The sequence below is a fragment of the Bos indicus genome, chromosome 5 (assembly GCF_029378745.1).
Source record: "Bos indicus isolate NIAB-ARS_2022 breed Sahiwal x Tharparkar chromosome 5, NIAB-ARS_B.indTharparkar_mat_pri_1.0, whole genome shotgun sequence".
Lineage (NCBI taxonomy): Eukaryota > Metazoa > Chordata > Mammalia > Artiodactyla > Bovidae > Bos > Bos indicus.
In genome coordinates, this window is record NC_091764.1 from 120,186,813 (window position 1) to 120,298,721 (window position 111,909).

General features: G+C 57.7%; 4 protein-coding genes and 1 long non-coding RNA gene across 20 annotated transcripts; 3 read left to right on the plus strand and 2 right to left on the minus strand.

Annotated features, from left to right (window-relative positions):
- Window positions 1–398: 398 nt before the first annotated feature.
- PPP6R2 (protein phosphatase 6 regulatory subunit 2) lies at window positions 399–62,444 on the plus strand. Of its 9 annotated transcripts, XM_070790671.1 has the most exons (25): window positions 403–619; window positions 876–1,013; window positions 16,241–16,368; window positions 30,144–30,386; window positions 37,683–37,869; window positions 42,745–42,882; window positions 43,978–44,043; window positions 45,293–45,405; window positions 45,715–45,828; window positions 46,796–46,922; window positions 47,778–47,930; window positions 53,498–53,701; window positions 54,875–54,939; window positions 56,388–56,503; window positions 57,452–57,537; window positions 57,672–57,752; window positions 57,964–58,061; window positions 58,385–58,442; window positions 58,521–58,636; window positions 58,720–58,841; window positions 59,117–59,288; window positions 59,374–59,462; window positions 59,899–60,046; window positions 61,397–61,621; window positions 61,712–62,444. In XM_070790671.1, exons 4-25 carry the CDS (start codon window positions 30,160–30,162, stop codon window positions 61,806–61,808), a joined length of 2,802 nt encoding a protein of 933 aa, XP_070646772.1. In that variant the 5' UTR covers window positions 403–619; window positions 876–1,013; window positions 16,241–16,368; window positions 30,144–30,159; the 3' UTR covers window positions 61,809–62,444. The 9 variants fall into 9 exon arrangements, with proteins under 9 accessions (XP_070646777.1, XP_070646771.1, XP_070646775.1 ...); XM_070790676.1 differs by lacking the exon at window positions 876–1,013 and having other exon boundaries at window positions 399–619; window positions 61,708–62,444; XM_070790670.1 differs by lacking the exon at window positions 876–1,013 and having other exon boundaries at window positions 399–619.
- A 779-nt stretch (window positions 62,445–63,223) lies between these two features.
- On the minus strand, window positions 63,224–94,264 carry SBF1 (SET binding factor 1). Of its 7 annotated transcripts, XM_070790663.1 has the most exons (42): window positions 94,070–94,264; window positions 87,830–87,915; window positions 87,332–87,469; window positions 86,976–87,134; window positions 86,781–86,891; window positions 86,431–86,454; window positions 86,090–86,195; window positions 85,834–85,966; window positions 85,642–85,750; window positions 85,425–85,538; window positions 85,247–85,324; window positions 85,013–85,126; window positions 84,815–84,943; window positions 84,635–84,733; window positions 84,337–84,541; window positions 84,143–84,255; window positions 83,192–83,341; window positions 82,820–82,972; window positions 82,584–82,742; window positions 82,249–82,514; window positions 81,996–82,168; window positions 81,845–81,918; window positions 81,577–81,772; window positions 81,217–81,344; window positions 80,486–80,664; window positions 80,268–80,404; window positions 79,954–80,161; window positions 79,669–79,865; window positions 79,352–79,489; window positions 76,592–76,669; window positions 76,158–76,330; window positions 75,903–76,082; window positions 75,350–75,451; window positions 74,666–74,851; window positions 74,470–74,596; window positions 74,216–74,346; window positions 73,916–74,146; window positions 64,828–64,935; window positions 64,526–64,737; window positions 64,010–64,097; window positions 63,720–63,851; window positions 63,224–63,636 (listed from the first exon to the last, which is right to left on the minus strand). In XM_070790663.1, the coding sequence occupies exons 1-42, from the start codon at window positions 94,122–94,124 to the stop codon at window positions 63,538–63,540; spliced, it is 5,778 nt and encodes a 1,925-aa protein (XP_070646764.1). In that variant the 5' UTR covers window positions 94,125–94,264; the 3' UTR covers window positions 63,224–63,537. The 7 variants fall into 7 exon arrangements, with proteins under 7 accessions (XP_070646764.1, XP_070646768.1, XP_070646765.1 ...); XM_070790667.1 differs by lacking the exon at window positions 86,431–86,454 and having other exon boundaries at window positions 82,820–82,888; XM_070790664.1 differs by lacking the exon at window positions 86,431–86,454.
- A 2,691-nt stretch (window positions 94,265–96,955) lies between these two features.
- LOC139183305 (uncharacterized) lies at window positions 96,956–105,809 on the minus strand. Of its 2 annotated transcripts, XR_011566917.1 has the most exons (5): window positions 105,631–105,809; window positions 103,474–103,595; window positions 98,320–98,792; window positions 97,959–98,052; window positions 96,956–97,237 (listed from the first exon to the last, which is right to left on the minus strand). It is a non-coding gene; the product is annotated as an uncharacterized lncRNA (long non-coding RNA). The 2 variants fall into 2 exon arrangements; XR_011566916.1 differs by lacking the exon at window positions 105,631–105,809 and having other exon boundaries at window positions 103,474–103,852.
- Window positions 99,247–103,718, plus strand: ADM2 (adrenomedullin 2). The gene is made up of 2 exons (XM_070790681.1): window positions 99,247–99,970; window positions 100,730–103,718. Exons 1-2 carry the CDS (start codon window positions 99,861–99,863, stop codon window positions 101,046–101,048), a joined length of 429 nt encoding a protein of 142 aa, XP_070646782.1. The 5' UTR covers window positions 99,247–99,860; the 3' UTR covers window positions 101,049–103,718.
- On the plus strand, window positions 103,965–106,591 carry MIOX (myo-inositol oxygenase). The gene is made up of 10 exons (XM_070790680.1): window positions 103,965–104,089; window positions 104,531–104,611; window positions 104,774–104,854; window positions 104,931–105,093; window positions 105,247–105,314; window positions 105,443–105,552; window positions 105,651–105,718; window positions 105,803–105,852; window positions 106,072–106,184; window positions 106,315–106,591. Exons 1-10 carry the CDS (start codon window positions 104,075–104,077, stop codon window positions 106,421–106,423), a joined length of 858 nt encoding a protein of 285 aa, XP_070646781.1. The 5' UTR covers window positions 103,965–104,074; the 3' UTR covers window positions 106,424–106,591.
- The last annotated feature ends 5,318 nt before the right edge of the window (window positions 106,592–111,909 follow it).

The window sequence follows — 111,909 nt, forward strand, 5'->3', positions numbered from 1 at the left end:
TTGATGCTTTTGAACTGTGGTGCTGGAGAAGACTCTTTAGAGTCCCTTGGACTGCAAGGAGATCCAACCAGTCCATCCTAAGGGAAATCAGACCTGAATGTTCATTGGAAGGACTGATGCTGAAGCTGAAACTCCAATACTTTGGCCACCTGATGCGAAGAACATACTCATTGGAAAGACCCTGATGCTGGGAAAGATTGAAGGCAGGAGAAAGGGGACGACAGAGCAAGAGATGTTTACAGAGAGGGACTAGAGGAGGAAGCCACGCCCGCCCCTACCTCTTGAGGCCCTTCCGACCCTCGCGGTCACGCCCACCACGCGCGGCCCCGCCCACAATCGCCCCACCCACACGGAGGCCCCGCCCCATCCAGACACGAGGCCCCGCCCCCGGCGTGCGCGCGGCCGACCGCCGCCACCGCCATTTTGGAGCGACCGGAGCGCGGCCCGGGGCCTGAGCCGGTTCTGAGGCGCCGGCAGGCCGCGCCGGATCTGTGGGCGCAGTGTCTGTGGGCGCCTAGCCCGGCCGGGCCCATGTGCGCGCGGCCTACCCCAGGCCGCCCGGGCTTCGCCTCCACCCGGGCCTCCGAGGAGCCGCCGCGACGCCCGGCCCGCGGGGCAGGTGAGTGCGGCCGCGGCTGAGGGCCGGCGGTGCTGGCCTGCGGAGCCGGCGGGGCCCGCGCCTCCGTGTCCCCATGTCAGCTGCCGCCGGGAGGCTCACCTTGCCGGCGCCCCGCAGTCAGCGTCCCCCAGGCCAGCCCTGCCCCGTTAGCGCCCGCCCCGTCCGCGTCCTCTCCACGTGTGCCCCGCGGGCTGACATTCTGTCCGCGTCCGCCGCCAGTGACCTCCCGCCGATGTGCACCCCTCCACTTTCTTAGAGCCCCCAGGGCAGTAGTCTTCGCTCCCTAATGTCCGCCCCACCAGCGCCCCTCGAGGCAGCGGCCACCCCCAACCTGCGGTGTCTTCCCAGTCGGAGCCCCCCGTCAGCGACCCCCCAGAGACTGTCCTCCTCGTCAGTAAGTTTCGCGTTTGTGTCCTCCCGCCCCCTGTGCTGCCAGGGCCCCCACAGTCAGCGCCCCGCTCGCCGGCGAGGCGCCCCGGCAGTGCTCCCGGGACCGCCTGTGTCCCGCTCAGGGCCCGCCGCGTGGCGCTCCCCTTGCCTGAGCCCTGTGGCATCTGGCCCCTTCCCCATCACTGCCGCCTCTTCCCTCGCTGTGCCCTTCCCGTCACCATTAGGGCTCCTGTTTCTCCAGTCGCCTGTCTCCATCTGTCATCGCCTTACACCTTCACGGCAGCCCACTCTGGTACTCCTGCCTGGAGAACCCCGTGGACGGAGGAGCCTGGTGGGCTACAGTCCGCGGGTGGCAAAGAGTCGGACACGACGGAGCGACTTCTCTTCGTGCCCTTTCACTGCCCCGTGTCTCCCTCCATCACCTCTCCTTCACACCTGTCGCCTTCCCTTATGCACTTTTCAGGCCCCGTGAATGGCCATCACTGTGGGGTCCTCCATACGGCCCCCCCTTCCGCTTTGTGTCTTTACAGCCTAACTCCCTGCATCGACCACAGACTTTTACTGAGCGCTCCCCCTTCGCTGCTGATGCCCTGGTCTGTCACCACCAGCTCGTGCAGTCACTTCCACGTACTTCGCGCATGTCACTCTACTCCAGCCCGTTCTGTCCCTGTACCCCCCTGCCTTGTCCATAAGGCCTTCTCCAGCCTGTTACTCTTTTATCCACCTGTCACCTCCCCCCTTCCCTTGTGGCTTAGCTGGTAGAGAATCCACCTGCAATGCAGGAGACCTGGGTTCTATCCCTGGGGTGGGGGAAGATCCCCTGGAGAAGGGATAGGCTACCCCCTCCAGTATTCTGGCCTGGAGAGTTCTGTGGACTGTACAGTCTATGAGGTCGCAAAGAGCTGGACACCACTGAGTGACTTTCACTCACTCACCTCTCCCCGTGGCCTCTTCCTGCCCTGCCCTTGGCTTCTCAGGGCCTGAGTTCTCACTGGTTCTCTCAGCTGTTCACCTCTTCTTCACGTCTCTTCTTCACGTCCTTTCCTTTTTGGCTTACCTTTCCTTTTGGCTTCTCTAATGTCTTTGTAAGGACTGATGCTAAAGCTGAAACTCCAGTACTTTGGCCACCTCATGCAAACAGTTGACTCATTGGAAAAAACTCTGATGCTGGGAGGGGTTGGGGGCAGAAGGAGAAGGGGACGACAGAGGATGAGATGGCTGGATGGCATCACCGACTCGATGGAACAAGAATTTCGGTGAACTCTGGGAGTTGGTGATGGACAGGGAGGCCTGGCATGCTGCAGTTCATGGGGTCGCAAAGAGTTGGACACGACTGAGTGACTGGATTGAACTGAACTGAATGTCAGCTAAACCCTGAAAGGCAAGAAGAGCGTTCTAGACTAAGGGGACAGCACATGCAAAGATCCTGGACCTCCTCCAGGAACCTGGATAAGACCGATATGTGGCCAGGGTAAAGGGGAGACACTCAGAGCCTTGGTTAAAAGGTTGGCCTTCCAGTTGTCTCTTGTAGTCTGTTGACTCCGGCCTATGAGGGGCCCCAGGCTGCAGGTTGAGTTGGGGAGTGCCATCAGCATATGAATCACAGAGGGAGAGACAGGATGTTGGGAGTGAGTGCAGTGTCTTCCTGTGCCTTTTTAGTTGTTAGGGCAGTGGCACCCCGCTCCAGTACTCTTGGCTGGAGAACCCCATGGACGGAGAAGCCTGGTAGGCTGCAGTCCACGGGGTCGCAGAGAGTCGGACACGACTGAGCGACTTCACTTCCCCTTTCCCTTTCCCATGGTTGTTAAAGCCATCCTTCAAAAGTGAAAGGTAACAATTCCTGATTCTGATTTCTAATTCTGATTTCTGTTTTTTAGACTAATTTTGCAGGTCCTTCAGCGGCATACGCATGGAGCCAGAAAGCACAGTGTATAGTCCTCTGTGTCTCTGTGGGTTTCTCTGGCCGTGCTGGGTCGTGGTCGAGGTGTGCGAGGTCTTTAGTTGCGGCGTGCGGACTCTCAGCTGTGGCGCGCGCTGCAGTTCCTGACCAGGGTGGAGCCCGGGCTGCCCGCGTGGGGAGCGTGGAGGCTTAGCCATTGGGCCGCCAGGGGAATCTCTGTGTCTGTCTTCTTTTGCTCAGTATTTTTGAAATATAATGATTTTGATTCCTTTGTCTGTAGTTGTGCTTTTCATTTGAGTAATATTCCTTTGTGTGAAAATAGTTTTCTTATTGATGTTGGGGTTGGTTTCACCTTTTGGCTGTTGTAACTAGTCACTAAGTTTGTTGTACATTCTTTGTGGATATGTATAATTTCTTTGGGGTAAATGTGTGGGAATGGAATTGCTAGGTGATAGAATAGATTTATGTTTAATCTTTTTAGAAACTGCGAGTTTTCCAAACTGGTACCATCTTAAACACCCGTCAGTAGTGTATGAGAGCTGTAGTTTCTCTGCAGCCGTACCAACCGTTGATATTATCGGCTTTTTTTAAATTTTAATGCAGGTGGTAGCGGTGTTTCATTATGGTTTTATAACAACGGTGGGGCTTCCCTGGTGGGTCAGTGGTAAACAATCTCCCTGCCAATGCAGGAGACACAGGTTCGATCCCTGATCAGGGAAGATCCCACTTGCTGCGGAACAAACTAAGTCTGTGCAGTACAACTGTTGAGCCTGTGCTCTGGAGCCTGGGAGCTGCGACTTCTGAGCCCATGTGCTCTATAGGGCCTGTGCTCTGCAGCAAGAGAAGCCACTGCAGTGAGACGCCAGGGGAGTCCCTGCTCGCTGCAACTAGAGAAAAGCCCACATAGCAAGGAAGACCCAGCGCAGCCAAAAATAAGTAAATAAATACACTTAAACAAAACAACGGTGAGTGACTTTTCATGTGCTTTTCGACCATTTGTGTGTCTCTTGTTAAGTGTCCAGTCTTCTGTCTGCTCTTTGTTGGGTTGTCTTTATTATTCAGTGTTAGCAATTAAAAAAATTCTGGTTGAAGTCTTTTATGATGTGGATACATACACAGTGAGGGAGTGGGAGGAGGAGAGGAAATGAGGGGTTAATGTTTTTTCCTATTTTGTAATTTGCCCGATTCTTTTTTTTCTGAAAAATATTTATTTGGTCGCGACAGGTCTCAGCTGTGGCACACGGGCTCTCTGATGGCTGCCCTGTGGGTTCCGGCGTGTGCGGGCTCAGTGGTTGTGCTGTGAGTGGGCTTAGTTACCCTGTGGCATGTGGGATCCTAGCTCCTCCCCAGGGAAGGAGCCCGTGTCCCCTGCATTGCCAGGCAGATTCTCAACCACTGGGCCACCAGGGAAGTCTCAGCCTATTTGTTTCTTAATGGTATCTGTTTATGAGGAGAAAATTTTAATTTGGGTGAAGTAAAAATTTGTCAGTATTTTCTTTTTATGTTTATCATATGTTGTAAGAAACTTGTGCCTACATCAGAATTGTGAAGACACTGTCCACTTTTTTGTCTTCGTAGAAGCTTTATAGTGGTAGCTTTTGTATTCGAGTTTATGAGTACTCTTTTTCCTTTAAACAGCTATCTTGAGATACAAATGACATGGAATAAACTACATGTTTGTAAAAATTGTTCATTTTATTTATTTAGCTGTGCCAGGTCTTAGTTGCAGCAAGTGGGATCTTGTGGCATGCAAAATTTTTAGTTGTGGCACATGGGATCTAGTTCCCTGACCAGGGATTGAACCCAGCCCCCCTGCATTGGGAGCTCAGAGTCATAGCCCCTGGACCACCAGGGAAGTCCCTAAACTGCACTTGTTTAAAGTGTAAAATTTGGTAACTTTTGACATACGCACATACCTGTGAAATCATCACCACAGTCAAGATAGTGAATGTATCCATCATTTCCCAAGTTTTCTCACGTCCCTTTGGGATCCCTCCTGCCAACCCTCTTTTGCCCCTCCACCTCCAGGCAAATACAGATCTCCTTTATGAATGATCCATCTTGTGTCTTTTTTTGTGTGAAGTGGAAAAGGGTACATTCCCCCCCGTATGAATTAGGTAATCATTCTAGTCTCCTTTGTTGAAAAGACTGTCTTCATTAAATTCGTTGGAACCTTTGTCATGAGTTAACTGAACATGTGTATGCAGGTTTGTTTCTGGGCTTTCTATTACGTTCCGTTGGTCTATTTTTTATCCTACGCCAACACCACGCTGTCTTAGTGGCTGTGATTTTACGGTCAGTTTGGAACTCAGGTCACATAAGACTTTCACCTTTACTCCTCTACAAGATTGTCTTGCCAGTTTTAGAAGAAGCTCTGCAATTTGGACATGAAGTTTTTCTGGGAGTTTGGTTGGGATCACATGAAATCTCTAGATCCGTGGTGGTGGTGTTTAGTCTAAGTCGCGTCCAGCTCTTTTGCAACCCCATGGACTATAGCCTGCCAGGCTCCTCTGTCCATGGGCTTCTCCAGGCAAGAATACTGGAGTGGGATGCCCTTCGCTTCTCCAGGGGATCTTCCCGACCGAGGAATCGAACCCAAGTCTCCTGCCTTTCAGGAGAATTCTTCACCACTGAGCCACTCGGGAAGTCCAGATCAATTTTAGAATTGAGTTATTGTATTAACTGAGTCTTCTGTGCAAATGGTACATCTCTCCATTTATTTAAATTTTCCTTAATTTTTCTCAGCAACATTTTGTAATTTTTGGTGTGAAAGATCACTTTTTTCATTCAGTATGTTTGTAAGTATTTGATAGTTTTGATGTTATTTAAAATATTTTTATATTATTTTTTCAGTTGCTTGTTCATATGCAAAAACACAGTTGGTTTATGTATACTGATCATGCATCCTGCAACTTTGCTCAGTTTACTTATCTGTTCTCATGGTAGGTTTGTATTCTGTCTGCATAAGAATAAAGACAGTTTTACTTTTCCTTTCCAATTATTATGCCTTTTGTTTCTTTTTCTTCGTAGTACCATCTAGGACCTCTACTATACTGCGGAATAGAAGTGGTGGTGTGGGTGCCGTGGGTCTTCAGTGGTTGAGTAGGTTGCCCTCTAGTTTGTTTGGGGGTGTTTTTACCACGAAAGGGTGTTGGATTCTGTCCAGTGCCTTTTCTGCATTTGTTGGGATGATTATTTAGTGTCTGTCCTTTATCGTATCAGTGTAACGAAAATGAAAGTGTTAGTCGCTCAGTCAAGTCCCACTCTTTGCGATCCTATGGACTGTACCCTGCCACGATCCTCTGTCCATGGAGTTCTCCAGGCAAGAATACTGGGGCGGGTCGCCATTCCCTTCTCCAGGGGATCTTTACAAGCAGGGATCAAACCTGGGTCTCCCACATTGCAGGCGGATTCTTTTACCATCTGAGCCGCCGGGGAAGCCCCATCAGTGTAATGTGTTGTATTAATTAATTTTCAGATGTTAAAGTAACTTGGCATTTTTGGATAAATGCCCTTAGTGTGGGGGTATGGGGGGAATTCCCTGGTTGAGGAACTAAGAATAAGAAACTAAGATCCTGCACGCCGCCAGGCATGGCCCCCCCCTCCCCCCCAAAAGAAAGGTGGCTGGATTTTTGTTCACTAGTGTTTTGTTAAGGATTTTTTTGCATATATCATATATATATTCCTAAGAGATATTTGTGTATGACTTTTTTCCCCATATAATATTCTTTGTTTTGATATCTGTGTAATACTGGTCCCAAAGAATGAGTTGGGAAGTTTTTCATTCCGTTTTGTGGATTGGATTTCTATAAGGGATCATTTTCCTTTGGCTTAAAGCACTTTCTTTAGTATTTCTTATGTTGTGGGTATGCTGGGGACAGAATCACTCCATTTTTGTTGGTGTGAAGAAGTCTTTACTTGCCCTTCAGTTTTGAGAGGTATTTTTGCTGAATATAGAATTCCAGGTTGACAGCTTTTTTCCTTACGTGCTTTGAAAAAATTATTCCATTGTGGGTTTTTTTCTAAGATTTTTTTTTTTTAATGTGGACCATTTTTAAAGTCTTTATTGAATTTGTTACAATATTGTTTCTGTTTTATGGGTTTTTGTTTTGTGGTTTGTCCACAAAGCATGTGGGATCTTAGCGCCCCTGACCAGGGATCAGACCTGACGCTCGCATTGGACTGCGAAGTCCTAACCCCTGGGCCGCCAGGGAAGCCCTTTTTCGTTGTCTTCTGGCCTCTGTTGTTTCTGATGAGGAGTCAGCTGTCAGTCTTACTTCTGTTTACCTGATATCCTTTTTCCTTCTGTGTTTAAGATATGTATTTATTTTTATTAAATTCTTAAAACTTTTTTTTCCATTTGGGTATAGTTTTCTAGGTGTGGTGTTTCTGTATTTATCCTTCTTGGATCTGTGGGTTGATGTATTTAATCACCTTTGGAAACTTTTTGGCCATTGCCTCTTAAATATTTCTTTTACCTCCTAATCTTTCTTCTCTTGGAATCTGGTGGTATCTATTTTAGACTGTTTGATATTGCCCCACAGGTTTTGAATGTGTTGGTATTTTCAAACTCATTTTTCCCTCTTTGTTTACATTTGTATATTTTCTTTTCACCTGTCATCAAGCTCCCTGCTTTTCCTCTTTGTGCCCATTCTGTTATTAATTCTGTCCAGTGACATTTTCATTTCAGATGCTGTGGTTTTCAGCTTCCTTAGTGGCTCAGACACTAAAGATCTGCCTGCAGTGTGGGAGACCTGGGTTTGATCCCTGGGTTGGGAAGATCCTGTGGAGAAGGGAATGGCTGCCCACTCTGGCATTCTGATCTGGCGAATCCCACGGACAGAGGAGCCTGGGAAGCTACAGTCTGTGGGGTCGCAAAGAATCGGACACGGCTGAGCGACTTTCACTTTCACTGAGTTTTTCAGTTCCAGAATTTCCTTTTGGTTCTTCTTTCAAGTTTGCATTTCCGGGCTAATACTCTCCACCTGTCATTCCTTCTGTTCTCTTTTCCTAAAATCCTTTAACATATTTATAATTATTCTTTTGAAGTTTTCATCTTCCAGTTTCAATATATGGTCATTTTTGCTTCCTGTAGATTGTTTTTTTCTCTTGATCATGGATAACATTTTTCTTCTCTGCATGTGTAATAAATTTTTTTTTTAATTGCAAAATGGACATTGTGGGTAGTGTCTGCTAGAAACTTTGCTTTAGGTTGTCTCTCCTTAAAGAGTGTTGAGGTTTGTTAGGGCAGGCTGTTAAAGTGACTAGAAGATGATCTTAATCCTGTCGAAGCTTTTCTAGAGTAGATATGTTTTGGTTTTGTTCTAAGTTTTAGGGCATAACTTTTAGCTCTGGAACATGGGTTTTACTCCTAAGGCATGGCCCTTCTGAGATTTTAATAGAAAACCCATCTAGTTTAGCAAAATTTAACCTCTGAATTCTGTCTGCACAGTGCTGGACAGCTGCCAAATCTTGGCTTAGCTCTTTCATCTCACAACAGCTGTTTTCTGCTCAGTTCCACCCCGGCCCCCCAGCTTCATCAAGGTGTAATTGACAAATAAAAATGTAATATATTGAAAGGACGTTGTGATGGTTTGATAAATGTAAACACTGTGAAGGAATTCTTCTCATCTAGTTAATTGTCACAGTTATCACTGTCTTAACATATATACACACGTACACATATGTGGTAAGAACATTTAGGTTTTGTCTTAGCAGATTTCAGTGCCTCGTTATTAACTGTAGTCACCATGTTTTACATCCAGTCCTCAGACCTTATTCGTCTTGGGCTTCCCTGGTGGCTCAGTGGTAAAGAATTGGCCTGCAAATGCAGGACATGCGGGTTCGATCCCTGGGTTGGGAAGATCCCCTGGGGAAGAGAATGGCAACCCACACTAGTATTCTTGCCTGGGAAATCCCACAGACAGAGAAGCCTAATGGGCTGAGGTCTGTGGGGTTGCATAGAGTTGGACTTAGCTGGTAAAAAATCCGCCTGTAATGCGAGAGACCTGGGTTTGATCCCTGAGTTGGGAAGGTCCCCTGGAGAAGGGATAGGCTACCCACTCGAGTATTCTTGGGCTTTCCTGGTGGCTCAACCGGTAAAGAATCTGCCTGCAAGTGTGGAAGACCTGGGTTTGATCCCTGGGTTGGGAAGGTCCCCTGGAGAAGGGAACCCACTCCAGTATTCTGGCCTGGAGAATTCCATGGACTCGATAGTCCTTGGGGTCACACACGGTCGGACACGACTGACTGACCTCACTTTCACGCTCATAGACTTGGATGCCTGAGCACACGCGCGCACTTCTCTTTTGATTTTCCCGTTCTGTCTCAGCCGTCCTGGTAGCCCTGAAATCGGACCTCTCTCCTCCTGTGGTCGACTCTGCGTCAGGAGCTCTTCAGTGTAGAGCTCGTGGGGTTCGCTCTTCTTAGAGTGACTGTGTTCCCCCCACTTACTGCATGTTTTTGAGTGGTCTCTGGTATCTTCAAATAGCTGTTTTTATGTTTTGTTTAGAGTTTATACTTATTATCAGCAGGGAGATTAGTGTGATATAGCTGCTCCAGTTTTTCTAGAACCAGAACTCAGGGAGCTGCACTTTTAAACCTGTGCAGCAGAGGGCAGGGAGGGAGACAGGACTGACTCTGGGAGGTGCCCGCTGGTGGACTGAGCAGAGGAAGTGGGAGCTGACAGAGAGTGGCTCTGGGGGCCGCAGGACCCTGCAGGGTATGGTGTCAGGGAAGCTACGACATGGTGTTACTTCCACCGTGTCAGGCTGGGAGATGCTGAGGGGGCGGTCCTGGATGGGCACTGACTTCCTTAATGGAAACAGTCTGATGGCGTGGTGGGCTCAGGAGCTGGATGGGAGGGGACGGCGAAAGCCAGCGTCCCTCGGGGAAGCATTGCTGTGAGCAGGATCGGAGAAGCGTCTGTGGGGCAGGGTGTGCACGCCTGTGCGCGTGCACAGTGAGCGAGGGGAGACAGGCAGACCGGAGGTGTGAAGGGCAGGGTTGAGTGTGCGGGTGCAGTGGTTGTCTTGGCGGGAGCAAGGCCCTTTTTGTGCTGTAATGACGGGGGCAGGGACTGTGATGCCAAATTTGGTGAGCCAAATCTGCACGAAGACTGGAGGGTTCCCACTTGAGACTGTGTGCTTTTTCTGTGAATTAGGGGGTAAGGATGTTGAAGGGTTGCAAGGGAACAGAAGGAATCAAAGGACTGTTTTTCCTGAGTTGGTGGGTTGAACCCAGTTTGGGTGGCGCTGGCTCCTGTCTGCTGTGTGTGGAGCCGGGCCTCCTCGCGAGCCGGGGCTCTCCAGGGTTCAGTCATCCTTAGGGAGGCTGGAAGGGCTTCTTTGCACCGGCCACAGGGCTCCTCGGGGGCGAGAGCAGAGGCTGTGAGGCCTCTTGGAGCTCAGACTTGGACCCACCCCATCGCTCCCCACCTGTGGTGACTGGGGGTCCTGGGCAGGGAGCCTTGCTTTTTGATGCGAGGGGTTGTGCAGAGTTCGTGTCTGTCCAGCATCTGTCCCAGTCGTCTCAGGAGAGGCAAGCTTGCTCCAAGAGGAAGTAGGCTCGCAGGGCTGTGTTCTCTGTGCACATGAGGTTTGTGGTCAGTAACTTAAAAGGAGTAGATAGAGCTCCAGCAGGTTTCTTCATGGGAGCCGTCGCCGCCCTGCCTCCTGAGTTCAGTCCTGCGGGCTCTCTCCCAGCCCCCCAGCCTCTCCTCGGGGGCCACCGCAGAGCTGCCTCTCGCTGGGGGGCGAGCTGTGGCTCCTGGGGCCTTGGCGCCTCTGGTCTGCTCTCCTCTGGGAACTTGACTCCTGCCTGTCAGCCCACTGAGTGTGCGTGTTTTTCATGAAGATGTAATTCCTGTCCTGTGAGATCCAGTCTTGTAAAGGGTGCAGTTCGTTGGTGTTGAGCACACTCAGAAGGTCGTGCGCCGTGGCCACTGCCTGACCCCAGCTCGTGACAGTGAAGGCCCTGGGCGCTCTACTCCAGGGGCTCGCTGGGTGACGCCCTGGGTCACGCCTTTGCTTCCGTTCCATCTGCCTCAGCCTACTGCCCCTTCTGTGACGCCTCTTTCCTCCTGTATCAACTAGAATCTGGGCCAGAGTCTGGTATTGTGTAGAGACTGAGAACATGGACTTTGCTCTCAGACAGCTCGGGCTCCCGTTCAAGAGCTGACAGTAACCTCCTGGCCTTGGGCTGGTCCTGTCACGATTGCGGCCTCTGCAGTCTCACTTGTGACCTGGGCTTGGTGGCGGATTGCGCCCTGCACTGAGTCGTACTTGGCTCACGGCTGCCAGCCCTTGGTAGTAAGGCCCCCATGACAGTGGCTCCCGTTGCTTCTTAGGGTAGCGTCACCCTGCATCAGTGCTCCTTCAGTTAGTCCTTTTGTGCTCTTGTTTGGACTCAGCTCTGTTCATTGCCCCGGTTTCTACCCTCGTGCTGTTGCGGAGTTTTTCTGCCTATTTGGCACTGCTTTTTAGCTGCCTGTTTAACATTACTTTTCCTTCCAGAGTCTCAGCCTAGAGACTCCAGGTAGTCCAGTGGTTAAGAATCCACCTGCCTATGCAGAGGACACGGGTTTGATTCCTGGTCTGGGAACTAAGATCCCACATGCCTTGGGGCAACTAAGCCCGTGTGCCACAACTCCTGAAGCTCTGCACCCTGGAGCCCGTGCTCCTGAGCGAGAGAGCCTGCCGCACCGAGAAGCCTGCACCGCACTTGGAGGGCAGCGCCCACTCACCGCTGCTTGACAGGGCCCGCGCGCAGCGACGAGGACCCGCGCACAGCGACGAGGACCCGGTGTAGCCGGAGTGACAGGCGCAGCCTAGGCGCGAGCGTGCCTGCCCGCCGCCTTGGTTTTGGTTCTCCCAGGAGCGCGGTGCTGAGAGCAGGTCCAGGCAGGCACTGCCTGCCGGTCTCATCTGTGTGCTGGGGCGGGTCTCTGTGGCGCAGATTCTTACCCTCCATGCCACCAGGGAACTCCTAGAAACATTTTTTTAAGTAGGTGGCATATGTCAGTGGTCTTCCATGGTGTCTCAGACAGTAAAGGATCTACCCACAATGCAGGAGACCCAGGTTTGATCCCTGGGTTGGTGCTATCCCCTGGAGAAGGGAATGGCATCCCGCTCCAGGATTGTTGCCTGGAGAATCCCATGGACAGGGGAGCCTGGTGGGCTACAGTCCATGGCGTCACCCAGGGTCAGACACGACTGAGCGACTAATATCGTCTCCATATATAAGCAAATAGTTAACATTTATTAGATCTCAATACGTGGATATTTTTATATTTTTCTCTGGACTTTTTAATATTTTAAATATTTTTTTCATGATTGAAGATAAAAAATACTTAAAACTAGATTACAGCGTGTTGATTCTCTTGCAGTAGTTCTGAGGAAGGACTCAAGAAAGCCTGATAAAAGTGATTGTCTTTGAATTTTGAATTTGAGGGGCAGATAGGAAGTTGCCAGGTAAGGAAGGTGGAGGGAGGGCGTTTCAGGCAGAGGCCCATGTGCCGAGGTGTCCGCTGCAGAGGCTGGCAGTGAGTCGGGAAATAGTGCAGGGTGGGCGAGGGAGCAGGGGTGCGCTGAGAGTGCGGCGGCGCCCGGCTTGGCCTGCTGTCAGGGCTCAGCGTGTGCTCTCCGGGCCTTGTCCTCTTTTCCTGCCTTTTGCTGGATTGAGAGTCTGTTTGTGATTCTCTTTGGGTCTTTGTATATCTTTCATGTCTCTCTTTAACATGTCTCATCTTCCCTCTAGGTTTTTGAACATATGGAATACAGTTAGAACAACTGCTTAATGTCCTTGTCTATTAATTTTACTGTCTGTGTTATTTCTGGGTGGATTATGGTTTGTGTTTTCCCGCTTCCTTGCATATCTGGTCATTTTTGATTGGATGCCAAGATACTGTGACTTTTATCTTGTTGGATGCTGGGTATTTTTGTTTTCTATAAATATTCTTGACCTTTGTCTGGAATGTTGTTAAATCACTTGGAAAGAGTTTAATTCTGTGAAGTGAAGTGAAAGTCACTCAGTTGTGTCCGACTCTTTGCAACCCCATGGACGGTAACCTGCCAGGCTCCTCTGTCCATGGAATTCTCCAGGCCAGAATACTGGAGTGGGTAGCCGTTCCCTTCACCAGCGGATCTTCCCAACCCAGGAATCGAACCGGGGTCTCCTGCATTGCAGGCGGATTCTTTACCAACTAAGCTAGATTCTGGGGTCCGGCTTTTAGGCTTTGTCAGGTGGGACCACAGTCGTGTTGAGTCCAGGTCTCATGTTGCCCCACCAGTGAAGCAGAAGTCTTCTGAATTCTTTGTGCAGTGCCTTGAAGTTAGGGAAATAGCCACTGTGACTGGGAGGAGGAGTACCTCTCCTTGACCCATGTGAACTTGGAGGATCGTTCTTCTAATCCTTGGCTTGGCTGCTTGGGCTGAGCAGTACCTGGCCAGAGCAGGCACATCCTCTGCTCTCTGCTTGGCAACGCTCGCGCCTTGCCCCCTGGACTCCCAGCGCTCTTTCTTCCCCTCGGGGACTGCTGGACCCACCTGGTTCCTCTGCTATGACCCAGAACTCTTGTCAGGCAGGAAGCTGGGCAGTTAACGGGCTCCTCTTGTTCCCTCCTTGAGGATCACTGTTTTCCCCGCCAGATAGCCAGTGTCCTGAGAGCTGTTTCATTTGTGAATCTGGTCCTTGTTGTTTCATCTCGGCTAGAAGCAAAAGTATCAAAAACAGATCCTTGAGTGAAGGCATCAGGAGGCACAGAAGGGAGTGCTGGGGCCTGTGAGAGTGCTGCCCCCTTCCAGTTTGGGGTGCCAGTGTGGACCTCAGGGAATACGTGTGTTTAAGGAAGGAGGTGGGGTAGGGCTTGGGAGAAAGGGGTCACAGGAAAATCAGGCTGCCAATGAGATCTGAGAGCCTGCTGTGGTCTGAGCAGGAGGACAGGGTGCCTGCCTTGGGAGGGAGGGCATGGGAGAGGGTGGCGCTGCCAGGCAGTGTGAGCATGGGGTGCGTGCTCAGGGTCCCTGCCTGCCGAGGAGCCTCGTCTCCCGTTCCTTGGCTGCACACCCTCTCCCCCACCCCATTCCCTGGCTGCACCCCGCCGTTCCCCAGCTGCATGGCCACCCCGTTCCCCGGCTGCACCCCCCTGCCCCAGCTGCATGGCCACCCCGTTCCCCGGCTGCACCCCCCCATGCCCCAGCTGCACGGCCCCCTACCCGTTCCCCAGCTGCACCTCCCACCATGTCCTGGCTGCATCCCCCATTCCCCAGCTGCACCCTGTATGTCCCGGCTACACCCCTCATGCCCCGGCTGCACCCCCACCATGTCCCGGCGGCACCCCCATGTCCCGGCGGCACCCCCCCGTTCCCTGGCTGTACCTCCCATGTCCCGGCTGCACCCCCTGTTCCCCGGCTGCACCCCCCACGTCCCGGCTGCACGCCCCATTCCCCGACTGCACCCCTGTTTCCCGGCTGCACCCCCCACGTCCCGGCTGCACGCCCCATTCCCCGACTGCACCCCTGTTTCCCGGCTGCACCCTCCTGTTCCCCGGCTGCACCCCTCATGTCCCGGTGGCACCCCCTACCATGTCCCGGCGGCACCCCCATGTCCCAGCTGCACCTATTCCCCGGCTGCACCCCCCGTTCCACGGCTGCACCCCCCGTTCCACGGCTGCACCCCCCATGTCCCGGCTGCAACCCTCATGTCATGGCTACAACCCTCATGTCCTGGCTGCACCCCCCACCATGTCCCAGCTGCACCCCCCACGTCCCGGCCGCACCCCCGTGTCCCAGTTGTTGGGCTTCCTCCAGCTCACACTGAGGAGAATGTGTCAAGAAGTTGCAGTGTTATAAAAGCACCCTGTTCAGAGGCAGAATAAACAGGTCTGAGGGACTTTATAGAGATAGTTCTTTATTTTGAAACTGTGAAGTGCTGGAAAGCCAATTTTGAATTGGGTGGGAATTTGAGAATAGCAGTTCAGGACAACCAAGCAATAACAAAAGCCATAGGCAAGTCTCCCAAACAAAGAAGACGAAGGTTACTATGTAGAGAAAAAGGAGGAAGTTGGGAGGTACTCTTGAACAAAAGTCCCTTGGAGGAAATGAGAGTTCAGGGTGCTGACGGTTTGTTACTGACTGAGTTGCTGGGCAAATGGGAAGCCTTCCTCCATGGGAGTCTGTGATCGAAACCCGGTAGTGCTGGGTGAGGGCTCCCCTTTGGACCTCCTGACTCAGTTTTAAAGGAAGGGTTCTTTGTTCTCTTTCACAGTTTTAAAAACTAGTTTCCTGTCTTAGGATATGACATTGACTTACTGCTGGTTTACTAGCACAACTCCAAGTACTTTTTTTTCTTTTTATGTGAAATTTAAAAATACACCAGAAAACACTGAATACCCTTGTGCTCATTTCCCAGCTTAATCGGTGATCAGCACTTGGCCAGTTTTTTTGTTGTTGGTGGTGTTCTTCTCTCTCACCCCTTTAAAATTTGTTTGGCTCTTGTGTTTTGGTAAAGTGTTTTAAAAGTAAATCCAAAAAATAATGTCATTTCACTCATGAATACTTCATTTTTTCTGCTAGATAAGGGAGGTTTTTATTTTTAAAAACAAGTGACCATATTATTTTTCCAACTAAGAGATGTGCATTAATTCCTTAGTGCTAATACCAGTCTGTATTTAGATTTTCCCAATAGCATCAAAAATACACTCTTCAAGTTGATTCATTTTAATTGGACCCAAACAAGATTTAAATATTGTATTTGATGAATCAGTCTCTTAAGGCTCTTATATTCTAGAATGGACATCCCTCCTTATTGCATAAGTATGATTTTCAAATGGTAAAATCATGACTTTCGTGCAGAGTGAACAGCCCAGGGCTCTCTTAGTCCGTTCTTGCTGCGCGCCTTGAAGTCAGGATTTCCTACGAGGATTGCGAGTCACATTGTTTGCAAACGCTGTGTAGCAGTCCCACCTGGAACACTCTGGGACACGGTTTTCTGGAAGCCGTGAGGGACGTGGCTTGTCATCTGGTGATCCGGATGTGTGTGTGTTGGTGTTGGTAGTGTAGGCGTGGAAGTGGACAGCTGCACAGACCCTGCTCATGGCCCTGCACCCCGGCCATTGAGCTGGCTGACCAGCTGGAGGTGGGCGTGTGGCGCTGGCACCAGTCCCTGCAGAGCAAGCAAGGACAGGGGAGTTTTTAGATCCTTGGTCATGAATTGTTCTGATTATCTGAATTCTCAGTTAAGGTAATGACTTTTGTTTTCCTTTTCTGTATTATTTTGGTGAGTTGACTTTAAAGATGTAGAACTTAAGTTTTTTTTCCTCTCTTATTTTTCAGGTGAAGAGATTATACATCTACTGAATGAAAAATTTCTTCTTAAAGTTGCATATACTCCAAGAAAAAAATCCCAAATGTTTTTATATTTTGCCTAAATATAAAATTTAAAGAAGGAGTTTCCATAGAAGGTAAGAATTGTTTTTGACTCTCGTTAATTGTGTGGTGTATACAAATCCGCGGTGTGAGGAGACACTCGAGGATGGATGACAACAAAAGTTGTAGTTTTGAAGCTGTGTATATGGTCTCTTGACTTTTGGGGTTTCTTTGACCCTTGTGTGTCTGGTTTTGAGGTGCTGTGTTGTGGAAAAGTGACGTGGCCTCTCTAAGCCAAAGTGTAACCCAAATAAAACAGCCAAGTCGTGTGTGTGCTGCGTGGCGAGCGCTCTGTGTCACTCGTGCGGAGCAGGTGGCTCGGGCTCGGGTGTGAGCACGGTCAGCGTCAGAGCACAGTCCATACAGGCGCCGGAAAGGGAGGGAAGGACTCGTGCCTCCACAGGAGCAGAAGCTCCTGAAAGGCCCTCCCACTGCAATCCAGTCAGATCCTGGATGAATTACGGTAGTTACAACTTCTTGTGTGTGCCTCAGTGCTTTAAAAACTAAGCCAAGAGGACTTCCCTGCTTGTCCAGTGGGCAGGAATCCACTATGTGATACAGGGGACAGGTGTTCAATCCCTGGTCTGGGAACAAAGCTTCCACATGCTGTGGAGCCACTAAGCCCGTGCACTGCGTTGAGTCTGCTCATTGCACTGAGAATCCGCACGCTGTGATGCAAGATCCCTCACGATGCAGCGAAGATTCCGAATGCCACAACTAATAGCCATTGCAGCCAGCTAAGTAAATAAATAAAACTTAAAAATTAAGCCATCTCTTCAGAAGTCGAAAGAGACTTGTTCTTCAGTCTCTTAAGTCCTGCCCGACTCTTCGACACCATGGGCTGCGGCACACCGGGCTTCCCTGTCCTTTACTGTCTCCCGGAGTTTGCTCAGACTCATGTCCACCCTCTTCTGGAGGCAGCTTCTGGCCAGTTCTGCATCTGACAGGGCTTCGACGGTGGCTTTGCAGAGTCCAGATGGTTCAGCATGGTCTTAGGTAAACTGTTCTCCGGTAATCATTTGAACTTGCCTTTGTGTTTGTGGTTATTTCTTCTTTTCACTTCTGATGTTAGATTTTTACTCATCTGTTCCTGCCAGCCACCCCCTTTCCCTGGGTCTCCCTCCTGCCGCCCCCGGTGGACTATGTCCAGTATAGACATGATCTTGTTTGTGGATTGATTGATTGTGCAGGTATCCACTGCTCTCCATGGACTTGCCTTGTCATTTTTTTCCAGACCAGTGCGGTTTCAGTGGTGTGTTGATAAATGTTTAACTACTGACTCTCTGGGAGACTCAGAACCCTCCTCGCTTACAGCATCTGTTGACTGCGCAGTGCAGAACTTCCCTCATGCCCACCTTCAGCTGCACCGTGATGCCACTGAAGCTGGCTCCGGGAGAGGCTCTGGTCCGCTCCCTTGAGCAAGCTGTGCCTCCCCCGGCCGCTGTTGAGTCCAGCCTTGGCAGCACGGTGGCCGTGTCTCTGTTTCCTCCTCTCTGCCATCAGTACCTCTGAGGAGAGGTTGTGCCAGTCCTGTTCCGGGCTCCTCACCCAGAGGGCAGCTCGAGTCACCCTCACAGCAGTCCTCGGCGGTGCTCCTTGTCCCAGTTTTCAGGTGAGGACACGACACACAGGAGGCCAGGTCCCCCAGCAGAGCCAGCGCTGGACTGACCTGTGGTCGGAGGCTCCTTTTCTCTTAGCAACAGTCTCTACCACAGAATGTCCATTTCTGAAGGGCTCTGTTCATGGAACTGCGTGGTTGTGTGGGCAGCGTTTCTCTTTGGAAGCTGCCTTCTGTCTGATGGTTGTACTAACCAGAAGTCAGGCAAGCAGCAGCACTTGAAGTTTCTTCATTGGCTGTTGGATAAGGGTCTGGAAGGTAATGGCAGTACTTTGCTTGGCATTCCAGAGAGACTGGAGGGCGTTGTCAGGGTATGACAGGGATGCTTGTAGTGTGCTGGAGCTCAGGTATAACCAGAGAATCTCAAGTCACCACGCCGTTCACGGGCCAGTTGCTCAGTCGCTCAGTCATGTCCGACTCCTTGCGACTCCATGAACGGCAACGCTCCAGGCTTTCTTGTCCTTCACTGTCTTCCAGTTTGCTCACCCTCGTGTCCATCGAGGCGGTGACGCCATCCAGCCGTCCCGTCCTCGTGTCCATCGAGTCGGTGACGCCACCAACCGTCCCGTCCTCGTGTCCATCGAGTCGGTGACGCCACCAACCGTCCCGTCCTCCGTCACCCTTTATCCCCTGTCCTCAGTCTGGCCCAGCGTCAGGGTTTTTTCCAGTGAGTCAGCTCTTCCCATCAGGTGGCCAAAGGATTGGAGCTTCAGCATTACTCCTTCCAATTAATATTCAGGGTTGATTTCCTTTAGGATTGACTGGTTTGATCTTGCTGTCCAAGGGGACTCTCTGGAATCTTCTCCAGCACCAGTTCAAAAGCATCAATTCTTCGGTGCCCCACTTTCTTTATAGTCCAGCTCTCACATCCATACATGGCCACTGGAAAAACCATAGCTTTGACTATACATACCTTTGTTGGCAAAGTAATGTTTCTGCTTTTTAATATGCTGTCTAGGTTTGTCATAGCTTTTCTTCCAGGGTGCAAGAATAACTTTTAATTTCATGGCTGCAGTCACCATCTGCAGTGATTTTGGAGCTCAGGAAAATAAAGTCTGTCACTGTTTCCATTTTTTTCCCTATTTCCCATGAAGTGATGGGACTGGATGTCATGATGGTAGTTTTTTGAATGTTGAGTTTTAAGCCAGCTTTTTCACCCTCCTCTTTAATTTTCATCAAGAGGCTCTTCAGTTCCTCTTCACTTTCTGCCATAAGGGTGGTGTCATCTGCATACCTGAAGTTATTGATATTTCTCCCAGCAGTCTTGATTCCAGCTTATGCTTCATCCAACCCGGCATTTTGCATGATGTACTCTGCATATGAATTAAATAAGCAGGGTGACAGTATACAGCCTTGATGTACTCCTTTCAAATTTTGAACCAGTCCAGTGTTCCATGTCCGGTTCTAAGTTTTGCTTCTTGGTTTCTTTGCTTCTATGGGTTTCTCAGGAGGCAGGTAAGGTGCTCTGCTATTCCCGTGTTTTTAAGAATTTTCCATAGTTGGTGGTGATCAACAAAGTCAAAGGCTTTAGTATAGTCAGTGAAGCAGAAGTAGATGTTTTTCTGGAATTCTTTTGCTTTTTCTGTAATCCAGCAGATGTTGGAAATTTGATCTCTGGTTCCTCTGCCTTTTCTGAATTCAGCTTGTACTTCTGAAAGTACTCAGTTCGCTTGAAGGATATTGGGAATTACTTTGCTAGCATGTGAAATGAGTGCAGTTGTGTGGTAGTTTGAGCATTCTTTGGCGTTGCCCTTCTTTGGGATTGGAATGAAAGCTGACCTTTTCCAGTCCTGTGGCCACTACTGACTTTTACAAATTTGCTGGCGTATTGAGTGCAGCACTTTAATAGCATCATCTTTTAGGATTTGAAATAGCTCAGCTGGAATTTTGTCACCTCCAGTAGTTTGGTTGGTAGTAATGCTTCCGAAGGCCCACTTGACTTCACACTCCAGAATGTCTGGCTCTAGGTGAGTGATCACACCATCCTGGTTGTCCAGGTCACCAAGATCTTTTTGGTAGAGTTCTTTTGTGTGTTTTTTCCACCTCTGCTTACTATCTTCTGCTTCTGTTAGGTCCATATCGTTTCTGTCCTTTATTGTGCCCATTTTGCATGAAGTTTTCCCTTGGTAGCTCTAATTCCCTTGAAAAGCGCTCTAGTCTTTCGCATTCTGTTGTTTTTCTCTGTTTCTTTGCATTGTTCGCTGAAAGTCAAAGTCAAAGGGTTAGTCTCTCAGTCGTGTCCGACTCTTTGCGCCCCCATGAACTGTAGCCCACTAGGTTCCTCTGTCCATGGGGTTCTCCCCTGGAGTGGGTAGCCACCTTCTCCAGGGGATCTTCCTGACCCAGGCATCAAGCCCAGGTCCCCTGCATTTCAGGCAGACGTTTTGCCGTGTGAGCCATCAGGGGAGAGGAGGCTTTCTTCTTTCTCTTTGCTATTGGGATTCTGCGTTCAGATGGCATATCTTTCTTCTTCTCCCTTGCCTTTCGCTTCTCTTCTTTCCTCAGCTGTTGGTAAGGCCTCCTCAGACAGCCACGTTGCCTTGTTGCGTTTCTTTTTCTTGGGGATGGTTTTGTTCACTGCCTCCTGTACCGTGTTACAAACCTCTGTACGTGGTTCTTCAGGCACTCCGTTGATCAGATCTCATCCCTTGAATCCATTTGTTACTTCCACTGTATAATCCTAAGGAATTTGACTTAGTTCATACCTGAATGGCCTAGTGGTTTTCCCTACGTTCTTCAGTTTTAAGTCTGAATTTTACTATAAGGAGCTCATGATCTGAGCCGCAGTCGTGAGCCAGTGCCTTGTTCTAAAGACGAGCTGTCAGTGGCGGGCCTCTGGGTCATCTTGGGAAGGAAAGTTAGCCTTCTGGTAGGCAAGGGTGCAGTAAGAGGATGCTAGCATCTCTTTGGAGGGTAGCACAGAGTTGTTGGGATACAAGAAGTGTTTGGAAAAGACGTGTGCAGCCGCTACCCGAGTGACAGTTCTAAAGCTACTTTATACCAGTTCCTTGGCCATGAGATGCGCTTGCCTAAACTGGGGCTGTCGCTGTGAACTCTCCAGGGATGCCGCTGCTGAGATCACCCGTTTCTTACAGTGCGTGGCTAGTCACTGAAGCTCAGGAACGTTAGTACACAGAGATTTTTGGTTGAATGATCTAGAATTGTAGCAATGTGGGCCAGTGAGCTAATGGTCAGTTTAAGTGAATGACTTTGAGAGTAATTTAGTTTTATTTCTAGTCACAGTGCTGGTTTATATGTAATAGGTGAGATGAGCAAAGGTGAGCTTTTCTTTAAAAAATTGTTTTTTAAATTTATTTATTTTTGGCTGCACTGGGTCTTCGTTGCTGCTCACGGGCTTTCTCTGTCTGTGACGAGGAGGGACTCCTCTCTAGTTGGGGTGGCAGTCTCCTCATTGCAGGGCTCTCCTCGTTGTGGAGCACAGGCTCAGGAGTTGTGGTGCACAGGCTTAGTTGCCTTGTGGCATGTGGGGTCTTGGACCAGGGACTGAACCTGTGTCGCCTGAATTTGCAGGCAGATCTCTTAACCACTGGACCACCAGGGAAGTCCCCTAAAGTGTGTGTCTTTTGTTGGAGATTGTTTTTTAGAAATTAAATCTGAGAAAATTCTTTTGCATTGATTAGTTTATTCCATATATTATACAACTATTAAAATTATCATTAGGACTAATTTCTTTTTTAAAATTCATTTTTATTGAAGTATAGTTGATTTACAGTGCTGTATGTTAGTATTAATTTCTACCATTTTGTTTCACATTTTCCTTTACTAGTACTTCCCTGTTTTTATATCTCCTTTTCTATTTTCCGTCGGATAGATTATTTTTGTTTTACTCCTGATTAAAAGTTACACATTCTATTTTGTGTGTGTGTGTGTATGACCTTGAACTTAAGACCCTTTGTTATGGGTGTTTGACTTTTCAAGCTTTATAGGATCTTTGCTTTCCTTCAGTAGGACAACTGTCCTAATCAGGAGAGGCATGTCCTCTCCTGATTGACGTGCCCCAAAATTCTGACCTCTGCTCTATTTTACTTAAAAATGTGAGTAGTGATTGAAGGATATATTAGGATTCGTGGGCTTCCCTGGTGGCTCAGTGGTAAAGAATCTGCCTGCCAATGCAGGAGACACAGTTTTGATCCCTGCTCTGGGAAGATCCCATGTGCCTTGGAACAGCTAAGATTGTGTGCCGCCCTCCTGGGCTTCTGCTCTAGAGCCCGAGAGCTGCACCTGTGAAGTCCTCATTGCCCGGGAGCCTGTGCACCACAGCGAGAGAAGCCACCACAGTGAGGAGCCCACACGCCGCGCTGAGGAGCAGCCCCTGCTCACTGCAGGTGGAGAAGAGCCTGTGCAGCAGGCAAGACCGGGCACAGCCCAGAGTGCATAAACAAGTTTTTGGAAAAAGGATATGTTAGGATTCCTTATCTTGTTACTGGATAATGCAAAGCTTGTTTTAGTAGCAGTTTTGTGGCGATTCTGGGTGGGAGTGGTGGGTGGTGGTTTGCCGTCTCCATGAAGAAGACCATTGAATATGGGTGAGGCTGAGGTCAGGCTGCAGACGGAGAGGCGGAAGGGGCCCTGAGGGAGTCTGTTTTCTGTTGTTGTTACTGAAACCCTATAGATGTTTTTGTAAATTGCAGGTTATTTTATAGTAAGCCTCTCCAATTTATGAATCCTTTCTAAATCTTGCACTTGGCTTTATAGCTCTTTTGTCACTATTTAGCCTTACCGGAGAAGGCAGTGGTGCCCCACTCCAGTACTCTTGCCTGGAAAATCCCATGGATGGAGGGGCCCGGTAGGCTGCAGTCCATGGGGTCGCTAAGAGTCGGACATGACTGAGCGACTTCACTTTCACTTTTCACTTTCATGCATTGGAGAAGGAAATGGCAACCCACTCCAGTGTTCTTGCCTGGAGAATCCCAGGGATGGGGAAGCCTGGTGGGCTGCCGTCTATGGGGTCGCACAGAGTCGGACACGACTGAGGTGACTTAGCGGCAGCAGCATTTAGCCTTACGGAGAAGGCAATGGCACCCCACTCCAGTACTCTTGCCTGGAAAATCCCATGGACGGAGGAGCCTGGTAGGCTGCAGTCCATGGGGTTGCTGAGGGTCAGACACGACTGAGCAACTTCACTTTCACTTTTCACTTTCATGCATTGGAGAAGGAAATGGCAACGCACTCCAGTGTTCTTTGCCTGGAGAATCCCAGGGACGGGGGAGCCTGGTGGGCTACCGTCTCTGGGGTCGAACAGAGTCAGACACAACTGAAGCGCCTTAGCAGCAGCATTTAGCCTTAAGTCTTTTTTCTAACGGTTTCTTGACCTCTGTGACTGTTGCGTGCAGCGCTGTGTCTGCTCGTGGCTGCGCCCGGCCTTTCTCTGGGCGGTGTGAGCAGGGGCGGCTCTCTGCTTGCAGTGCTCCGTGCTCACGGCGGCTTCTCGTGCCGTGACTGGGCTCCGGGTGCGAGGCTTCCTTCACGGCGGCACGTGGGCTCAGTAGTTGTGCACTGGCTTAGTTGCCCCGCAACATGTGGGATCTTCCCGGATCAGGGATTGAACCTGTATCTTCTATATTGTCAGGCAGGTTCTGTTTTTTTTTTCTTTCTACCCCCCCTTTTTTTGATATAAATGTATTTATTTTAATTGGAGGCTAATTACTTTACAATATTGTATTGGTTTTGCCATACATTGATATGAATCTGCCACGGGTGTACACGTGTTCCCCATCCTGAACCCCCCTCCCACCTCCCTCCCCATCCCATCCCTCTGGGTCATCCCAGTGCACCAGCCCTAAGCTTCCTATATCATGCATGGAACCTGGACTGGCGATTCGTTTCACATATGGTATTATACATGTTTCAATGCCATTCTCCCAAATCGTCCCACCCTCACCCTCTCCCACAGAGTCCAAAAGACTGTTCTATACATCTGTGTCTGTTTTGCTGTCTCGCATCCAGGGTTGTCATTACCATCTTTCTAAATTCCATATATATGCGTTAGTATACTGTATTGGTGTTTTTCTTTCTGGCTTACTTCACTCTGTATAATAGGCTCCAGTTTCATCCACCTCATTAGAACTGATTCAAATGTATTCTTTTTAATGGCTGAGTAATACTCCGTTGTGTATATGTACCACAGCTTTCTTATCCATTCATCTGCTGATGGACATCTAGGTTGCTTCCATGTCCTGGCTATTATAAACAGTGCTGGGATGAACATTGGGGTACACGTGTCTCTTTCAATTCTGGTTTCCTCCGTGTGTATGCCCAGCAGGGATTGCTGGGTCATATGGCAGTTCTGTTTCCAGATTTTTAAGGAATCTCCACACTGTTCTCCATAGTGGCTGTACTAGTTTGCATTCCCACCAATAGTGTAAGAGGTTCTTAACCACTGTTAAGAATACTACCAAAAAAAAAGAATATTACAAAAACATAATATTGAGGGATTTCCTTGGTGCTCCATTGGTTAGGACTCCATATTTCTACTGTAGGGGACGCTGGTTCGATCCTTGATCAGGAAACTAAGATTCTGCGTGCCGTGCTGTGCAGCCAAAAAAAAGTGATAAAAATATTATATGAGGTATAATTTACATACAGTAAGTGGACTCATTTTATGTTTGCAGTTCTGTGAATTTTAATAAATACACCGCCATGGTCAAGATGCAGGGTGTTTCGACATCGCCCCCACAACTCTGTCTTGTTGCTCTTGCCTGTAGCCTGTGACCCTGAGCAGCCTCTCGTCTCCTTGGCACCATGGGTTCAGTTCGCTGTGCTTAAAGTTGCATATAAATGGAATGATTTAGCTTTGCTTTTTCGTGTCCGGCTTCTTTACTCACCAGGGTTTTTAGCTTCATCTGTCCTCACAGAGGTGCTTGCTCCTCTCTGCTGAGTAGTCTTCCGTTGTAGGAATGGCATCACTTATCTCTCATCTGTCGGTGGGTATTTGGGCTGCTTCCAGTGTTTGGCTATTATGAATAAGGCATTTGTGAACCTTCGTTTACAAGGCGTCTTTGTTTGGATTTATGATTGCATTTCTCTAAAGTTAATACCTGGGATTGGAATTGCTGGGTCACATGGTAAGTGTATGCTTAACTTTATAAGAAACTGGCAAAGAGTTCTGCAGGGTGGTCATGCCATTTTACAGTCCTGCTCACAGTGCGGGAGTTTCTGCCCTGCGTCCGCGTGGACCGTGCTGTTGACAGCATTTTAATCTCAGCTGTTGGAGTGGCGCCCCTTGGCGTACTTTTCCGATAACAACGGTGATAGTTTTCCATGTGCTTATTGGCTATTTTTATATCTTTTTGCAAAGTGTTCAGATCTTCTGTCCATTTGTTAAAAAAATATTAGTCTTAGTTGCAGCGTGTGAACCCTCAGTTGCAGTATGTGGGATCTAGCTCCCTGTTCAGGGATCAAACCCAGGCCCCCTGCGTTGTGAGCACAGAGTCTTAACCGCTGGACCACCAGGGAAGCCCCTGTGCATGTTTTTAGTTGAGTGTTTTTTATATTATTGCTTTATAAAAGTTCTTCATGTTAACTCATTAAGAATGCTTTGTTAGAGACTTGTGGCTTGGTGATATAGAATTTGCTTGCTACTCCAGGAGACATGGGTTCTATCCCTGGTCTGGGAAGAGCCCACTGCTGCGGAGTAACTCAGCCAGTGCACCACAGCTGATGCGCCAGACTGCAGAGCCCTGGAGCCGCAGCGCTGAGCCCAGAGCCCTAGAGCCCCTGCTCCGCAACGAGCAGGGCCCCCGCGGTGGGAAGCCCGCACACCCCTGCTCTCCACAAGTAGAGAAAAGCCGCGTAGCAGTGAAGACCCAGCACAGCCAAAAATGAAAACAAATAAAATTATTTTTTTTAAAAAGAATGCTTTATCAGATATAGAGAGCAAATACTTTCTCCCTTTCTGTGATTTATCTGTATTTTCTTAATGGTATCATTTAAAGAGCAGGAAGTTTTCAATTTTGATATAGTCCTGTTTATCAGATGTTTTTATTTTTATTGGGCTGTCGGGGTGGGTTGGAAACTCTGTCTGCAAGTTATGGCCCATTAGGGAGACGTCTGCTCTGATTTTCCTGGGATGGCTCTCAGAGCTTTTTCTTCTTCTTGCAGCCACAGCTCTTGCTGTAGCAGCCTCTTCAGGCCCACTGCTGAGTGGCTTCTCTTTGGGAGAGAATTTCCTCTTTTTCTTGGGATCACTCTTGTTTCCTGACTCTTCAGGGTCATTGTCTGGTTCCCCTTTGGGGAAAGAGTTCTTCCTTTTGGGAAGACTTACAGTGCTAGCTGTCTCTTCAAGATCACTACCAACCAGCTCCTTCTTGGAAGAAGATTTCTCTTTCTTGGGTTTGGAGAGGAGGCTTACAGGTCTTCCGTTCTGTTCGCCTGAGGCCCTCCTGGGCCTCCGCTTCTTTCCCGTCTTTCGCGTCTGCTTGAGCTGCCCTGGAGCACTGCTGCTGTTTCCTGAAGATGCCAGCACAGCTGCAGCCCACCATTTCGTTTCCTTCTGTAAGCGTGTCTTCTGTTTTTTGAGCAAAAATAAATAAATAATAATAATAGTTTGTTTTTCCTTGTGTCTTATCTATCACAAGTTTACAAATATTTTATTCTTAAGTTTTCTTCTAAAGATTTTAGTGTTAGTGTTTATAGTTAAGTCTGTGATCCATGTATGATGTGAGGTAAGGGTTGAGGTCTGATTTATATATAGATACTCAACTTTCCAGAGCTATTTGTTAAAAAGGATTATCCTTTCCCCGTTAAATTGCTGTGGTACACTTAGTGAAAGTCAGTTGGCCGTGTGTGTGTGTTGGTCTTCATCTAGTCTCTCTGTTTTGTTCTGCTGAACCACTAGAACCACACTCTCCTGAGTAGTCTCACTTTATAGGAAGCCTTAAAATCAGGCGGTGTTAGCACTCCAATTTTGTTCTTTCTTTTCAAAATTGCTTTGGTTCTCCTGGGTTTTTTCCCATATACATTTTAGTAGCAACTTGTCCATTTCTATTTTTAAAAATCTGCTAGAATTTATTTGGGATTGCATTGAATCAGTAAACCAGTTTAAGAAAAACCCATGTCTTAACATGGTCTTCCCTAGTGGCCCAGCTGGTGAAGAATCTGTCTGCAGTGCAGGAGACATGGGTTCCATCCCTGGGTTGGGGAGATCCCCTGGAGGAGGGTGTGGCAACCCACTCCAGTATTCTTGCCTGGAGAACCCCATGGACAGAGGAGCCTGGCGGGCTACAGTCCACAGGGTTGCAAAGAGTCGGACACGACTGAGCGACTAAGCACAGCACAGCAGAAGTTAAAAATTTTTTATTGCTAGTATATTGAGATACAGTTCCTTTTTGGATATTGATCTTGTAACTGGTAAGCTAGCTAGGTTCACTCATTAATTCCAGTAGCTCTCTTCCGTGCAGATTTCTTAGGCATTTCTGCTTACACAGTCATGTCATCTGAGAGTAAGGACAATTTTACTTATTCTTTTTTAACCTGTATGTGTTTTTTTCCCTTGTCTTCTGGTACTACCTTGGATAGAAGTAGATCTTGAATAGGATCTAGAATAGACGTGCTCAGTTTCTTATTCCAATCTTAGAAGGAAAACATGCAGTCTTTTCAGCACATTAAGCGTGCTGATAGCTGTAGGTGTTCTGTAGATGCCCTTTATTAGGTGCAGGAAGTTCCCTTCTATTTCTAATTTATTAAGAGGCTTTATTTTTGTCATAAAAGTGTGTTGTATTTTTTTCAAATTACTTAAACCCAACCATGTTACATTAAATAATCTAAGTACTTTAATTAAAAGGCAAAGAATAACAGAATAACCAAGCAAGACCATATCAATTGTGTGCTGTTTAGAAAAGAAACACTTTAAGTGTGCAGATACAGATATGTGGACAGTACAAGGACGCTGCAGGATGTGGCCAGTGTGAACTAGGGGAACGGCGTGCTGTGTTAGTGTGGGACTCTCGGCCACTCTGGCTGAGAACAGGACGCAGAGACCACCTCTGGCTGCGCTGCTCGGCAAGTTCTTGTTTGGATAAAAAGCCCTGGTTAGGTGGGGGTCTGCCTCCCTGGATTGTGTGCTGTCCACGTGCACAGGCCATTCTGTAGGGCTTCAGGAGAGAGGGCGCCTGATGTGTGGGGGCAGCAGTCTTGTCCTGAAGGCCCATCTAGCAGTTGTTTTTTCTGGCCCCCTAGAGTCTGTCACTAACGCTGCAGATACTCATCTGCACTCCTCACAAGAGAAATAAGGAAGATGTTAGGACCTAGATGGAAATCGAGTGCGGGTTGACTTGTGGAGCCCCTGCCCTGAGTGTTTAAGTGCCCTGCGTCTGCGTCTGGCGGGCAGGGGGGATTTTCGCCAGTGAAGGGCCTGAGCACAGGAGCGTGTGCAGCGGGTAGGGGCAGAGCGCGGTCTGTGTCGGGAGACACGTGGCGTACTTGTGGCAAGGGTGGAGCTGGGGGGCAGCGGGGAGTCCCCAGAGGACCTGGAGGCACACTCGGGACAGCGCCCTGGCGAGCGGTGGGCCTTTGGGGCCAGACGGGCTTTAACGCCGCCGTGAGAGGAGCATGAAGATGTCTGTTTCGGGAAAGGGAGTTTAATGCAGCAAAGACAAGAGGCTGTGGAGGGCATGGCTGGACAGCTGAGGGGCTGGTGTCATGGGGTTCTGAGAGGTGGGCTTCACCCACACAAACTAGGGCTTCCTGTCGTGTGGGGAGTCCTTTACTCTTCCAAATAAAAATATTAGATCAGATAAATCCCCCATCTGTCATCATGATTTTGTAAATAGTGATTTAACACTGAAAAGATTCATAATCTCAAAATACAGGTTTAACTTGGTTAAAGATACAGACTTTGAGGCCTTCCCTAGTGGTACAGTGGCTAAGAATCCACCTGCCAGTGCAGGTCGACACAGCCTTGATCCCTGGTCCAGGAATATCCCACATGTGAAGAGCAGCTGAGCCTAACACAGTTGCTGAGCCCGCACTCTAGACTGCGCGGCGCCCCGTGCTCCGCAGCAAGGGAAGCCACCGCAGAGGGAAGAGGCTTGAGGCTGCAACTAGAGAAAGGCAACCGAGACCCAGTGCAGCGACGCAAAAATAAATAATTGATGAATTTTTAAAAAGTACAGGCTTAGGTTTTTCATTTTGTATCCGACATGGAAAACTTTGCTGCAAACCAGCCTAGGCTCACAGACTGCCACAGGGACTTGCTGAGTGGTCACACGTTGTATAGTCCAGGCACAAAGAGCCAGGCCTGGAGACGGGGTGGGGCTGTGGCCTGAGGGCTGCTGGGCGAGAAGCCCGAGGTGGGGAGTGTAGAGCCTTGGTGTGCAAGTGGAGGAGGGGCTTCAGGGGCAGCCCTTTCCACCCAGCAAGGGGACAGGACGGGGGCAGGGAGGTGGGGGCAGCGGCGGAGAGACAGGAGAGCAAAGCTTGTTGCCCTCCTGGGTCCTGGAGGCGGGCGGCCCGGACCTCAGCGGGGCAAGTAGGGAAGCCCGGGGGTCAGGAGGCAGAAGAGGCAGGAGAGAGGGGCTGAGGCTGTGGCCCCTGTGGGGTTTCCGTGTGAAAGGCGAGGCTGGGCAGGGGGAGCTGCTTAGGCCCAGCTTGCTTGGATAATTTTGGCAGGCTTTAAGCTGTGTGTGCGGCTTCTGCTTGCCTGGTCCCTGGTCCCTGGTGCTGGGATGATGAAAGCAGAGGAAGGGGTCTCCTGGCCTGTGGGCCTGCAGTGGGGCAGGGGGGTGGGGCCTGGGGTTCAGCCTTTAGGCTGGAGATGCGCTCCTGGAAATGCTTTGCTGCTCTGAGTTGGCTGCACAGGAAGGGCTGTCTCTCCTCAACCAGAAAGTTTTTTCAAAGATAGTATACAGAAAATTTAAAAAGTACATGATTCGGAGACATCTGGGAACAGTGGGCAGTGTTGATTGAGGAGGGAGGTGGACACTGGGAGGAGGTTTGTGAGTTGTGAACTCTCTGGGTGGAGGGGTATCTGCTGTCTGACACGGGGAAAGGTATATGCGGCCTCGGGCACGGGGCCGTGAGCAGGAGCTCCAGCGAGAGGGGAGGAGGCGGGGGCGGCCAGTGGGGGCACCCCCTGCAGCCCAGGCCAGCCAGCGTGGACTTGGGACTCGGCTGCAGGGTGGCTGAGGCCCACGTGCACAGGCTGGGGGAAGTGACCCTCTTGTCTGCTTGCAGCTCTGTGGCCAGCACCATGTTCTGGAAGTTTGACTTGAGCGCCATGTCGCACGTTGACAAGCTGCTGGATAAGGAGGGCGTGACGCTGCGGGAGCTGATGGACGGAGAAGACATCCTGCAGGAGTGCAAGGCCCAGAACCGGAAGCTGCTGGACTTCCTGTGCCGGCGGCAGAGCATGGAGGAGCTGGTGGGCCTCGTGACTCAGGACCCGGCCCTGGACCTGGAGGAGAGGGCCCGCTTCAAGTGGGTACCGGGCCGGGCTGCGCTCGGGGGCAGCGGGCAGGGCTTGAGGACGGCCGGGGCCGAGCTTTTGAAGGGAGCAGCTGACCCTGAGTGTTGACCCCACCCTACGTGTGAGGAGAGCCACTGGCGGGCTTTGTCTCTGTGATGTTTAAGGTCTGGGTCCCTGTGTGTGATTCCTCACCCTGGGTGGTAATGAGCAGCAGTGCAGCACGTTGAAGCGTTTTGGGGAAATGCTAGAAAAAGGCTGAGCCCTGACAGAGACGGGCGCGTATGCTCGGCCTGGTGAAGCGGCCAGTCCCCGGCGATGGGTGGCACGTGGCCACTTGACTTGGGGCCTTCTGCCAGGAGGAAGCATTCTGTGTCAGTTGTCCCGACGGGTGACGTTAAGACAGAGTTGTGACCTTAGGAGATGACAGAGGGGACCGAGTGAGGACTTGGGACCGGGGCTGGGTGCGGACACAGGAGTGTGAACGGCGGGGCCTCGGGGGGCAGGAAGGGCCCAGCACTGGCCTCTGACTCTGAGGGTGCCGCTCGGGTCCCACTCAGACTCTGGGACGTGCAGGAGCAGGGGTTAGTGGCACGGGGAGTCAGGGCAGACAGGGTGCCCTCAGCTGCTCACGTGGCCACTGGGGTCGGCGTGTGTTGTCACGTCTTAGAATGGGCTAGGGAGTTATGGCCTGAGGTCAGATCCTGTTTTTGTAGGACCTGCCAGCTGAGAATGGTTTTACATTTTTAAATGGTTGGGAAAAAAATGAAAAAATTGTAAACATTTACCTGAAAATGGCAAAACCCACATTTCAGTGTTCGTCAGTAAGTCTTCTTGGATACACCTATGACCTGTTGTCTGTGACAACACAAACCCTCTAAGACAGTTACTCTCTGACCATCTGTAGAATGTTTTTGCTGACTCAGGAGGCAAATAAAGCAGGATGAGCCAATGAGGGCGGGGGCGCGGTCAGGGCTGTGGTCTGCACACCCGTCTGACTGGAGTGCTCCAGAGAGAGGCAGGGGCTTGCTCGTGGAGGAGCCAGGGCGCGGTGTGGCGGGTCAGAGGCTGTCAGGCCGCCTCCTGAGATGTGCCTGGCCTTATGTCCGCGTCGCCACTAGTGACCCCATTCCTTTCACTCTTTTGCTCCCGAATGGGCCCTGTTGCTGCCCGAGCGGGGGTCTCCTGTCAGGCGCTGGCAGCAGTGGGATGGGGAGGAGGGCTGGCTGGCTGGTTGTGCTTCTGGGTAGAGGGTCCCAGCGCGGCAGTAGAGACCGGGGGAGCTTTACAGTCAGAGTTTGAGGAGATCGGCAGTTGGCGAGCACAGATAAGGCAACAAGGAGACCTGCCGCTCTGGGCAGGGACGCATACAAGTAAGCAGACGGGCTGGTGTTTGCATGCTTATACAGAAAGGGCAGCCCCAGATAGGGATTTAATTAACAATTGTGGTCTAATTTTATAGAGGCAGGGAGAGGGCGGTGGGCTGGACGGGCCGGCTGGTGTGAGAGCCCTAGCGTCACACAGGAGGTCAGTTCGTGATGTCTGCAGTTGCTGAAGATGTGTGTTTGTGTTTTATTTGGAAACATGGAGGTGAATAGTAGAGAAGGTGCCAAGAGGCTATGGTGACCGTCCCAGCAGTATGGCCTGCGAGTGGGGATGCAGGCTCTTCCTCAGGAGCCTGATCATGCTGAGTCGTTAAAGCATGTGTGCATGTCGCCTGTTAAAAAAAGAACAACCTTTTTAATTTAAAAGTTAATTTTAAAATTAACTTGCTTATCAAAGATTAGTTTGCTTTTAGTTAAAATTAAATATACTTTTTGAAAAGAGAAATAGGCTGGGTAGATGGATGAGGTAGTAGCTGGAAGAGGGTGGGGGGTCAGGATTATTTTTCAGAGGTGCCGAGGGTACAGATTGGACCTGTTGCAGGCTCTCAGCCATGGGTCTCTGTCGAGCCAATCCGTGTGGCCCTCAGGGTGTGTGGCAGCACCCGGTGAGCTGGGCGTGAGCGCGGTGGGCAGGAGCCCCCTCATCTCAGCCTCCAGACGGCTGCCCCCGTGGCCACCCTGACGGCCGCGTCAGCCCGCTGGCTGCAGGCTGGATTATGCAGAGACCTGTCCGGGAAGTAGGGGTGCCTCTGAGCTGCGGGGCCCAGGGGCCACCCTGAGTGGTCAGCTGCTCTAATGCCAGAGGAGCTCCATGCAGCTGGGGCCCTGTGCAGCAGCCTGGGGCCGGGAGCTGGCCCGAGATTCCTGAGGATGCTTCTGGCTCTTTCTTAAGGTTCCCGTGCGGTTTGCCTGCCGAGCTTTGGGCCATTTGAGAAATGAGATGAAAGAGTCCGCAGGTGGATGCCAAGCTCACACTGTTGTTTCTGACTCAGTGGTGTGGCGATGGGTGGAGGAGGCCTTCCTCTTCCCAAGTCACAGACCTGCGTGCTTGTGGGGAGCAGGGCTGGGCCCGGCAGCCCAGGAAGGTCTCCCCGCACCCCCACCCCGCCCTGCAGGGCAGCACAGAGGGGGACACCGAGCTGCGGGGAGCGCCTGGGGAGCAGCCGGGCAGGCCACAGAGAGGCGTGCAGAGGCCCCGGGAGCCTCCGCCGTGACGGCCCTGGACTCTGCTTCCTTACCCGGTAATTGCTGCGGCCACCTCCTGTGTTCCTGGGTTTCATTCTTCTCTCTTTCGCTTGCTGCCCCTGGCAAGTTCTGTTCTCTGACAGTCTCCTGAGTGTACCCTTCTCCCTCGGGCTGGCTCTGCCGGGTCACGTCCAGGCTGGACATGGTTCTCCTGCTGTTTTGAAGACTCTAGGGTTGTCTTTGTCAACTGAAAAAAAAGGTACAACTTAAAAGCCGAGAATTACATTTTACTTGGTGGACTCTCTGAAGACTTTAAACCCTGGGGAGAGGACTCCCCGATAACTCAGGGACACCTCTGAAGAGGCGAGTGAGGAGCCAAGATGTGTAGGAGTTTTTCCAACAAAGACCAGGTAGTCAGAACTTCAGATGATTGCTGTTCATTAAAGAAGACCAGACGACTCACGTTGTGGATTGAGCGCCTCTCTGTGCCTAGGAAGGTGCGGGGTCTGGGCTCACGCTCCACTCCTCTGACCTGCCCTTCCGCTGTCTTGGTCACATCCTGTGCACTCTCATCCTGAGTCCCCTCACGGCTCGCCGTTGAGGGTGGCGGCTCTGACAGAGGGTCCCTGCGGGGCTCCCAGGGCCGGGGCGGCCTGTGTTCATGGAGACGTGCACGCGGCTCACTCACGCCTTCTCTTCCTGACTCCAGCCATGCTGCTGAGAGGTCTGATGCCACAGGCCCCCAGTTTCCTCAAGGGCCTCCTAGGGCCTTTTCTAACTTTGTTGCTCTGCAGTTTCCCAGGACTTTATCCCCTGGGTCAGGACAGGGGGATCTCAGAAGTGGCACCAATAATCCAGGAGAACTTTAAAGTCAAAGAGTTTGGGAGAAATTAGTAATAAATACATACAAAACAAAGCAAACAGAAGCAGGGAGTCTCATTGCAGCAAGCTCTCCGCCTGCCTGGGGACCACTGTTTGCACCGAGGCCTCTCTGAGTGCACAGAGCACGGCTCCTGTGCACGAAGCACTGTGAGGCCAGACTGAAACGTCAGAGGTTGGAGCAGAGAGATGTGTTTTACTGTGGGGCTGAGCAATAATAGGTGGCTTGTGCTGTTGCCAAAATGTTGGCTCTCTGTGCACCATTGCCAAACAGAAATATGAAGACAGAGTTGCGGAGGAGAAGGAAAAGAAAGGGACAGTGTTACTCGCTCAGTCGTGTCGGACTCTGCGACCCCATGCACTGTAGCCCACCAGGCTCCTCTGTCCATGGCACTCTCCAGGCAAGAATACTGCAGTGGGTAGCCATTCCCTTCTCCAGGGGATCTGCCCGACCTAGGGATCAAACCCGGTCTCCTGCATTACAGGCAGATTCTTTACCGTCTGAACCACCAGGGAAATGGCTTTATTACTTTGCCAGGCAAAAGGGGAACGCTCAATAGGCTAGTGCCTCAGGGACTGTGCCCCCACTTCCTGGTGAGTCGGGAGAGATTGTGTAGTCAGGCAGGGGTCTGTGATAAGGACCAGAGCCGAAACAGTCTTGCATTCTTTCTTCTGCAATCTCTAAGGAGTGGGGTTGCTGACAAGATCAGGGTCTTGTATGCAGGGCCTCTGGGGGCCGTCTCCTAATCTTTTATGGGCCTCTCTGGACCCTTTAGTCTTGTTTCACGTGGTTTCCTGGCTGCTGCTCCTCTGATTAGTAACTGTTCTGCCTTTTGGAACTCAAAGAAGGGCACGGAAGCCGCAGTCTTGTCTGTAAGAAGGCTGTGCGCGTGCACTCAGTCGTGTCTGACTCTTTGGGACCCCATGGACTAGAGCCCACCAGGCTCCTCTGTCCATGGAATTTTCCAGGCAAGAATACTGGAGTGGGTTGCCATTTTTTTTTCCAGGGGATCTTTCCAACCCAGGAATTAAACCTGTGTCTTTTGTGTCAGCAGGCAAATTCTTTACCACTGAGCCAAGAACTGATGCTTTGTCTAAAGGAAGTGGGGGACAAAAAGGCCTCCTTGCCTGGGAGACCTAGAGGGCCCTGCTTGGCATCAGTGCCCAAAAGCCCTAAACTCCCCAGTAGTTTTAGGGGAGAAGCTTATAGGCAAATTTGAGGTGAGGGCTGCGGGGTGTGGTGCTTTCTTCTCTTTGGTTGGTGGTGAGGTAACAGGGCAGAGTTCCAGAAATCTTGGGCTCAGCCTGAAGTTACTGTCATCCATCTGGGGGTGGGGTGGGAGCTTAGTTCTGCTGAAGAGCTCAAAGGTATTGTTGTGTATCCCTTTAGCAGGAGATGCTTGCTCCTTGAAGAAAAGCAGTGACCAACCTAGAAAGCATATTAAAAAGCAGAGACATTACTTTGCCTGCAAAGGTCCGTCTAGTCAAAGCTATGGTTTTCCCTGTAGTCATGTATAGTTGTGTGTGCTGGGCAGTAAAAAAGGCTGAGTGCTGCAGAATTGATGTCTCTGAACTGTGATGTTAGAGAAGACTCTTGAGAGTCCCTTGGACTGCAAGGAGATCCAGCCAGTCAATCCTGGAGGAAATGAACACTGAATATTCATTGGAAGGACTGACGCCGAAGCCGAAGCTTCAATACTTTGGCCACCTGATGGGAAGAGCCAACTAACTGGAAAAGTCTCTGATGCTGGGAAAGATTGAAGGCAGGACGAGAAGGGGACGACAGAGGACGAGATGGTTCGATGGCATCACCAACTCATTGGACATGAATTTGAGCCAACTCCGGGAGATGAAGGACAGGGAAGCGTGGCATGTCCTTGGGATCGCAAAGAGGAGGAAACGACTGAATGAGGGAACACCATTAAGGCCCCTGCTCCAGGGCTGCACCATCGTTTCTTGACTGCCCCGAGCTTCCCTCATCAGCTGCTGTTTGAACCTGCGCTTCCTAACCTGGGGGAGGTGTGTGTGTGCTTGCTCACTCCCTCAGTGGTGTCTGACTCTTTGCAACCCTGTGGACTGCCGCACGCTAGGCTTCCTTGTCCTTCACTCTCTCCAGGAGTTTGCTCAAACTCATGTCAAGTCAATGATGCTATGCAACCATCTCATCCTCTGTCGTCCCCTTCTCCTCCTGCCTCAATCTTTCCCAGCATCAGGGTCTTTTCCAGTGAGTCAGCTCTTCGCATCAGGTGACCAAAGTATTGGAGCTTCGTCGTCAGTCCCTCCAGTGAATATTCAGGACTGATATCCTTTAAGATTCACTGGTTTGATCTCCTTGCTCTCCAAGGATTCTCTAGAGTCTTCTCCAGCACCGCAGTTCGAAGGCATCGTCTTCGATGGGGTGGGCCCTCTGTGGGGCCTCTGCCCCCCGGGCTAACAGGAGCACCTGCCCCACAGCCACGCTGATGGCCCTGCCTCCGCCCCTTCTGCACCTGGTTGGCTGTGCGCTCCATCATCTGTTTCCTCTGGAGCCTCTTAACCCACAGTGAGCGCCTTAGTTTGGGGCCCTCTGGGTGGCTTCTGCGAGCTGGAGGGTCGCTGCGGCTGACCTTGATCCGGGGCTGCCCGTGTGCCAGGCTCTGCTCTGTGCACAGCCTTGGGGAGGGTGGACTCTCAGCTCCCATGTTTGGATGTGGCAGCTCAGGCTCCAAGAGACTCAGTCACGTGCCTGAGGCTACACAGCGGGTCCCGGGCGGCGTGTGCACAGGCCTTGTCACTGCACCGCGAGGCGGGCTCTGGATGCCGCGGGGCGTCAGGTAGGCCTGTCCGGCCCGTGTCTGTGAGAGGGTCAGGCAGGGAACACAGTGGTACGAGGTGATACATGCTGGGATCAGGACTGTGTTCTGTCTGATCATTTTTATCAAAGGAATAATGCATTTTAACATATATTTGTAGGGAAGTAGCCAGTTAGCCAAAATGGCGGTGGTCAGGCTCTCTGAGCCCAGCCCTGTCCCCCACGTTTGTAAACGCACGGTTGTGTAGCAGCTGAGATCACTTACCACATGTGCACGGCACGATGCACCCACCTGGCCACGGGCCACTTGTATTCTGTAAACATACATAAGCTCCACCTGAAAAGCCCTGGCCTCCGGGTTATGGCTACGTTATGGCTGCATCACGACTGTCCACTGGGGCAACAGCAAGAGGAGAGACCACCATGTGTCTGCTGCTCCGGCAGCTGTGCCTGTCAGGAAGGAATAAACGCGTCTGCCGTTCCTACGGCTCCTTGAGCTTTCTTCCAGCCTCCGCACTCGCGCCTTGCCTCCCCTGGGTTCAGCTAACAGTGTGGACAGCAAGACAGCCGGTGTAGTCAACAGTGAGATGCAGTAAGACAGCACTTCTTAATAATAATCCGCATAGCACGTGCCCTGGTGCTGCATAAGCTGTGGTACGGGGGCTCTTCAGTCTGGGAACAGGCCGGGTCTGTGCTGGTTGCTGTGTGGGGTGAGCAGCGCGTGGAGAGGGAAGGACGACCTGACACACGTGAGAGGCCTGGCGGGAGAGTGGAGGGCGGAGGAGAGGCCGAAAGGCTGCAAGAGGCTCCATAGAAAACACAAACAGAGTCTGAAAATGTAGGATGTCAGGATGAGGGTATAAGGAGTCAGCGGAAAGGATGATTAAACGTTGAGCTTATAGTGAAAAATGCTGGTTGGTCACAGAATAATCACATTTTTATTCTATTGTGAGGTCTAGCCATTTTGGTTTTTGCTTGTGGAGCTGCTTCCTAAGAGAAGACTGTTAAGGAGCTTCCTGAGCAGTGGAGAAGTCCAGTTCGCACCCAGCTGTTGCTCTGTGCCCCTGCAGATACCCGAACACAGCCTGTGAGCTACTGACGTGCGACGTGCCACAAATCAACGACAGGCTGGGAGGGGATGAGACTTTGCTGAACGTTCTTTACAACTTCCTGGACCGTGAGCCGCCCCTCAATCCTCTGCTCGCCAGTTTCTTCAGCAAGACCATTGGTAATCTCATTGCAAGAAAAACTGAACAGGTAATCATCCGCCCAGCCCACATGCTTTGGGAGGGAGGCTCGGCTGATGCGTGGAGGGCGGTTCTGACTGTTCCGAGGGACACACCTGGAGCCGCGTCGCTGCTGCTGTGGGAGCCGGGGTGGATGAAGAAGCTGGCTTCCCGAGAGAGGGCCGCGGGCCTGCTCTGGATGAGCAGCACTAGCGCTGTTCGCGAGGGGCACAGGCCCCAGGCGAGGCCGGCTTGCCCTCTCGCTGACCGGTCCCACCGTGAGGCCCAGGCCCTGCTTGCGTCGTGCTAGGACCGTAGGATTCCTGCTGTTGCATCTGTGTTTATACCATGCACGGGTTCTCAGTCGTGCCCAGCTCTTTGCAACCCCATGGACTATAGCCAGCCTCCTCTGTCCATGGGATTTTCCAGGCGAGAATACCGGAGTGGTAGCATCTCCTTCCCTGGGGAATCTTCCTGACTTGGGTGGAACCTGCGTCTCCTGACTGACGGGTGGACTTTTTACCACTGGCGCCACCTGGGGATCACTTCTTTGTGTCTAGGGCACTTGTTGTTTCAAATAAATAAAAGGAAGTTCTCCTCTGTCCAGTGGATAGGACTCTGTGTCCACTGTAGGTGGCTAAGATCTGTAAGCCGCGTGGTGCAGCCAAAAAATGAAACGAATGCCAGTTACAGGTTCCTGTAGAGCGTGGGGTGAGCTCACCTCACTGAGCTGGAACATGGTTCTTCTGGGCACGACGGGTGCGCCTGCCCCAGACCGCCCTGGCATGCTTCGGCACCATGCACCGCACACGTCCCGGAACGGCTGTGCAGTGTGCAGGCGCCTTGCCCAGCGCCCGCTTCAGGAGCCAGCATGTCAGTCTTTCATCTCCCGCCCCTGCTCACCGTCCCCAGTACTCAGTTTCAGAACAAACCCCAGACAGCGTGTTGGTTCTGTAAGCACTGCATTGTGAGTCTCGGAAGCATGAAGACTTCCTTTCTCCTGGTGTTACATCAGGTGGGCAGCATGCGTGGCTAAAGTGAAAGTGCCTGAGGCTGTTTGCAGTCCCAGCAGCAGAGCACGGTTCCTGCTGCTGCACTTCCTCTCCAGCCTTTAATGGGATCAGTCGGTTTACTTCAGCTTTTCTGATAGTTGTAGATAACAGCATTGTGGTTTTAATTTGCATCACTTCGGTGACTGCTGAGGATGAGCACCTTTTTGTATATTAATCAGCCATTTGGATATTTTTTGTGTGAGATCTCTTGCCCATTTTCTTTCAGCCTCTCTGTTTTCTTTTCATTTGTAGCAGTTGTCTATTTTGTGGATACAAGTCCTCTGATTTTTTTTCGGCTGTGCCACATAGCTTACCAGATCTTTATTCCCCTACCGGAGATTGAACCTATGCCCTTGGCAATGGAATCTCAAGTTTGAACCACTGGACTGCTAGGGAATTCTCCCTTTGTTGATTTTGTGTTGCAAACATCATTTCCTACTCTGTTTGCTGGTTTTTGGGGTTGGGTTTTTGTTTTTTTTTTTTGGTTTTTACTCTATTTTTTAATCAACAGAGTATCTGATTTTCATGTAGTGCAAATCATAACTCTTTATTTATGGTTGGTTTTTTTGTTTGTTTTGTCCGTTAAACTTTTATCTACTTCAAAATCATAAAGATACTCTGTATTATTTTATAGAAGCTTTATTGTTTTCAGTTCAGTTCAGTTGCTCAGTCGTGTCCGACTCTTTATGACCCCATGGACCACAGCACGCCAAGCCTCCCTGTCCATCACCAACTCCCGGAGTCCACCCAAACCCATGTCCATCAAGTCGGTGATGCCATCCAACCATCTCATTCTCTGTCGTCCCCTTCTCCTCCTGCCCTTAATCTTTCCCAGCATCAGGGTCTTTTCAAATGAGTCAGCTCTCCGCATCAGGTGGCCAAAGTATTGGAGTTTCGGCTTCAATATCAGTCCTTCCAATGAACACCCAGGACTGATCTCCTTTAGGATGGACTGATTGGATATCCTTGCAGTCCGAGGGACTCTCAAGAGTCTTCTCCAACACAACAGTTCAAAAGCATCAATTCTTCTGCGCTCAGCTTTCTTTATAGTCCAACTCTTACATCCATACATGACCACTGGAAAAAACCATAGCCGTGACTTGACGGACCTTTGTTGACAAAGTAATGTCTCTGCTTTTTAATATCCTGTCCAGGTTGGTCATAACTTTCCTTCCAAGGAGTAAGCGCCTTTTAATTTCATGGCTGCAATCACCATTTGCAGTGATTTTGGAGCCCAAAAAAATAAAGTCTGACATTGTTTCCACTGTTTGCCCATCTATTTGCCATGAAGTTATGGGACCAGATGCCATGATCTTAGTTTTCTCAATGTTGAGCTTTAAGCCAACTTTTTCACTCTCCTCTTTCACTTTCATCCAGAAGCTCTTTAGTTCTTCACTTTCTGCCATAAGGGTGGTATCATCCGCATATCTGAGGTTATTGATATTTCTCCCCGCAATCTTGATTCCAGCTTGTGCTTCTTCCAGCCCAGCGTTTCTCATGATATACTCTGCATATAAGTTAAACAAGCAGGGTGACAGTATACAACCTTGATGTACTCCTTTTCCTATTTGGAACCAGTCTTTTGTTCCATGTCCAGTTCTAACCGTTGCTCCCTGACCTGCATACAGATTTCTCAAGAGGCAGGTCAGGTGGTCTGGTATTCCCATCTGTTTCAGAATTTTCCACAGTTTATTGTGATCCACACAGTCAAAGGCTTTGGTATAGTCAGTAAAGCAGAAATAGATGTTTTTCTGGAACTCTCTTGCTTTTTCGATGATCCAGCGGATGTTGGCAATTTGATCTCTGGTTCCTCTGCCTTTTCTAAAACCGGCTTGAACATCTGGAAGTTCACGGTTCACGTATTGCTGAAGCCTGGCTTGGAGAATTTTAAGCATTACTTTACTAGCTTGTGAGATGAGTGCAATTATGTGGTAGTAGGGAAATGGCAACCCACTCCAGTGTTCTTGCCTGGAGAATCCCAGGGACAGGGGAGCCTGGTGGGCTGCTGTCTATGGGGTTACACAGAGTCGGACACGACTGAAGTGACTTAGCAGTATGAGCATTCTTTGGCATTGCCTTTCTTTGGGATTGGAATGAAAACTGACCTTTTCCAGTCCTGTGGCCACTGCTGAGTTTTCCAGATTTGCTGGCATACTGAGTGCAGCACTCAATATGCACTGCCTCAGGTCTTCCTAGCAGAAATGACCAGTGCAGACAGAGCATCACTTTCACAGCATTATCTTTTAGGATTTGAAATAGCTCAACTGGAATTTCATCACCTCCCATTTATTTACATATTATCTGTGGCTGCTTTTGTACTGTAGGGAAAAGCTGAGAAGTTGGGGCTTCTTTAATTTCTCTCAGTAACCTCGTTCTCAGGGAATCAGTCTTAAATATTTTTTGTCATGTTTATTCTTAGGTGCTTTATATTTTCATGTTATTCTGTCTTTTTATTGAGAAACTTTACTAAGATAATTGTCGATTTCCTGGAATACATTCAACTTGATGGTGATACATTATGCTTTTTTTCATATTGCCTTTTTTTTAAAGAATTTTTTATCTGTTTCCATCAGTGAGGTTGGCTTATAATTTCCTTTAAAAGAAAACTTTTATCGGGGTATAGTTGGTTTAGTATTGTGTTAGTTTCAGGCGCACAGCAAAGCAGCGTGCGCATACATGCGTCCACTCAGCTTCTTTGCCCACACGGGCCGTTCGAGAGCGCTGAGCAGAGTGCACGACAGTGGGTCCTTCCATCACTGCCTTTTCTTCAAGTGCCCACAGCAAGTTTTGGAACCAAGATTTTATGTCCTCATACAATGATATGGGGCATATTCTCTCACTTTATGTTCCCCGGAGGAGTCCTGCATAAGATGGGGATATTTTTCTTCAAATGTTTGACAGAATTCTCTAGTAAAGCCACTGCAGTCTGGAGTTTTCTGTATGGGGACGCTTTTAATTATAGATTTTGTTTCTCTTGACACCCTAGAACTCCAGTTTGGTTTTTTTTTTTTTTCTGTCAGTTTACATAAGTGTGTTTCTCAAAGAAATTTATCTTTTAAAATTTATAGAATTTGGCATAAACTTGTTCCTGATGTGCTCTTGTAACAATGTCTGTAGGTGCACAGGGGTGTTCCTGGAGCCATCTTGCTGCCTCCTGTTTCTCTCTTTTCAAATACCAGTCCGCCCGCTCCCCATCGCCTCTCTTCTCTCTCTTCCTCCTCCTTCCTCTCCTCCCCGCTTCACTTCCAGAATGAGGATGGTTGGGACCCCCTGCCTCCCGCATGTCCCCATGGCCCCGGTAGAGCCCTGGGTCTGCCTCAGTGCAGTGGCCTGAACTCGCAGGCCCCTTTCTTCGGTGGTCAAGAAGACCTCTTCATGGGCCCTTCCCAGCCATCTGTGTTCAGCCACCCGCCAGCTGCCCCTCCACCCTCCTGTCCTGTCCCTTCTGCCATCTATGGGGCCTGTCAGCTTTCCGGATTTGTGACTCGTGTCCAGGGACTGTCAGCTCTTTCTGCACTGGTCATTTCTGCTGGGAAGACCTGAGGCAGTGCATATGGAGTGGTCACTGTGCCATCTCACTCAGGTGTTTGGGCCCCATCAGTGCCCAGGCTGTGTGGGGGAAATTCTACCAGCCCAGGACCCTCTCAGGCTCCCCACTGCCTCCTGGACTTGTCTGTGCTCAGGTCTCTGCCTGTCACTGAGGGCGTCTTTCTTACAACTCTTTCCACGTCTTTCCATTATTTCTGCTCAGTGTTGCTGAAAATGAATCTTTCTGTGGCAGTTCTCGGGGGAAGACAGTGTTTCCTAGGGTCAGGGCTTGCCCCGCTCGCCTCTCAGGGTTCATCTGGTTGCAGGTGATTGCGTTCCTGAGGAAAAAGGACAAGTTCATCAGCCTGGTGTTGAAGCACATCGGCACGTCGGCCCTCATGGACCTGCTGCTGCGCCTGGTCAGCTGCGTGGAGCCTGTCGGGCTCCGGCAGGAAGTCCTGCACGTGAGTGTGTGGGCTCCTCCTCCCCGTCTGCGCGGTCTGCAGCTCCTCTGCCTGTGGACTGAGCGCCTGGCGTAGGGAGGCGGGGGCTGGCGGAGCAGCACTGGGGTGCCCAGCACCCGGCTTTCCACCCAGCAAGACCTTCCCTCCTGGCTGGGCCCTCAGAGGTTCTCATGGTGGCTTGTGTTTGAGGCGGGGTCTGTCCTCTGCACCTGTTCTCTTGTCTTGCCTCGATCCATTCATGAGCAGAGAGCAGAAGGGGGCTGCCTTTCTTGCACCTCCCCACCAGGAGGCTGCCAGGGCTCTGTTGGGCGCTCGTCCTGCGCCCAGGCGCCTGCCCGAGAGGAAGCACTCGCCTTCCGGGCTCCACGTAGAGAGTTCACGCAGACTGGAGTTGGCCTGCTGTCGGTCCTGACGCTCTCGCAGTGAGGCGCCCCCCACGGCTCCCTGGGCTTCCCAGAAAAGAGAGGGCGCTCGGCCGGGGAGCCCAGGAGATCTGTGCCAGTCACTGTAAGCTGTTGATCGGCAGGCTGTGTTTGTAGTTTAAAGTAGGATGAGTAAGCCGCCGGCCTTCTGGCCAGTCTCCAGCTCCTGGCGTTGACAGGTGCCACTCTCAGGTTCATAGCTCACTTCATCACGGAACAGCCGCCCACCAAGAACGAACTCTAGGAGCTGCTGTGGCTTGGTTAGCACGGCGTGAACATCAGCATTGTTAGGAGCTGGTGGGAGCCCTGCCCTGGACACGTTGAGCCTGTTGTGGATAAGGAAGTGTGGGGAGGAGCCGGGCTGCTCTGGAAGGCCCAAGTGCCGCTGGGAGCAGCTGGGCTGTGTGCGGGAGCGCACCCCCAGGCCCCAGCAAGGGGCTCCTGGCTCTGCCGCGGGGGTGTCCTGTGAGCAGTGCTCGAGTGAACCACGGGCGCATGTGGACGGGGCCTCCCTCCTCTTGGCATCTTCGGGTCACTCCAGAACTCGGCACTGCCTGTGCTTGCTGGGCCTGGGGACATGCCGGTGTGGTGAGGTGTCTGTGCTAGAGCCTGGACTTCCCTTCCATTCAGTCAGATGTGAGCGGTCACTGACACGCCTCCGTTTCCCTTTCAGTGGCTTAATGAAGAGAAGACCATTCAGAGACTCGTGGAGCTGATCCATCCGAGTCAGGATGAAGACGTGAGTAGGGGCTCACGGAGCCACCTTGGGGCAGGAGCCCAGCTCAGGGCGGCTGCGGGCGCTCTCCGGCACTGTCTGAGGGCAGGCCACTCCTCCTCAGATGTGGACTGACGAGTTCTCCTCTTCCTTTAATCAGGCACTGACTTCTAGACAGTTTTTCTCTAAAACATAAAGCATACATGTTATAAAAAATCAGTTTGAAAAGAATTGTGTTAGTTATCTATGGCTAAGTGACAGATTACCCCAAACATTAATTGCTTGTAACAGTATTTTTTATCTCAGTTTTTATGGGCCAGGGTCACAGGTCCTCTGCCCAGGGTCTCTCATAAGACTGTGATCATCTCAGGATCTGCCCCTGGGGGCTTGGCAGGACTGAGTTTCTTGAGGGCTGCTGTCCGAGGCTGCCCTCAGCTCCGTGCCCCCCAGCTCTGCAGGCAGCTCACAGCTGCTGCTCCTCTGGCCCAGGCACCCCTCTCGGGGACGGTCCTCACTGGCCGCTTCTTGCTCCCAAGGGGGGCGTCCAAGGGCTTGAGCCCTGGAGGAAGCCTGTGGGGTGGCCCCCTTCTCCTGTGGTGTCCCTGTGGGTGTCGGGTGGAGCCCGAGAGGCATCCCCACTCTGGACAGCTGCGCACGTTCTCCGTGCCTGGAGAGCGTGGTCTTGCCTCGGCCACTGCCTGGCTGTGCTGTGTGGGCCGTGCTGCCCACGCGCTGACCGGGCAGCGGGCAAGGGCTGCTGAGCTCCAGATTGGGGTGAGCGCTGGGTGCCGACTGGCTCCTCCGCAGGCCTGGGGGCGCCTGGCTGCCCTCGTTTGCCCTGAAAGAGCCATAGAATGCGTCCTGCAGCCCCGTCCCCTGTGCCACGCACGTCAGGGTTGGGCCTGTGATGCTGCCTGCTCGGAGCCGGCAGCTGAGTCTTCCTCTGATGCTGTTCGTCTGCCTCAGCCTCACCCCACACGGTGCTCCCACACGGTGCTCCGCGTCAAAGAGTCTGCGTTTTCAGGGCCTTCGTATTTCCATAGAAAAGCTGAGTTCTCTGGGTTCTCTGTAGTAACTTTCCTGTTTTCATTAGCTCACAGGACTCACCCTGTGTATTAATAGCCACTTACTGATCTAAAGCAGAGACCTGGAGCAGGGTCTGCAGGGCGCACTTGCCCACCAAGGCCCAGTGTGCGCTCTTGAGGGGCGGCCAGGTCTGCACCCTGTGGGCAGAGGCTGGTCCTGAGGGTGGCTCTGCGTGCCCATCTTGCAGAGGCAGTCCAACGCTTCCCAGACGCTCTGTGACATCATCCGGCTGGGCAGGGAGCAGGGCAGCCAGCTGCTGGAGGCTCCACAGCCAGACCCCCTCCTCACGGTGCTGGAGTCGTGAGTGTGGGCCGCAGCGCTGCGGGCCTGGGGGCGGGGGTTAGGGATGCCGCTGCCTCTGATCACTTCTCAGGAGCTCGCCCCTACCCAGGGTTACCTTGATGGGCCTCTTCCTCAGGGGAGGGGTCTCTGGGGGTCTCCTGGCAGGTCCAGAGAGTGCGGGCCCTGGGGCAGCTGTGTCCTGAGGACCCTGGGTGCTCAGCGTGAGCCCCAAGTAGGGCCCCTCTGGGGTTCAGGGTGCTGCTCCTCTGGTGGGGGTGGGGTCTGTGTGTCTCCCCACCGGGCCGTGACCGCGTGCGTGTCCTACAGGCAGGAGTGCGTGGAGCAGCTGCTGAGGAACATGTTTGATGGAGTGCAGACCGAGCTCTGCCTCGTCAGCGGGACGCAGGTGTTACTTACCCTGCTGGAGCCCAGGCGGGCGGGGTGAGTGTCCCCCGAGAGGGAAGAGCTGCCCCTTCAGTGGCCTGAGGCCCAGGGCAGTGGCTGGGCTGGGCTGTCGGCGTTTTTAACATTTTTAGTTACACAGGTAATCCTGGGGATACTTTTCTCGTTGAAAGATAAACCCTATGGCAGGGGCCAAGTCTCCTTTGACCTTCGCCATCAGTCACGTTCCCGCCTCAGCCCACAGGAAGCCCGTCTCCAGTCTGCAGAGCGTTTGTGCGCACGTGCGTCCCTGCAGCGCGTGGCGCGTGCGCACTTCCGCCTGCCCTGCCGTGCGCGCTGCTGGCGGTCTGACCCCCAAGGAGACCGCAGTCCCCTCGCGTCCTTGCTCTGGAGGGGCTTCACTGCAGCCCGTGCCATTTGTTTGTTTTTTAAAGAAAGAGAAAACCAGAAAATGACAAGAAATTGACTTAGTTTCAATGGTGAGATTGTTGGCAGTTTCTCTTTCTCACTCTGGTAACCAATACATATCTATTACCTAAAACTAGAATTATGACGTTATCATCATTTTTTCTGGTTCAGCAACCAGAATATTGATGTTTTATCTACATGAGCCCAGGGAGGCTGGGCCCTTTGCGCAGGAAGTGGGGCCTCTGGTCGAGGCCTTGCCTGCAGCGCAGGGACAGCAGCACCATTGGGAAGAGACTGCCGCTGGCTTTCTTTGGTATTTTCATCCTTTCGTGTATTTAAACATTGTATTCTATAACGACTATGTATTCCTTTTGTGACTGGAAACACTGTTTATATAAAAAAGCCAAAAGGGGGGTGTGGCCAGTCCTGTCTGTGTCTCCGGCAGAGGGGTCAGCAGGAAGGTCTTTGAGGCGGGAGGAGGGAGCCGAGCTCATGGGGCTGTGATGCCGCGGCCCGCCTGCCCCGCCTCCCGTGCAGTCAGCAGCCCCCCAAGACGAGCATGGGGGCATCCCTGCGTCCAGCCGCTTCTGATCCACAGGTCAGAGGGCTTGCTGGACTCCTGCTCTCAGGGACTGGACAGGCCGTGCACCGTCAGCCCTGGTGTCCTGCGTGGCATCGAGCCGCGGCTGAAGGACTTCCACCAGCTTCTGCTCAGTCCACCCAAGGTAGGCGTCCTGAGCAGAGGCGACCTTGTGGGTGGGGTTGCTGGCGAGGTGAGGACCTCATGCGTTGCCCGCAATGGCGGACACACTCAAGCCCCATCTGCTGAGTGTCTGTCTTCTCTTTCGGGAGGCCTGGGAGTCGTGCGGTTCACTGACCCCCAGATGACTCCTGCCTTCTGGTAAGGGGTTGCCCAAGGCCCAGGTACACTGTAGGCTCAGCCTCTGTGTGGGGGACACCCCGCCAAGGGTCAGGGGGTCCCCAGGGAGCCCCATAGCTCCGCTGAGCAGCTCTGGGCAGAGCTGGCGACACTGAGGAAGGCCCACTTCTTCGCCCCTTGGTCCTTCAGCATAGCCAGGGCTGCGCACCCGCCCAGCTGCTCTGGGCGGCCTCCTCTGCACCGTCTGTGCTCTCCTGTGCCGCCTGCTCTGTTTACCCACCTGCTTGTGGTCTGCTGCCCACTGGAAAGGAGGGCCTGTGAAGGCAGGGATTCTGGAGCATTCTGCTAATGAAAAGGTGGACTGCATGCAGGATGACCCTGTCACGTGGCCAGCTTTGTCATCAGTCTCCTCTGTCATGAGCTCAGGTCACACCCGTGTGGCTGGCCGGCTGAGACCAGGGGACCCCGGGCTCCCAGCAGCAGCAGCCCGCCCGGGGCCACTCTGTGAGCCCTGAGGGAAGCGCCGAGGCTCTTCACCTGACCGACTCCCTGTCTCCTCCTGCAGACCACCTTGAGGGCTCCTCCCCGGCTAGGCCACGCCACACAGCAGTGGCCCTGGTCCTTTGACATTGGGCTCCTGAGCTAAATGAAGCCCACAGGTGGGCACAGGCTTGAACTGGCGGTGCTTCTGTGTTCACAGAAAGCAGCCATCCTGACCACCGTCGGCGTGCTGGAGGAGCCCCTGGGCAACGCGCGCCTGCACAGCGCCCGCCTCGTGGCCGCTCTGTTGCACACGGGCACACCCAGCATCAACCAGGAGCTCTGCCGGCTGGACACCATGGGGCTGCTGCTGGTGAGTGCGCCTGCGGGCACCGGTCAGGAACGGGGCCAGCCCCGGGCCAGGCCCGCCTAAGGGAGGCTGCGCTGAGACACGTCCTGCCCCCAGGCCCTGCCTCAGTGTCGGTTCACACAGGGCTGCCCTGAAAGCAGAGGTGGTGGGGAGACAGGCCTCCCCTTTCTCGTTGCTGCCTCAGAACGTTGTAGCTCTTCAGCCTAAAACAGCCTGAAGAGCCATCGTCTTCCTCCCACAAGGAGCCACCTTGGAACTGGGCCTGAAGGACCGCCTGCCTCAGGCAAAGTCCCTGGCTTTGCTGTGACCGTGGAGCTCAGACGTGGGTCAGAGGGCAGCTGGGAAAGGCCTCATTTCCGCTCCCCTCCTCGAAAGCAGATTCTCTCTCTCCTACTTTTCACTTTTCTTTGATCCTGGCAAAACACCCACATATAACGTGAGATACACCGTTGCAGCAACTGTCACTGATGTGGTTCGTTGCTCACGTTGTGGTACAGCCGTCACCTCTTTGTCCAGGCCGTGCTCATCTTCTCAGACTGACCGTCACACACTCGGTCCTCCTCCTCCCACCCTCCCCGGCCCCACCCTCCTGCCTCCTGTCTGTGGCTCTGACTGGCCCACTGGCCTGTGTGGCTGGGCTCTGGCCTCTGTGCTCCTTCTGCTTGTTTCACTTCGGGTGATGTCACCTCTGCTGTAGTGCGTGTTGTAGTCTCTTTCTTTTAAGGTGGAATGATAGTTCGTTTTGTAGATAGACTACGTTCTGTTTATCCATCCACACACAGATGGACAATGGGTCGCTTCCACATTTTGGCCATTTTTTAAACTAATTTGTATACTTAGTTTTCATTTGGGTCACGAGGCATGGCGTGTGGGGTCTTAGTTCCCCGACCAGGGGTCAGACCTGTGCCCCCTGCTTTGGAAGTAGACTGCCACAGAAGTCCTCGTTATGGCCATTTTAAATAATGCTCCTGTTCAGTTGCTCAGTTGTGTCTGACTCTTTGTGACCGCATGGACTGCAGCACGCCAGGCCTCCTTGTCCATCACCAACTCCCGGAGTTTACTCAAACTCATGTCCATAGAGTCAGTGATGCCAGCCAACCATCTCACCCTCTGTTGTCCCCTCCTCCTCCTCCTTCGATCTTTCCCAGCATCAGGGTCTTTTCCAATGAGTCAATTCTTCGCATCAGGTGGCCTAAGTATTGGAGCTTCAGCCTCAGCATCAATCCTTCCAATGAACACCCAGGACAGATTTCCTTTAGGATGGATTGGTTGGATCTCCCTGCAGTCCAAGAGACTCTCAAGAGTCTTCTCCAACACCACAGTTCAAAAGCATCGATCCTTCAGCCCTCAGCTTTCTTTGTGGTTCAACTCTCACATCCATACACGAGTACTGGAAAAACCATAGCCTTGACTAGATGGATCTTTGTTGGTAAAGTAATGTCTTTGCTTTTTAACATGCTTTCTAGGTTGGTTGTAACTTTGCTTCCAAGGAGCAAGCGTCTTTTAATTTCACGGCTGCAGCCACCATCTGCAGTGATTTTGGAGCCCCAAAAGATAAAGTCTTTCACTGTTTCCACTGTTTCCCCATCTATTTGCCATGAAGTGATGGAACCAGATGCCATGATCTTAGTTTTCTGAATGCTGACTTTTAAGCCAACTTTTCCACTCTCCTCTTTCATCAAGAGTCTCTTTAGTTCTTCTTCACTTTCTGCCATAAGGGTGGTGTCATCTGCATGTCTGAGGTTACTGATATTTCTCCCAGCAATCTTCATTCCAGCTTGTGCTTCATACAGCCCAGCGTTTCTTAAGATATACTCTGCACATAAGTTAAACAAGCAGGGTGACAATATACGGCCTTGACGTACTCCTTTTCCTGTTTGGAACCAGTCTGTTGTTCCATGTCCAGTTCTAACTTGCTTCCTGACCTCCACGAAGATTTCTCAGTAGTCAGGTCAGGTGGTCTGGTGTTCCCATCTCTTTCAGAATTTCCCACAGTTGGTTGTGCTCCACAACAAGGTAGGGTCAGCGGTGGCCTGCTGCAGGGACGGGCTCTGGGTGCAGCAGACCTGGGTGTGGCACAAGCCCTCTTGGAGGAGGTCGCCCTAACCCCACCACAGAGCCTCCAGAACTTACACAGGACTCGGGAAGCAGGCTCTGGGAGGGCGCAAACAGAACCTGGTGCGCCAGGACCCGGGAGAAAGGAGTGGTGCCCCCACGAGAGACTGACCCAGCCTTGCCCGTGAGTGTCCAGGCGTCTCTGGTGGAGGCGTGGGTCGCAGCTGGCCTGCTCAGGGTCGGGGGCGCTGAGTGTGGCGGTGCCTGCATGGGACCTTTTGAAGGAGGTCTTATCTTCATCACTTCCACCATAGTTTGGCCCCGGGTTAAATAACAGGGAAGGAACACAGCCCTGCCCATCAACAGAAAATTGGATTAAAGGTTTACTGAGCATGACCCCACCCATCAGAACAAGAGCCAGTTTCCCCCTCAGTCAGTCTCTCCCATCAGGAAGGTTCCCTAAGCCTCTTATCCTCATCCATCAGAGGGCAGACAGACTGAAAACCACATCACAGAAAACTAGCCAGTCTGCTCTCACGGACCACAGCCGTGTCTAATTCAGTGAAACTATGAGCCATGCCGTGTAGGGCCACCCAAGATGGACGGGTCACGGTGGAGAGTTCTGACAAAACGTGGTCCAGTGGAGAAGGGAATGGCAAACCACTTCAGTATTCTTGCCTTGAGAACCCATGAAAATGCTCCTGTAACTGTGGGTGTGTAAGAAATCTGAATGCCTGCTCTCATTGCATCCCCAGGGGTGGAGTTGATGGAGCACATAGTAATTCTGTGTTCAGCTGTTGGAGGCAGTGGGATTCGCACCAGCAATTCCTTCAGAGCCTCACTTACACGCACTTTCTGCTTTTTTGATAATAGCCATTCTGACGGGTTTCAGGTGGCATCTCACTATTTTGTGTCTTTTTAATAAGTGTATTTCTGTGTTTGGCTACACTGGGTCTGAGTGGCTGTGGGGGCCGCTCTCCAGCTGTGGTGCACAGGCTTTTCATCGTGGTGGCGTCTCGTCACAGAGCTCAGGCTTCAGTAGCTGCGGTGCTCAGGCTCACCTGCCCCGCAGCATGTGGGGTGTTCCTGGATCAGGGGCTGAACCTGCGTCTTCTGTGTTGGCAGGTGGATTCTTTACCACTGTTACCAGGGAAGCCCCACCTCCCTTTTTTTTTTTTTTTCATATTTATTTGGTTGTGTCAGATCTCAGTTACAGAATGCAGAGTCTTTAATTGTGTTGCAAGGGCTCAGCAGTTGCGGTGCAGACTCAGCTGCCCCTTGGCATATGGGATGTTATTACTAGTTCCCCGAGCAGGGAGCAAACCCATGGCCCCTGCATTGGAAGACAGGTTCCTAACCACTGGGCCACCAGGCGCGTCCTCTGTGTTTTGATTTGTGTTTCCCGGTGACGCAGTGGTAAATCCACCTGCCAATCCGGGAGGCACCAGAGACACAAGTTCAGTCCCTGAGTTGCAGAGATCCCTGGAGTAGGAAATGGCAACCCACTCCAGCATTATCTGGAAAATCCCATGGACAGAGGGGCCTAGTGGACCATACAGCCCACGGGGTCCCACAGAGTTGGTGGTGACTGAGCAGCTGAGCGCGCCTCACGCTGGCAGTCGGTGATGTTGGGCGTCTTGTCATGTGTCTTGCTGGCCGTTTGAGTATCTTTTGGAGAAACGTCTCTTCACGTCCTCTGCCCATTTTGAATTGAGATGTTTGTTTTTTGTTGTTGTTGAATTGAAGAAGTTCTGTATGTTTTCTGACGCTAACCTCTTAGATGTATGATTTGCGTTCTTTTTCCTGTCGTGTGAGCTGACAGTCTCTTTATAGTGTCCTTGGACTCACATAAGGTTTCCATTTCGATCAAGTTCGGTTTATCTTTTTTTCCTTTTGTTGCCTGAGCATTTGGCGTCACACCTGTACCTAAGAGCCTGGCCAAACCCACTGTCCTGCATCCTCCCGCTGGGTTTTCTTCTAAGAGCGTTTACGTCTAAGTTTTTTTTTTTTTTTTACGTCTAAGTTTTTCTGGGTCTTTGGTCCATTTGAGTTGGTCTGCGTGTGCAGCGTGCGTCGGAGGCGGCTCCACTGTCCCGCGCGGCCGGCCCCGCAGCGACCGTCGTGTTCTCAGCATCGGTGTCGTGTGTGTGGTGTCAATTCTGTGCTCCTGTGCACGTTCACCACCAGAGGCGGTTTCCACCTGTCACCGTGAGGAAAACGCATTGCATTTTGTCAGATGCTGCCTCAGCGCCGGCTGAGCTGGCTGTGTAGGTTTGTCCCGTCATTCTGTCCCTGTGGCGTGTCACACCGCCTTGCGTGTGGCGCCGCGCCCGTGTGTTGGGGGATTTACCCGCCTAGTCACAGCACGCCGTTGTTGCTGCTGCGTTGCTCGTCCCCGTGGAGGTTTCTGCCTTGCTGCTCATCAGGATGTAGGGCTGTAGTTTTCTTCCCCGTGATGACTGGTGTGGGCATGCTCTCCTCAGGATGGAGCAGGTAGCACGTGCCCCACTCCTCTTCAGTTCTTTGGGAAGCTTTGAGCAGATTGGTGGTGTTCTTTCCTCTTTAAATGTCTGGTGGAACTCACCAGTGAAGTCGTGTGGTCTGTGTAGGGAGGTGGTTCTGACTCTGTTGAAGATGAAGCAACCTCCCTGTCACCCAAGGTCACACAGGCAGAGGATGTGAAGCCTGGAGACTGCATCTCTGGAGCAGAGCTGTGCAGGCCCACAGGCTGCCTCCTTTTATCCAGCTCCTTCCACCCCCCGGCCTGGAAGAAGGCCCCAAACCCACCCTGGGGTGGCGTGTGCCCCGTCCCCCCGCCCCGTCTCTCCACCCTGCGCACCTGGCTTCCTTCCGTGGGGGCAGTAGGGGGTCTGGACGCTGGCTGCTGTGAGCCCTGCTGGGTGTGAGGTGGCCACGGGGCGTGGGTGAGGGTGCCCGTTCCCCGCCTCGCCGGTGCGGCCTGCTCACCTCAGGCAAGTCTGGAGGAGGCCTCGAGAGAGAAGCCACTGCCCATTCAGCTGCCAGGGGCTTCCAACCCAGGCCCCTGGGGAATGTCCACACGGGCGCCTGTTCATGGCCCCCCCGGGGGTGGAGAATTGCTCACGCTCCCAGTGATTTGTGGGTCAAAGATAATAAAAGAAGGATGATAAAAATATGACATAGCAAAACGTGTATCGTGTAGTGGAGGTGATTTTACAGGAAACTTGCAGCTTCATGGAGACACACCCGAGAGGGAGTAAGGCTGAGCTGCCATGGGCCAAACCTCCCACTTAGGGCGGGGAAAACAGACCCACAGGAAGCGGTCAGACAGGAGCAGAGATTAGAGACAGAAGCACGGCCTGGGCTGGATGGGGAGGGGTTGCAGGTGGCTCTTTGCAGAAGTTGCTAGAAGCCCTGCAGCCAGATGTCAGGGCGGAGTGGGAGGGGGGCGGTGTGGGAGGCGGCCAGACAGTGGGGCCCCTCAGGCTCCGCCCACAGGAGACAGCCTGGGTGCGTCCCTCGTCCCATCTCTGCAGGACCTGTTTTTTAAGTACACTTGGAATAACTTCCTGCACCTCCAAGTGGAGCTCTGCATAGCCGCCATCCTGTCCCACGCTGCCCGGGAGGACAGGGCCGCAGCCAGTGGACCCGAGGACGCGCTGGAGCCTCCACCCTCCAGTGGGGACCCAGCAGCCCCCCAGCCTGCCAGCAGCCTCCCTGAGGGCACCATGGTGACCCACGTAAGTCCAGCTGGGGTCATGTGGGTTGCCGTGTCCTGCCAGTCTCTGTGTGTCCTGTGTGCCCTGAGGTCCACCCAGGCTGTGTGCACACGCAGTGCTGTGGGCCTTGTGTTCTGTCCTTAACCCTCACGTGATGTGGGTGGGCTGCTCTGCTTTTAAAACCACGAGACGGGAGATCACAAAGAAGGCGTCCACACTTGCCAGACCCCAGTGCTCGTGGGTGGAGGGTCTGGGAGGGGTGCCGAGGAGCCCTGATGCTGCCCGAGTTGGCTCATCTGGGCTGTGGTGGCGAGTGGCCCCCAGATGACGTGTTTGCTGCGGCAGGAGTGCCCGGGGAAGAGCAAACGCGCCTTGATCCTTATGGGGGCGCTTTCTGGGGCTGTGAGCCTCTGGGGAGAGTGGCGGCCCTGCACGGCTCTCCCGTCTTTCCCGATAGCCCGAGGCCCCCGGGATCGGCCTTCTGGGGGCTGCAAGCCCTGCGTGGCCAGTGCCAGGCCTGCAGGGAGTTGGTCTAAGTGCTCCTTGGCGCTCACTAAGGAGGGGAGGGAAGAGCAGAACGTGGCACACGTGGTCCCCAAGCCAAGGAGCCCGGCGGTACACGCTGGGCCCCGGGAGTCAGCCGTGCTGCCCCGCCGTGGGTGATGCGAGGCCGGGACGGGAGGGGCTGGGCAGGGGGCCCCTGGGTCTGTGGCCAGAGGCCTGGGAGGGAGTCCTGAGGGGCCACACCTGCGGACCTGACCTGGGCGACAGCAAAGGCAGCGTCAGTGGGGCGAGCGTCACAGGGCGAGGGGGCGGCGCTCGGGCCCTCCCAGACGGTGCGACTGCGACCGAGACCCAGCACAGACTCTCCGGGCGGGGAGCTGTGAAGGGCTAGAAGCGGGGCAGCCCCGGCTAGTGGCCTCCGTCCTGAACAGGGAAAGCAGGGGCGTGGCCAGCGGGAGGCGGCGGCCGAGGGGAGGGGATGGGGTGGAACGCGGGTCTGCTCGTGGTGGCCCTGGGTGGCACCTGCCCGGGGCTGTGGCGGGAACCCTAGGGCTGGGCTCTGATGTCAGGTGTGCCCACAGGGAGCTCGGGGCTGGCGTGTCCGCGTGCTGCCTGCTGAGCCCACTCAGCCCGGGGGTGGGCGGACAGGGCGTGCTGCCCGCTGACCTGACCGCTGCCGCCTGTCCCCAGCTGTTCCAGAAGTGCTGCCTGGTCCAGAGGATCCTGGAGGCCTGGGAAGCCAACGACCGCACGCAGTAAGAGCGGGGCTGCGGGGAGGCCTCGTTTCCAAGCGCAGGTCCCACTGCCGGGGGCAGCTGTGCTGCTGGCGGGGCTGAGGCGCACTCAGGGTCCTGCTTCTTGAGGCCTGCTTGCCTGGCTTTGGGGCCCCGCACCTGCTCAGCAGCGGAGACCCCGGTCCTGTGTTCCACACCCTCTCAGGTCCCCGTGCTGGCCTCCAGCCGTGGCGCTCACGGAAGCCTTAAACCCTGGACAGAGCATCCAGGCCACTCCGTGCCTCCTCCCTGCCCCTCCTGGCCTTTGGTCACTTTGATGGGCTGGGGCCATCCAGGCCACTCCCTGCCCCTCCCTGCCCCTCCTGGCCTTTGGTCACTTTGATGGGCTGGGGCCATCCAGGCCACTCCCTGCCCCTCCCTGCCCCTCCTGGCCTTTGGTCACTTTGATGGGCTGGGGCCTCTCTGAAACCAGCAGGCGGTGTCGCCCGCCGCTTGGGTGTGGTGACACCCAAGGTCTTGGCTGCTTGGGTACCTGGTGTGGCTGCAGGGTCCAGTGGGCCACCCGGTCCCCCTCGGCTCCCACTCTGCCTTCCTGAGGGTGCTCTGGGTGGGCATCTCTGTGACCTCACCTGGTTCATCCTTCCCATCCTGCTGTGCCGGACCCACAGAGCTGCGTCCGTTCTCACGGAGCCCCAGGCACGGTGGGGCCACCCTGGCTTCCCCTGGGCCCGGGTGTGGGGACTCGGGAGGCCTGTGCTAGGTCTCCTCCTCTGTTTTGCGTGTTGGTACACACGTGTGTACCTGTGTCAAGAAATGGCTCAGTGCTGTTAACCGAGGAGTCTCTGAGCCCCAGGAAGCAGCAGACAGGTGTGTGACGCCTCAACCCAGCTCTCCCATGTCCTGAGCAGCTTGCTCACAGGCCTCCACCTTCGTCCGGCTTCGCCTCTGGGCCGGTTCCTCCCAGTCTCCTGACCCTCTTCCCCTGCCGGGGGCCCACCGGGTCAGCACCCTCAGTGCGCTCTCTGGCTGTCACTGGACTGAGCAGAGAGAACTCGGTGCAGAGCAGGTGCCGTCCCCCGGGACTCAGGGCTGCCTTTCCGACTGCAGAGAGCCTGCGTCTTCCCGTCCTCTGCTGTCGGCCACCTGGGGGCAGAGAAGAGGTTGAGGAAGGGCCATGTGGGCGTGCTGGTGGCCGCCAGCCAGGGCAGGGACAGCCACCCCCGCTGCTGCCCACTGCTGGTCCCCGGTTGGCCCTCAGTCCCCCTGGATCCCGGAACGCCCTGGAGCAGCTCTCGCGGCCCTGACCCGACGCTAGTGTGCGGGGCCTCTGGCTGTGCGAAGTTGGGAGTGGGGGCCACTGGCGCCGAGTATGTGCTGCTCAACGAGCTCCATGGGGAGGAGCCCTGTGGGAGGTGGTGGCCGACGCTGGGCCTCGCCGGGCCCTGCCGACCTGATACTCCCTCTCCTAGGGCAGCGGGTGGCATGAGGCGTGGGAACATGGGCCACCTCACCCGGATCGCCAACGCGGTGGTGCAGAACCTGGAGGGGGGCCCCCTGCAGAGCCAGGTCAGCGAGGTCTTCCGAGGTGAGCGCCTCCAGGCCCGGGTGTCGCTGCCCGCGGTGCCCCCTGCACTGTGGCCTTCAGCGGGTGGGACTGGCCCTGCAGCTGGACGGTCAGCTTGCCTCCCACGGGTGACGTTCCCATTGGGCCTGGGCCGGAGTCGGTTCCCTGCCGAGCCCTGCACCCCCGCCTGTGCGGTTCGTAAGAGCAGCCCGGAGCCCTGTGGGGCCCCCTCTCATCGCGGTCTGCGGCCTCTCCACCTGGGGCTGCTGCGTGCCCCTTGCATGTCCTGGACGCCACTCTGCAGCTCCCAGCACCGTGTCCTGGGCTGAGCTGGGGGGCCTGAGGGGGTTCAGATGGGAGAAGGTGAGCAGCCTGGCCTCTCGGGGAGGAGGACAGCATGTCCCAAGCAGTGGGTGCCAGCAGGGGCGTGCAGTCAGGGTGACGGGGGTGAGTGCACAGGAGCCAGGCCCAAGGCCTGAGGGCACTGAAGGGCTGTGGCGCGGAGGCTGAGGACAGGGCCGGCCCAGGGCGAGGGGGTGCGGGGGCGCACTGAGCAGGCACGCGCCATCGGGAGCCCTGGCCAGCTGTGCGTGCCGTCTGGCCCTTGAGCCCGCGGGTGTGAGGAGCTGCCTTGCCGACGTGCAGCTGGTCTTTCACACGCGTACGGCCTTGGCGTGCCCTGCCAGGCACCTCCACAGTGGTCTCCGCCGTGGCCCCCACAGCCAGGGACAGCTGTGAGCTAAGCAGCTGGGGGCCTCAGATACCTGCGAGGCGCTCAGTCCCTGGTGGGCTGGGTCAGTGCCTCTCATGGAGCCGCGCGTCCCTGATGGCCCTGTGTAGGGGGCGGGTGTCGGGGCCCAGAGCTCCCTGGGAACACGTGCCCACGGGCTCAGGCCTGTGAGGCCAGGATGGGTGCGCGCTGCTGCGGGGTTCTGGAGACCAGGGGCTCAGTGCGCGGCCTTCCCACAGGGCTCCCGGCGGACTGCCGCGGGCGCTGGGAGAGCTTCGTGGAGGAGACACTGTCGGAGGCCAACCGCAGGAACGCGGTGGACCTGGTGAGCGGGCCCGGCCTCCGGGCAGAGCTCTGCGGGCCCCGCGGTCCCACCTGGCCTGGGCTCACGGGGCTGCCCGTGCACAGGGCTGGGGCGGCGGGGTGCCCGCTCACGCCTGCCCGCCCTGGCCGTTGCAGGTGAGCACACACCACCTTCACCCCTCGAGTGAGGATGAGGACATGGAGGGCGTCCTCCCCAGCGAGCTGTCGCTGCAACAGGTGCGTGCGGCCAGGCTTCTGTGTCCCCACAGCACCTCGCTCTGCGCGCCACCAGAGCTGCAGGTGGGGCTGGCGGGGGGGCCCCCGGGCACTCTGCGTCCACGGGACCCTTGGGCCTATGTGGACGTGGCCGCCTTGGGCGCCCCCCCGAGGGGCAGGAGCTGGGAGAAGCCGCTGAGGGCGTCTCCTGAGAGCAGCCGGCCCTGTCCAGGCGTTCTCCGAGTACCAGGTCCAGCAGATGACGGCCACCTTCGTGGACCAGTTTGGCTTCAGCGATGAGGAGTTTGCTGAGCAGGACGACAGCGTCAAGTGAGCCAGCAGCCTGTGCCCACCTCCCTCGTGCCCTCCGCGTCCTCGGTGCCTGTGGGCGGGAGCCGGGTGCCGCTTGGCCTCACCAGGTCCCCGGCCTGCGGTCAGCGCTGCTCAGGCTGTCCACCACCTCCTCAGCTGGATGCACATGTAACCCCAGGGTCTGGAGGTGCCCTCAGGGGAGGGTGGGGCAGGTGGGGCGGGTGGGTTGCCCTTGGCTGTGAGCCTGCAGCGTGGCGCCCCTGTCCCCGCCCCTCAGGTCCAGGCGGGGCCACCTCCCACCCCTTCTGGTGGAGGTGACGGTGTCCCTGCTGTCCCCGCAGCGCCCCGTTTGACAGGATTGCAGAGATCAGCTTCACCGTCGACGCTGATGACGACAGCGTGAGTCCGCGGGGTCTCTGGGAGGCGGCCAGGCTGTGCAGGCACGAGGCCAGGGGGCCCACGTGTGCTGTCCCGCAGCCGGGCGCCGCGCTGTTCGAGGCTTGCTGCAGCGACCACATCCAGCCCTTCGACGAGGACGACGATCTCTGGGAGGCCGAGGAGACGCACCGTGCAGCCCGTGTGACCAGAGCCAGGTGGGCCCCAGACACGCCACCCCGCCCGCCCCTCCTCAGCCCCGCCCCGCCGCGGGGAGGGCAGCTGACTCCTCTCCCCCCAGGTTCGGGGGCCCCCACGCCTCAGAGCGCTGCCCAAAGGACGGCCCGGAGCGCCGAGGCCAGGGTGCAGGCGAGGGCGTGGGCGCAGTTCAGGCAGGCTCACCATGTGAGGGCGGCTCAGAAGGTAGGTGATGGGGCTGCAGGGGGTTTTGGTGGAGACGCAGAGACAAAGGGTCTGATGACCCTGCCCTGCAGCAGACACCTTCAGCCCCTGACGGTCTCTGGGTGGACCCCGGAGCCACCCTCTGGCCACGCCGTCCTGGCTAGGGTGGGTGTCCCAGGGACTCTGGGGGAGGCACACCTGCCCCCCTGCTGCTGGGCCTCCACGGTCACGCCTGGACCCCAGGGCAGGGCCGGTCTGCCTGCTGGACGAGGGCATGGGCGTCCTGTCTCCCCCAGTAGGCTCCTCATGGGCTGTGTTTGATGGGCCAGTGACTCCCATGGCCGCCAGCCCTGCCCCAGCAGTGGCCCGGGACGTGGGCTCCAGTGTGTGGGCAGCCGGCTCCCCCAGCACCTCTGCTCCAGAGGAGAAAGGCTGGGCCAAGTTTGCCGACTTCCAGCCTTTCTGTTGGTGAGGCGGGCGCTGGGGGGAGCGGGGGCCCGGCTGCCTGAAGCCAGGTCTCCTGGCTCAGGCTGAGTGTCGGCCTCATCCACAGCTCTGAGTCAGGGCCGAGGTGCAGCTCCCCGGTGGACACTGGCCACGGCGACACCCAGGCTGGCCTGAACCAGGGCCCAGAGAGAGCCCGTGAGTGGGGCCGCCTTGGGCAGAGGAGTGGGGTGGGGCGGCCAGGACCCCGGGGTGGCTGCGTCCCCCGGGTGATGGTGGGCTTGGAGCGGGCCTGTCTTGGGGGGAGGGCCCACCTCCAGGCAAGGCCCCCGGGCTGGCCTGCCGCCCCCCAGGAGCGGACGGCGGGCGCACCGTGCCGCCCTGTGCTCGTGCTGGGGCCTGTCGGCCCTGAGCCCTGTCAGACTTGGAAGCCACCGGCCTGAGTGGTGGCCCTGCCTGTGGGGAGGACAGTTCTTTGCAGTTGCTGTGAATTCACAGACACACACGTGTGCGTGTTACACGGGCATGGTAGTGGGTGTGGGGGACAGGTGTGTCTCTGGGTTGTGGGCTGAAGTTCCCGCACGCTGCACACCGGCGCTCTGTCCTCACCTGGCATCGCTGCCCCGTCTTGCAGTTGGTGCCTGGAGCACGTGTGTCCCCAGGAAGGCACCCCTGGTGGCTGCCAGCAGCCGCGAGGATGAGCAGAAGGCGGCTGCTGCCTTGGAGGCTGTTGGTGTGGGTCCCAGCCAGAAGGCCTCCCCGCTGTCCATGTCGGGCCCCAGGTGAGCAGGCAGGATGGGCGGCAGGGGGCTCCCCGGGGCGCACGGAGGCCTGGACCTCTGCTCCCTCTCGTCCTGACGGCCCTGTGACTTCTCAGAGGCCAGCTCTGGACAGGAAGGATGCCCTTTCCTCTAAGGGGAAGCCACGGGTGGTCACTGAGGTAACGAGGGGCCAGCCCACCCCATGCCTTGCTGGAGGGGTTGGCCAGGCTTCGGGGGTCCTGGGGGGCAGGGGGGTTCTGGAGCTGCTGCCGTCCTGGGGGTGGGTGCCCAGTCCAGTCACACACATCGCTGGGCACCTCACACATACACACGTCTGTCTCGCTGGACCGGTAGGACAAGGGTTGTCTGGGGCTCTGCTTCGGCCCAGGCCCTGACGGGGGTGCTCCCCGGCAAGCTCAGCCCTCCAACCACTCCGTGTGTAGGGCGAGCCCGCGGCCTGGGGGACCCACTGTGGACAGAGGCTCCAGGCTGGGCAGGCAGCAAGAGCCGTGTGCTGACACGGGACGCGGGCTGCAGGGCTCTGGGCTGGGGGAGCAGAGGAGCTGAGTCGGCGTGAGGGGCGCTGGGCGGGCAGGGAGGACAGGGCTGCCCCTGCTCCCCCGCCCCCTCGGAGCCTCCCTCTCCGTTCTGGGCTCAGCCTCTCTGTGGGGGCCCAGCTCTGCCTCAGCACACACTAGCTCCTGGGACCCAGGGCACGCCGATCCCACGGTGCTCGGCTCACCCCTGGGCACAGCCAGGAGGGAGCAGGTGCCCGTCAGGAGGGGCTGGTTCTCACCGAGCCGCCTAGGGAGACCCATGGCTCAGCTTCTTCCTGACCCCTGGTGTCCCCTGAAACTCACTTGGCGATGTTCTGAAAGCAAATCCTTTGGTTTGAGGGGTGCACTTTGGGCCATTGTGGGTAACGAGCCAGGCTTGTCTGCAGGCTCCTCCCGCCACGTGAGGACTCCCCCACCCTCGCTGCCTCCCCGGAGTCCTCACAAGGCAGCGGGTGACGCTGTGTAGTGGGAGCGGGTGCGGCCGCTGGGTGCTGTGGGCGCTCCTGGACCCCAGGCCGCCCTCCTGTGCTCCCAGTCTCCAGGAGTGGGTGGGCGTGTTCTGGGCAGACATGGCCTACGGCTGTCCAGGGAATGGCCCTGGGCTACACGGTCCACAGAAGGGCGTGGGCTATGGGGGCGCTCCGGAGCAGGTGGTGGCCTGCGGGGGGCGCAGGGACGGGCAGCCCTGGTGAGTGCTCCTGGCAGGAGGTGGCCGCCTGGCGGGCCACACAGGGACCGGGGGGCTCTTTGGAGTGTTTGGAACTTGGGGTGGCAGAGCGGGGTCGCGGCTAACCAGAGCCCATCTGCCGCGCAGGGCTGACTGTGCCCCCAGCTCACCGCCCGGCCCAGCGCCCCTGGACCCTGCTGAGGCGCCCACTGCCCCTGCCGAGGCTGCCGTGACGGGCCCTGCGCCCCGGGCCATCTCCCCAGTGCTGGCCGTGGCCATCCCCCCGGGGCCCATGGTGGCCGTCACCACTGCAGCCCCCGCCAGCCCAGCCGTTTCCATGGCGGCCGCCCTGGGGACAGTGACAAGAGACAGGTGAGCCGGTCAGGCCGGGGGAGGGGCTGGGGGAACCCGGGCAGGGGACCCCGGCCCTGAGCGACGCCCCCCCCCCCACCCCGCAGACAGGCTGGTGGGCCGCCGCCCTCAGGAGCCGCCCTCAATGGCCCCGTGTGACGCTGCTGCTGCGCAGTCTTGGCACCCAGCCCAGAAAAGCACCTGGTGATGCAGTCTGTCTTTTTAATTTAATTTAATTTAATTTTAAAATAAATGCTGCATTGGTAAAGCTGGCAGTTGGAACCAGCCGGACAGCCCCGCCTGCATTTGTCCTGCCTGAGCCCCACCGAGCGGCCACAGGGGTCCAGCCCCGCACACAGCAATAAGGCCTTGGCCGTGGCTCTGCCTGTGGGAGCCCGGAGCCGCGACCCCCGAGGCCCGAGGGCCGGGCCAGACTCCACAGACTCCATGCCTGTTTTTTACCAGTTTTTTCTTAAGATGCAGCAAGAGCCATGTTTGCACTTTTATCTGGCGCAGGAGAGGGTCTCCGCGGCTCTGGGGTCAGATGCAGGGCTGGAGCAGGGCTGGCCAGATGGGGTCCTAGCTGCCCAGAGCTGGGCGCGGCCTGTGCCAGGCTGCAAACGACTGCCTTAAAACACAAGCCCCCTGCGGCCTGGCAGGGTATCCTGGGCCTCCCGCAGTACACGCTGGGGGTGCGGGCCATGGGCGGGGTGTGGCGCGCCCAGCAGTGCTGGGGGGCGCCAAGCTGTCCACGGGGGTCTGCAGGGTCAGCTCACATGACCTTCTGACGCTCTGACGGCACCCAGACCCTCGACTCCAATAAAGGTTGTTACTGTCACCTACAGACCTGCGTGTCTCGCGTGTTCTTCAGCTGCAGGCCCTGGAGCCCCAGGCCCTCCACTGCCCCGGGCCCATCTGAGTCAGCGCCGAGAGCAGCTCCGCCTGGAGTTGAGCACTGGGCAGGGACCTCAGCCCGACGGCTGTCCCCGGGCCAGGAGCACCCCTCCCGTGGTGGGTGCTGCTGCTGCTGGGCCGTCCAGTGGCCCCACTGACCGTGTGCTGTGGTCTCCACCTGGACCTCTCGGGGGGCTTCTGGCCTCTGCAGTGCCACACCCCACCTCCCACCTGCTGCCACCCCGCCGCTGGCTGGCACTCATTGCAAGTGAGACCCAGTCCAGGTGACACCCACAGTTGAATGGAGAGTGACCCCCATTACAGCCCAGAATGGGGCAGTGGGGATGGTCAGAGCCCAAAGGCAGGACTCACGGGAGAGTAAGAGACAGGCATCTGGACAGGGTTCCTGGCACGGATGCAGTCAGGGCACCGGGCCCCGCCACCCACGTCTGCCCTGAGCACCCCTGCTCTCTAGAGCACCCACCCTCCTGGCGTCTCCCCCATCCTTGCCAACCCCATCCCTCTGGACACAGGACAGCTTCCTGAGGGTCCCCTCCTCTGTACCCCTCTTCACAACACGCTCCAAGTGGCACCCGCCCTCTGTACCAGCCCCAGGGTTGCCTGAGGCCTGGGGGGAGCAGACCCCAAACAAGGCCCTGACGATGCCCCCCCACACTGCGGCCCGGGTACGGGGTAGGGGGGAGAGCAGGCAGAGCAGACGCAGGCACGCGGTGTCGTTAGCTCTTTATAGACTCTCATTCTAGGGAGAGGGCGCCTGGGGCCGGCCGGCCGGGGCCAGCGTGCAGGCGGGGGGGGGGGGACTATTTACAGGCCCACCGCGAGGGCTGTACCGTGCTGCTCCCGGCGGGCACGCAGCCAGGCCTCCAGGAGCTGGAGCTGGCGGGGCGGGGGCTGTACACGCGTGGGGGGGGGGGGGGGGGGCCTCAATACTGTCGAGGGCGGGGTCTGTAAACATGGCCGGGGGGCGCTGCCCACCCCTCGTGGTCGGTAACTGGACGCAGGGCTGCGGGGCAGGGCCGCGCTCAGGCGTCCGACAGGCAGCTCTGGATCTGGTCCACCCACTGCTGGGCCGACGGCACGTCCTGGGCACAGAAGTTGTAAACACGACGCGTCGTCTTCACCTGCGGACACGGGACGCTGAGTCTCGGCCCTCCCGGGGGGCACCTGCCCCGCCCCGCCCCGCCCCGCCCCCACCGCAGCTCACGTCAAAGAACGCCTTCTCGTCCACGGTCTTGGGGGCGCCCATGGCGGGCGTGCCCGGCGCCACAGCCTCCACCTCGGCCAGGTCGATGACGCCCTTGCACTCCGTGTCGGCGCGGTGGTCGTAGTAGCGCAGCTGGGGCCGGGGCGGCGGGCAGCAGTCAGGGCAGGCCGCCCTCCACGCCCCGCCCCCCGCCCTCCACGCCCCGCCCCCCGCCCTCCACGCCCCGCCCCCCGCCCTCCACGCCCCGCCCCCCCGCCTACGCCCCGCCCCCCCGGGCCGCCGAAGCGCACCTGGTGCTTCGTCTTGTCCAGCACGAACCAGCGGGCCTTCCAGGGCTTCATGAAGGCGCCCTTCTTGTACAGGGTGCCCTCGTAGGACCTGTGTTTGCAGCAGGACCGGCCAGACCACCTCAGGGCCCGGCCCCGGTGCCCTCTCTGCACCCCTGCCAGGCCCGGCAGGAAGACCCAGGCGCCTGCCCCCAAGCCAACCCGACCCCGGAGCCCAGGGCCTCAGGGCAACAACGTCCCATGCACAGCAGGTCCCAACAAGCGGGCAGGTCTCCCGACGACTGGCCACGCGGCCCCCGGGCCCAGAAGCAGGGTGCAGCCCACGGGGCCCGCGCAACCCCAGCCGTCCCTTCCCTCTCTCGCCGAGGTCACCAGCTCCACTTCTTCCCAGCACCGGTCAGATCACGTGGAGACCACCGGCAAGGCCTCCCCCACCAATCAGTCCTGAAAAATCCCTGCAACCCCCCGAAGGCGCCCCTGAAGGCACCCCCGACGCGCCCGTCCGGGGCTGCTGCAGACCTGTTCTCACTCTCTGCCGTCTGGAACTGGCTGTAGAGGGTGCTGGTGCTGCGGCGGGCTGCCTGCCGCGAGCTGGACGCGGTAGAGCCGCTGCTCTGGTCACTGTCCAGGCTGAGGCTCAGCGTGGAGCCCACGGGGCCCTCCTGCAGGTACACACCCAGCGAGCGGCGGTGGTGGGGCACGCTGGACACCAGCAGGGAGCTGGGGGTGCCCTGCAGGCAGGAGGGGGCCTGGGTCAGGGGAGCCTCCCCGCCTCCTGGCTGCAGGCCTGCCCGCCCACCCCCCACACCCGCCCTGCTCACACGTCCGTCTGGCCGGCCCTCGAGGCGCTGGGCTGCCTTCACCCGATCCCAGGCGTCCTTCCAGCGCTCGGGGGGTCGGCCCAGCTCGGTCTCCAGCCGCTGCATCTCCTGCAGGGGGGAACCAGTGAAGTAAAAGATTCTGCAGAAGGGAACACGTAGAGACAAAAGGATAAAGACCGCAGAAAGGAGACGGTGAAAAGATGCAACAAGTGTGTGGCTGTCACCCACGAGGAAGATGCGCAAGCGTGAGGGACTGGACGAAACCAGCACCTGGAGAAAACGGCTAAACAGAGACATCAAAAATGCCATTGAAACACGACAAACCCCGACAGGACAAGCTGAGCATACACACCCCACAGAAAAACTTCTGAAAGTTATTACAGAAAAACTTCTCAAAGAGAAAATTCCAAAACGAGCCAGAAAAAAAAGGACACGCTATCTTCAAAAGAGCGACAAGGCGCTGGCTGGCACACAGACACGTGGAGCTGAGCGGTTACGGGGCTGCCCCACGGCCTGAGGCCCAAGACGGGCACACGGAGCCCCAGCAGGCGGGGCAGAGGTGGTGGGTGGGGGGAGCAGGAGCTCGACCTCTCCCCACAGACACCCCCCGCCCCCAGCATCTCTAGCCAAGAGCAACCGCCACGTGTGCGGCAAGATCACATGAGGCCTGGCAGAGAGCAGCTACTCGGAAGCTGTGAGCTACATCCAGACGCTGGAGGCCACACAGCGCGGGGAGACGCAGAATCCATGGGGACGCCCTGCTGATAACACAGACCACCTGCTGAAACCTGAAAAGATCGTGTCCGTGGAGCCTGGAGGAAAGGCTTCTCTACGAGGAGCAACCCCACGTCCAAGGAGGGGCGGCTGTGCCGGCGCAGGAGGGCCGAGAAGAGATACTCCACGTTCAAGGTCAGGAGGGGCGGCAGTGAGGAGACACCCGTCGTCCAAGGTAAGAGAAACCCAAGAGGGCATCAGAGGGCAGACACACTGAAACCATAATCACAGAAAACTAGCCAATCTGATCACACGGACCACAGCCTTGTCTAACTCAATGAAACTAAGCCATGCTGTGTGGGGCCACCCAAGACGGGCAGGTCATGGTGGAGAAATCTGACAGAATGTGGTCCACTGGAGAATGGACTGGCAAACCACTTCAGTATTCTTGCCTTGAGAGCCCCATGAACAGTATGAAAAGGAAAAATGATAGGATACTGAAAGAGGAACTCCCCAGGTCAGCAGGTCCCCAAGATGCTACTGGAGATCAGTGGAGAAATAACTCCAGAAAGGATGAAGGGATGGAGCCAAAGCAAAAACAATACCCAGTTGTGGATGTGACTGGTGATAGAAGCAAGGTCCGATGCTGTAAAGAGCAATATTGCATAGGAACCTGGAATGTCAGGTCCATGAATCAAGGCAAATTGGAAGTGGTCAAACAGGAGATGGCAAGAGTGAACGTCGACATTCTAGGAATCAGCGAACTGAAATGGACTGGAGTGGGGGAATTTAACTCAGATGACCATTATATCTACTACTGTGGGCAGGAATCCCTCAGAAGAAATGGAGTGGCCATCATGGTCAACAAAAGAGTCCGAAATGCAGTACTTGGATGCAATCTCAAAAACGACAGAACGATCTCTGTTCGTTTCCAAGGCAAACCATCCAATATCACAGTAATCCAAGTCTATGCCCCAACCAGTAACACTGAAGAAGCTGAACTTGAACGGTTCTATGAAGACCTCCAAGACCTTTTAGAACTAACACCCAAAAAAGATGTCCTTTTCATTATAGGGGACTGGAATGCAAAAGTAGGAAGTCAAGAAACACCTGGGGTAACAGGCAAATTTGGCCTTGGAATACGGAATGAAGCAGGGCAAAGACTAATAGAGTTTTGCCAAGAAAATGCACTGGTCATAGCAAACACCCTCTTCCAACAACACAAGAGAAGACTCTACACATGGACATCACCAGATGGTCAACACCGAAATCAGATTGATTCTATTCTTTGCAGCCAAAGATGGAGAAGCTCTACACAGTCAACAAAAACAAGACCAGGAGCTGACTGTGGCTCAGACCATGAACTCCTTATTGCCGAATCCAGACTGAAATTGAAGAAAGTAGGGAAAACCACTAGACCATTCAAGTATGACCTAAATCAAATCCCTTATGATTATACAGTTTAAGTGAGAAATAGATTTAAGGGCCTAGATCTGATAGACAGAGTGCCTGATGAACTATGGACGGAGGTTCGTGACATTGTACAGGAGACAGGGATCAAGACCATCCCCATAGAAAAGAAATGCAAAAAAGCAAAATGGCTGTCTGGGGAGGCCTTACAAATAGCTGTGAAAAGAAGAGAAGCGAAAAGCAAAGGAGAAAAGGAAAGCTATAAGCATCTGAATGCAGAGTTCCAAAGAATAGCAAGAAGAGATAAGAAAGCCTTCCTCGGCGATCAATACAAAGAAATAGAGAAAAACAACAGAATGGGAAAGACTAGAGATCTCTTCAAGAAAATCAGAGATACCAATGGAACATTTCATGCAAAGATGGGCTTGATAAAGGACAGAAATGGTATGGACCTAACAGAAGCAAAAGATATTAAGAAGAGGTGGCAAAAATACACAGAAGAACTGTACAAAAAAGATCTTCACAAGCCAGATAATCACCATGGTGTGATCACTCACCTAGAGCCAGACATCCTGGAATGTGAAGTCAAGTGGGCCTTAGAAAGCATCACTACAAACAAAGCTAGTGGAGGTGATGGAATTCCAGTTGAGCTCTTTCAAATCCTAAAAGATGATGCTGTGAAAGTGCTGCACTCAATATGCCAGCAAATTTGGAAAACTCAGCAGTGGCCACAGGACTGGAAAAGGTCAGTTTTCATTCCAATCTCAATGAAAGGCAATGCCAAAAAATGCTCAAACTACCGCACAATTGCACTCATCTCACATGCTAGTAAAGTAATGCTCAAAATTCTCCAAGCCAGGCTTCAGCAATACGTGAACCATGAACTTCCAGATGTTCAAGCTGGTTTTACAAAAGGCAGAGGAACCAGAGATCAAATTTCCAACATCCGCTGGATCATTGAAAAAGCAAGAGAGTTCCATAAAAACATCTATTTCTGCTTTATTGACTATGCCAAAGCCTTTGACTGTGTGGATCACTACAAACTGTGGAAAATTCTTAAAGAGATGAGAATACCAGACCACCTGACCTGCCTCTTGAGAAACCTATATGCAGGTCAGGAAGCAACAGTTAGAACCGGACATGGAACAACAGACTGGCTCCAAACAGGAAAAGGAGTTCGTCAAGGCTGTATATTGTCACCCTGCTTATTTAACTTCTATGCAGAGTACATCATGAGAAACACTGGGCTGGAAGAAGCACAACCTGGAATCAAGATTGCCGGGAAAAATATCAATAACCTCAGATATGCAGATGACACCACCCTCATGGCAGAAAGTGAAGAAGAACTAAGAAGCCTCTTGATGAAAGTGAAAGAGGAGAGGGAAGAAGTTGGCCTGAGGCGCAACATTCAGAAAACGAAGGTCATGGCATCTGGTCTGATCACTTCATGGCAAATAGATGGAGAAACAGTGTCAGACTTTATTTTGGGGGGCTCCAAAATCACTGCAGATGGTGACTGCAGCCATGAAATTAAGAGACGCTCACTCCTTGGAAGGCAAGTTATGACCAATCTGCACAGCATATTAAAAATGCTTTGAGACATTATTTTGCCAACAAAGGTCCGTCTAGTCAAGGCTATGGTTTTTCCTGTGGTCATGTATGGATGTGAGAGTTGGACTGTGAAGAAAACTGAGTGCTGAAAAATTGATGCTTTTGAACTGTGGTGTTGGAAAAGACTCTTCAGAGTCCCTTGGACTGCAAGGAGATCCAACCAGTCCATTCTGAAGGAGATCAGTCCTGGGTGTTCATTGGAAAAACTGATGCTAAAGCTGAAAGTCCAATACTCCGGCCACCTCATGAGAAGAGCTGACTCATTGGAAAAGACCCTGATGCTGGGAGGGATCGAGGGCAGGAGGAGAAGGGGACAGCAGAGGATGAGATGGCATCACTGACTCGATGGACATGAGTTTGAGTAAACTCTGGGAGTTGGTGATGGACAGGGAGGCCTGGCGTGCTGCGATTCATGGGGTCATGAAGAGTGGGACACTACTGAGTGACTGAACTGAACAGCTGCCTAACAAAGCGTAAGAACAGCCCCTGAAAAGACCAAGCTGACCCACCAGGTCACTGAGTGCCAGGAGGAAGAAAACCCATGACCCTGAACGAAGACAAAGAGATCCTGATCTTCAACAATGTCCAGCTCACAACAGTTCTTAGACAAGCATGAAGGCAGGGAGAGAAGAAGCATCGTCAGAGGAAAGTGAAACAGAAGACCCAGAAATGAACTAGATGCTCAAGTAGCATACAAGAAGTTCAAAGCAATTGTAAGTACATTTAAGACTTCAAGGTGAACCTAACGGTTGAGAAGATGGGGAATCTCTAGCGAGAAAAAAACTAAAGAAAATGGAAACTCTAGAGCTGAAAACTCTTAATATCTAAAATAGAAAATTCATTAAATAAGCTTCAGAGCATTTTAAACATAAGAAGGAAAAGAGCAGTGGGCTTGAAAGCAGGGAATACAAATCGTGCAACGTGAGCTGCAGACGAAAAGCCCGCAGAGCCTCAATGAGCTACGGGGCAAGGAAGTCAGAGGAGAAACGAGGGAGTCATCATAGAGGAAAAACGTTTTAAAGAAATAATGGTCTAAAATCTAGTATATTTGATTAAAACCATCACCCCACAACGTCTAAGACACTTCAAGAGCTCTAAGCAGAACACACACACAGGAAAGCCAACATGATGGCCAACTTCACTGAAGGTGAAGAGAAAGGCTCCCCGGGGGCCTAGTGCTGAGAAATCCGACCGCCAGCGCGGGACACACAGGCCTGAGCCCCGGTCCAGAGGCTCCACACGCCCCAGAGCCACGAAGGCCAGGCGCCACCACTACAGAGCCTGTCTGTGCTCCAGAGCCGAGCTCGGCAGCGAGGAGGCCGCTGCACTGAGAAGCCTGCACACCGCAGCTGGAGAAGAGCGCGGCCACAAGTAAACGAGTCAAAATGGAGAGGAGACCGGAAAGGCAGTCAGGGAAAAAGGCTGACGTCACAGACAGTTTACAAGGGTGAGAAGGAGCGTCCGCACTCAGAAACATCGCCAGCAGAAGAGCCTGGAAGGACGCCTTTTAACTGCCAGGGCCCACAGTTGTCAACCTAGAGTTCTGCATCGGAGGAAAACACCCTTTCAAGAAGGAAAGCAGAGAGAGAGCAACGAAGGGAACACTGCTGTTTGCCGCTGCACCAAGAAGAGCGCAACACCCAGGAGTGCACCTGCCCGCGGAGGCGGAGGGCCCTACGCGGAGAACCGCGAGACACCGAGGGGAGACGCTGCAGATCCCGGCCAGCGGGGAAGACGCCACGCGCTCTGGGACTGGGGCTGTCGGCGCTGTTGGCTCATTCCTGACAGGGCCAGTGTCTGCAGAAACGAACGCCTGCGGCCAGTGGTTTTATAGTGCGGCTGGCCAAAACGTCACCTGCTTCTTCGCACTTGGCAGGTTACGGCCCGCCTGTGAAGCTGATTTCCGCGCACTGTTTCCAATCCACTCTTCTGTAGAAGCAAAGGCGCGTTCTCCAGTACCATGAGTTTCATTTTCACTTCCCGTTTCAGAATCAATCACTAAGGTTTTTTTGAAGGTTTTTTTGGCTTTCGTTGATCTAATATTCACATCATCTGAACAGAACTGTATTCTGAAGAACTATCATCTTCTGAGACATTAGTGCATATATCACTTAGACAATCAAAGACAGCATCTGCGTAAGATCCACTGAAAAATTCTTCACTCAAAACTTCACAAAGCATCAGTTTTGAAAATTTCACGTTGATAATATACACAAGGTTGGGACAAAACCCTAAGACAGCAAAATGTGAACGGCAGAACTTCCCTGGTCTCCAGTGGCTGGGAACCCACCTGCAAACGCAGGGGACACAGACTCGGTCTGTCATCTGGGAAGACCCCACTTGCTGCAGCCACAGAGCCACAAGCACTGAGCCTCAGGCTGCGACTGCGGAAGCCCGTGTGCCTGGAGCCCCCGTTCCGCATGGGAGGAGCCTCCACAGTGGGAAGCCTCCTCACTGCAAGCAAGAGCAACCCCTACTCGCTGCAACAAAGCCACGCAGCCAAAAAATAAAACAAATCAAAAAATGAACAGACCTAAATAGACATTTCTCCAAAGAAGACATGGATATGAGCAACAGGCTCGTGAAAAGATGCTCAGTATCACTGTTACCAATTATTAGAAAAATGCAAATCAAAACTATAGTAAGGTCCCACCTCACACCAGTCAGAAAGGCCATCGTGAAAAATTCTGGAACTAGTAAATGTTGGGAGGGTGTGGGGAAGAGGGAGCCCAGCCCCACTGCTGGCGGGATGTAAACTGGTGCGGCCGCTACGGAGAACAGTGCGGAGGCTCCTTAAAAGACAACAGCAGAGCCACCACGTGACCCTGCAATCGCACCCCGGCACACGTCCAGAAAAGACACACGCACCCCAGGACTGACTTCAGCAGAATCTGCGATAGTCTACATGGAAACCCCGTAAATGTCCATCAGCAGATGGACGGCTAACAGTGTGGCTCGCACACACGGTGGAGCACCACTCGGCCACGCAGAGCATGAAGTGACGCCCCTGCAGCAACATGGATGGGCCTAGAGATTATCATACTAAGTGAAACTAAGTCAGAGACAGAAAGTACCATTTGATGTCACTTAAATGTGGGATCTAAAAAGTTACGTAAGTGGACTGACTTACACAACAGAAACAGACTCACAGACAGAAAACAAGCTCGGTCTCCAAGGGGCTGAGAGGCGGGGCGAGTCAGGAGTGTGGATTAGCGGGCACGCTCTGTCTGTGTAAAACAGTGATCAGCAAGGACCTGCACAGCACAGGGAGCCACGCCGCATCCTGTGAAAACCGCAATGGAAGAGAACCTACTATACACGTATACGCTTTCCTGGTGGCTCAGACAGTAAAAACTCTGCCTGTAATGCAGGAGACCCAGGTTCAATCCCTGGGTTGCAGAAATCCCCTGGAGAAGGGAATGGCAACCCACTGCAGGATTCTTGCCTGGAGAATCCCACGGACAGAGGAGCCTGACGGGCTATACAGACCATGGGGTTGCACAAAGTCAGACACGACTGAGCGACTGACACTTTCATATACAGATGCACCCAAATCACTCTATTATACACCCGCAACACCACAATGTAACTTAACTGTACTTCGGAAAAAAGAAATGGTGAAAATAAAAAAATTAAAAAGGCACAATAAAGAGATTTTCAAGTGAAAAAAAAACCTGGGGGAATTTATCCCTAGCAGATTTGATTTACAAGAAACATTAAAAGTTCTTCAGGGCCTTCCCTGGTGGTCCAGTGGTTAAGAACCTGCCTTGCAATGCAGACGACACATGTTCAATTCCTGCTTGGGGAACTAAGATCCTACGTGCTGCAGGGCAACTGAGCCCGTGTGCCACAAATACTGAGCCCCCACAACCAAATAAATAAAATCCATACGTAAGTATCAGAGAGAAAAGTTCAGGCTGAAGAGCAGCGACGCAGCAGCAGACCTGCAGGGAGAGGAGGAGTCACCGCGCGGCAGACAGGCGGGCCCTCGTCACCCACGCTGAGCGCTGACAGCTCAGGTGGGGTAAGACGGGCAGCGACAGCAGCGAGCACTCCGCGGGGCAGGGCTGTGGGCACAACTCAGTCCCAGAAGACCTGCGGCTGCAGTTGCTGACGGCCGCTCCAAGTGCAGCAGAGACACAGCTCAGAGCCACGCGGTGCTGCTAACGGGGAGCAACGGTGCTCGACCGCCAGGACAGCAGCAGCAAGAGCAGAGCAAACGAGGAGAGCGAGCCGAGGGCAGGCTGCACATCAGCGTCAAAGTGTCAGCTGCTCGGCTGTGTCCAACTCTTTGCAGTCCTCTGTCCGTGGGATTCTCCAGACAAGAACACTGGAGTGGACAGCCGTCTCCTTCCCCAGGGGATCTTCCCGACTCAGGGATCAAACCTGGGTCTCCTGCACTGCAGGAGGATTCTTCACCCTCTGAGCCACCAGAAAAACCCAGCACGCATCAGTGATTAAGTGTAAATGCTTTTGCCGGATCCACAGTGTTGCACAGCAGAGGCTAACACAGGGCTGTACTTATCCCCCAACTAGATTAAAAAAAAATTTTTTTAATAAAGAGAAAAATTTAGACGTGAAAATACAAATAAAAATAGACCAAGAAGTCCAATGAAAGACAGAAATGGGTGAAGAGAAAACCTAACCACATGAGTACCAGGAGCTCACCTTAACTGGAAGGACACAGACCAGTCAGAAGTGAAGGCAGCACAGACAGGACACGCCAAACAGACGCTGGTCTCGGAGGCCAACTCCAAGACTGCAAGTAGCATGCGGGGAGAGGACAGGCCGCTCTCTGCGCCTGTGAGCCCCCTTCACCCACAGAGCCAGGACCCAGGCTCCCCCAAACCCTGGATGGCAGGCTGCCAGTGCTGGTTCTCAACATACATTACAGCCTGCTCGCTCCTCACCGCTGCCCGCTCTCCACACAGGAAGCAGCAGCTCAGGACGCCAAGAAATCCCGAAGCCACCCAGCCAAGGGCGGGGCGGGAGGCTCCGCCCACCGCACAGCCCCCTCTATTCCAGGGCGCACCCGCCAGGTCTGGCAGACAGAGAACAAGAGCGACCTGAGAGTCCACCCCAAGCTTCTCTGAAGAGACACCAGGCAGCTGGAGTCCAGCAGAGCGCCGTCCACACGGGGGTGTGCACAGCCAGGAAGGAGAACGCAGGGCTCTAGAGAGGACACAGGCTCTGCGAAAACCCCGCCAGCCCTTAGGGTGACTCCAAACCTTCCTCAGACTGGGGGGTTCCCCACAGCCTCGGTCACCGCTGCCTGCAGACAGCAGTCAGGGTGGGCACTGCAGGCCAGTGGGGGGTGGGGGAGCCCACTCCCAGTCCCCGGGGCCACACGCACCTCCAGGAGCCGGGAGATGGCGTCGGGCTGGGCTCTGGGCCGGCTGTCATAGCAGGGCCACACCACCCGGCGCCTGCTCTGGGGGGCACCCCCATCTGGCCGCTCTTCCTCCGGGGGCTCAGGGGGCCCCTGCGCCAGTTCCCAGTCGTAGGGGGGGCCCTCGGCCAGCGTCTCCTCGGTGTAGAAGTCCCACACCTTCAGGTTGGACACGTTGCTGTAGGGCCGCAGGACCTGGGGGCGGGCCTGGCGTGAGCACTGGGCGTGGAGGGGCCCGGCCACCTCGCCCGGGGCCCGGCTCACCTCCGCGTCCTCCGGCGCGTACATGTAGTTGTAAAACACGGGCGTCCGCTTGCTCAGCCGCTCCACGTACTCCCACACCGAGCGGCAGGCCTGCGGGGCCCGGCGGTCCCCCTTCTCCTCGTAAAGCAACCCTGCGGGCGGGTTGGGGGGCAGCGCCGGCCTGCTGACCACGCCCTCCACCGCGGACCGCGCCCACCCCCGTGGTCTCCCGGCCGCCACCACCACCTCCCGTACCCACCCGCCCTGCCCCGTACCAAGCTCAATGCGTTCATAGTCCGAGTCCAGCAGGAAGGTCCGGAAGCGGCGGGACACGTGGTGGTAGCCAAGGAACTTGAGGTAGAAAGGGCTGAACTCGAACTCCATTGGGAACTGCAGGTGGATCTGTGTGCAATCAGGGGTCAGCGGAGAGCGGTCAGCACGCACAGCCCCCAGCCACGGCCACCCACTCACCTGGTGTACACAGTCCAGGAACTGCAGGAAGACTGGAGTGAAGCCACTGCTCTGCCCAGCTAGGGTGTGGGCCCCGCGGTGGCTGAAGCGATGGCCAAAGGACAACCACTCCTTCTCCACTAGCAGACGGAAGCCCTCCAGGGTGCGGTAGAAGGGGTCAGAGAGCAGCTGCACCAGGGACACGACCTGCCGGCAGCAGCGAGGGTCAGCAGACGCGGGCACCCGCCCTGCGCGCCTGCGTGTCCCCGCCCCGCTTCCGCGCCTGCGTGGTTATGTCCCCGCCCCCCTTCCGCGCACCTGCGTGATGTCCCCGCACCCCCGCGCACCTGCGTGGAGATGTCCCCGCACCCCCGCGCCATGTCCCCGCACCCCTTCCGCGCACCTGCACGATGTCCCCGCCCCCCTTCCGCGCACCTGCGCCGTCCCCACCCCCTTTCCGCACACCTGCGTGGTGATGTCCCCGCACCCCCGCGTCTGCGCCATGTCCCCGCCCCGCTTCCGCGCACCTGCGTGATGTCCCCCCACCCCCGCGTGATGTCCCCGCACCCCCGCGCACCTGCGTGGTGATGTCCCCGCACCCCTTCCGCGCACCTGCGTGATGTCCCCGCACCCCCGCGCACCTGCGCCATGTCCCTGACCCCCTTCCGCGCACCTGCGCCATGTCCCTGACCCCCTTCCGCGCACCTGCGTGGTGATGTCCCAGCCGTCCTCCAGGCTCACCAGGACGGAGGAGCCCGAGTCCAGGAGCTCCACCACCAGCACCGACACCTGCAGCAGCTTGTGGATCTGCAGGGACCCGCACCCCTCAGCACCTCCCAGGCCCCCAGGCCCCACACATCCACAGAAGAGGTGGTTGTGCAGGCCCCCGCTAGGGGACAGCCTGTGCCGTGGGAAGGCTGGACAGGCCCAAAGGGCGCAGGGGTGCGTCCCTCCTCCCGCTCACCTGTCAGCGCCTTTTGGGCCGGAAGGCCCTCCCTGACACGCCCAGTCCCACCAGGACAGAGCACTGGGCGCCCACACGGCCGGGCCCTGGCCTCCGCCCCTGTCCACCTCCCACCACTGGGAAACAGCCATGACCTCCTCCCAAAGCCAATGAGCAAGTCCAGACCCCACCCACTTGTGGCCCTAGATAACTGGGGGGCAAACAGCCAGGTGGCCACTGGACAGTCCCTCCCCGTGGCTTCTGCACCCCCTCCCGGTGCCACCCCCCACAGCAGGGTCAGGGCAGGGGAGAGACCTGGATGAGCCACTCTGAGTCTTCCAGTGAGCGCAGGAAGGAGGCGGGACTGGGCTCGGTGGCAGGACAGCCAGGGACGCAGGCCTTCAGCAGCTTCTTGAAACTCGCCTTCACCTGCCGCGCCTCAAACACCTCGATGGGCACCAGCTCCCACTGCTGCAGGGGGTCTGGCCGCACACCCTGGGAGAGGCCATCTGTGTAAGGCGGGCCCAGACCTCACATCCCCACCCGGCCCTGGGACCCCATCCCAGTCACCTTCAGCTGGGCTTTGTCTCCAATGATATAGAGGGCTGCACGCTGCGGCCGCAGAAAGCCTGGCTCAGGAGGGGCCCCGTTGGCCTGGGGGGGGCCCACGCCGGCTAGCCGGGAGCCCACATCAGTGCTGAGCCCACCACTGCGCCCACTGGCCCGGACGCTGCCCCATTTACCTGCACAGAGAAGCCAGGTAAGCGCCAGACCGGGGCCAGGGCACCACTTACCTAGGGCTGAGCTCCCAGGAAGGGCAAGGGCGGGACTCGGGGCATCAGGCTGTTAGTGCCCAGGGCCGTGGGGAGGGCTGGGTTACACCAGTCTGTCAAGTGGGGCCGTTAGTGCCAGACATGGGGACGTTAGTGCCCATGACCACTCAGTCCCACGGGGACCATCGGGGCCAGGTGTGGGGGAGCCGGCCTGAGTGGCCAGTACGGTACCTCGGGGCGCAGTCCGTCTGGAGGCCGAGGCCGCCATGGGGTTGGACAGCGTGGTGACCCTGGCTCTGGGGCTGGGCACTGGGGGTACAGCAGAGAGAAAGCTCAGACCTGGCCCCAGGCCTGGGGGGCGCCCAGCAAGGGGGGAAGTATGGCCCGAGGAGACTGGGTGCAGGGCTGGGTTGCCCCAAACCCCCAGGAAGCCCCGGGGAGACAGAGACAGTGGGGGTCAGCACCAAGATCCTCTGGGCCCCCAGGGAACAGAGGACCCAACGGTAGGTAGAGAGGGGAGAGAACAGGCAGGACACTGGGCCTCCTCTGCACCCTCAGCCCATGGACACTGCCAGGGCTGCTCATGACGTGGCCACCCAGCACTCCCTGCCAGGCACACAGCAGCAGGAGATGACCAAGAAGTGCGGCCCAGAGAGGAGGCAGCCCCCAGCCTGGGACCTCCGAGGCTGGTTCAATCCAGGACACAGGCAGGCTCGAGGCTCGAGTGCTGGACGTGCAGGGAGCTGGCAGGACGAGGCTCTGCACTGGCCTCTGGGTTCCAAAGCCAGCACCAAGCCCCGCCCCTCCTCTGAGCCGGGTGCGGGCCACTGGAGGTGAGCGTGAAGGCAGCCTACCCCGCTGCAGGCAGAAGCACCGCCACCCACAGCAAGCACGCTGTGTCTTCATGACAGAGTCTGAGCCGGAACCGTGTACAGAGGAGGTGAGCTGAGCCCGTCCACCCCGGGCAATGCGGGCACGGCCCATGCCCAGAGCTTGGGGGGCACCAAGCAGCAGCCCCACAAGCACCATTAGGGGAAACCCAGGCACCAGGGGACGAGCGGCCCTGTGGAGAGGGTGCTTGCTGCCTGCAGGGGCTGCTCAGACTCTCTGGAGGGCACAGAAGGCAAGACAGCACGACCATAAACGTACTGAAGGATGGAAAACTAATAACTAGAAAGCGACGGTCCCAGCAGAGAAACGACATGGGTGAGGTATGTGGCCCTTTAGAAGGGTGGATGCCAAAGCTGGGCCTCCCTAGGTCGGCATCCCCATTAACCACCACCAGGACAGTGGGACCGCCTGTTTCCACAGCCGACACAGGTCCTGTGCCTCAGGGTGGGGGCAACTGACCGCAGGGAGGGCTGCAGACGTGGGTGGTGAGCTCACAGGAGTCAAGAGTGGGCGGCGGAAGAATCAAGGAAGATGCTTGGGCTTCTGGAAGGCTGGGCCGACAGGCGGTGCCACCAGCCCCGAGCCCACCTGAGGCCCAGCGCCTGGCAGCTGGAGCCACCGCAGAGGAAAGCACAGACGAGTCTGCAGGGAGCCCACCTGAGGCCCAGCGCCTGGCAGCCAGAGCCACCGCAGAGGAAAGCGCAGACGAGTCTGCAGGGGGCCCACCTGAGGCCCAGCGCCTGGCAGCCAGAGCCACCGCAGAGGAAAGCGCAGACAAGTCTGCAGGGAGCCCACCTGAGGCCCAGCGCCTGGCAGCCGGAGCCACCGCAGAGGAGAGCGCAGACGAGTCTGCAGGCAGCCCACCTGAGGCCCAGCGCCTGGCAGCTAGAGCCACCGCAGAGGAGAGCGCAGACGAGTCTGCAGGGAGCCCACCTGAGGCCCAGCGCCTGGCAGCTAGAGCCACCGAAGAGGAAAGCGCAGACGAGTCTGCAGGGAGCCCACCTGAGGCCCAGCGCCTGGCAGCTAGAGCCACCGCAGAGGAAAGCGCAGACGAGTCTGCAGGGAGCCCACCTGAGGGCCCAGCGCCTGGCAGCTAGAGCCACCGCAGAGGAAAGTGCAGACAAGTCTGCAGGGAGGGAGGCAACCAGGAAGGCCTGAGCGACAAGTGACCCCTGGTGTGACCCCTGTACCACACAGGGTAAGGGGGGTCCTCACAGAGAAGTGACCCCCATGTGACCTCTGCCGACTGCACACACAGCCGCCAGGGCAGTGCCAGGTGTGCACAGGTCCCAGGTGGACACGGTCACCACATCTGAGGAACAGGCAGTGGTCGGTTCAGGCCAGCATCTGGGCCACAGTCAGGCCAAGGGTGGGCAGCTTCCCGGACCTCGTGCCTCGAGCGGGCAGATGAGCCCTCCAAGCACAGACTGAGAGGCCTCTGACCACCAAGCCCCAAGCACAGAGGAGCAACAGGGGTCACGTGGCAGCCAGAGGAGGCCCAGTGGCCAAGAGAGCAAAGCAGAAGAGGCCAGAGCATCGGGAGGGTCCAGGAGGGGAGCTGGGGAGGGAGACGGGGCCAGGGCAAGGGGAGGCCAGCACAGGGCCTCGAGGAGGGGGTCAGGGCGCCGGATGGGGCTGGGGGAGGGGAAGCGCAACGTAGAGGTGACTGCCTTGGAGCAAGACCCCTGGGGAGGCTGCTCCTGCCAGCATACACCCATCCCCTGCCTGCAGGCCCTGGGGCCCTCCTGGGTGTGTGTCTAGAATCCTCTCTCAGTGCCAGATACTCACGCGGCTCACCACCCCCAACAGCGTCCCCACCCCAGGAAACCATCCCCCGTGCACAGCCTCACAAGCTCTCCTGCGCCACTGAGCACCTCCCCGGTCACCTGGCACCTGCGTCCTGAGGGTGAGGGGCAGGGCCCAGGATTGCCCCTGGTGCATGCCCTGGGCCTACTGCCGCCTCTGCAAACCCCCGAAGGAGTGGTCAGAGCAGGGCCTCAGGACACTTACCTGGTCCCACTACCCAGACACTGCCCCCTTGGGCCTGCCCTCCGTAAATGCCGCCACTGCCCCCAAGTCCTCCCGTCCAAACACACTCACCATGGCTGCCCATGTGGGCGGAGGAGAAGCCGCTGAGCGTGTTGCGGCCGGATGCATCCGCGTAACGCGGCATGGAGCTGACTACAGCCTGCAGGTACTTCTCCTGTTCCAGGCTGCTGGAGTCGGCCTGGGACTGGCCTGGCGGGGGAGGCGGAGGTAGGGGTCGGGCCCTGGGCCCTGGGGCGGGGCCAGGCGCTGGGGCGGGGCGGGGGCGGGGCGAGGGGGCGGGGCGGGGGCGGGGCGGGGCGGGGCGAGGCGGGGCGAGGGCGGGGCGAGGGCGGGGCGGGGCGAGGCCATAGCAGGAGCAGGGCGCCTACCTGGAGAAGGCGCATTTTGGGCCTTGAATAGACCTACGACACCCTTGCCGTGCAGGCCTCCAGAGCGCAGAAGCACAGCCTTGGAGCGCCCGCTGCGCCAGCAGACCACCGGAAAGCGGTTCTGGCGGTAGCAGCGGGAGACGCGCTGCAGAGCGTTGTCCTGGACGCTCTGGGGCACGATCAGCAACCCGGGGTAGCTGCGAGGAGGCAGCGGCGGCGGGTGAGGGCAGCGGCAAAGCCACCGTGGACCCGCAGCCAGCGCCCCGGGGCTGCGCCAGGGCTCACCTGCGGCAGATGGCGTACATGCGGTTCACCGGGGAGATCCGGAAGGGCTCAGACTTGGCTCGGCTCAGGCTGCTGCTCAGCGTGCCCAGCCCCAGGCGCTGGTAGTCCCGGCAGCACGCCCGCTCCACCAGGCTGCTCATGGTCATGCGGTCCGAGGGCTTCAAGGCCGAGGACGGGGTCAGCGTGCTGGGCTCCAGCTCCTCCGACACTGGGGCAGACCAGGCACACACGGCTCGTCACTCACAGGCCTCCCAGGTCCCCTACCCTCCACGTGAAGACCTTCACCCACACCACCCAGGGCTCCCCACCCCCACCAGAGATCTCGTCCTCCTGGTCCTCGGGGGGCGGCTGGCCCCGGTGCTCCCAGCTCGGGGGGTTGTACTTCTTCCGAGTGACATACTGCCGCCCGATAGTCTTCTTGGCGTTCTTCACCAGGTTCCTGGACAGGGTCCTGGGGGGTGGGAGAGCACGGCCACAGAGATGAGATGACCAAGGGGACACAGTGTCCTGGCCTTTGGGCCCAGTTCCCTACCTGAAGGAAGGTCCCTTGTCCTTGTTGGCACGGGGCGGCCGGCCGGGGGTGTGGGCAGAACCCAGGCTGAGTGCGAACGTGCCTCTGATGTCTGGGGGGTACCGCAGCTTGTGCAGCTGCTTGCGGAAGAGCTCAGCGCTGTCAGACCCCACCTCTTCGTCAAATGCCATCTTCAGCAGCTGCGTCAGAGAGGAGGGCCTCAGAGGCTGGACGGCCTGTGGGCCTGAGCCCAGCCACCAAGGCAGACAGGCCTCCGGGACAGCCCACGCTGCATCAGCGGAACACAAGTGTTTCGAATAGGGTGGACGGCTGAGAGCCCTATGGCCAGACGGGCCCCGGAGAAGGCGGCTGGGTCTACCATGGGATCGTGAAGGTCAGTCTCGTCTCTGCGTCCAGAGACGGACACCCCTGAGGGAGCACCCCAAGGACACAAGGCTAACGGAGGGTCTGCTCCCCAAACTGCACGCAGCTAGAGACGGACGCCCCGATCTTTGTGTGCATCCCGTCTGCAGGGGTTTCAGTCAGGCGTGCTCACGCAGCACTCTCGATCCGGATCCTGGGGTCCAGCCTCACACACGAGACGGAGAGCCCCAATGGCCAGCACGTGGCATGGGCAGAGGACCCCAAGCTGAGGCGCCACGGCCCCTGCAGAGTCAGGGCCATAGAGGCTCGGTGCCGGCGTCACTGCCCGCCCGTGAGGACAGCACGAGGGGCCCTCAGGCCCCGCCCACCTGGAAAGTGCAGGAACGCAGCTGCAGCCCGTCCTGCAGGAGCTGGTCCACAGGGGTCTGGACGCTGACGCGCTTCTCCTTGGTCAACGCAGCCACCGGGAAGGAGCGGACCACCACCTGCTCCCCCACTGGAACAGGCCGGGTGCGGAGTCAGAGGGAGTGAAGGGGGTCACAGAGCCTCAGGGGACCAGAGCTACGGGGCAGCCGGGGCAGGCAGGGACAGGTAGACAACAGCTGGTCTCCACAGACCCCCCACCCCTGAGACGGGAGAGGGAGGGGCAGAGAAAGTCCCGCTCGCCCAGGGACCTGGGAGGAGAGGGGAAGCGAGGGTGGGGTGGCTGCAGAGGCCCCGAGGCTCACCCAGGGGGTCGGTGGGCATCCCCGTGAAGATGACCCGGTACGTGGTGAGGAAAACGGCGCCCTCGGCCGGCAGCAGTGCAGGGCCGCCTCCAGGGCCCCCTGCGCCCTCCTCTCGCCCGTCGGGCAACAGGTAAACGCGAAGGCCGTCCAGCACACACTCCTCTCCAGGCAGCAGGCGTGGCCGAAGCAGTTTGGGCTGTTTGGAGAGGGGAGTGGTGCCTCAGGACACGGCCGGGTCCTGGGCCCGCCCCCCGGGGCGCCCCCTCACCTTTTGGATGGGGGGCAGCCTCTTGCTCTCTCTGTGCACAGCCTCCAGGGTCTCGATGTGCATCTGGACGATGTCTGGGGGAGAGCGGTTCTCACGTCCAGGCCTGGGCCCGCCCACCCAAGGGGAGCGTTTCCAGGCCCAGACCCCGTACCTGGCACCATGACATGCAGCCCCTTGAGGTGGTCGCTGGTGACCCCACTCTCTGTGCAGACCTTGTCCACAAAGCGGTTGATGAAGCGGACCACAGCCCCGGCCACGTCACAGGTCTCTGCGTCCTCGAAGCCGCTCTCCGTGTCATAGCTCTCCGCCACGCTGCCCGCCATGCTGGCCAGGGAGGGGCACAGTGGGCACCCGCCCCGGCCTGAGGCCCACGCCGCCCTTCCCCACCCCGGGCCAGGCCTCACCTGTTGGTGACGAGGCTGTTGCTGGCGCTCTCAAGCTCGCCCAGCCCCGCGCGCTCCCGAAGCAGGCGGCTCTTGCTGCTGTCCAGGGGCAGGAGCAGGTAGCTCATGCGGTTGGCGTAGTGGATGGCCTGGCTGAAGACGGTGCTCTCCTCCTTCTGCACCAGCTCCTGCTGCTTCTCTCGGCTCAGCGTGGGCCACAGGCGCCTCTGCTCAGACGCCACGTCCAGGGCAGAACGCTCGTCCTCCTGCACAGGCGCCTCCCCTACCTGCCGCAGGGCCACAGGTGAGCGAGAGCCAGGCCCGCCCATTCCCCGGCCCAGGGAGCCCCCACACACCGAGAAGGAGTCTCGGTCCTCCGCAGGCTCCAGATAAAGGGCCCGGATGTGGGTCTGCACGTCCCCGTAGAACATGGCCTCCCAGAACTGCGGCGTGCTCCACACCACGTGCTCCTGCACGCAGCTGTATGCAAACTGTGTCACCCCTGGGCTCAGCTTCTGCAGAGGCCAAGTGGGAGAGTCAGCGGGGGCAGCCGGAGTGGGCAGAGGAAGACCCTGGCCACCCCAGCACTCACCCGGCAGAAGGCAGTGACCAGGGGCAGTAAAGCAGCTGCGATGCCGTGCTCGTCCAGGGAGGTGCAGTCCTGCAGCAGCCAGGGCGTCGGAACCCGGCCCAGTGCGCCCCACCGGCACCGCCAGAGCAGCACCTCCTGCCGTCCCTGACCTGTCTGCACCAGTCCCCAGGGCTGCCCAGAGGCTGAGAGCAGGAGGCCTCTGCACGCGAGCCCTCCTAGGCCACCCTCACCAGCAGCCCAGGGCCTCCCAGCTGTCGCGCTGCCAGAAGAGGCACCCTCACGGGCTGGCTGCAGAAGCCCTGCCCGCCCCCCCCCCCCACCCACCCCGCCGCCGTGGCATCCTTGCCAGCAGAGTGTGAAGCCTGGCCTCACCTGCAGGCAGCAGTTCATCATGCGGACCACGAAGTCGAACTGCTGGTGGTCCAGGACGGCGCGGTTCTGCTGCACGTGCAGATGTAGCTCCTGGGCAAGGCAGCGGCGGGCCGCACGCCCCTTCAGGGCCCTCAGCACAGCCGGGAGCAGCTGCAGGCAGAGCCACAGGGATGAGGGCTCCAGCCTGTGGAGACCCCCGACGTGCCCTGCGGGGCTGCAAGGAGGCACAGGGAAGGCCTTGCCCGGAGGTGGGGGCTGGAGCACAGGCTCTCCGCTCAGAGGAGGCTGGAAGCCACTCAGGTCCGATCTGCACCAGACTCGGCGCTTTACTGCCTGAGAGAGACTGGCACTCCAGTGTAGCCAGCCCTACCCACACGCGGCTCACGACATGGCCAGCGTGCCGAGGCGCTCTGAGGGAGGTGACCCCGTGGCCGGCCAGGCCCTGTGCCCATAACACACGTGCCAGCAGCCAGCTCAGCACCGCGGGCTCCGAAGGGCTACACTCGGACTTCTGTTACTACCGTTCTCTCTGAAATGATCAGGAACCCATGAGGGGCTGCTGTGAGCGCTAAGTGCTTCATGGACGACCACACAGCCGCGACACACCAGACAGACGCAACTGACTGTCCTGAGAGACCTGAAGCGTCAGTGGACATCACAGCATGGAATGCTAAGTGACCTCCACTTTCTACAAAGTAGAAAAAACACAGACGCCTGTGCGTCTACACTACTTTCTGTGAGAGAGAAAAAAAAACCACTAAGACCCTCAGGGTGTTCCGATACCTAAAGGCTGAAGGGAGTCCCCCTGCAGGCCGCGTCCAGCTGCTCTGAGCTGGAGGGAGGGGGACCCAGGCCTGGCGTCCACCCGCCCTTCTCGCCGGCCCGGCTCCCGCCAGTGGCCCACAGGGGAGGAGGGCCAGGGCTCCTCTGGGGGCCGCCGGCACCCCTCACCTTCTTGGCCTCCAGCATCTTCCCCTCGAACACGTAGGAGATGCAGTTCCGGACCACCTCTAGCCGGCGTGCGCTGTTACCATGCAGCCCGCCACTCCGCTCCACGATGGCCGCTGGGGAACAGACAACACACTCACCTCTGACCTCGTGGCTGCTCTCAGCCACACACACGCCCCCCACTCCCAGCTACGCACTCATGGGCGGCCCCGAGGGCACAGTGGTCCTCTTCTCAGCCTTCACAGCTGGGGGCGCGCCCTGCATCTTGGCTGTGGCCTGATCCACGATCCACTGCACCATGCCCTCGTCCAGCCGGGGGAAGGGCCGGGGCACCCGCCGCAGGTGGCTGGCCTCGCCTGGCCGCTGCACCTTGTGCATAGCCACGGCAGGATACGGGTTCTCCTGGGGGGACACAGGCAGGGTGGGCGAGTGGCCCCGCAGGGGCAGCAAGATGGCCTCGCCAGGCCAGCCCATGGCTTGCGTCACCCGCCTTACGTTCTTGTAGAGCTGCTCGGCCAGTTCCTTGACGTGACGCAGAACTCGCTGGGGGTGGTTCTCATCTGCCCGCATCCGAGCGACTTCATGGGCCACCAGCTGGGGGCAGAGCAGAGTCAGGAGGGCTGGCTGGGGCAGGACAGGGGTGGGGGGCTCCTCCCAGCTGGGGTGGGGGTGCACCTCATCAAACAGGTCTGTAGGGCGGTAGGGGACCCCGCGCTCGGACACGAAGCCTGCAAAGGCCATGCCCTCCAGCACCTTCATCAGGAAATCATCCTCCACCAGCCCGCGCTGGCCCAGGAAAGCTGCCTGGGGTACACAGAGAAGTCAGCCCTCGGGCACCCTTCTCTGCCCACCCGCGCCCCGCCCGGCGCCCACCTTATGGAAACGGATGACGGGCTCTGGGTGGATGCGGACCATGTGCAGACACCAGCGGTAGCCTTGCAGGAGCTGAGCAAAGAGCCGCAGGAAGACGGCGCGCAGCTCCTTGTCCTGGGGCACACGCGCAGCTGAGCCCCTGCCCCGCCCTCCTGCCCGACCCCCACACACCCGCCATGGCACCTCCTCCAGGACTCAGCAGTTGGGCGCCCCCAGAGCTGCAGTGACGCCCACCTGCATCTTCAGGGAGGAAATGGACGTTGTAGGTGGAGGGAAGGCAAGATCAGCCAGCTCCAGCTCTGGATCCAGAACCTGTGGAGGCAGCAAGGACCAGGGTCGGCTGCACACCAGCCCCAGGCCGCGGGCCTCTCTGCCAGCCACGCGGCCCCGCCGCGGCCCCCGCCCGCCTCACCATGCTCAGGATGCTGTGTGTCTGACTCTGCAGCGGCTCAGGCAGGGGAGGAATGTGCACACACTCGGGGACAGTCACCGTCCCGCCATCTAGATCAGCAACAATCACGTCCAGCTGTGCAGCAAAGGGAGCGAGAGGTCAGGGACCACGGGCCACTCGGCAGGGCCCGGCGTCGGCCCGGCCCGGAGCAGCAGGGCAGGCCCCGAGCAGGCCTCACCAGCTCCTGGGCCTCTGCCTGGAAGGCGGCGTTGACTCCGATGATGAAGGGTGTGGGCGTGCTGAGCACCTCCAGGAGCTGTGCCGGCAGGATGGGCACGTAGGTGAAGCTGCAACAGGCCGGGGCTCAGTGCGGCCGCCCCACGAGGGCTAGGGCGGGCAGAGGGGCCGCGGGCGGCACTAAGGCAGGCACCTGTATCTGAGCGGGAACAGCAGCGCCAGGAGTCCCCGGCAGGCGTCCGAGAGCCGTTGGTAGCTCCGCGATAGGAAGAGCACCTTGTGCTCCGTGAGCGCCGCGCAGAATAGGGACAGCACGTTCGTGATGCCTGAGGGGGAGACGGGCTTAGGGACCTGGCGCGCAGCGCAGCCTCGGCATCGGCCCACTGGCCGGGCGGGCGGACGGGGCACTGTGCGGGGGGCTGGGGGGCCTCGCGGGGGCCCAGGCTCACCCAGCTGGCGGAACAGCAGGGCCACGCTGCAGCGGCTGATGGGCAGTGAGTCGGTGAGCGGGGTCTGAATGACCTGCCGGTCCCCAGCGCCCAGAGAGATGGTTCTCTGCAGAGAGAGGGGCCAGGGCTCAGCTGCTCCGACCAGACCTGTGTCAGCCCTGGGCTCCACAGCCTCAGGAGAGCCTGAGGGGCGGACAGACCCCCAGGTGGGACTGGCAGGCATGGGGAGGGGCAAGGCCAAGCCCGGCTTCTGCCCAAGCAGTGCTCCAGAGAGGACCCCGGGCCTCCGACCTGGGGTGAGGACAGGGCCTAAGTGGGCAGAAGAAACAAAGAATCCGTACCACTCCATCCTCACCAGAGTCCAGCTGCACAGGACAGACAGGCAGAGAGACACGGTTAGACACACCCACACGCGGGGGCACAGACCGGGGGCACAGACAACCAGAGACAGGCACACCCGAGGAGCGCGTGGGCAGAGGACACACAGGTGCGGGTGGAGAGCCAGGCGGGAGCCGGGACACGAGGCAGGCAGGGCCCCGGGAGGCGGCGGCTGCCAGCGGCACCGACACAGGAGGGCATCCGAGGCCGGCCGCTCCACCAGACGGGACCCCGAGGGCCTCCAGGCCCCACTCCGCGGCCTCGGACACAGGAGGGCCTGAGGCTGCAGGTGACGGCCTGCCCCCCAACCCACCTGAGAGCCCCCAGCCAGGGGGATGACGCACGTCAGCAGATTCCCGACCACGTTCTCCAGGCCCACGTTCAGACCCTCTACGTGGATGGTGTAGATGAGGCCGAGGCTGTTCTGCAAGGATCACAGGCTGGGGATGACGGTCCAGCCAGCGAGGGCACCCCACAGCCGACCTGGGGAGCCAGCTGCCCGCCTCACCCTGAACACCTCCACGTGGTCCAGCCGTGACACCAACACCAGCGTCTTTGGAGCAAACAGCTGGCCGGGCGGGCTGGGCGTGGGGGGCGGCAGTGCCCCCGGGCCCCCCTCATCGGCCTCCTCATCCCGCTCGGCGGCGTCCCGGGCACACAGCTCTTCCTGCGGACAGAAGCCGTCTGCCGGGGTCCGGGCGCATCCCCAAGCCCAGTGGGGAGGGGGCGGGGGTCCAGGCAACGCAGACACGCCTGGCAAGCTGGCAAGTGCAGCCTCCGCGGGGTGGAGGACCAGACACAGACAGGGAGAGACGCGCGTGGCGGGGCAGCGTCCGCAGCCGGAGGCTGGCCCGGCGGGCTGACCTGCGTGGGCTCCACAGGCTCCCAGAAGGTCAGGCAGGCACAGTAGTGCCGCTCGGAGTTGATGTCGGTGAGGACAGCGACGAAGAAGGTGGGCGGGTTCCGCTCAGGACACAGCTGCCACCCGCTGGGCTGGCAGAACTGGGCGGGAGGGTGGGTCAGCGGTCAGTGCCCGCTGCCCCCAGCCCTCGAGGGGCCCCAGGTCAGGCCCAGCACCGGGGGGCAGCAGGCTCTGCCACCCAAGTGCCTTGCCTCCTGGAGCTCAGCACCCTGCCCACAGGAGGAGGGAAGAGCCTCTGGCCGCTCCGTAGGGATGAGGACCCTGGGACGAGGGACAGGCCCCCATCGTGAGGCAGGGACGTGACGGGGGCTCCCCACCCTCCAAGGCAGCGACGTCGCCCTGTACCCAGCAGGGCCAGGCACTGCGGGGGCCCGCAGCATCTGCCCCGCCGCCTCGGCACCCCCAGCCCTCAGCCCCAGGCCCTGGGGCGCCCCACTCACCAGCTCGATACCCTGAGGGAATGGGTTGTCCTCCCAGTCCTTCTCCGGGAAGCGCTGCAGGATCTGGCCCTGGCCTTCCCCACTCCCTGAGGACAGGAGCGGGGGTCAGGGCACCGCCCGAGCCCCACACCCCCACGCGACAGGAGCCTCGAGGGTCTGAGCGGAGCCATCTCTCTCACCTGCCCTCATCTGGCACCAGACCAGCCCCAGCTCCCAGACCTACGGTTTCCCTAAAGACAATCGCATGAGGAGACACTGCCGGGCTCTGCAGCCCAGGGCCACCAGGGGCGTGGAGAGGAGCCCAGCTGTGGGTCGGGGTCCCCAAGAGCACATGGGCCTCCCCACAGAGTAGAATGCAAGCTGATGGCCGCCAGGGGGCAGGGCGGGTGGATACACTGGGAGATTGGGACTGACGTCTGCACACCGCCAACAGAAACAGGTAACTGACCGGGGCCGTTGCAGAGCATGGGAAACGACCCAACGCTCTGCAGTGACCTTCACGGGAACAGAATCTATAAAACTGTGTCAGTGTTACTGGCTCAGTCGTGTCCAACTCTTTGCGACCCCATGGACTGTAGCCCGTCAGGCTCCTCTGTCCATGGGATTCTCCAGGCTGGAATACTGGAGTGGGTAGCCGCTCCCTTCTCCAGGGATCTTCCCAACCCAGGGACTGAACCAAGGTCTCCTGCACAGCAGGCAGGTTCTTTACCATCTGAATAATTAATTCACTTTCCTCCACAGCAAAAACTTAACACGACATTATATATTAACTATAATCCAATAAAAAAAAATTTAATGACCTGAAAATTTTAAACAGTAAAACTATGAGAGCCTCAAAAACACACACAGAAAAAAAAAAAAAGAACGCAGGTGCCCTGGCCCAGGGGATGGCAGCAAGGGGAGCTCAACGCGCCCACCCTCAGCCCCTGGCCCCAGGTCCCGCCCCCAACGCCTGCTCCCCCAGTCAGAGCCCCCACTGCGAGCCAGCTCCAGAAGGGGAGAGCTGTTCCCGACTCCCCAGCCAACCCCCAGCTCAGGCCCTCAGCCCACAGCCCTGCCTCCCCTCACCGGCCAGCCCGACAAAGGTCTCACACTGGTGTGGGTGCCAGGAAAGGACGACCGGTGCCTATGGCCCCAGACTGCTGCGTGTTCCTGCTGCCTCAGAGGCAAACAGGACCAGCAAAGGTCCCAGAAGAAGGCCAGAGAGGGGTGGGGCTGGCAGAAGGACTGGAAGGCTCTTCTGAGCCCTGAAGCTGCTGGGCACAGCTCTGCCCCCTGCCCACACGGGCCACCACGCACACCCACCGTGCACACACCACACGGCTGCGTGCAGCCCTGGGTCCCCTGGACCAGGGGAAGGGCATGTCCCTGCACCCCTAGCCTCCTAGCTCCCACGTGTTCCCCAGAGACCCCCTCCAGGCGCAAGGCACTGTTCCCAGTCCAGCCCACACAGGCAGGGCCAGCTGGAGACCCCTCCCTCCTGCCCACCCTCCATGGAGCCAAATCTGTAGGCATGATGCGAGCCCAGCTGGGGAACCACTTTCCTCACAGAATTCGAGGAGGATGAACAGGGGTCTCTGACCCAGCAAAGCAGCAGCTCAAGCAGGAAAGATAAAATCCCTCCACCTCCACGTCCCACCCTCAAGCAGGTCCCGCCGTCTGCTCAGATCAGCCTCGACTGCCGCCAAGCCGGCAGAGGAGCAGGGGCAGAGGGAGGGCGGGAAAGCCGAAGTGTGCAGCCTCTGCGGACCTGCGACACGCGGTCCCACGTCCAGCCAGCCCGAACCTGAATGGGCGGATGCAGGAGCCTCAGACAGAGCTGGGGCCTGGACCCAAGGGCGCTGGCAAACAGACCCCAGCACCCCCCAGGACCCCAGAGGGCAGGGGAGTGGGGCTGCAGTCTCGAGCCCACCACCCTCCAGGAAGAAGACCGGCAGCAGGTAGGTGGCTGCCGGCCGGGGAGGGGGAAGGGCTGTGACTCTGACTCACAAAACCTCAGCTTCCTGTGGCCCTCCCCTCCCCCACTGACACCGACCGAGGTGGCAGACAAGCCAGGGTGGGGACGACAGGTGTCTGCTGCTGCCACACCCAAACACACACACACACAGACATACAGACACACACATGCACACGCGTGCGCGCGCGCGCACACACCCCGGGCCCTCCAGGCCCACCCCGAGGGCCGCCCTCAACAAGCCCAGGCACGGGGCTCCTCCCCATCCACGCCCCCAGAGGCTGCCTGTGTGCAGCCCCAAACCGCACCCAGGGCTCACCCAGTTCTGGCCACGAGGCAGCAGGAGGAGGGAGGAGGGAGGAGGAGGGGGTGCGCGACTGAGGATGGCAGTCTCTGCCCCCAGCACCCCCCAGAGCTGGGGCAGGCGGCCTGCAGAGGGCTGCTCCCCACGCCCCACCCTCTGGAGGCAGGCAGAGGAACCGGCCACTGGCCCCCCATGGCCCACCCTTCGTGCAGAGCGTCAACTCCCAGAGCAGGCTCTGCCTCCAAAGAGCAGGCTTTCCTGAACCCGGAGCCCTCCCGGCCACCGACAGAAGTGAGGGGCAGCGGAGGCTGGGGAGCCAGCGGGGCGGTAAGGGGACCCCGCCAGCTCCTCCCCTGAGCCACGCCAGCCCCAAAACCAGCCCTCAGGCCTCAGCCCAACGAGCATCACCTCCTCAAGCCAGCGCTCCAAATCCTGCCCACGCACGAGGGCTGCGGTGGGACCCCAGGAACCTCCCACCCCCTACCACTGCCTTCTGGGGTTCCTGGGGCACCTGCCGGCCAGACAGGCACTCCACCACCAAGAAGCTACATCCTGTGCCCCACGGCCCTCAGGCTAACCAGCCTCTGCCGCAGCTCCCACGCCCAGCCCCTCCCACCCCACAGGCAGACTGGCTCCTGGGGGGACGTGCGGGCAGCTTCCTGAGCCGCACTCACACTGGGAGCGACGTGGGCCTCCCCTGATGCCCTCCCCCTCCTCCGAGACCCTAGCCCACACCTCCGCTCTGTGCCAACAGGGGCCCGGCTGCGGGCCTGCATTCTGGGGGTGGGCATTCTGGGGGTGGGAGGTATCTGCCACATCGCCCAGCACCCCCAGCAATCCCAGCTCCTGAGGCCACGGAGGAGACCTCGAGCAGCTGAAGTTCCTGCCCCACCTCAGGTAGACAGAAGAGAGGACAACCCCACCCCCGTGACAGGACTAACCCAGCCAGCCGGCGGGGAGTTGCAGGGCCGGCCTCTGGGGGCCTGGAGGAAGGACACAGAGGCCCCCTGAGACGCAGGCAGCGCAGAGCTTCCTCCTGCAGCCATTCTCCGCACAGTCAACCCCGCAGGGGGAACACAGAGCATGTGGCTGTCATCCCCAGCAACGTCGTCACCAGTGCCAGGCTCCGATGAGCGGGCCAGCCCGGGCCAGCAAGTGCTGGGGGCAGAGGCGATGGAAGGGTAGCAGCCTGCTCGGCCACCCCCCACTCAGCGCTCCCGCTCGGAGACCAGCCCGGCCGTCAGAAGGACAGCACCCTCCTGCTGGCGCACCCCCCAGACCTCAACACAGGGGCCCCCCTGCCCGAGGCCAGAGCACAGGACTCGCAGAGGGGTTGCAGCCTCTCCAACCTGCTGGTCAGACAAGCCTGGCTCTGACCCGAGGCTTTGGACCCTGCGGGCTCCCAGCCCTGGCCAGCCCAAACAGCTCCGACCTGCTCCAGAGAGGGGCAGGGCCATGGGTGGGGAGCGGTGACTGGCTCAGGGCTGGAGAGCCCTCTCCTCAGACAAGACCACCCTGGCCAGGAAATGGGCATGAGGGGCTCTCTGGCCCCCGTGATATCCCCAGAGCTGGGCCAGGGTGTAAAATGTGCTAAACCCAGGTCCTCAGTGAGAAGTGCCCCCAGCTCATTAGCGGAGGAGCCTGCAGCCTCTGAGATGAATGGAAGGGTCCCAGCCCAGCCCCTCCCTGCCCTGCTACCTAGAGCCTTCTGCTAGGTAGCCCCACAAAACCAGGAAGCTCCCTCAAGCAAGGAAGATGTCCAGATGCCAGCCAGGGACAAGACACCCGCCACGCCTACCCTCTCCACTGAACCCAAAGGCCCCGTGACCCTGGGCTCGAGGCCGAGGCCTGCCAGCAGGCAGGGGCCCTCCACCTCCAGCGAAGGCGCCCGCTGCCACGAGCGTCCACACGTGTGCGGCTCAGCATCAACAAGGCACCCGTCACTTCCTGGAGCTTCCTGTGCGAACTCGTCATGTGTGCATGCCCGCCCAATGCTCACGCAGCCAGCCGGGAGGCCTCCATGACTCATCCCGTCACCAGGAGAGGAGACTGAGGCGCAGAGGCCGCAAGACTGGCCCGAAGTCACAGAGGCATCAAGAGGCAAGGCAGGAGCCTCAGGCTGTGCTCCTCTGCTTCAGCCTGCGGGGCTGCTCCTCACAGGCTGGACCAGGCCTGCCAAGGAAGGCCCTGGGGCGAGGTGGCCAGCCAGCAGCTCACCAGCAGCTCCAGCAGCAGCTCCAATCCCGGAAGGTAATGGTTAGGGGGTTCCACGGCCCCCAGCCCTACTGCAGGGGACATCTTGAGACTCACTCCTTCCTGTCACTCAGGGTGACTGGCACTGTGGCACCAGCCTTCTCCCCTGTCCTGCTCAGAGGCCACCTAGTCCGCGGGTGCCCACCGCCCACGTGGCTCCAGCCAGCTTATCGTGGAGCCCACGGAGGCTGCCTCTCCTCTCCCTGACACGCACTCCAGCTGCTGCCACCATCAGCATGCCTACCCTGGCTTCTGCCTCCTCAGCCGCCCTGCACGGCCTGCGGCGCCCTCAGTCCCCAAGCCCACACTGCTTACGCAGTCCTGGGGCCCTCATGCTGGGGCCGCACCTCAGCCAGCCCGGTCGCCCCAGACCCTGTGCACCCCCTGCCGCAGGTGGCACAGGCTTCTCGCTGCCCCACCCCACGTGTCCTGGAGAAGACGGCTCTCTCTCTGGGCCTGAACGACACTCACAGCCTGCCACGTGCAGGCTGCACGGCGAGGACGACTGGTTCTGGCCCAGAACGCCGCCCCTGAAGGCAGAGACGTGCTCAGCACCGAGGGTGTCGAGGGTGTCGGGCAGACAGGACAGGTAGAGGAGTAAGCGCTATATGAAAGGGCGCTGAGGAGGGTGGGGGCCCAGCAGGCACAGGCTCAGGGAGAGGCAAAGCCAGAAGCGTGGCAGCGGCAGCCCGGGCGCCAAGAAGCAAGGCAGACTGGGGGTCTTGGCCCCACCCTCAGGCTCAAGGCTCAGCCCCAACCTGATCACACAGCCACCCCCACCAGCCCCAAAGCCGTGCCTGCCCTCCTGTAGTTGGGGTCTGAGCCACAGCGAGGCTCTGGGCTAGCCTCGGTGCGAGTCCCACTCGCTCTGTAGTGGCTCAGACCAGGTACTCAACCTCTCTGCCCGGACTCCAGTGGACAGATGGGGCCAACGACAGGGAACCCTGGGCAGGCTGCTGGGAGGAGGGAACGCACTCATGCACACAAAGGGCAGTGCGGGGCCTGGCACACTGAGCGCGCTCCCCAACGCGACGTCTCCGCGGCCGCTGCTGATGTCATCGTCAGGCTTCTTCCTACCCCCTGGGCTGAAGGGCTCTCAGACACAGGTGGTGACCGGAGACACGGACCCCCCGGCCACGGGCACCAGTCACCAGGCTCGGCGGGCAGGTATGAGGTGGGCAGGCCCTTTGCCAGGAACACTCTTGTCTCTCCTCCCCACAGTTCTTCCCGGAGTCCTCCGAATTCCGGCTCAAACGCCGCCTCTTCAAGAAGCAGTCCCTGAGCCCCAACCCTGTCTGCACGCCCCCCAGCCTCCCGGGCCTGAGACACGGAACAGGGGCCACAGGCTCCAGGCCAGCGGCCCCAGGGGTCAGAGAAGGGGCTTGCAGCTGACTGAGCGGCCCGTGCCCCTGGAGGCAGGGCCGTCCGGCGGTCGGCCCCCGCGAAGGGAGCCCGTCCCACCCAGCTGGGAGGCGCAGGCCGAGCCGCCCCGGGCCCTCCCGCCTCCCGGCGACGCCGAGGCGCGGCCGGGCCGCCTCTGCCCTGACGGCGGCCGGCGAGCTCGGCCCGCCCCGTCACGCCGCGCGGCCCACGTCGGGGAGGCCGGGCCCCGTGACCCCCGACCCCAGGTGGCGGGCCCGGCGCAGCGAGTGCCCGGCGGACCCGGGGCCGCCCCGCCGCCCCTTCCCGGCCCCCGGCCCTCAGCCCGCAGCCGCGCGCCGGCACTCACCGCGCGGGTGCGGCCCGAACGCCACCAGCACGAAGTAGTCCGCGAGCCGCGCCATGGCGAGGGGCGCGGGCGGGCTCCGCGGCTCGGGCACGCGAGGGCGGCGCGCTCATGGCCCGGCCCCGGCCCCGGCCCGCGCGCCCCGGACGCCCCGGGGTAGATTCGCGGCGGCCACCAGGCTTCGCGCCGCCATCTTCCCAGCCCGCCGGCCCGCCCGGCCGCGCCGTGCGCCTGCGCGCCCTCGCCCCGCCCCCTGAAGGGCGTGGCCCGGAGCGGCGCGCCCTCATTGGGCCTCGCCCCTGGTGGGAGGATCCCGAAGCGGCGCGCCCTTATTGGGCCGCGCTCCAGGGGGCGGGGCTCCGCGTCTCCCCGCCCCCAGGCGGTGACAGCGGCGGCGGCTCCGGGTCGCAGGCTCGCTCGGCCCGGGTGGGAGCGCGCCCCCCGGCCGCGGCGCACTCGCAAGGCGTGGGGGCTCGGGCCCTGCCCCGGGCGCTCTCAGTCTCGGGTCCGCTCGGCTCCAAGGGTCTCCCCGCCCGCGCTGTCAGCCCGGAGAAAGACTGGAAGGCGCAGCCCTGCGCACGGGCCTCCGGGACTGGGAGGGGCCCTGGGACGTCCCGGACGCCGCCATCCTGGCAAGGGAGGGGGCCCACTCAGGCCTGCCCTTGGGGTTCCCTGCCTGAGGAGGGCTCTGGCCCCACTCGGGAGCCCGGTCTCAGTGAGCCGAAAAAACGCTTAACATACGTGCCTTCAAAACAGCGCGCCGCACACCCTGCCGTGAAGAGCAGGGAGCAGGCTGCCCCGCTGAGGGTCCCGGCAGTGCCGCCCACCCTCGGGCCCCGCATGGCACACGGATGGGCAAGAGGGTCTCAGAGTCTGGGGGCAGACACTAGGAGAGGCGCCACGCGGTGGGGGGAGCCTCGGGGCTGCCGCTGACACGCTGGGACCGGGAACTCGTTTCTGGATGAGTGTGGCGCTTTAAGAACCTGTGAAGGAGCAGACTGCGGAGAAGGCGATGGCACCCCACTCCAGTACTCTTGCCTGGAAAATCCCATGGACGGAGGAGCCTGGTAGGCTGCAGTCCATGGGGTCGGAAGAGTCGGACACGACTGAGCGACTTCAGTTTCACTTTTCACTTTCATGCATTGGAGAAGGAAATGGCAACCCACTCCAGTGTTCTTGCCTGGAGAATCCCAGGGACGGGGCAGCCTGGTGGGCTGCCGTTTATGGGATCGCACAGAGTCGGACATGACTGAAGAGACTTAGCAGCAGCAGCAGCTGATGGTCCTGCTCCCCCCTCGCAGGCGGGAGCCCCGAGAACCCAACCCAGAGAGGGCTGAAAGAGAGGACCACTGGGCCCCCTGCCCTGTCCCGGGCACAGGCCCTGTCACAGCCTCTTCTGCTTCTGATGAGTACTGGGATGAGAACCCCTCCTTTCTGCCCCAGCTGTCTGGAGTTGGTTTTTCTCACTTCTACCTCAAAAGGTCCTGGCCACCACACTGCCACACCACTGAGCTCGTGCATGGGCAGGCAGTGTCCCCGGCAAGCCCTCTGGCTTGGCACCTGAGCCCAGGATGGACTCTCCTGCAGAGATGGTGGGGACCCTGCCCCCTATATTCCCCCACCCTCAGGCCCTGTTTGCAAGGAGCCCACTCCCTGAGCCCTCTCAGAGGCACTTTAGGGTCAAGGGTAGGGTTAGGGCCGCTTCCCGAGCATGATGCCCCTGCTCAGGTTTCTTGCTAGCACCCTGTACCTGTCCCCCTCAGGGTGCGTCCCCCGCTCCTGAGCGTCTGTGCCTCCCCACCCGCAGCGGGCGCGCCTTCTCCAGTCCTGGGCCCCTTGGCTCCCTTTCCGTCCTTTCACCCCCACCTGGCATGGCTCCAATGCCTGTCACCCTGCCAACACCCTCGCTCCCACCTCCCCGACTGTTTTCACTGTACCCAGCTGGCAAACCCCAGCCACGCACAGTCCTGCCCACCCGTCTCCTCCAGGCCTGTAGCACCAGCTGGTGTGGAGTGGCACCGTACAGTGACACCACGGCCCCAGCTGTGGGTCGCTGCTCTCCCCACCGCCCAGCCAGCCCACGTCTGGCCAGCGCTCTTTGCTCTGCAGTTTCCTCAAACCTCTGGTGCCCGCTCATGTGTCTCAGAGATGGCCCCGCTGGCCTCCTTCACAGAGAAAACAGACCTGCATCACGGCAAGTCTGGCCCTCAGCCCCCGCTGCCCGCCCACCCCTGCCCCCCATCACAGTTACACAGAGGCTCTGCCCCTCCTGCCCTCTACCCACCTCTGGCTGTTTGCTGTTGATGCCCCAGCCTCATCTTTCCCTCTCTAGGATTCTCACCATCAGGATCAAACTCAGTCTTTCCCACCTTAAGACACTCAAGCAAAACCTCACTAGACGTGTCTACGCAGCCAAAGGCTGCCCTAGCTTCTCCTGCCCCATGCCAAACTCTCCAAAGCATTCCTCCACTGCCGCCAGCACGCCCGCCTCCTGCACTTCCCTGCTCTGCTTCTTGTTTGTTTCCATGGCCGAGCAGTGCTCGGGTGGCCAGCCTGTCATCGCCAGAAGTGGCTCTGCACTGGGCACCCGTGGGGGAAGCCTGTGGGCTCCCCCTGGGGGAGCGGCACACACACAGTTAAAGACCACAAGTGGCAGGAGCTGTGCCACGCAGGGCAGTGGGATCACAGGGGCCTCTGACCCAGTCTGGAGCCATGGGGTGAAATAAGCTCCCAGGCTGTGCCCTGATGCCAGAGGACACCCTGCCCAGGGGCTGTGGAGGAAACGGACCCCAGGCCTTCGGTGGCACCAAGTGTTTTGAGAGGAAGAGTGCAGACGGACACTGCTGAGGCTTTCCTCCCCCTGACATAGAGACTGGGAATTTTTATTTCTTTTTCCTTTATTTAGCAAAAAAAAAAAAATTTTGGACTTCCGTGGTGGTGCAGTAGATAAGAATCCACCTGCTAAAGCAAGGGACACAGGTTCGATCCCCGGTCTGTGAATATTCCACGTGCAGAGGAGGAACTAAGCCCACGCACCACAGCTACTGAGCCTGAGAGCTGCAGTGATGAAGCCGCCGAGCCGAGAGCCTGTGCTCCAACCAGAGACACCACCGCAGGGAGGAGGAGCCTCGGCTGCGCAACTAGAAAAAGCCCGCGTGCAGCCACAAAGACCTGGAGCAACCAAAAGTAATAAGTAAATCGAGAGAAGCTTTTTAAAAATAAGTAAAGTAAATTTAAGAAATTAAGAAAAAATTGGGGGCCACACTACACAGCTTGTGGGATCTTAGTTCCCCAAGCAGGGATCAAACTCACACCCCTGGCACTGGAAGCGTGGCGTCTTAAGCACTGGCCCACCAGGCGACACACCAATTCTCCTTTGTTGGTGGGTGAGGGATGTGGTCACTTGTGTTTTGGAAGGATGATCCTTCAGTGTGCTGCTCAGCACACTGAAGGGGGTGGGGGCTGGCCCACCCAGGGCCTCTGCCTGTCCCCCTCCCATTCCAGGTTCTGTCCTCTCTCTGCACCGTCTGAGGGTGATGCCCACCACGCTCCCACCTCCCACAGACGTGCCAGCTCCAAAACTCCCCAGATGGTGCTCCAGCTCTGCCTTCTCTTCAGCCCCCGGCCGGGGACACTGGAGGCCAGCCAGACATTCCTGCCTGCACGTCCCCCAGGTAGCTAACCCCTCCCCCACTCTCCCCTCGTCTGCCCCCCCACCCCTGCTCTGCGTCTCTGACCCATCCACCCACCCACCGCATCCTTCCTGCCAGCGCTTCAGACCGACCTCCCTGCTGAAGCCCACTTTTCTAACATAAATGTGATCACATCACCCACCCTCCTTCCGGTAAAAATAAACAAATAGAAACAAGAATACCTGCTGATGCTTCCTTACCTGCCTCAGGACATAAACCAAGCTTTTTAACATGGCAGGTGGCCACCACTTGTTAATTTATTCATCCAGTTAGTGTTTGTTGAGCTCCCATGGCCTGTGCAGAAGGAGGCAGGGAGAGTGATCAGGACACTTATGATGACCTCACAGCATGAGCAAGATTGGGGTGGGAAGACAGAAGAGGAAACACGAACACAGAGATGCAGAGGCGATCAAAATGTGTGGGGGCGTGATGGGATAACCGTCCCCTCTCGGATGGACAGAGGGGTGAGGAACCCTGGCACCAAGTCCAGCATCAGTGGACAGTGCATCAGCCTTGTGGAGGGCAGTTTGGCTCCACCTGTCAGTACAAACACGGGCTCACCTTTAGCCAGAATTCCCATGCCTGCAGATATATCCTGTAGGGACACATCCATGAGCTCACGAAGCAGGGTACTTGCTCTTGGAAAGCCTGGAAATCACCTAATTGTCCCCCAGTAAAGGATCAGTGAAGTCACAGAACACCTCCTTGTCGGTGTAGGCTCAGTCACGAGAAAGGGCAGTCTCTATGTTTGTTGTTGTTATCGTTCAGTTGCTAAGTTGTGTCTGTCTTTTTGTGACCTCGTGGACTGTAACACGCCAGGCTCCTCTGTTGCTCACTATCTCCAGGAGTTTGTAAAGATTCATGTCCATCAAGTCTGTGGTGCTGTGTAAACAGCTCATCCTCTGTTGTCCCCTTCTCCTCCTGTCTTCAATCTTTCTCAGCATCAGGGTCTTTGGCAGCAAGTCGGCTCTTCGCATCAGGTAGCCACAGTACTGGAGCTTCAGCTGAAGCTCTATGGTTCCAGATGTCTTTGCCTGTATATGGATATGTGTGTGTATATAATGCACACACACAGGACACCCCCTCAAAAAATGCACATACGAGAAAGTAAAAACAGCACCCATCCTGGCCTGGGAAAGGAATCCACTGCTGCTGCTAAGTCACTTTAGTCGTGTCCGACTCTGTGCGACCCCATAGACGGCAGCCCACCAGTCTCCCCTGTCCCTGGGATTCTCCAGGCAAGAACACTGGAGTGGGTTGCCATTTCGAGTCCTTACCTATTTAAATTTCTCACAAAAACCATTTAATATTTCAGTAATGGGAGGAAATATGTGAAAGTCACTCAGTCGTGTCCCACTCCCTGGACTATATGGTCCACCGAATTCTCCAGGCCAGAATACTGCAGTGGGTAGCCTTTCCCTTCTCCAGGGGATCTTCCCAACCCAGGGATGGAGCCCAGGTCTCCCACATTGTAGGCGGATTCTTTACTGTCGGAGTCACCGGGAAGGGGAGTGGTTAGAGATTTCAGGAATAGAGCTGTTGGGCGCTCTGTTGAGGATGGGGTCTCAAAATCTCCTCTGGCCTGGCCTCCGCCTCTCACTGGCTCAGAAATTTGGGGGCGAGCCCCAGGGCGGTGGGCGGGATCCACCCAGCGACCACACCCCGCAGCACCCTCTCCTTCACCCTGGACAGTTTGGACCCTCCAGGCCCCAGGACAGGGTCTCCCATCGGAAGGTGTCGGAGGCGAGGCTGGCTCTCGGGGGCCCCCGCCCGCCGCCCCGTCCCCAGAAGCGGCCCCAGTGGGGGTCCGGGTTGGGAGGGGCGGGACACCGCCCCGCCGGCGCGTCCGGCTCCGCCCCCCTGGGAGACTATTTAGTCCGGGAGGTGCTGGGGCTCTGGCCCCAGCACGACTCTGGGCACAAGGTGACGGAGGAGGCGCCCGCACCACCTGCCGGAGACTCTCCCGGCCGCTGCCTGTCGGAGACCCTCGCCAACTGACCGACCGGCTCCAGTCTACGCCCCGAGGCGCCTGCGGAAACGTTGCGGGCCTGGGGCCGCCCCCAACACCTGCCCGGCTCGCCGCCCCCTCCAGCCCCGCCCGCATGGCCCGGCTCCTGACGGTCACCCTCGGTTGCATCAGCCTCCTCTACCTACAGCTCCCAGGCGCGCTGTCCCTCAGTCTGGCCGGGAGCCGGCCGCCCACGGGACACAGGTGAGCAGGTCTCAGACCACCATGGATGCCGGGGCAGGAAATCAGATGCTCCGGAAGGCCACACCCCGCCGCTGCCCCAGGACCCCGAACTGGGGGAAACCCGCTTCTGCTGCTAGGGCTCACCTGCTAAATCCAGCCCCAGGCCATGGGCACCCCCCGCAGGGCAGAGGGCTCCTTTTTCTTTGCCTGCCCTTCTAAGGCATGCCCACTGCCCCACTGGCAGAGCAGACCCCTCAGAAGGAGGGTCAGCTGTGGGAGAGGAGGTTAAGGGGCTTCCCACACCTGCCCACCTTCCCCCACCCCAAGGGAAGGGCGTAACTTAGTCCTGAGCAGAGTAGCCCAGGGAGGTCAGGCAGCTGCTTGCCCAGCCCTTGAATGGGCTACTGAGATGGCTGAGGGCCAGAACCCCAGCCCTGAGCTCAGTGGGCTTCCCCTGGCCTACTGGCCCCATGGCATGAGGTCTGTGGGCTTTCCCTGGCCCGCTGGCCCATGGCGTGGGGTCTGTGGGCTTTCCCTGGCCTGCTGGCCCATGGCGTGGGGTCTGTGGGCTTCCCCTGGCCTGCTGGCCCATGGCGTGGGGTCTGTGGGCTTCCCCTGGCCGTGCTCCAGCCTGTGGGGTGGGGTGGGCTTCCCCTGGCTCGCTGGCCAGTGACTTGGGGGCTGTGGGCTTCCCCTGGCCATGCTCCAGGCTGTTGGAAAGCTGTGGGCTTCCCTGAAAGGCTGGACCACTGGGTTTACTTCCTCCATCTCCCTGTGCAGGGAGCCCCCAGCCCGGACGCCTGCCAGTGGCTCGCAGCCTCAGTACCCTGCAGCCCTTCCTGCAGTCTGGAAGCTGCACCAGGCCCTCCAGCCCAAGAAGAGTGCCAGCCTGGTGCCTGCCAGGGGTCAGCCTCTCCGCAATGGCCCCCGCCGACACTTGGGTCCCCGCAGGCCTAGAGCCCAGCTCCTGCGTGTGGGCTGTGCGCTGGGTACCTGCCAGGTGCAGAACCTCAGCCACCGCCTGTGGCAGCTCGTTGGGTCAGCCGGCCCCCGGGACTCAGCCCCCGTGGACCCCAGCAGCCCCCACAGCTACGGCTGAGCGGCGGGGCAGGCCTGTCCCAGCTGGGATGCTGCACCCCAGCCCCAGGGCTGCAGCTGAGCCCCCAGCCCAGAGCGCCTGCGGAGAGAAGCCCCTAGAAGGGCAGTGCAGGCACCAGCCAACACCCCTGCCCCACTCTTCCCCGCCACATTCTGCAGCAACCAGCCTCCAATTGCTGTAGACTTAGAGGCCCACGTGGGGGCCCAGCGGGGTCTGATCACCCAGGGGCTCTGCACTGAGAGAGGGTAACACTTGGAGGACGGGGCTGAGAGGAGGCGGCTGGCAACATTAGATGCCAGAACGGGGCACAGAGGAGTGGGTCTGCCGAGGAAGTGGGGCAGACCTCAGGGACCTGAGCACCCTGGGCCTCCTCTGGGCCATGGGAGAGAGGGACTCTGGGTTGGCCACTCGTCCTGACATGGCAGGGTTAGGGCTGGGCTGCTCTGCTCCAGTTGGGTCCAGGGTAGCAACAGAGACCTCTACCTGCACCCCATGAGGGCAGCTGGGGAGAGGGTAGAGGGGTCCTGGAGCTAGGCAGAGCACTCTTCCCACCCCCCAGGGCAGGGTGGGAGTGGGGTAGGGTGGCAATTCTCCCAGCCCAAATCTCTCAGTTAAGGCAGAACCTTAGCTCAAGGTGTGTAGGGGTGGCCGACCAAGGGTCAGGGCTCCGCAGGCCACAGGGGCTCCCTGAATACCCCCTGCCCAGCGTGGGGACCCGATGGACCAGGCCCCGGTTATCAATGGACAAGTCAGCCAGAGGCAGAGTCTGGAGTGGGCAGGGTGGCGGCCGGGGGAGGAGTTACACTCTGGGAGCCAGAGCCTTCTGTCCCGGCACCGGGTCTCCCGGGGTTCGGAAGGGCGATTTCCCTGATTCAGCAGATGTCTCGCGCAGCACTTAATCTGTCGACGTTTGCCATGCCACCCTTTCGGCCGCTGAGTGAGAGGAGCACCGCCTTTACCCCAACTCCCAGCCAGAGAGCAGGGCCGGGCCTGTGGGTACCGCAGTGCCCACCCACACATCCTGAGCTGGGCGCCCAGCGGGTGGGGGCTCCCTGTCCTTGTGCTGACTCCTCCGGCTCCCGGCTCCCCTCCCCTCCACCAGGCGGCGGGAGGTCAGCCTGGGCTGGTCCCTGCCCGGCTCAGGGGTGAACGGAGAGCGGCCACAGCAGCTTGGATGCCGTGCGGAGGCTGGAATAGGCACTTGCCGGGGCTGGAGAGGCCTGTGGTCACTGAGGGGTGTCGGAAGAGCGGGTAGGGAGGGTGGGCCGTGAGGGCCAGAGGGGCTCCGGGATGAAGAAGAGGAGGCCCCAGGAAGGCCGGGTCGGGGAGTCAGAAGCTCAGCTGGGCAAAACCCCCCGCAGCCCCAGCCCTGGGGCAAAGTCCCTGCGGCACAGTGCCGGATGCTCGCCGGCGGGAACACGGCCCCAGACGGCACCTCCATGAGGCGACACCGCCTGCCAGGCGGCCCCCAGGGCTGTGGTGCCCAGTGCCCCCCACCAGCTGCGTCTTGAGCCTTGGGCCGTTTGCCTTGGGTCGCCTGTCACGGTCACAGCGTCACACTGGTGTCCACATGGCCTCCAAGCTCCAGGCCATGTTCTGGCCGCCTGTCCGACAGCCAGCTTGAGACCTGGGGGACGCCCGCCGGGACCCCACCCACCCCCTCCCACTGCTCCCGCTCTGGCCAGGGCCTCTGGGTTCTGCCCCATCTCCCGCCCTCATCCAGACCCGCCGGCCGGCCCTTTGTTCCTTCCCTTGGCCCAAGCCATCAACTTGGCTTTGGTGTGATGGGTCCAGTCTCCCCCCTGGCGTCCCCTCTCCATCCCTGAAGCAAATATTTGTGGAGCACTTGTAGAAACAGCAAGTGAAACATCAGCCCCCACCCAGACACGGACACGTCAGCGGGAGGAGTAGAGGAAACCGACCCCAGGAGCACAGAGAGCGAGGGATGCCCGGCCACGGAGTGCGGGAGGCGCCGTGGCTCACGGGGCTGAGAGCACTCTGCTGTTTTAAACGGGGGGCCAAGCACCCCCAGCTGACTCACAAGGGCAGGAGGAGCCGCGTGGAGAACCCCTGGCCCACTGCCCTCTCCTGGCCCAGGCTGCGCCCGGACCTCAGCCTTCTCCAGGGCTCAGCCTGTCTCCGATGACACCACCATCAGCTCCAGGCCGTGCTGTGTGTATGGCCGAGCCTGGTCCTCGAGTGACCCAGGCCGTGAGTTCATCTCTGCCCTGACTGGAAATGGAGCCTCAGCCCCGGAGCCTGACAAAGATCCCCTGAGCCTCTCTGAGCCATGAGCCTCGCCCTGTGTTAGCAAGAATCCCACCCTGGACAGAATCCTGTCAAGTCGGTTTAGCAAGGCTGCCCCCACCCTTGACCCCTGCCCAGCCCCCCACCCCCACCCCAGGGCTGTGAAACCCCAGCTGACCTTGCTGTGTTCCAGCGGACCATCTGATCATCTCTCCCATCTCGCAATCATGAATGAAGTCTTCCATCCGTTCTGAACGAGTGTCAAAGGTCACTTCCCCGGAGCTCTGGTGGTTAAGGACCCTGACAGAGAACCAAGACCCCACGCGCCATTGAGCACTTAGCCGGGGCACTGCAACTGCTGAGCCCTGCAGCCAAGACCCCGCTTGGCCAAATAAATAAACATTCTTTAAAAAATGTCAAAAATGTCAAAATAGCTTTTTCTGAAATAAGCCCCGGCCCGCCCCAATCCAGGTGCCCAGTGAAGATAGGGAGCTGGGAGGGGCAGCGTCCTGGAGGAGTTTAAAGCTCCTGGCAGAGGTGGGAGTCTGGCGACCTCAACCTCCCAGGCAGGTTAGTTGCTGCAGGGATGTGAAGGTTGGCTGGGGCCGGGGGTGGGGGGGTGCTATGCTGACACATTAACTCTCAGAGGCCAGCAGGAGGGTGGATGGTCACTCATTACCGAGGGCCAAGGCCAAGGGGCTGGGTGGTGTCCGGTCACTTATGTAACCTCTGGGCATATATACGGGCATGCGGGCCCGTGGAGCTCTGCCTCTCTCAAGATGAAGGTGGCTGCGGTGAGTACCCCCGGCCCACGCAGACTGCGCGCTCAGGAAAAGCAGGGCAGCCCCGTGCCCCGCGCCCAGCGGGTTTCTGCCGGCCCACTCGTCTGGGTCAAAGGGCTCCCTCCCGGCCGAGGTCTATCTAGGGCAAAGGTCACAGGCCCAAACGCTGGGTTCCCTGCGGACCCGCGCCCTGAGAAGGAGACTCTGGGTGCGGGTGCTGTGTGGCCTTGGCCAAGCATCACCCTCAGAGCAGACATCCCCAGCATCCGCTCAGCAGATAAGGACTCGGGGACGGAAGTCTTGACTCAGGCTCGCCAAGGCCACGCGCGGGTGCCCTCGGGTGCCCACTGCCTCTCTGCCGCTCCACGTCCAACAGTCCCGGCCCCCATGGGGTGTCCTCCCTTCCTCATGGAGCTGATGTCCTGGTGAAATGGGTTGCCCCCACCCTACCAGGACCCAGACCCTTCCCTGGTCTCCCAGCGTGATATGGAGCCAGAAGCAGCCAAAGACAAGGACAGCTTCCGAAACTACACGGTGAGGACCGCTCCCCCGGCCCCGCCTCTCCTGCCCTGTTCCCTCACACAGCTCCAGGGGCCGCCCTGTCCACACCTTGGGGCCTGGTAGAGGCAGGCAGTGGCCCCCTGGGTGTCAAGGGCAGGGGTTGGCGAGCTGCCTGGCTGACCCTCTGGCTTGCAGTCTGGCCCGCTCCTGGACCGTGTCTTTGCCACCTACAAGCTCATGCACACATGGCAGACCGTGGACTTCGTCAGGAGGAAGGTAGGTGGCCGACTCCTAAACGAAGCCCCTGAGGGCTGACCCTGGGGCCACACTGACCTCTCCCTTCCTGGCCCAGCATGCCCAGTTCGGGGGCTTCTCCTATAAGAGGATGACTGTCATGGAGGCTGTGGACATGCTGGACGGGCTGGTGGATGAGTCGGACCCCGACGTGGACTTCCCCAACTCCTTCCATGCCTTCCAGACGGCTGAGGGCATCCGGAAGGCCCATCCAGACAAGGGTGTGCTCCCCACCTGCCCTGATGGGTGCTGGGGAAGGAGGGGTGGTCTGGCCCTCTCCCAGTATGCCCTGCGTCCCCCCACAGCCCCAGAACTGTGCCTCTGCCCCAGCCCCTGCACCCCGCTAGCCTGCCCTGTCCCTCCCTCTCCTTCAGACTGGTTCCACCTCGTGGGGCTCCTGCACGACCTGGGGAAGGTCCTGGCTCTGGCAGGGGAGCCCCAGGTGAGGAGACAGGTGGAGGGCGGTCAGCAGGGCAGGGCCCGGGGCAGTCTCCGCTCCAGGCTCTGGACACCCACTTGGGGGGCAAGCCAGTTACGCCCACCCACGGCTGCCTGTCCATCCGTCCCCAGTGGGCAGTCGTCGGAGACACCTTCCCAGTTGGCTGCCGTCCCCAGGCCTCTGTGGTCTTCCGTGACTGCACCTTCCAGGACAACCCTGACCTCCAGGACCCCTTGTACAGGTGCGGCTCCCTTGCCCTCCCTCGCCCTGGTCCTTCCCCCTCCTCCCGCTTCCAGGGTTCTGTTCCTGAGGCCCTCACCTTCCGTCCCCCCGCTGCAGCACGGAGCTTGGCATGTACCAGCCTCACTGTGGGCTCGAGAACGTCCTCATGTCCTGGGGTCATGACGGTGAGGCCGGTTGGGGGCGGGGACGGCGGGGACCATCTGGAGCTGCCCCTCTGGGTGCACGTGGTGACCCGCCCTCTCCCACAGAGTACATGTACCGGATGATGAAGTTCAACAAATTCGCCCTCCCACCGGAGGTAGGAGGGGGGTGGGGACCGAGCTGAGGTCAAGCCCCGCCGCGCCCCGCCCCGCCCGCCCGCCCGCCGCCCCCCAGCCCCGGCCACCGCGCCCCCCAGCCCCACCCCGCCCGCCCCCTCCAGCCCCGCCCCTCCCGTCGTCCCCAGCCCCGCCCCCTCCAGCCCCGCCCCGCCTGCCGCCCCCCACCGGCCCGGAGCCTGAGGCCCGGCTCCCCGCAGGCCTTCTACATCATCCGGTTCCACTCGTTCTACCCCTGGCACAAGTTCGGCGACTACCAGCAGCTGTGCAACGAACAGGACCTGGCCATGCTGCCCTGGGTGCAGGAGTTCAAGTACGGTCACAGCCACGGTCGTGCCTGGGGGCGGGGTTCGGGGGGCTTCACGGGCCAGTACGGTCACGGTCACGGTCATGCCTGGGGGGGGCGACTCGGGGGGTTCATGGCCGCCATCCCTGTGCTGCAGCAAGTTCGACCTCTACACCAAGAGCTCCAGCCTGCCAGACGTGGCCGCGCTGAGGCCCTACTACCAAGGGCTCGTTGACAAGTACTGTCCTGGCATCCTGTGCTGGTGACTGCCCGCCTAACCCCTCACCTGCTGGGTGACCCGGGCTCAGCCACTGTCGGGAACAGTGTCCACCGCCGCAGCCCTTCCGGGGACCCCACAGGCCCACCTGCACTGCCTGCCCGGTTGGCCCCCTCCCTGCTGGTAATAAAGACCCTGAAGCAGCTTGCGATTCTGACCTGTGTCGAGACCGAGGCGTGTTGTGGTGGGGCACTCACTGGCGTACCGGTCTGGAGGTGGGGGACCCCTGTTCTGGGCTTAGTCTCCCTAAACAAAACGAAAACATCTGCTGGCTAGAACATACTACAGGAAACCCAGTGGTAAACGCACAGGCTAACCGTGATGAACGCGATCCATGAGGAGACCCCCAGGCGCAGCCCTCTCCTTGGCCAAGTGTGCCCCCCTCACGCGGCGGCTCCGCGGAAGGCTGCTCATTTGTCTGGGGACTTCCTTTCAGGATTTTGCTGATTGCACCCTCTTGGGATCTTTTCATGTTTTCCTCGGTATTTCTTGCTAACTGATAACTGAGCAGAGGCTGAATCAGATTCAAGTTTGACTTAGGGACCAGAGTGCTCTAGAGGTGGGGACTTTCGGAGAACACCGCTGGCCCCAGCGTGGTCAGCTGGCCGCGTGGTGGTCTCGGGTCTGAGTACACCCTCCACCGGATGGAGAGAGAGTCACCCCGGGGACCAGGCAGCTCCCGGCCCTGTTTGGTTGCTGTCTGTGCAGGAAGGGGAAGCACGTGCTCCCACCTTTCTCTTAATCAGTTTGTAAGAGCTGGTTCCGTAGCACCCTTCGAACACAGTCAAGTTGTCTGTTGTGTATCAAGGACACACAGATTCAATAGATTTGTTCTTCCATGAGTTGTTATCCTTCCTGGTGCTCAGACAGGGCTGGGGAGGGGCTTTGCGGTGGGCTCCTGGGCCCTTTCAATGATTGAAATTGGTCTCTGGGATGGGATGTCTTGCCATCTGGTGTAACAGGATGCCCAGACTCTGTCAATTTCTTGTGTCTGCTGTAACAAACTACCATCAACTTGGTGACTTGTTGAAAACAACAGAAATTTACTCTCTCAAGTACTGGAAGGCAGAAGTCTGAGATCACGGTGTCAGCAGTGCCTCTTCCAGGGCATCCGTTCGCAGGTGGCGGCCAGCACCCGCTGCTAGTGGCTGGCTGAGTCTTCTCCGCCTTCACACTGCTGCCTCTCTGTGTCCCACTCCGTCCCTCTCCATAAAGGCACTTGTGATGCCACTCACTGTCCACCCAGATGATCCAGGACGACCTTCTCATCTCAAGGTCCGTGATTATAGCCACAAGGTGCTTTTTCCAAGTGAGGCTATGCTCACACGTTTCACAGGTCGGATGTAGACAACTTTGCGGGCCATTTCCGGCTCACTGTAGGGGCTGCCATGGACGTGGAACTGGCCCTTGCCCCAAGGAACTTCGGGAGTGGGAAAGTGGTATTTCAAACGCACGTGCTGCGGGCTGAAAACCCAGTCGCTTCTTGAGTGTCCACAGGTTGTGACTGTGCAGGTGGCACTGGCCACTGCCTCCCTGCCCTGCTGCCCAGTGAGACCCCAGCCTGTCCCGCTCAAACCCCTCCTGAGCACCCCAGCCCCGCTGTGCCCTGGCAGCAGGAGAGGACTGGTCAAGTGTGGCCAGAGACTTTGCCTGGGACTTCCCTGGTTGCCCAGTGGTTGCAGGAGATGGGGTTTTGATCCCTGGTTGGGGACCACATGCCGCAGAGCAACTAAACCAGTGCACTCTGGAGCCCGTGAGCTGAGCTGCAACTGTAGAGTCCATGTGCCTCAATTAAAGATCAAGGCACGGTTCAAAGAAGATCCTGCATGCAGCCAAATAATTAGTAAAATCCACATACACATGCATATAAACGAGGCTCTGCCCAAGCTCTTCCCCACTCTCTCCTGGAGCACTCCTGCCTGCTCCGGGCTCCCTCACACCATCCTCAGGCCCCCTCCCAGACTTTGAACTCGGGCAGGCCAGGTGCAGGGCACCAAGGGGGTCCTTTCCCTAGAGCGGCTTGTGAGGTGCAGGGGGCTCTGGAGGGGCAGGCCAAGGGCTCTGAGCCTGGACTGCATGTGGGCAGCAGGGCCTCTCTGCCTTCTTGAGAGTGGGGAGGAGGCAAGTCTCCGAGGAGGTGGGGGGAGGGGGGCGGCGGAGACACGTGAGCCTCAGAGCTGGGGGCGGGGGATGCTATACTGACTGTCTGGGCCCAAAGTCATCACCCAAGGGGGGCCTCCACGCTGCACAGCAGGGGTGGCCACCTTCACCTGGGACCCTAGGTCCCCGCGCCTCTCTGTGGCCCTGCAGACTGTAACCTGGCTGTCTCCAAACAGGCCCCAGGGTTGGGAAGGGGGCCAGGGATCTCATGTTCTAGTCTACCCAGGGATTGCCGGTCTTGCTGGGGGCCTCAGGGCACCGGGCAGCTGAGGAGCCCGCAGAAGCAAGGCTTGGCCCTACCTCCAGACTGCTCTGGCCAGGCTCCTCTGCCCATGGGCATCTCCAGGCAAGAATGCAGGAGTGGACTACCATTTCCTCCTCCAGAGGATCTTCCCGACCCAGGGATTGAACCCAAGTCTCCCGCATTCTCCTCCTGCATTGCAGGTGGATTATTTACTGCTGAGCCATTGAATTTCCCTTTAAACAAGCCAGTGTCTTCTAAGAGAGTCGTTGCAAGCAAGAGTCTTAGAGGAATCTAGAATTTGTTGTCGGGCCCATTTGGGGTTGAAAGTTGGGAACACCTGCTGGTGATGGAGACCTGGTGGTTTGTGGCCTACAGGAGCAGGGCTGATAATCACAGCCTCAGTTACTCTGGCCAGCCCTCGGGGGTGGCAAGCATGTGCTAGAGGAAGGCCACGGCTTCTACAGGCACTGATGGCCTGAGACAGGACAGCAGTGAGTCCAGCTCCCGAAACCCAGGACCAAGCCTGGACCGGAAGAGAGCATTCTGTGACTTGCCGGACTCTGCGACTTGCCCAGACCATGGCCCCAAGGGCATGGCTGGCGGCTGCCCAGCTGCCCCGGAGACTCTGGGCTGCTGGGGACCATGAGGTCATTGCTGCTTTCACCCAGAGAGGTCTCTGGCTTAAAAGGTCAGTTTTACTCAAGAAGGTCGTTTTTTTTGCCACGCTGCATGTTTTGTGGGAATCTTAGTTCTCCGTCCAGGCATCAAACCTGCACGCGCTGCAGTGGAAGCACAAAGTCTCAACCTCTAAGCCCCCGTTCAAATAATATTAATAAGTAAATATTTAAAGAATTCCTTACTTTAATTTCCAATGGTAAATACTGACAGATACAACACTCGTAAACAAAAGCTCTTTGGGGTTCTCAATAACTTTTAAGAACATGAGACCAGATGACCTGGTGATCCTTTGCCAGAAACCCCAAAGCTGCCTCTGTGGGCTCCCTCAGGGCTGAAGTGGAGGCCCTGCCGTCAATACGGCCGCTCCAGAGCCCACGGCGTGCCCATCCCGAGGAGTCATTGGCCACCTCCACAGGCACCGCCTGTGATGACAGCAGCCATCTGTCACCACCAGGCCCTTGTGTGCCTGGACTTGCTACCCTGTCCCTTGCCTCCTTCGGCACCGTCATCCACTAACTCGCCTGGCACGGCCTCTGACCGAGGCCAGAATGCAGAGGCTGGAGCCTGCAGGCCCCCAGACGCCCCACAACCCCAAATCGATTGTCTGACAGGATGATGGTACCACCAGTTGGAGACCCAACTGCAGTGTCGGCTTGGATGTGGGATGTGGTTGCCGAGAAGCAGGGCTTTGTCCCAGAGGCACGGCGACGCCTCCTCCGAGCCGGGCAAGGCCAGGCGCGCAGTGCTCCGAGGCTGGATGAGCATGCGGGGGAAGGGGTGGCCACAGGGAAGGGGTGGCTGGCGCTCGGCTGAGGGGCCTGGAGGGCAACAGGCTCCTGGAGACTGTGGCCGCGCAGAACTGCCGAGCAGGAGCCGGCTCCATGGAAGACGGCTGTGCCCTCGCAGATGGGCCGGGGGCTCACAGGGCTCCAGACGGCGAGCGTGGGGAGCCCCTACCAGCCCCGCTCGTGACTGCAGCAGGAACAAGCACAACCGGTACTTTCCTTGCCATTCTGCAGACATCTTTGGGTCACTAAATGCACCGTTCAGTGTGTGAGACGCAGCTCTGAGCAGGGACTGCTGAGCCCGGGGGTGGGTGTCCGGCTGCAGCCTGGAGGTGGAGTGCCTGCAGGTAAGGACCAGCTGTGGGTGCCCCCACCTGCGGTGAGCACGCGGCTCCAGTGAGAGGTACCGTGGCTGCCCCGTATCAGTGGGACGTTGTGTGGGTGCGGAGGCAGCACGAATCAGGAAGATGCATTCATCAGGGGCCGGGGCACCAAGGAGGCCGTGTGGCAGCGCCTCCGCTGCAAGAAGGGCCTGCCTCTCCAGGAGTCTGCGTGGGGCTGGCGCAGCTCTTCCCCGCCCACCTCTCCTTTTGGAAGCCAAGACAGAGAGAAAATCGGTGCTTGCCCAGCAGCCCTAGGGCCCACGTTCTGGCCACACGTAGACTCTGCATTTGAAGCTGGAGGTCAGCTTGGGGTCCAGGCCCTGGGCGTCCTCACAGGCCAGGCTGTGGCAGGCTTTTGCCCTTGATCAATCTTAGTAAGTTTATTCCTGGTAAAGGGACGTTCAAGAGGATGACTGGCTCATTGCACTTGTATGTGTGTTCACTTATGGGTGTTTTTGAATCGTGGAAAGATTGTGTTAGGTCAGGTGACTAAACAGTCAAAGAGCAAATTAAATTTGTAAAGCAGTTAAGTATGTTAGGCATTTAAAATTATAAATGGAACCTTCCGAGTGACTGCTAAAACCTGCTAGATTTAAATAGAAGAGAGAAAATGCAAGCACATGGCCTGGGACGCTGTCATCAGAAGACAGCACAGTTTACCCTGAACAGCGCAGATCTGAACGGGCCCACTTACATGTGGATTTTAGTTCCCTAAATACATTTATAGCACTACACGACCCTTCATAGGTTGAGTCTGTGGATGTGGAACCTCAGATATGGAGGGCAAACTCTAAGGTTAGACTCGCATTTTTGAGTGGTTAGGGTCAGTGTCTCTAACCTCGGCACTGCTGAAGGGTCAACTGTACAATCAAGCTGATCCACAGATTCCAGGCAACCTTTATGAAAATTCCAATGGCATTGATTTTCAGAAATAAAAAAAAAATCTAAAATCTCAAGGGATCCCAAATAGCCAAAAAATCTTGAAAAAGAAGAATAAAGCTGGAGGATTCATCCTTCCCAATTTCAAAACTCACTATAAAGCTGTAATAATACAATCAGTGTGAAGTACTTCCCTGGCAGTCCAATGGTTAAGACTCCCTGCTTCCACTGCAGGGGGCATGGGTTCCATCCCTGGTGGGGGAACTAAGATCCTGCATGTTACTCAGTGTGACCAAAAAAAAGGGCAGAGGACTTGGATAGCCAGTTCTCCAAAGAGGACATACAA

Bases quoted from the DNA above. Each gene is read 5' to 3' on its own strand.
- SBF1 (XM_070790663.1), bottom strand. From the start codon at position 94,124: ATGGCGCGGCTCGCGGACTACTTCGTGCTGGTGGCGTTCGGGCCGCAC. The intron at 82,169-82,248 runs GTGAGGCCTGGC...CTCCCTGGCCAG, and splicing joins AACAGCCTCGTCACCAACAG to CATGGCGGGCAGCGTGGCGG. The intron at 64,936-73,915 runs GTGCGTGTGGCC...TCCCCCCTGCAG, and splicing joins CCATCTCCCGGCTCCTGGAG to GAGATGCAGCGGCTGGAGAC.
- PPP6R2 (XM_070790670.1), top strand. From the start codon at position 30,160: ATGTTCTGGAAGTTTGACTTGAGCGCCATGTCGCACGTTGACAAGCTG. The intron at 56,504-57,451 runs GTGAGCGCCTCC...GCCTTCCCACAG, and splicing joins GGTCAGCGAGGTCTTCCGAG to GGCTCCCGGCGGACTGCCGC. The intron at 58,443-58,520 runs GTGAGTCCGCGG...GCTGTCCCGCAG, and splicing joins TCGACGCTGATGACGACAGC to CCGGGCGCCGCGCTGTTCGA.
- ADM2 (XM_070790681.1), top strand. From the start codon at position 99,861: ATGGCCCGGCTCCTGACGGTCACCCTCGGTTGCATCAGCCTCCTCTAC. The intron at 99,971-100,729 runs GTGAGCAGGTCT...CTCCCTGTGCAG, and splicing joins CGGCCGCCCACGGGACACAG to GGAGCCCCCAGCCCGGACGC.
- MIOX (XM_070790680.1), top strand. The intron at 105,094-105,246 runs GTGTGCTCCCCA...CCTCTCCTTCAG, and splicing joins GAAGGCCCATCCAGACAAGG to ACTGGTTCCACCTCGTGGGG. The intron at 106,185-106,314 runs GTACGGTCACAG...CCTGTGCTGCAG, and splicing joins CCCTGGGTGCAGGAGTTCAA to CAAGTTCGACCTCTACACCA.